The sequence below is a fragment of the Paroedura picta genome, chromosome 5, assembly GCF_049243985.1.
Source record: "Paroedura picta isolate Pp20150507F chromosome 5, Ppicta_v3.0, whole genome shotgun sequence".
Classification (NCBI taxonomy): Eukaryota; Metazoa; Chordata; class Lepidosauria; order Squamata; family Gekkonidae; genus Paroedura; species Paroedura picta.
This window is the reverse complement of record NC_135373.1, coordinates 24,662,298-24,806,476: the sequence shown is the minus strand read 5'-3', so window position 1 is coordinate 24,806,476 and position 144,179 is coordinate 24,662,298.

The window sequence follows — 144,179 nt, the reverse complement described above, 5'->3', positions numbered from 1 at the left end:
ATATATTGTTCCGGGTGGGAGTTGTATCTGTTTTTCTGTAGTGTTAGACCTGTAAGATAAAAATTTAAATGGTTGGGAAAGACCATGGGTTGTAGAAATATTTTTTTCACATTTTATTTCCTTGTAAAAACAGGAAAATCAATAGGTATTTTCGTACGGATAAGTGCCCAGGGAACGGTTGGTTTAGTTTTATATATTGTTCCGGGTGGGCGTTGTATTGGTTTTTCGGAAGTGTTAGACCTGTAAGAGAAAAATTTAAATGGTTGGGAAAGGCCATGGGATGTAGAAATATTTTTTTCACATTTTATTTCCTTGTAAAAATAGGTAAATCAATAGGGATTTTCGTACGGATAAGTACCCAGTGAACGGTTCGTTTAGCTTTATATATTGTTCCGGGTGGGCGTTGTATTGGTTTTTCGGAAGCGTTAGACCTGTAAGAGAAAAATTTAAATGGCTGGGAAAGGCCATGGGATGTAGAAATATTTTTTTCACATTTTACTTCCTTGTAAAAACAGGTAAATCAATAGGGCTTTTTGTACGGATAAGTGCCCAGTGAACGGTTCGTTTAGCTTTATATATTGTTCCGGGTGGCCGTTGTATTGGTTTTTCGGAAGTGTTAGACCTGTAAGAGAAAAATTTAAATGGTTGGGAAAGGCCATGGGATGTAGAAATATTTTTTTTCACATTTTATTTCGTTGTAAAAACAGGTAAATCAATAGGGATTTTCGTACGGATAAGTACCCAGTGAACGGTTCGTTCAGCTTTATATATTGTTCCGGGTGGGCGTTGTATTGGTTTTCGGAAGTGTTAGACATGTAAGGGAAAAATTTAAATGGTTGGGAAAGGCCATGGGATGTAGAAATATTTTTTTCACATTTTATTTCCTTGTAAAAACAGGTAAATCAATAGGGATTTTCGTACGGATAAGTACCCAGTGAACGGTTCGTTTAGCTTTATATATTGTTCCGGGTGGGCGTTGTATTGGTTTTTTGGAAGTGTTAGACCTGTAAGAGAAAAATTTAAATGGTTGGGAAAGGCCATGGGATGTAGAAATATTTTTTTCACATTGTATTTCCTTGTAAAAACAGGTAAATCAATAGGGATTTTTGTATGGATTACTACCCAGTGAACGGTTCGTTTAGCTTTATATATTGTTCCGGGTGGGCGTTGTATTGGTTTTTCGGAAGCGTTAGACCTGTAAGAGAAAAATTTAAATGGCTGGGAAAGGCCATGGGATGTAGAAATATTTTTTTCACATTTTACTTCCTTGTAAAAACAGGTAAATCAATAGGGCTTTTTGTACGGATAAGTGCCCAGTGAACGGTTCGTTTAGCTTTATATATTGTTCCGGGTGGCCGTTGTATTGGTTTTTCGGAAGTGTTAGACCTGTAAGAGAAAAATTTAAATGGTTGGGAAAGGCCATGGGATGTAGAAATATTTTTTTCACATTTTATTTCCTTGTAAAAACAGGTAAATCAATAGGGATTTTCATACGGATAAGTACCCAGTGAACGGTTCGTTTAGCTTTATATATTGTTCCGGGTGGGCGTTGTATTGGTTTTCGGAAGTGTTAGACATGTAAGAGAAAAATTTAAATGGTTGGGAAAGGCCATGGGATGTAGAAATATTTTTTTCACATTTTATTTCCTTGTAAAAACAGGTAAATCAATAGGGATTTTCGTACGGATAAGTACCCAGTGAACGGTTCGTTTAGCTTTATATATTGTTCCGGGTGGGCGTTGTATTGGTTTTTCGGAAGTGTTAGACCTGTAAGAGAAAAATTTAAATGGTTGGGAAAGGCCATGGGATGTAGAAATATTTTTTTCACATTTTACTTCCTTGTAAAAACAGGTAAATCAATAGGGATTTTCATACGTATAAGTACCCAGTGAACGGTTCATTTAGCTTTATATATTGATCCGGGTGGGAGTTGTATCTGTTTTTCTGTAGTGTTAGCCCTGTAAGATAAAAATTTAAATGGTTGGGAAAGGCCATGGGTTGTAGAAATATTTTTTTCACATTTTATTTCCTTGAAAAAACAGGTAAATCAATAGGGATTTTCGTACGGATAAGTACCCAGTGAACGGTACGTTTAGCTTTATATATTGTTCCGGGTGGGAGTTGTATTGGTTTTTCAGAAGTGTTAGACCTATAAGAGAAATGTTTAAATGGTTGGGAAAGGCCATGGGATGTAGAAATATTTTTTTCACATTTTACTTCCTTGTAAAAACAGGTAAATCAATAGGGATTTTCATACGTATAAGTACCCAGTGAACGGTTCATTTAGCTTTATATATTGTTCCGGGTGGGAGTTGTATCTGTTTTTCTGTAGTGTTAGACCTGTAAGATAAAAATTTAAATGGTTGGGAAAGACCATGGGTTGTAGAAATATTTTTTTCACATTTTATTTCCTTGTAAAAACAGGAAAATCAATAGGTATTTTCGTACGGATAAGTGCCCAGGGAACGGTTGGTTTAGTTTTATATATTGTTCCGGGTGGGCGTTGTATTGGTTTTTCGGAAGTGTTAGACCTGTAAGAGAAAAATTTAAATGGTTGGGAAAGGCCATGGGATGTAGAAATATTTTTTTCACATTTTATTTCCTTGTAAAAATAGGTAAATCAATAGGGATTTTCGTACGGATAAGTACCCAGTGAACGGTTCGTTTAGCTTTATATATTGTTCCGGGTGGGCGTTGTATTGGTTTTTCGGAAGCGTTAGACCTGTAAGAGAAAAATTTAAATGGCTGGGAAAGGCCATGGGATGTAGAAATATTTTTTTCACATTTTACTTCCTTGTAAAAACAGGTAAATCAATAGGGCTTTTTGTACGGATAAGTGCCCAGTGAACGGTTCGTTTAGCTTTATATATTGTTCCGGGTGGCCGTTGTATTGGTTTTTCGGAAGTGTTAGACCTGTAAGAGAAAAATTTAAATGGTTGGGAAAGGCCATGGGATGTAGAAATATTTTTTTTCACATTTTATTTCGTTGTAAAAACAGGTAAATCAATAGGGATTTTCGTACGGATAAGTACCCAGTGAACGGTTCGTTCAGCTTTATATATTGTTCCGGGTGGGCGTTGTATTGGTTTTCGGAAGTGTTAGACATGTAAGGGAAAAATTTAAATGGTTGGGAAAGGCCATGGGATGTAGAAATATTTTTTTCACATTTTATTTCCTTGTAAAAACAGGTAAATCAATAGGGATTTTCGTACGGATAAGTACCCAGTGAACGGTTCGTTTAGCTTTATATATTGTTCCGGGTGGGCGTTGTATTGGTTTTTTGGAAGTGTTAGACCTGTAAGAGAAAAATTTAAATGGTTGGGAAAGGCCATGGGATGTAGAAATATTTTTTTCACATTTTATTTCCTTGTAAAAACAGGTAAATCAATAGGGATTTTTGTATGGATTACTACCCAGTGAACGGTTCGTTTAGCTTTATATATTGTTCCGGGTGGGCGTTGTATTGGTTTTTCGGAAGCGTTAGACCTGTAAGAGAAAAATTTAAATGGCTGGGAAAGGCCATGGGATGTAGAAATATTTTTTTCACATTTTACTTCCTTGTAAAAACAGGTAAATCAATAGGGCTTTTTGTACGGATAAGTGCCCAGTGAACGGTTCGTTTAGCTTTATATATTGTTCCGGGTGGCCGTTGTATTGGTTTTTCGGAAGTGTTAGACCTGTAAGAGAAAAATTTAAATGGTTGGGAAAGGCCATGGGATGTAGAAATATTTTTTTCACATTTTATTTCCTTGTAAAAACAGGTAAATCAATAGGGATTTTCATACGGATAAGTACCCAGTGAACGGTTCGTTTAGCTTTATATATTGTTCCGGGTGGGCGTTGTATTGGTTTTCGGAAGTGTTAGACATGTAAGAGAAAAATTTAAATGGTTGGGAAAGGCCATGGGATGTAGAAATATTTTTTTCACATTTTATTTCCTTGTAAAAACAGGTAAATCAATAGGGATTTTCGTACGGATAAGTACCCAGTGAACGGTTCGTTTAGCTTTATATATTGTTCCGGGTGGGCGTTGTATTGGTTTTTCGGAAGTGTTAGACCTGTAAGAGAAAAATTTAAATGGTTGGGAAAGGCCATGGGATGTAGAAATATTTTTTTCACATTTTACTTCCTTGTAAAAACAGGTAAATCAATAGGGATTTTCATACGTATAAGTACCCAGTGAACGGTTCATTTAGCTTTATATATTGATCCGGGTGGGAGTTGTATCTGTTTTTCTGTAGTGTTAGCCCTGTAAGATAAAAATTTAAATGGTTGGGAAAGGCCATGGGTTGTAGAAATATTTTTTTCACATTTTATTTCCTTGTAAAAACAGGAAAATCAATAGGTATTTTCGTACGGATACGTGCCCAGTGAACGGTTGGTTTAGCTTTATATATTGTTCCGGGTGGCCGTTGTATTGGTTTTTCGGAAGTGTTAGACATGTAAGAGAAAAATTTAAATGGTTGGGAAAGGCAATGTTATGTAGAAATATTTTTTTCACATTTTACTTCCTTGTAAAAACAGGTAAATGAATAGGGCTTTTCGTTCGTATAAGTACCCAGTGAACGGTTCGTTTAGCTTTATATATTGTTCCGGGTGGGCGTTGTATTGGTTTTTCGGAAGTGTTAGACATGTAAGAGAAAAATTTAAATGGTTGGGAAAGGCCATGGGATGTAGAAATATTTTTTTCACATTTTATTTCCTTGTAAAAACAGGTAAATCAATAGGGATTTTCGTACGGATAAGTACCCAGTGAACGGTTCGTTTAGCTTTATATATTGTTCCGGGTGGGCGTTGTATTGGTTTTTCGGAAGCGTTAGACCTGTAAGAGAAATATTTAAATGGCTGGGAAAGGCCATGGGATGTAGAAATATTTTTTTCACATTTTACTTCCTTGTAAAAACAGGTAAATCAATAGGGCTTTTTGTACGGATAAGTACCCAGTGAACGGTTCGTTTAGCTTTATATATTGTTCCGGGTGGCCGTTGTATTGGTTTTTCGGAAGTGTTAGACCTGTAAGAGAAAAATTTAAATGGTTGGGAAAGGCCATGGGATGTAGAAATATTTTTTTCACATTTTACTTCCTTGTAAAAACAGGTAAATCAATAGGGATTTTCATACGTATAAGTACCCAGTGAACGGTTCATTTAGCTTTATATATTGTTCCGGGTGGGAGTTGTATTGGTTTTTCGGTAGTGTTAGACCTGTAAGATAAATATTTAAATGGTTGGGAAAGGCCATGGGATGTAGAAATATTTTTTTCACATTTTATTTCCTTGTAAATACAGGTAAATCAATAGGGATTTTTGTATGGATAAGTACCCAGTGAACGGTTCGTTTAGCTTTAAATATTGTTCCGCGTGTGTGTTGTTTTGGTTTTTCGGAAGTGTTAGACCTGTAAGAGAAATGTTTAAATGGTTGGGAAAGGCCATGGGATGTAGAAATATTTTTTTCACATTTTACTTCCTTGTAAAAACAGGTAAATCAATAGGGATTTTCGTACGTATAAGTACCCAGTGAACGGTTCATTTAGCTTTATATATTGTTCCCGGTGGGAGTTGTATCGGTTTTTCGGTAGTGTTAGACCTGTAAGATAAAAATTTAAATGGTTGGGAAAGGCCATGGGATGTAGAAATATTTTTTTCACATTTTATTTCCTTGTAAAAACAGGTAAATCAATAGGGATTTTCGTACGGATAAGTACCCAGTGAACGGTTCGTTTAGCTTTATATATTGTTCCGGGTGGGCGTTGTATTGGTTTTTCGGAAGCGTTAGACCTGTAAGAGAAAAATTTAAATGGCTGGGAAAGGCCATGGGATGTAGAAATATTTTTTCACATTTTACTTCCTTGTAAAAACAGGTAAATCAATAGGGCTTTTTGTACGGATAAGTGCCCAGTTAACGGTTCGTTTAGCTTTATATATTGTTCCGGGTGGCCGTTGTATTGGTTTTTCGGAAGTGTTAGACCTGTAAGAGAAAAGTTTAAATGGTTGGGAAAGGCCATGGGATGTAGAAATATTTTTTTCACATTTTATTTCCTTGTAAAAACAGGTCAATCAATAGGGATATTCGTACGGATAAGTACCCAGTGAACGGTTCGTTTAGCTTTATATATTGTTCCGGTTGGGCGTTGTATTGGTTTTTCGGAAGTGTTAGACCTGTAAGAGAAAAATTTAAATGGTTGGGAAAGGCCATGGGATGTAGAAATATTTTTTTCACATTTTATTTCCTTGTAAAAACAGGTAAATCAATAGGGCTTTTCGCACGGATAAGTACCCAGTGAACGGTTCGTTTAGCTTTATACATTGTTCTGGGTGGGCGTTGTATTGGTTTTTCGGAAGTGTTAGACCTGTAAGAGGAAAAATTTAAATGGTTGGGAAAGGCCATGGGATGTAGAAATATTTTTTTCACATTTTATTTCCTTGTAAAAACAGGTAAATCAATAGGGATTTTCGTACGGATAAGTGCCCAGTGAACGGTTCGTTTAGCTTTATATATTGTTCCGGGTGGCCGTTGTATTGGTTTTTCAGAAGTGTTAGACCTGTAAGAGAAAAGTTTAAATGGTTGGAAAGGCCATGGGATGTAGAAATATTTTTTTCACATTTTATTTCCTTGTAAATACAGGTAAATCAATAGGGATTTTCGTATGGATAAGTACCCAGTGAACGGTTCGTTTAGCTTTAAATATTGTTCCGCGTGTGTGTTGTTTTGGTTTTTCGGAAGTGTTAGACCTGTAAGAGAAATGTTTAAATGGTTGGGAAAGGCCATGGGATGTAGAAATATTTTTTTCACATTTTACTTCCTTGTAAAAACAGGTAAATCAATAGGGATTTTCGTACGGATAAGTACCCAGTGAACGGTTCGTTTAGCTTTATATATTGTTCCGGGTGGGCGTTGTATTGGTTTTTCGGAAGCGTTCGACCTGTAAGAGAAAAATTTAAATGGCTGGGAAAGGCCATGGGATGTAGAAATATTTTTTCACATTTTACTTCCTTGTAAAAACAGGTAAATCAATAGGGCTTTTTGTACGGATAAGTGCCCAGTTAACGGTTCGTTTAGCTTTATATATTGTTCCGGGTGGCCGTTGTATTGGTTTTTCGGAAGTGTTAGACCTGTAAGAGAAAAGTTTAAATGGTTGGGAAAGGCCATGGGATGTAGAAATATTTTTTTCACATTTTATTTCCTTGTAAAAACAGGTCAATCAATAGGGATATTCGTACGGATAAGTACCTAGTGAACGGTTCGTTTAGCTTTATATATTGTTCCGGGTGGGCGTTGTATTGGTTTTTCGGAAGTGTTAGACCTGTAAGAGAAAAATTTAAATGGTTGGGAAAGGCCATGGGATGTAGAAATATTTTTTTCACATTTTATTTCCTTGTAAAAACAGGTAAATCAATAGGGATTTTCGTATGGATTAGTACCCAGAAAACGGTTCGTTTAGCACTATATATTTTTCCGGGTGAGTGTTGTATTGGTTTTTCGCTACTGTTAGACCTGTAAGAGAAAAATTTAAATGGTTGGGAAAGGCCATGGGATGTAGAAATATTTTTTTCACATTTTACTTCCTTGTAAAAACAGGTAAATCAATAGGGCTTTTCGTACGGATAAGTACCCAGTGAACGGTTCGTTTAGCTTTATATATTGTTCAGGGTGGGCGTTGTATTGGTTTTTCGGAAGTGTTAGACCTGTAAGAGAAAAATTTAAATGGTTGGGAAAGGCCATGGGATGTAGAAGTATTTTTTTCACATTTTATTTCCTTGTAAAAACAGGTAAATCAATAGGGATTTTTGTATGGATTAGTACCCAGTGAACGGTTCGTTTAGCTTTATATATTGTTCCGCGTGGGCGTTGTATTGGTTTTTCAGAAGTGTTAGACCTGTAAGAGAAATGTTTAAATGGTTGGGAAAGGCCATGGGATGTAGAAATATTTTTTTCACATTTTCTTCCTTGTAAAAAAAGGTAAATCAATAGGGATTTTCATACGTATAAGTACCCAGTGAACGGTTCGTTTAGCTTTATATATTGTTCCGGGTGGGCGTTGTATTGGTTTTTCGGAAGTGTTAGACATGTAAGAGAAAAATTTAAATGGCTGGGAAAGGCCATGGAATGTAGAAATATTTTTTTCACATTTTATTTCCTTGTAAAAACAGGTAAATCAATAGGGATTTTCCTACGGATAAGTACCCAGTGAACGGTTCGTTTAGTTTATATATTGTTCCGGGTGGGCGTTGTATTGGTTTTTCGGAAGCGTTAGACCTGTAAGAGAAAAATTTAAATGGCTGGGAAAGGCCATGGGATGTAGAAATATTTTTTCACATTTTACTTCCTTGTAAAAACAGGTAAATCAATAGGGCTTTTTGTACGGATAAGTGCCCAGTTAACGGTTCGTTTAGCTTTATATATTGTTCCGGGTGGCCGTTGTATTGGTTTTTCGGAAGTGTTAGACCTGTAAGAGAAAAGTTTAAATGGTTGGGAAAGGCCATGGGATGTAGGAATATTTTTTTCACATTTTATTTCCTTGTAAAAACAGGTAAATCAATAGGGATTTTCGTACGGATAAGTACCCAGTGAACGGTTCGTTTAGCTTTATATATTGTTCCGGGTGGGCGTTGTATTGGTTTTTCGTAAGTGTTAGACCTGTAAGAGAAAAATTTAAATGGCTGGGAAAGGCCATGGGATGTAGAAATATTTTTTTCACATTTTACTTCCTTGTAAAAACAGGTAAATCAATAGGGCTTTTCGTACGGATAAGTACCCAGTGAACGGTTCGTTTAGCTTTATATATTGTTCCGCGTGGGCTTTGTATTGGTTTTTCGGAAGTGTTAGACATGTAAGAGAAAAATTTAAATGGCTGGGAAAGGCCATGGGATGTAGAAATATTTTTTTCACATTTTATTTCCTTGTAAAAACAGGTAAATCAATAGGGATTTTCGTACGGATAAGTACCCAGTGAACGTTTCGTTTAGCTTTATATATTGTTCCGGGTGGGCGTTGTATTGGTTTTTCGGAAGCGTTAGACCTGTAAGAGAAAAATTTAAATGGCTGGGAAAGGCCATGGGATGTAGAAATATTTTTTCACATTTTACTTCCTTGTAAAAACAGGTAAATCAATAGGGATTTTTGTACGGATAAGTGCCCAGTTAACGGTTCGTTTAGCTTTATATATTGTTCCGGGTGGCCGTTGTATTGGTTTTTAGGAAGTGTTAGACCTGTAAGAGAAAAGTTTAAATGGTTGGGAAAGGCCATGGGATGTAGAAATATTTTTTTCACATTTTATTTCCTTGTAAAAACAGGTAAATCAATAGGGATTTTCGTACGGATAAGTACCCAGTGAACGGTTCGTTTAGCTTTATATATTGTTCTGGGTGGGCGTTGTATTGGTTTTTCGTAAGTGTTAGACCTGTAAGAGAAAAATTTAAATGGCTGGGAAAGGCCATGGGATGTAGAAATATTTTTTTCACATTTTACTTCCTTGTAAAAACAGGTAAATCAATAGGGCTTTTCGTACGGATAAGTACCCAGTGAACGGTTCGTTTAGCTTTATATATTGTTCCGGGTGGGCGTTGTATTGGTTTTTCGGAAGTGTTAGACCTGTAAGAGAAAAATTTAAATGGTTGGGAAAGGCCATGGGATGTAGAAATATTTTTTTCACATTTTATTTCCTTGTAAAAACAGGTAAATCAATAGGGATTTTTGTATGGATTAGTACCCAGTGAACGGTTCGTTTAGCTTTATATATTGTTCCGCGTGGGCGTTGTATTGGTTTTTCAGAAGTGTTAGACCTGTAAGAGAAATGTTTAGATGGTTGGCAAAGGCCATGGGATGTAGAAATATTTTTTTCACATTTTACTTCCTTGTAAAAACAGGTAAATCAATAGGGATTTTCATACGTATAAGTACCCAGTGAACGCTTCATTTAGCTTTATATATTGTTCCGGGTGGGAGTTGTATCGGTTTTTCTGTAGTGTTAGACCTGTAAGATAAAAATTTAAACGGTTGGGAAAGGCCATGGGTTGTAGAAATATTTTTTTCACATTTTATTTCCTTGTAAAAACAGGAAAATCAATAGGTATTTTCGTACGGATAAGTGCCCAGTGAACGGTTCGTTTAGCTTTATATATTGTTCCGGGTGGCCGTTGTATTGATTTTTCGGAAGTGTTAGACATGTAAGAGAAAAATTTAAATGGTTGGGAAAGGCCATGGGATGTAGAAATATTTTTTTCACATTTTATTTCCTTGTAAAAACAGGTAAATCAATAGGGATTTTCGTACGGATAAGTACCCAGTGAACGGTTCGTTTAGCTTTATATATTGTTCTGGGTGGGCGTTGTATTGGTTTTTCGTAAGTGTTAGACCTGTAAGAGAAAAATTTAAATGGCTGGGAAAGGCCATGGGATGTAGAAATATTTTTTTCACATTTTACTTCCTTGTAAAAACAGGTAAATCAATAGGGCTTTTCGTACGGATAAGTACCCACTGAACGGTTTGTTTAGCTTTATATATTGTTTTGGGTGGGCGTTGTATTGGTTTTTCGGAAGTGTTAGACCTGTAAGAGAAAAATTTAAATGCTTGGGAAAGGCCATGGGATGTAGAAATATTTTTTTCACATTTTATTTCCTTGTAAAAACAGGTAAATCAATAGGGATTTTTGTATGGATTAGTACCCAGTGAACGGTTCGTTTAGCTTTATATATTGTTCCGCGTGGGCGTTGTATTGCTTTTTCAGAAGTGTTAGACCTGTAAGAGAAATGTTTAAATGGTTGGGAAAGGCCATGGGATGTAGAAATATTTTTTTCACATTTTACTTCCTTGTAAAAACAGGTAAATCAATAGGGATTTTCATACGTATAAGTACCCAGTGAACGCTTCATTTAGCTTTATATATTGTTCCGGGTGGGAGTTGTATCGGTTTTTCTGTAGTGTTAGACCTGTAAGATAAAAATTTAAACGGTTGGGAAAGGCCATGGGTTGTAGAAATACTTTTTTCACATTTTATTTCCTTGTAAAAACAGGAAAATCAATAGGTATTTTCGTACGGATAAGTGCCCAGTGAACGGTTCGTTTAGCTTTATATATTGTTCCGGGTGGCCGTTGTATTGATTTTTCGGAAGTGTTAGACATGTAAGAGAAAAATTTAAATGGTTGGGAAAGGCCATGGGATGTAGAAATATTTTTTTCACATTTTACTTCCTTGTAAAAACAGGTAAATCAATAGGGCTTTTCGTACGGATAAGTACCCAGTGAACGGTTCGTTTAGCTTTATATATTGTTCCGGGTGGGCGTTGTATTGGTTTTTCGGAAGTGTTAGACATGTAAGAGAAAAATTTAAATGGTTGGGAAAGGCCATGGGATGTAGAAATATTTTTTTCACATTTTACTTCCTTGTAAAAAAAGGTAAATCAATAGGGATTTTCGTACGGATAAGTACCCAGTGAACGGTTCGTTTAGCTGCATATATTTTTCCGGGTGGGTGTTGTATTGGTTTTTCGCAACTGTTAGACCTGTAAGAGAAAAATTTAAATGGTTGGGAAAGGCCATGGATTGTAGAAATATTTTTTTCACATTTTACTTCCTTGTAAAAAACAGGTAAATCAATAGGGATTTTCGTACGGATAAGTACCCAGTGAACGGTTCGTTTAGCTTTATACATTGTTCCGGGTGGCCGTTGTATTGGTTTTTCAGAAGTGTTAGACCTGTAAGAGAAAAATTTAAATGGTTGGGAATGGCCATGGGATGTAGAAATATTTTTTTCACATTTTATTTCCTTGTAAAAACAGGTAAATCAATAGGGATTTTCGTACGGATAAGTACCCAGTGAACGGTTCGTTTAGCTTTATATATTGTTCCGGGTGGGCGTTGTATTGGTTTTTCGGAAGCGTTAGACCTGTAAGAGAAAAATTTAAATGGCTGGGAAAGGCCATGGGATGTAGAAATATTTTTTCACATTTTACTTCCTTGTAAAAACAGGTAAATCAATAGGGCTTTTTGTACGGATAAGTGCCCAGTGAACGGTTCGTTGAGCTTTATATATTGTTCCGGGTGGCCGTTGTATTGGTTTTTCGGAAGTGTTAGACCTGTAAGAGAAAAGTTTAAATGGTTGGGAAAGGCCATGGGATGTAGAAATATTTTTTTCACATTTTATTTCCTTGTAAAAACAGGTCAATCAATAGGGATATTCGTACGGATAAGTACCCAGTGAACGGTTCGTTTAGCTTTATATATTGTTCCGGGTGGGCGTTGTATTGGTTTTTCGGAAGTGTTAGACCTGTAAGAGAAAAATTTAAATGGTTGGGAAAGGCCATGGGATGTAGAAATATTTTTTTCACATTTTATTTCCTTGTAAAAACAGGTAAATCAATAGGGATTTTCATACGTATAAGTACCCAGTGAACGCTTCATTTAGCTTTATATATTGTTCCGGGTGGGAGTTGTATCGGTTTTTCTGTAGTGTTAGACCTGTAAGATAAAAATTTAAACGGTTGGGAAAGGCCATGGGTTGTAGAAATATTTTTTTCACATTTTATTTCCTTGTAAAACAGGAAAATCAATAGGTATTTTCGTACGGATAAGTGCCCAGTGAACGGTTCGTTTAGCTTTATATATTGTTCCGGGTGGCCGTTGTATTGATTTTTCGGAAGTGTTAGACATGTAAGAGAAAAATTTAAATGGTTGGGAAAGGCCATGGGATGTAGAAATATTTTTTTCACATTTTACTTCCTTGTAAAAACAGGTAAATCAATAGGGCTTTTCGTACGGATAAGTACCCAGTGAACGGTTCGTTTAGCTTTATATATTGTTCCGGGTGGGCGTTGTATTGGTTTTTCGGAAGTGTTAGACATGTAAGAGAAAAATTTAAATGGTTGGGAAAGGCCATGGGATGTAGAAATATTTTTTTCACATTTTACTTCCTTGTAAAAAAAGGTAAATCAATAGGGATTTTCGTACGGATAAGTACCCAGTGAACGGTTCGTTTAGCTGCATATATTTTTCCGGGTGGGTGTTGTATTGGTTTTTCGCAACTGTTAGACCTGTAAGAGAAAAATTTAAATGGTTGGGAAAGGCCATGGATTGTAGAAATATTTTTTTCACATTTTACTTCCTTGTAAAAAACAGGTAAATCAATAGGGATTTTCGTACGGATAAGTACCCAGTGAACGGTTCGTTTAGCTTTATACATTGTTCCGGGTGGCCGTTGTATTGGTTTTTCAGAAGTGTTAGACCTGTAAGAGAAAAATTTAAATGGTTGGGAATGGCCATGGGATGTAGAAATATTTTTTTCACATTTTATTTCCTTGTAAAAACAGGTAAATCAATAGGGATTTTCGTACGGATAAGTACCCAGTGAACGGTTCGTTTAGCTTTATATATTGTTCCGGGTGGGCGTTGTATTGGTTTTTCGGAAGCGTTAGACCTGTAAGAGAAAAATTTAAATGGCTGGGAAAGGCCATGGGATGTAGAAATATTTTTTCACATTTTACTTCCTTGTAAAAACAGGTAAATCAATAGGGCTTTTTGTACGGATAAGTGCCCAGTGAACGGTTCGTTGAGCTTTATATATTGTTCCGGGTGGCCGTTGTATTGGTTTTTCGGAAGTGTTAGACCTGTAAGAGAAAAGTTTAAATGGTTGGGAAAGGCCATGGGATGTAGAAATATTTTTTTCACATTTTATTTCCTTGTAAAAACAGGTCAATCAATAGGGATATTCGTACGGATAAGTACCCAGTGAACGGTTCGTTTAGCTTTATATATTGTTCCGGGTGGGCGTTGTATTGGTTTTTCGGAAGTGTTAGACCTGTAAGAGAAAAATTTAAATGGTTGGGAAAGGCCATGGGATGTAGAAATATTTTTTTCACATTTTATTTCCTTGTAAAAACAGGTAAATCAATAGGGATTTTCGTATGGATTAGTACCCAGAAAACGGTTCGTTTAGCTCTATATATTTTTCCGGGTGGGTTTTGTATTGGTTTTTCGCAACTGTTAGACCTGTAAGAGAAAAATTTAAATGGTTGGGAAAGGCCATGGGATGTAGAAGTATTTTTTTCACATTTTACTTCCTTGTAAAAACAGGTAAATCAATAGGGCTTTTCGTACGGATAAGTACCCAGTGAACGGTTCGTTTAGCTTTATATATTGTTCCGGGTGGGCGTTGTAGTGGTTTTTCGGAAGTGTTAGACCTGTAAGAGATAAATTTAAATGGTTGGGAAAGGCCATGGGATGTAGAAATATTTTTTTCACATTTTATTTCCTTGTAAAAACAGGTAAACCAATAGGGATTTTTGTATGGATTAGTACCCAGTGAACGGTTCGTTTAGCTTTATATATTGTTCCGCGTGGGCGTTGTATTGGTTTTTCAGAAGTGTTAGACCTGTAAGAGAAATGTTTAAATGGTTGGGAAAGGCCATGGGATGTAGAAATATTTTTTTCACATTTTACTTCCTTGTAAAAAACAGGTAAATCAATAGGGATTTTCGTACGGATAAGTACCCAGTGAACGGTTCGTTTAGCTTTATACATTGTTCCGGGTGGCCGTTGTATTGGTTTTTCAGAAGTGTTAGACCTGTAAGAGAAAAATTTAAATGGTTGGGAATGGCCATGGGATGTAGAAATATTTTTTTCACATTTTATTTCCTTGTAAAAACAGGTAAATCAATAGGGATTTTCGTACGGATAAGTACCCAGTGAACGGTTCGTTTAGCTTTATATATTGTTCCGGGTGGGCGTTGTATTGGTTTTTCGGAAGCGTTAGACCTGTAAGAGAAAAATTTAAATGGCTGGGAAAGGCCATGGGATGTAGAAATATTTTTTCACATTTTACTTCCTTGTAAAAACAGGTAAATCAATAGGGCTTTTTGTACGGATAAGTGCCCAGTGAACGGTTCGTTGAGCTTTATATATTGTTCCGGGTGGCCGTTGTATTGGTTTTTCGGAAGTGTTAGACCTGTAAGAGAAAAGTTTAAATGGTTGGGAAAGGCCATGGGATGTAGAAATATTTTTTTCACATTTTATTTCCTTGTAAAAACAGGTCAATCAATAGGGATATTCGTACGGATAAGTACCCAGTGAACGGTTCGTTTAGCTTTATATATTGTTCCGGGTGGGCGTTGTATTGGTTTTTCGGAAGTGTTAGACCTGTAAGAGAAAAATTTAAATGGTTGGGAAAGGCCATGGGATGTAGAAATATTTTTTTCACATTTTATTTCCTTGTAAAAACAGGTAAATCAATAGGGATTTTCGTATGGATTAGTACCCAGAAAACGGTTCGTTTAGCTCTATATATTTTTCCGGGTGGGTTTTGTATTGGTTTTTCGCAACTGTTAGACCTGTAAGAGAAAAATTTAAATGGTTGGGAAAGGCCATGGGATGTAGAAGTATTTTTTCACATTTTATTTCCTTGTAAAAACAGGTAAATCAATAGGGCTTTTCGTACGGATAAGTACCCAGTGAACGGTTCGTTTAGCTTTATATATTGTTCCGGGTGGGCGTTGTATTGGTTTTTCGGAAGTGTTAGACCTGTAAGAGAAAAATTTAAATGGTTGGGAAAGGCCATGGGATGTAGAAATATTTTTTTCACATTTTATTTCCTTGTAAAAACAGGTAAATCAATAGGGATTTTTGTATGGATTAGTACCCAGTGAACGGTTCGTTTAGCTTTATATATTGTTCCGCGTGGGCGTTGTATTGGTTTTTCAGAAGTGTTAGACCTGTAAGAGAAATGTTTAAATGGTTGGGAAAGGCCATGGGATGTAGAAATATTTTTTTCACATTTTACTTCCTTGTAAAAAAAGGTAAATCAATAGGGATTTTCATACGTATAAGTACCCAGTGAACGGTTCATTTAGCTTTATATATTGTTCCGGGTGGGAGTTGTATCGGTTTTTCGGAAGTGTTAGACCTGTAAGATAAAAATTTAAATGGTTCGGAAAGGCCATGGGTTGTAGAAATATTTTTTTCAAATTTTATTTCCTTGTAAAAACAGGTAAATCAATAGGGATTTTCGTACGGATAAGTACCCAGTGAACGGTTCGTTTAGCTTTATATATTGTTCCGGGTGGGCGTTGTATTGGTTTTTCGGAAGCGTTAGACCTGTAAGAGAAAAATTTAAATGGCTGGGAAAGGCCATGGGATGTAGAAATATTTTTTTCACATTTTACTTCCTTGTAAAAACAGGTAAATCAATAGGGCTTTTTGTACGGATAAGTACCCAGTGAACGGTCTGTTTAGCTTTATATATTGTTCCGGGAGGGCGTTGTATTGGTTTTTCGGTAGTGTTAGACCTGTAAGATAAAAATTTAAATGGTTGGGAAAGGCCATGGGATGTAGAAATATTTTTTTCACATTTTATTTCCTTGTAAAAACAGGTAAATCAATAGGGATTTTCGTACGTATAAGTACCCAGTGAACGGTTCGTTTAGCTTTATATATTGTTCCGGGTGGGCGTTGTATTGGTTTTTCGGAAGCGTTAGACCTGTAAGAGAAAAATTTAAATGGCTGGGAAAGGCCATGGGATGTAGAAATATTTTTTTCACATTTTACTTCCTTGTAAAAACAGGTAAATCAATAGGGCTTTTTGTACGGATAAGTACCCAGTGAACGGTCCGTTTAGCTTTATATATTGTTCCGGGAGGGCGTTGTATTGGTTTTTCTGTAGTGTTAGAAATGTAAGATAAAAATTTAAATGGTTGGGAAAGGCCATGGGATGTAGAAATATTTTTTTCACATTTTATTTCCTTGTAAAAACAGGAAAATCAATAGGGATTTTCGTACGGATAAGTACCCAGTGAACGGTTCGTTTAGCTTTATATATTGTTCCGGTTGGGCGTTGTATTGGTTTTTCGGAAGCGTTAGACCTGTAAGAGAAAAATTTAAATGGCTGGGAAAGGCCATGGGATGTAGAAATATTTTTTCACATTTTACTTCCTTGTAAAAACAGGTAAATCAATAGGGCTTTTTGTACGGATAAGTGCCCAGTGAACGGTTCGTTGAGCTTTATATATTGTTCCGGGTGGCCGTTGTATTGGTTTTTCGGAAGTGTTAGACCTGTAAGAGAAAAGTTTAAATGGTTGGGAAAGGCCATGGGATGTAGAAATATTTTTTTCACATTTTATTTCCTTGTAAAAACAGGTCAATCAATAGGGATATTCGTACGGATAAGTACCCAGTGAACGGTTCATTTAGCTTTATATATTGTTCCGGGTGGGAGTTGTATCGGTTTTTCGGAAGTGTTAGACCTGTAAGATAAAAATTTAAATGGTTGGGAAAGGCCATGGGTTGTAGAAATATTTTTTTCACATTTTATTTCCTTGTAAAAACAGGTAAATCAATAGGGATTTTCGTACGGATAAGTACCCAGTGAACGGTTCGTTTAGCTTTATATATTGTTCCGGGTGGGCGTTGTATTGGTTTTTCGGAAGCGTTAGACCTGTAAGAGAAAAATTTAAATGGCTGGGAGAGGCCATGGGATGTAGAAATATTTTTTTCACATTTTACTTCCTTGTAATAACAGGTAAATCAATAGGGCTTTTTGTACGGATAAGTACCCAGTGAACGGTCTGTTTAGCTTTATATATTGTTCCGGGAGGGCGTTGTATTGGTTTTTCGGTAGTGTTAGACCTGTAAGATAAAAATTTAAATGGTTGGGAAAGGCCATGGGATGTAGAAATATTTTTTTCACATTTTATTTCCTTGTAAAAACAGGTAAATCAATAGGGATTTTCGTACGGATAAGTACCCAGTGAACGGTTCGTTTAGCTTTATATATTGTTCCGGGTGGGCGTTGTATTGGTTTTTCGGAAGCGTTAGACCTGTAAGAGAAAAATTTAAATGGCTGGGAAAGGCCATGGGATGTAGAAATTTTTTTTTTCACATTTTACTTCCTTGTAAAAACAGGTAAATCAATAGGGCTTTTCGTACGGATAAGTACTCAGTGAACGGTCCGTTTAGCTTTATATATTGTTCCGGGAGGGCGTTGTATTGGTTTTTCGGAAGTGTTAGACCTGTAAGAGAAAAGTTTAAATGGTTGGGAAAGGCCATGGGATGTAGAAATATTTTTTTCACATTTTATTTCCTTGTAAAAACAGGTAAATCAATAGGGATTTTCGTATGGATTAGTACCCAGAAAACGGTTCGTTTAGCTCTATATATTATCCGGGTGGGTTTTGTATTGGTTTTTCGCAACTGTTAGACCTGTAAGAGAAAAATTTAAATGGTTGGGAAAGGCCATGGGATGTAGAAGTATTTTTTCACATTTTACTTCCTTGTAAAAACAGGTAAATCAATAGGGCTTTTCGTACGGATAAGTACCCAGTGAACGGTTCGTTTAGCTTTATATATTTTTCCGGGTGGGCGTTGTATTGGTTTTTCGGAAGTGTTAGACCTGTAAGAGAAAAATTTAAATGGTTGGGAAAGGCCATGGGATGTAGAAATATTTTTTTCACATTTTATTTCCTTGTAAAAACAGGTAAATCAATAGGGATTTTCGTATGGATTAGTACCCAGTAAACGGTTCGTTTAGCTGTATATATTTTTCCGGGTGGGTGTTGTATTGGTTTTTCGGAAGTGTTAGACCTGTAAGAGAAAAATTTAAATGGCTGGGAAAGGCCATGGGATGTAGAAATATTTTTTCACATTTTACTTCCTTGTAAAAACAGGTAAATCAATAGGGCTTTTTGTACGGATAAGTGCCCAGTGAACGGTTCGTTGAGCTTTATATATTGTTCCGGGTGGCCGTTGTATTGGTTTTTCGGAAGTGTTAGACCTGTAAGAGAAAAGTTTAAATGGTTGGGAAAGGCCATGGGATGTAGAAATATTTTTTTCACATTTTATTTCCTTGTAAAAACAGGTCAATCAATAGGGATATTCGTACGGATAAGTACCCAGTGAACGGTTCGTTTAGCTTTATATATTGTTCCGGGTGGGCGTTGTATTGGTTTTTCGGAAGTGTTAGACCTGTAAGAGAAAAATTTAAATGGTTGGGAAAGGCCATGGGATGTAGAAATATTTTTTTCACATTTTATTTCCTTGTAAAAACAGGTAAATCAATAGGGATTTTCGTATGGATTAGTACCCAGAAAACGGTTCGTTTAGCTCTATATATTTTTCCGGGTGGGTTTTGTATTGGTTTTTCGCAACTGTTAGACCTGTAAGAGAAAAATTTAAATGGTTGGGAAAGGCCATGGGATGTAGAAGTATTTTTTCACATTTTATTTCCTTGTAAAAACAGGTAAATCAATAGGGCTTTTCGTACGGATAAGTACCCAGTGAACGGTTCGTTTAGCTTTATATATTGTTCCGGGTGGGCGTTGTATTGGTTTTTCGGAAGTGTTAGACCTGTAAGAGAAAAATTTAAATGGTTGGGAAAGGCCATGGGATGTAGAAATATTTTTTTCACATTTTATTTCCTTGTAAAAACAGGTAAATCAATAGGGATTTTTGTATGGATTAGTACCCAGTGAACGGTTCGTTTAGCTTTATATATTGTTCCGCGTGGGCGTTGTATTGGTTTTTCAGAAGTGTTAGACCTGTAAGAGAAATGTTTAAATGGTTGGGAAAGGCCATGGGATGTAGAAATATTTTTTTCACATTTTACTTCCTTGTAAAAAAAGGTAAATCAATAGGGATTTTCATACGTATAAGTACCCAGTGAACGGTTCATTTAGCTTTATATATTGTTCCGGGTGGGAGTTGTATCGGTTTTTCGGAAGTGTTAGACCTGTAAGATAAAAATTTAAATGGTTCGGAAAGGCCATGGGTTGTAGAAATATTTTTTTCAAATTTTATTTCCTTGTAAAAACAGGTAAATCAATAGGGATTTTCGTACGGATAAGTACCCAGTGAACGGTTCGTTTAGCTTTATATATTGTTCCGGGTGGGCGTTGTATTGGTTTTTCGGAAGCGTTAGACCTGTAAGAGAAAAATTTAAATGGCTGGGAAAGGCCATGGGATGTAGAAATATTTTTTTCACATTTTACTTCCTTGTAAAAACAGGTAAATCAATAGGGCTTTTTGTACGGATAAGTACCCAGTGAACGGTCTGTTTAGCTTTATATATTGTTCCGGGAGGGCGTTGTATTGGTTTTTCGGTAGTGTTAGACCTGTAAGATAAAAATTTAAATGGTTGGGAAAGGCCATGGGATGTAGAAATATTTTTTTCACATTTTATTTCCTTGTAAAAACAGGTAAATCAATAGGGATTTTCGTACGTATAAGTACCCAGTGAACGGTTCGTTTAGCTTTATATATTGTTCCGGGTGGGCGTTGTATTGGTTTTTCGGAAGCGTTAGACCTGTAAGAGAAAAATTTAAATGGCTGGGAAAGGCCATGGGATGTAGAAATATTTTTTTCACATTTTACTTCCTTGTAAAAACAGGTAAATCAATAGGGCTTTTTGTACGGATAAGTACCCAGTGAACGGTCCGTTTAGCTTTATATATTGTTCCGGGAGGGCGTTGTATTGGTTTTTCTGTAGTGTTAGAAATGTAAGATAAAAATTTAAATGGTTGGGAAAGGCCATGGGATGTAGAAATATTTTTTTCACATTTTATTTCCTTGTAAAAACAGGAAAATCAATAGGGATTTTCGTACGGATAAGTACCCAGTGAACGGTTCGTTTAGCTTTATATATTGTTCCGGTTGGGCGTTGTATTGGTTTTTCGGAAGCGTTAGACCTGTAAGAGAAAAATTTAAATGGCTGGGAAAGGCCATGGGATGTAGAAATATTTTTTCACATTTTACTTCCTTGTAAAAACAGGTAAATCAATAGGGCTTTTTGTACGGATAAGTGCCCAGTGAACGGTTCGTTGAGCTTTATATATTGTTCCGGGTGGCCGTTGTATTGGTTTTTCGGAAGTGTTAGACCTGTAAGAGAAAAGTTTAAATGGTTGGGAAAGGCCATGGGATGTAGAAATATTTTTTTCACATTTTATTTCCTTGTAAAAACAGGTCAATCAATAGGGATATTCGTACGGATAAGTACCCAGTGAACGGTTCATTTAGCTTTATATATTGTTCCGGGTGGGAGTTGTATCGGTTTTTCGGAAGTGTTAGACCTGTAAGATAAAAATTTAAATGGTTGGGAAAGGCCATGGGTTGTAGAAATATTTTTTTCACATTTTATTTCCTTGTAAAAACAGGTAAATCAATAGGGATTTTCGTACGGATAAGTACCCAGTGAACGGTTCGTTTAGCTTTATATATTGTTCCGGGTGGGCGTTGTATTGGTTTTTCGGAAGCGTTAGACCTGTAAGAGAAAAATTTAAATGGCTGGGAGAGGCCATGGGATGTAGAAATATTTTTTTCACATTTTACTTCCTTGTAATAACAGGTAAATCAATAGGGCTTTTTGTACGGATAAGTACCCAGTGAACGGTCTGTTTAGCTTTATATATTGTTCCGGGAGGGCGTTGTATTGGTTTTTCGGTAGTGTTAGACCTGTAAGATAAAAATTTAAATGGTTGGGAAAGGCCATGGGATGTAGAAATATTTTTTTCACATTTTATTTCCTTGTAAAAACAGGTAAATCAATAGGGATTTTCGTACGGATAAGTACCCAGTGAACGGTTCGTTTAGCTTTATATATTGTTCCGGGTGGGCGTTGTATTGGTTTTTCGGAAGCGTTAGACCTGTAAGAGAAAAATTTAAATGGCTGGGAAAGGCCATGGGATGTAGAAATTTTTTTTTTCACATTTTACTTCCTTGTAAAAACAGGTAAATCAATAGGGCTTTTCGTACGGATAAGTACTCAGTGAACGGTCCGTTTAGCTTTATATATTGTTCCGGGAGGGCGTTGTATTGGTTTTTCGGAAGTGTTAGACCTGTAAGAGAAAAGTTTAAATGGTTGGGAAAGGCCATGGGATGTAGAAATATTTTTTTCACATTTTATTTCCTTGTAAAAACAGGTAAATCAATAGGGATTTTCGTATGGATTAGTACCCAGAAAACGGTTCGTTTAGCTCTATATATTATCCGGGTGGGTTTTGTATTGGTTTTTCGCAACTGTTAGACCTGTAAGAGAAAAATTTAAATGGTTGGGAAAGGCCATGGGATGTAGAAGTATTTTTTCACATTTTACTTCCTTGTAAAAACAGGTAAATCAATAGGGCTTTTCGTACGGATAAGTACCCAGTGAACGGTTCGTTTAGCTTTATATATTGTTCCGGGTGGGCGTTGTATTGGTTTTTCGGAAGTGTTAGACCTGTAAGAGAAAAATTTAAATGGTTGGGAAAGGCCATGGGATGTAGAAATATTTTTTTCACATTTTATTTCCTTGTAAAAACAGGTAAATCAATAGGGATTTTTGTATGGATTAGTACCCAGTGAACGGTTCGTTTAGCTTTATATATTATTCCGCGTGGGCGTTGTATTGGTTTTTCAGAAGTGTTAGACCTGTAAGAGAAATGTTTAAATGGTTGGGAAAGGCCATGGGATGTAGAAATATTTTTTTCACATTTTACTTCCTTGTAAAAAAAGGTAAATCAATAGGGATTTTCATACGTATAAGTACCCAGTGAACGGTTCATTTAGCTTTATATATTGTTCCGGGTGGGAGTTGTATCGGTTTTTCGGAAGTGTTAGACCTGTAAGATAAAAATTTAAATGGTTGGGAAAGGCCATGGGTTGTAGAAATATTTTTTTCAAATTTTATTTCCTTGTAAAAACAGGTAAATCAATAGGGATTTTCGTACGGATAAGTACCCAGTTAACGGTTCGTTTAGCTTTATATATTGTTCCGGGTGGCCGTTGTATTGGTTTTTCGGAAGTGTTAGACCTGTAAGAGAAAAGTTTAAATGGTTGGGAAAGGCCATGGGATGTAGGAATATTTTTTTCACATTTTATTTCCTTGTAAAAACAGGTAAATCAATAGGGATTTTCGTACGGATAAGTACCCAGTGAACGGTTCGTTTAGCTTTATATATTGTTCTGGGTGGGCGTTGTATTGGTTTTTCGTAAGTGTTAGACCTGTAAGAGAAAAATTTAAATGGCTGGGAAAGGCCATGGGATGTAGAAATATTTTTTTCACATTTTACTTCCTTGTAAAAACAGGTAAATCAATAGGGATTTTCGTACGGATAAGTACCCAGTGAACGTTTCGTTTAGCTTTATATATTGTTCCGGGTGGGCGTTGTATTGGTTTTTCGGAAGCGTTAGACCTGTAAGAGAAAAATTTAAATGGCTGGGAAAGGCCATGGGATGTAGAAATATTTTTTCACATTTTACTTCCTTGTAAAAACAGGTAAATCAATAGGGATTTTTGTACGGATAAGTGCCCAGTTAACGGTTCGTTTAGCTTTATATATTGTTCCGGGTGGCCGTTGTATTGGTTTTTAGGAAGTGTTAGACCTGTAAGAGAAAAGTTTAAATGGTTGGGAAAGGCCATGGGATGTAGAAATATTTTTTTCACATTTTATTTCCTTGTAAAAACAGGTAAATCAATAGGGATTTTCGTACGGATAAGTACCCAGTGAACGGTTCGTTTAGCTTTATATATTGTTCTGGGTGGGCGTTGTATTGGTTTTTCGTAAGTGTTAGACCTGTAAGAGAAAAATTTAAATGGCTGGGAAAGGCCATGGGATGTAGAAATATTTTTTTCACATTTTACTTCCTTGTAAAAACAGGTAAATCAATAGGGCTTTTCGTACGGATAAGTACCCAGTGAACGGTTCGTTTAGCTTTATATATTGTTCCGGGTGGGCGTTGTATTGGTTTTTCGGAAGTGTTAGACCTGTAAGAGAAAAATTTAAATGGTTGGGAAAGGCCATGGGATGTAGAAATATTTTTTTCACATTTTATTTCCTTGTAAAAACAGGTAAATCAATAGGGATTTTTGTATGGATTAGTACCCAGTGAACGGTTCGTTTAGCTTTATATATTGTTCCGCGTGGGCGTTGTATTGGTTTTTCAGAAGTGTTAGACCTGTAAGAGAAATGTTTAGATGGTTGGCAAAGGCCATGGGATGTAGAAATATTTTTTTCACATTTTACTTCCTTGTAAAAACAGGTAAATCAATAGGGATTTTCATACGTATAAGTACCCAGTGAACGCTTCATTTAGCTTTATATATTGTTCCGGGTGGGAGTTGTATCGGTTTTTCTGTAGTGTTAGACCTGTAAGATAAAAATTTAAACGGTTGGGAAAGGCCATGGGTTGTAGAAATATTTTTTTCACATTTTATTTCCTTGTAAAAACAGGAAAATCAATAGGTATTTTCGTACGGATAAGTGCCCAGTGAACGGTTCGTTTAGCTTTATATATTGTTCCGGGTGGCCGTTGTATTGATTTTTCGGAAGTGTTAGACATGTAAGAGAAAAATTTAAATGGTTGGGAAAGGCCATGGGATGTAGAAATATTTTTTTCACATTTTATTTCCTTGTAAAAACAGGTAAATCAATAGGGATTTTCGTACGGATAAGTACCCAGTGAACGGTTCGTTTAGCTTTATATATTGTTCTGGGTGGGCGTTGTATTGGTTTTTCGTAAGTGTTAGACCTGTAAGAGAAAAATTTAAATGGCTGGGAAAGGCCATGGGATGTAGAAATATTTTTTTCACATTTTACTTCCTTGTAAAAACAGGTAAATCAATAGGGCTTTTCGTACGGATAAGTACCCACTGAACGGTTTGTATAGCTTTATATATTGTTTTGGGTGGGCGTTGTATTGGTTTTTCGGAAGTGTTAGACCTGTAAGAGAAAAATTTAAATGCTTGGGAAAGGCCATGGGATGTAGAAATATTTTTTTCACATTTTATTTCCTTGTAAAAACAGGTAAATCAATAGGGATTTTCGTACGGATAAGTACCCAGTGAACGGTTCGTTTAGCTTTATATATTGTTCTGGGTGGGCGTTGTATTGGTTTTTCGTAAGTGTTAGACCTGTAAGAGAAAAATTTAAATGGCTGGGAAAGGCCATGGGATGTAGAAATATTTTTTTCACATTTTACTTCCTTGTAAAAACAGGTAAATCAATAGGGATTTTCGTACGGATAAGTACCCAGTGAACGTTTCGTTTAGCTTTATATATTGTTCCGGGTGGGCGTTGTATTGGTTTTTCGGAAGCGTTAGACCTGTAAGAGAAAAATTTAAATGGCTGGGAAAGGCCATGGGATGTAGAAATATTTTTTCACATTTTACTTCCTTGTAAAAACAGGTAAATCAATAGGGATTTTTGTACGGATAAGTGCCCAGTTAACGGTTCGTTTAGCTTTATATATTGTTCCGGGTGGCCGTTGTATTGGTTTTTAGGAAGTGTTAGACCTGTAAGAGAAAAGTTTAAATGGTTGGGAAAGGCCATGGGATGTAGAAATATTTTTTTCACATTTTATTTCCTTGTAAAAACAGGTAAATCAATAGGGATTTTCGTACGGATAAGTACCCAGTGAACGGTTCGTTTAGCTTTATATATTGTTCTGGGTGGGCGTTGTATTGGTTTTTCGTAAGTGTTAGACCTGTAAGAGAAAAATTTAAATGGCTGGGAAAGGCCATGGGATGTAGAAATATTTTTTTCACATTTTACTTCCTTGTAAAAACAGGTAAATCAATAGGGCTTTTCGTACGGATAAGTACCCAGTGAACGGTTCGTTTAGCTTTATATATTGTTCCGGGTGGGCGTTGTATTGGTTTTTCGGAAGTGTTAGACCTGTAAGAGAAAAATTTAAATGGTTGGGAAAGGCCATGGGATGTAGAAATATTTTTTTCACATTTTATTTCCTTGTAAAAACAGGTAAATCAATAGGGATTTTTGTATGGATTAGTACCCAGTGAACGGTTCGTTTAGCTTTATATATTGTTCCGCGTGGGCGTTGTATTGGTTTTTCAGAAGTGTTAGACCTGTAAGAGAAATGTTTAGATGGTTGGCAAAGGCCATGGGATGTAGAAATATTTTTTTCACATTTTACTTCCTTGTAAAAACAGGTAAATCAATAGGGATTTTCATACGTATAAGTACCCAGTGAACGCTTCATTTAGCTTTATATATTGTTCCGGGTGGGAGTTGTATCGGTTTTTCTGTAGTGTTAGACCTGTAAGATAAAAATTTAAACGGTTGGGAAAGGCCATGGGTTGTAGAAATATTTTTTTCACATTTTATTTCCTTGTAAAAACAGGAAAATCAATAGGTATTTTCGTACGGATAAGTGCCCAGTGAACGGTTCGTTTAGCTTTATATATTGTTCCGGGTGGCCGTTGTATTGATTTTTCGGAAGTGTTAGACATGTAAGAGAAAAATTTAAATGGTTGGGAAAGGCCATGGGATGTAGAAATATTTTTTTCACATTTTATTTCCTTGTAAAAACAGGTAAATCAATAGGGATTTTCGTACGGATAAGTACCCAGTGAACGGTTCGTTTAGCTTTATATATTGTTCTGGGTGGGCGTTGTATTGGTTTTTCGTAAGTGTTAGACCTGTAAGAGAAAAATTTAAATGGCTGGGAAAGGCCATGGGATGTAGAAATATTTTTTTCACATTTTACTTCCTTGTAAAAACAGGTAAATCAATAGGGCTTTTCGTACGGATAAGTACCCACTGAACGGTTTGTATAGCTTTATATATTGTTTTGGGTGGGCGTTGTATTGGTTTTTCGGAAGTGTTAGACCTGTAAGAGAAAAATTTAAATGCTTGGGAAAGGCCATGGGATGTAGAAATATTTTTTTCACATTTTATTTCCTTGTAAAAACAGGTAAATCAATAGGGATTTTTGTATGGATTAGTACCCAGTGAACGGTTCGTTTAGCTTTATATATTGTTCCGCGTGGGCGTTGTATTGCTTTTTCAGAAGTGTTAGACCTGTAAGAGAAATGTTTAAATGGTTGGGAAAGGCCATGGGATGTAGAAATATTTTTTTCACATTTTACTTCCTTGTAAAAACAGGTAAATCAATAGGGATTTTCATACGTATAAGTACCCAGTGAACGCTTCATTTAGCTTTATATATTGTTCCGGGTGGGAGTTGTATCGGTTTTTCTGTAGTGTTAGACCTGTAAGATAAAAATTTAAACGGTTGGGAAAGGCCATGGGTTGTAGAAATACTTTTTTCACATTTTATTTCCTTGTAAAAACAGGAAAATCAATAGGTATTTTCGTACGGATAAGTGCCCAGTGAACGGTTCGTTTAGCTTTATATATTGTTCCGGGTGGCCGTTGTATTGATTTTTCGGAAGTGTTAGACATGTAAGAGAAAAATTTAAATGGTTGGGAAAGGCCATGGGATGTAGAAATATTTTTTTCACATTTTACTTCCTTGTAAAAACAGGTAAATCAATAGGGCTTTTCGTACGGATAAGTACCCAGTGAACGGTTCGTTTAGCTTTATATATTGTTCCGGGTGGGCGTTGTATTGGTTTTTCGGAAGTGTTAGACATGTAAGAGAAAAATTTAAATGGTTGGGAAAGGCCATGGGATGTAGAAATATTTTTTTCACATTTTACTTCCTTGTAAAAAAAGGTAAATCAATAGGGATTTTCGTACGGATAAGTACCCAGTGAACGGTTCGTTTAGCTGCATATATTTTTCCGGGTGGGTGTTGTATTGGTTTTTCGCAACTGTTAGACCTGTAAGAGAAAAATTTAAATGGTTGGGAAAGGCCATGGATTGTAGAAATATTTTTTTCACATTTTACTTCCTTGTAAAAAACAGGTAAATCAATAGGGATTTTCGTACGGATAAGTACCCAGTGAACGGTTCGTTTAGCTTTATACATTGTTCCGGGTGGCCGTTGTATGGTTTTTCAGAAGTGTTAGACCTGTAAGAGAAAAATTTAAATGGTTGGGAATGGCCATGGGATGTAGAAATATTTTTTTCACATTTTATTTCCTTGTAAAAACAGGTAAATCAATAGGGATTTTCGTACGGATAAGTACCCAGTGAACGGTTCGTTTAGCTTTATATATTGTTCCGGGTGGGCGTTGTATTGGTTTTTCGGAAGCGTTAGACCTGTAAGAGAAAAATTTAAATGGCTGGGAAAGGCCATGGGATGTAGAAATATTTTTTCACATTTTACTTCCTTGTAAAAACAGGTAAATCAATAGGGCTTTTTGTACGGATAAGTGCCCAGTGAACGGTTCGTTGAGCTTTATATATTGTTCCGGGTGGCCGTTGTATTGGTTTTTCGGAAGTGTTAGACCTGTAAGAGAAAAGTTTAAATGGTTGGGAAAGGCCATGGGATGTAGAAATATTTTTTTCACATTTTATTTCCTTGTAAAAACAGGTCAATCAATAGGGATATTCGTACGGATAAGTACCCAGTGAACGGTTCGTTTAGCTTTATATATTGTTCCGGGTGGGCGTTGTATTGGTTTTTCGGAAGTGTTAGACCTGTAAGAGAAAAATTTAAATGGTTGGGAAAGGCCATGGGATGTAGAAATATTTTTTTCACATTTTATTTCCTTGTAAAAACAGGTAAATCAATAGGGATTTTCATACGTATAAGTACCCAGTGAACGCTTCATTTAGCTTTATATATTGTTCCGGGTGGGAGTTGTATCGGTTTTTCTGTAGTGTTAGACCTGTAAGATAAAAATTTAAACGGTTGGGAAAGGCCATGGGTTGTAGAAATATTTTTTTCACATTTTATTTCCTTGTAAAAACAGGAAAATCAATAGGTATTTTCGTACGGATAAGTGCCCAGTGAACGGTTCGTTTAGCTTTATATATTGTTCCGGGTGGCCGTTGTATTGATTTTTCGGAAGTGTTAGACATGTAAGAGAAAAATTTAAATGGTTGGGAAAGGCCATGGGATGTAGAAATATTTTTTTCACATTTTACTTCCTTGTAAAAACAGGTAAATCAATAGGGCTTTTCGTACGGATAAGTACCCAGTGAACGGTTCGTTTAGCTTTATATATTGTTCCGGGTGGGCGTTGTATTGGTTTTTCGGAAGTGTTAGACATGTAAGAGAAAAATTTAAATGGTTGGGAAAGGCCATGGGATGTAGAAATATTTTTTTCACATTTTACTTCCTTGTAAAAAAAGGTAAATCAATAGGGATTTTCGTACGGATAAGTACCCAGTGAACGGTTCGTTTAGCTGCATATATTTTTCCGGGTGGGTGTTGTATTGGTTTTTCGCAACTGTTAGACCTGTAAGAGAAAAATTTAAATGGTTGGGAAAGGCCATGGATTGTAGAAATATTTTTTTCACATTTTACTTCCTTGTAAAAAACAGGTAAATCAATAGGGATTTTCGTACGGATAAGTACCCAGTGAACGGTTCGTTTAGCTTTATACATTGTTCCGGGTGGGCGTTGTATTGGTTTTTCAGAAGTGTTAGACCTGTAAGAGAAAAATTTAAATGGTTGGGAATGGCCATGGGATGTAGAAATATTTTTTTCACATTTTATTTCCTTGTAAAAACAGGTAAATCAATAGGGATTTTCGTACGGATAAGTACCCAGTGAACGGTTCGTTTAGCTTTATATATTGTTCCGGGTGGGCGTTGTATTGGTTTTTCGGAAGCGTTAGACCTGTAAGAGAAAAATTTAAATGGCTGGGAAAGGCCATGGGATGTAGAAATATTTTTTCACATTTTACTTCCTTGTAAAAACAGGTAAATCAATAGGGCTTTTTGTACGGATAAGTGCCCAGTGAACGGTTCGTTGAGCTTTATATATTGTTCCGGGTGGCCGTTGTATTGGTTTTTCGGAAGTGTTAGACCTGTAAGAGAAAAGTTTAAATGGTTGGGAAAGGCCATGGGATGTAGAAATATTTTTTTCACATTTTATTTCCTTGTAAAAACAGGTCAATCAATAGGGATATTCGTACGGATAAGTACCCAGTGAACGGTTCGTTTAGCTTTATATATTGTTCCGGGTGGGCGTTGTATTGGTTTTTCGGAAGTGTTAGACCTGTAAGAGAAAAATTTAAATGGTTGGGAAAGGCCATGGGATGTAGAAATATTTTTTTCACATTTTATTTCCTTGTAAAAACAGGTAAATCAATAGGGATTTTCGTATGGATTAGTACCCAGAAAACGGTTCGTTTAGCTCTATATATTTTTCCGGGTGGGTTTTGTATTGGTTTTTCGCAACTGTTAGACCTGTAAGAGAAAAATTTAAATGGTTGGGAAAGGCCATGGGATGTAGAAGTATTTTTTTCACATTTTACTTCCTTGTAAAAACAGGTAAATCAATAGGGCTTTTCGTACGGATAAGTACCCAGTGAACGGTTCGTTTAGCTTTATATATTGTTCCGGGTGGGCGTTGTAGTGGTTTTTCGGAAGTGTTAGACCTGTAAGAGATAAATTTAAATGGTTGGGAAAGGCCATGGGATGTAGAAATATTTTTTTCACATTTTATTTCCTTGTAAAAACAGGTAAACCAATAGGGATTTTTGTATGGATTAGTACCCAGTGAACGGTTCGTTTAGCTTTATATATTGTTCCGCGTGGGCGTTGTATTGGTTTTTCAGAAGTGTTAGACCTGTAAGAGAAATGTTTAAATGGTTGGGAAAGGCCATGGGATGTAGAAATATTTTTTTCACATTTTACTTCCTTGTAAAAAACAGGTAAATCAATAGGGATTTTCGTACGGATAAGTACCCAGTGAACGGTTCGTTTAGCTTTATACATTGTTCCGGGTGGCCGTTGTATTGGTTTTTCAGAAGTGTTAGACCTGTAAGAGAAAAATTTAAATGGTTGGGAATGGCCATGGGATGTAGAAATATTTTTTTCACATTTTATTTCCTTGTAAAAACAGGTAAATCAATAGGGATTTTCGTACGGATAAGTACCCAGTGAACGGTTCGTTTAGCTTTATATATTGTTCCGGGTGGGCGTTGTATTGGTTTTTCGGAAGCGTTAGACCTGTAAGAGAAAAATTTAAATGGCTGGGAAAGGCCATGGGATGTAGAAATATTTTTTCACATTTTACTTCCTTGTAAAAACAGGTAAATCAATAGGGCTTTTTGTACGGATAAGTGCCCAGTGAACGGTTCGTTGAGCTTTATATATTGTTCCGGGTGGCCGTTGTATTGGTTTTTCGGAAGTGTTAGACCTGTAAGAGAAAAGTTTAAATGGTTGGGAAAGGCCATGGGATGTAGAAATATTTTTTTCACATTTTATTTCCTTGTAAAAACAGGTCAATCAATAGGGATATTCGTACGGATAAGTACCCAGTGAACGGTTCGTTTAGCTTTATATATTGTTCCGGGTGGGCGTTGTATTGGTTTTTCGGAAGTGTTAGACCTGTAAGAGAAAAATTTAAATGGTTGGGAAAGGCCATGGGATGTAGAAATATTTTTTTCACATTTTATTTCCTTGTAAAAACAGGTAAATCAATAGGGATTTTCGTATGGATTAGTACCCAGAAAACGGTTCGTTTAGCTCTATATATTTTTCCGGGTGGGTTTTGTATTGGTTTTTCGCAACTGTTAGACCTGTAAGAGAAAAATTTAAATGGTTGGGAAAGGCCATGGGATGTAGAAGTATTTTTTCACATTTTATTTCCTTGTAAAAACAGGTAAATCAATAGGGCTTTTCGTACGGATAAGTACCCAGTGAACGGTTCGTTTAGCTTTATATATTGTTCCGGGTGGGCGTTGTATTGGTTTTTCGGAAGTGTTAGACCTGTAAGAGAAAAATTTAAATGGTTGGGAAAGGCCATGGGATGTAGAAATATTTTTTTCACATTTTATTTCCTTGTAAAAACAGGTAAATCAATAGGGATTTTTGTATGGATTAGTACCCAGTGAACGGTTCGTTTAGCTTTATATATTGTTCCGCGTGGGCGTTGTATTGGTTTTTCAGAAGTGTTAGACCTGTAAGAGAAATGTTTAAATGGTTGGGAAAGGCCATGGGATGTAGAAATATTTTTTTCACATTTTACTTCCTTGTAAAAAAAGGTAAATCAATAGGGATTTTCATACGTATAAGTACCCAGTGAACGGTTCATTTAGCTTTATATATTGTTCCGGGTGGGAGTTGTATCGGTTTTTCGGAAGTGTTAGACCTGTAAGATAAAAATTTAAATGGTTCGGAAAGGCCATGGGTTGTAGAAATATTTTTTTCAAATTTTATTTCCTTGTAAAAACAGGTAAATCAATAGGGATTTTCGTACGGATAAGTACCCAGTGAACGGTTCGTTTAGCTTTATATATTGTTCCGGGTGGGCGTTGTATTGGTTTTTCGGAAGCGTTAGACCTGTAAGAGAAAAATTTAAATGGCTGGGAAAGGCCATGGGATGTAGAAATATTTTTTTCACATTTTACTTCCTTGTAAAAACAGGTAAATCAATAGGGCTTTTTGTACGGATAAGTACCCAGTGAACGGTCTGTTTAGCTTTATATATTGTTCCGGGAGGGCGTTGTATTGGTTTTTCGGTAGTGTTAGACCTGTAAGATAAAAATTTAAATGGTTGGGAAAGGCCATGGGATGTAGAAATATTTTTTTCACATTTTATTTCCTTGTAAAAACAGGTAAATCAATAGGGATTTTCGTACGTATAAGTACCCAGTGAACGGTTCGTTTAGCTTTATATATTGTTCCGGGTGGGCGTTGTATTGGTTTTTCGGAAGCGTTAGACCTGTAAGAGAAAAATTTAAATGGCTGGGAAAGGCCATGGGATGTAGAAATATTTTTTTCACATTTTACTTCCTTGTAAAAACAGGTAAATCAATAGGGCTTTTTGTACGGATAAGTACCCAGTGAACGGTCCGTTTAGCTTTATATATTGTTCCGGGAGGGCGTTGTATTGGTTTTTCTGTAGTGTTAGAAATGTAAGATAAAAATTTAAATGGTTGGGAAAGGCCATGGGATGTAGAAATATTTTTTTCACATTTTATTTCCTTGTAAAAACAGGAAAATCAATAGGGATTTTCGTACGGATAAGTACCCAGTGAACGGTTCGTTTAGCTTTATATATTGTTCCGGTTGGGCGTTGTATTGGTTTTTCGGAAGCGTTAGACCTGTAAGAGAAAAATTTAAATGGCTGGGAAAGGCCATGGGATGTAGAAATATTTTTTCACATTTTACTTCCTTGTAAAAACAGGTAAATCAATAGGGCTTTTTGTACGGATAAGTGCCCAGTGAACGGTTCGTTGAGCTTTATATATTGTTCCGGGTGGCCGTTGTATTGGTTTTTCGGAAGTGTTAGACCTGTAAGAGAAAAGTTTAAATGGTTGGGAAAGGCCATGGGATGTAGAAATATTTTTTTCACATTTTATTTCCTTGTAAAAACAGGTCAATCAATAGGGATATTCGTACGGATAAGTACCCAGTGAACGGTTCATTTAGCTTTATATATTGTTCCGGGTGGGAGTTGTATCGGTTTTTCGGAAGTGTTAGACCTGTAAGATAAAAATTTAAATGGTTGGGAAAGGCCATGGGTTGTAGAAATATTTTTTTCACATTTTATTTCCTTGTAAAAACAGGTAAATCAATAGGGATTTTCGTACGGATAAGTACCCAGTGAACGGTTCGTTTAGCTTTATATATTGTTCCGGGTGGGCGTTGTATTGGTTTTTCGGAAGCGTTAGACCTGTAAGAGAAAAATTTAAATGGCTGGGAGAGGCCATGGGATGTAGAAATATTTTTTTCACATTTTACTTCCTTGTAAAAACAGGTAAATCAATAGGGCTTTTTGTACGGATAAGTACCCAGTGAACGGTCTGTTTAGCTTTATATATTGTTCCGGGAGGGCGTTGTATTGGTTTTTCGGTAGTGTTAGACCTGTAAGATAAAAATTTAAATGGTTGGGAAAGGCCATGGGATGTAGAAATATTTTTTTCACATTTTATTTCCTTGTAAAAACAGGTAAATCAATAGGGATTTTCGTACGGATAAGTACCCAGTGAACGGTTCGTTTAGCTTTATATATTGTTCCGGGTGGGCGTTGTATTGGTTTTTCGGAAGCGTTAGACCTGTAAGAGAAAAATTTAAATGGCTGGGAAAGGCCATGGGATGTAGAAATTTTTTTTTTCACATTTTACTTCCTTGTAAAAACAGGTAAATCAATAGGGCTTTTCGTACGGATAAGTACTCAGTGAACGGTCCGTTTAGCTTTATATATTGTTCCGGGAGGGCGTTGTATTGGTTTTTCGGAAGTGTTAGACCTGTAAGAGAAAAGTTTAAATGGTTGGGAAAGGCCATGGGATGTAGAAATATTTTTTTCACATTTTATTTCCTTGTAAAAACAGGTAAATCAATAGGGATTTTCGTATGGATTAGTACCCAGAAAACGGTTCGTTTAGCTCTATATATTATCCGGGTGGGTTTTGTATTGGTTTTTCGCAACTGTTAGACCTGTAAGAGAAAAATTTAAATGGTTGGGAAAGGCCATGGGATGTAGAAGTATTTTTTCACATTTTACTTCCTTGTAAAAACAGGTAAATCAATAGGGCTTTTCGTACGGATAAGTACCCAGTGAACGGTTCGTTTAGCTTTATATATTGTTCCGGGTGGGCGTTGTATTGGTTTTTCGGAAGTGTTAGACCTGTAAGAGAAAAATTTAAATGGTTGGGAAAGGCCATGGGATGTAGAAATATTTTTTTCACATTTTATTTCCTTGTAAAAACAGGTAAATCAATAGGGATTTTTGTATGGATTAGTACCCAGTGAACGGTTCGTTTAGCTTTATATATTATTCCGCGTGGGCGTTGTATTGGTTTTTCAGAAGTGTTAGACCTGTAAGAGAAATGTTTAAATGGTTGGGAAAGGCCATGGGATGTAGAAATATTTTTTTCACATTTTACTTCCTTGTAAAAAAAGGTAAATCAATAGGGATTTTCATACGTATAAGTACCCAGTGAACGGTTCATTTAGCTTTATATATTGTTCCGGGTGGGAGTTGTATCGGTTTTTCGGAAGTGTTAGACCTGTAAGATAAAAATTTAAATGGTTGGGAAAGGCCATGGGTTGTAGAAATATTTTTTTCAAATTTTATTTCCTTGTAAAAACAGGTAAATCAATAGGGATTTTCGTACGGATAAGTACCCAGTGAACGGTTCGTTTAGCTTTATATATTGTTCCGGGTGGGCGTTGTATTGGTTTTTCGGAAGCGTTAGACCTGTAAGAGAAAAATTTAAATGGCTGGGAAAGGCCATGGGATGTAGAAATATTTTTTTCACATTTTACTTCCTTGTAAAAACAGGTAAATCAATAGGGCTTTTTGTACGGATAAGTACCCAGTGAACGGTCTGTTTAGCTTTATATATTGTTCCGGGAGGGCGTTGTATTGGTTTTTCGGTAGTGTTAGACCTGTAAGATAAAAATTTAAATGGTTGGGAAAGGCCATGGGATGTAGAAATATTTTTTTCACATTTTATTTCCTTGTAAAAACAGGTAAATCAATAGGGATTTTCGTACGTATAAGTACCCAGTGAACGGTTCGTTTAGCTTTATATATTGTTCCGGGTGGGCGTTGTATTGGTTTTTCGGAAGCGTTAGACCTGTAAGAGAAAAATTTAAATGGCTGGGAAAGGCCATGGGATGTAGAAATATTTTTTTCACATTTTACTTCCTTGTAAAAACAGGTAAATCAATAGGGCTTTTTGTACGGATAAGTACCCAGTGAACGGTTCGTTTAGCTTTATATATTGTTCCGGGAGGGAGTTGTATTGGTTTTTCTGTAGTGTTAGACATGTAAGATAAAAATTTAAATGGTTGGGAAAGGCCATGGGATGTAGAAATATTTTTTTCACATTTTATTTCCTTGTAAAAACAGGAAAATCAATAGGGATTTTCGTACGGATAAGTACCCAATGAACGGTTCGTTTAGCTTTATATATTGTTCCGGGTGGGCGTTGTATTGGTTTTTCGGAAGCGTTAGACCTGTAAGAGAAAAATTTAAATGGCTGGGAAAGGCCATGGGATGTAGAAATTTTTTTTTTCACATTTTACTTCCTTGTAAAAACAGGTAAATCAATAGGGCTTTTCGTACGGATAAGTACTCAGTGAACGGTCCGTTTAGCTTTATATATTGTTCCGGGAGGGCGTTGTATTGGTTTTTCGGAAGTGTTAGACCTGTAAGAGAAAAGTTTAAATGGTTGGGAAAGGCCATGGGATGTAGAAATATTTTTTTCACATTTTATTTCCTTGTAAAAACAGGTAAATCAATAGGGATTTTCGTATGGATTAGTACCCAGAAAACGGTTCGTTTAGCTCTATATATTATCCGGGTGGGTTTTGTATTGGTTTTTCGCAACTGTTAGACCTGTAAGAGAAAAATTTAAATGGTTGGGAAAGGCCATGGGATGTAGAAGTATTTTTTCACATTTTACTTCCTTGTAAAAACAGGTAAATCAATAGGGCTTTTCGTACGGATAAGTACCCAGTGAACGGTTCGTTTAGCTTTATATATTGTTCCGGGTGGGCGTTGTATTGGTTTTTCGGAAGTGTTAGACCTGTAAGAGAAAAATTTAAATGGTTGGGAAAGGCCATGGGTTGTAGAAATATTTTTTTCAAATTTTATTTCCTTGTAAAAACAGGTAAATCAATAGGGATTTTCGTACGGATAAGTACCCAGTGAACGGTTCGTTTAGCTTTATATATTGTTCCGCGTGGGCGTTGTATTGGTTTTTCGGAAGCGTTAGACCTGTAAGAGAAAAATTTAAATGGCTGGGAAAGGCCATGGGATGTAGAAATATTTTTTTCACATTTTACTTCCTTGTAAAAACAGGTAAATCAATAGGGCTTTTTGTACGGATAAGTACCCAGTGAACGGTCTGTTTAGCTTTATATATTGTTCCGGGAGGGCGTTGTATCGGTTTTTCGGTAGTGTTAGACCTGTAAGATAAAAATTTAAATGGTTGGGAAAGGCCATGGGATGTAGAAATATTTTTTTCACATTTTATTTCCTTGTAAAAACAGGTAAATCAATAGGGATTTTCGTACGTATAAGTACCCAGTGAACGGTTCGTTTAGCTTTATATATTGTTCCGGGTGGGCGTTGTATTGGTTTTTCGGAAGCGTTAGACCTGTAAGAGAAAAATTTAAATGGCTGGGAAAGGCCATGGGATGTAGAAATATTTTTTTCACATTTTACTTCCTTGTAAAAACAGGTAAATCAATAGGGCTTTTTGTACGGATAAGTACCCAGTGAACGGTCCGTTTAGCTTTATATATTGTTCCGGGAGGGCGTTGTATTGGTTTTTCTGTAGTGTTAGACATGTAAGATAAAAATTTAAATGGTTGGGAAAGGCCATGGGATGTAGAAATATTTTTTTCACATTTTATTTCCTTGTAAAAACAGGAAAATCAATAGGGATTTTCGTACGGATAAGTACCCAGTGAACGGTTCGTTTAGCTTTATATATTGTTCCGGGTGGGCGTTGTATTGGTTTTTCGGAAGCGTTAGACCTGTAAGAGAAAAATTTAAATGGCTGGGAAAGGCCATGGGATGTAGAAATATTTTTTCACATTTTACTTCCTTGTAAAAACAGGTAAATCAATAGGGCTTTTTGTACGGATAAGTGCCCAGTGAACGGTTCGTTGAGCTTTATATATTGTTCCGGGTGGCCGTTGTATTGGTTTTTCGGAAGTGTTAGACCTGTAAGAGAAAAGTTTAAATGGTTGGGAAAGGCCATGGGATGTAGAAATATTTTTTTCACATTTTATTTCCTTGTAAAAACAGGTCAATCAATAGGGATATTCGTACGGATAAGTACCCAGTGAACGGTTCATTTAGCTTTATATATTGTTCCGGGTGGGAGTTGTATCGGTTTTTCGGAAGTGTTAGACCTGTAAGATAAAAATTTAAATGGTTGGGAAAGGCCATGGGTTGTAGAAATATTTTTTTCACATTTTATTTCCTTGTAAAAACAGGTAAATCAATAGGGATTTTCGTACGGATAAGTACCCAGTGAACGGTTCGTTTAGCTTTATATATTGTTCCGGGTGGGCGTTGTATTGGTTTTTCGGAAGCGTTAGACCTGTAAGAGAAAAATTTAAATGGCTGGGAGAGGCCATGGGATGTAGAAATATTTTTTTCACAGTTTACTTCCTTGTAAAAACAGGTAAATCAATAGGGCTTTTTGTACGGATAAGTACCCAGTGAACGGTCTGTTTAGCTTTATATATTGTTCCGGGAGGGCGTTGTATTGGTTTTTCGGTAGTGTTAGACCTGTAAGATAAAAATTTAAATGGTTGGGAAAGGCCATGGGATGTAGAAATATTTTTTTCACATTTTATTTCCTTGTAAAAACAGGTAAATCAATAGGGATTTTCGTACGGATAAGTACCCAGTGAACGGTTCGTTTAGCTTTATATATTGTTCCGGGTGGGCGTTGTATTGGTTTTTCGGAAGCGTTAGACCTGTAAGAGAAAAATTTAAATGGCTGGGAAAGGCCATGGGATGTAGAAATTTTTTTTTCACATTTTACTTCCTTGTAAAAACAGGTAAATCAATAGGGCTTTTCGTACGGATAAGTACTCAGTGAACGGTCCGTTTAGCTTTATATATTGTTCCGGGAGGGCGTTGTATTGGTTTTTCGGTAGTGTTAGACATGTAAGATAAAAATTTAAATGGTTGGGAAAGGCCATGGGATGTAGAAATATTTTTTTCACATATTACTTCCTTGTAAAAACAGGAAAATCATTAGGGATTTTTGTACGAATAAGTGCCCAGTGAACGGTCCGTTTAGCTTTATATATTGTTCCGGGAGGGCGTTGTATTGGTTTTTCGGTAGTGTTAGACATGTAAGATAAAAATTTAAATGGTTGGGAAAGGCCATGGGATGTAGAAATATTTTTTTCACATTTTATTTCCTTGTAAAAACAGGTAAATCAATAGGTATTTTCGTACGGATAAGTGCCCAGTGAACGGTTCGTTTAGCTTTATATATTGTTCCGGGTGGGCGTTGTATTGGTTTTTCGGAAGCGTTAGACCTGTAAGAGAAAAATTTAAATGGCTGGGAAAGGCCATGGGATGTAGAAATATATTTTTCACATTTTATTTCCTTGTAAAAACAGGTAAATCAATAGGGCTTTTTGTACGGATAAGTGCCCAGTGAACGGTTCGTTTAGCTTTATATATTGTTCCGGGTGGCCGTTGTATTGGTTTTTCGGAAGTGTTAGACCTGTAAGAGAAAAGTTTAAATGGTTGGGAAAGGCCATGGGATGTAGAAATATTTTTTTCACATTTTATTTCCTTGTAAAAACAGGAAAATCAATAGGTATTTTCATACGGATAAGTGCCCAGTGAACGGTTCGTTTAGCTTTATATATTGTTCCGGGTGGCCGTTGTATTGATTTTTCGGAAGTGTTAGACATGTAAGAGAAAAATTTAAATGGTTGGGAAAGGCCATGGGATGTAGTAATATTTTTTTCACATTTTATTTCCTTGTAAAAACAGGTAAATCAATAGGTATTTTCGTACGGATAAGTACCCAGTGAACGGTTCATTTAGCTTTATATATTGTTCCGGGTGGGAGTTGTATCGGTTTTTCGGTAGTGTTAGACCTGTAAGATAAAAATTTATATGGTTGGGAAAGGCCATGGGATGTAGAAATATTTTTTTCACATTTTATTTCCTTGTAAAAACAGGTAAATCAATAGGTATTTTCGTACGGATAAGTACCCAGTGAACGGTTCATTTAGCTTTATATATTGTTCCGGGTGGGAGTTGTATCGGTTTTTCGGTAGTGTTAGACCTGTAAGATAAAAATTTATATGGTTGGGAAAGGCCATGGGATGTAGAAATATTTTTTTCACATTTTATTTCCTTGTAAAAACAGGTAAATCAATAGGTATTTTCGTACGGATAAGTGCCCAGTGAACGGTTCGTTTAGCTTTATATATTGTTCCGGGTGGGCGTTGTATTGGTTTTTCGGAAGCGTTAGACCTGTAAGAGAAAAATTTAAATGGCTGGGAAAGGCCATGGGATGTAGAAATATATTTTTCACATTTTATTTCCTTGTAAAAACAGGTAAATCAATAGGGCTTTTTGTACGGATAAGTGCCCAGTGAACGGTTCGTTTAGCTTTACATATTGTTCCGGGTGGCCGTTGTATTGGTTTTTCGGAAGTGTTAGACCTGTAAGAGAAAAGTTTAAATGGTTGGGAAAGGCCATGGGATGTAGAAATATTTTTTTCACATTTTATTTCCTTGTAAAAACAGGTAAATCAATAGGTATTTTCGTACGGATAAGTACCCAGTGAACGGTTCATTTAGCTTTATATATTGTTCCGGGTGGGAGTTGTATCGGTTTTTCGGTAGTGTTAGACCTGTAAGATAAAAATTTAAAAGGTTGGGAAAGGCCATGGGATGTAGAAATATTTTTTTCACATTTTATTTCCTTGTAAAAACTGGAAAATCAATAGGGATTTTCGTACGGATAAGTGCCCAGTGAACGGTTCGTTTAGCTTTATATATTGTTCCGGGTGGCCGTTGTATTGGTTTTTCGGAAGTTTTAGACATGTAAGAGAAAAATTTAAATTGTTGGGAAAGGCCATGGGATGTAGAAATATTTTTTTCACATTTTATTTCCTTGTAAAAACAGGTAAATCAATAGGGATTTTCGTACGGATAAGTACCCAGTGAATGGTTCGTTTAGCTTTATATATTGTTCCGGGTGGGCGTTGTATTGGTTTTTCGGAAGTGTTAGACCTGTAAGAGAAAAATTTAAATGGCTGGGAAAGGCCATGGGATTTAGAAATATTTTTTCACATTTTACTTCCTTGTAAAAACAGGTAAATCAATAGGGCTTTTTGTACGGATAAGTGCCCAGTGAACGGTTCGTTTAGCTTTATATATTGTTCCGGGTGGCCGTTGTATTGGTTTTTCGGAAGTGTTAGACCTGTAAGAGAAAAGTTTAAATGGTTGGGAAAGGGCATGGGATGTAGAAATATTTTTTTCACATTTTATTTCCTTGTAAAAACAGGTAAATCAATAGGTATTTTCGTACGGATAAGTACCCAGTGAACGGTTCATTTAGCTTTATATATTGTTCCGGGTGGGAGTTGTATCGGTTTTTCGGTAGTGTTAGACCTGTAAGATAAAAATTTAAATGGTTGGGAAAGGCCATGGGATGTAGAAATATTTTTTTCACATTTTATTTCCTTGTAAAAACTGGAAAATCAATAGGGATTTTCGTACGGATAAGTGCCCAGTGAACGGTTCGTTTAGCTTTATATATTGTTCCTGGTGGCCGTTGTATCGGTTTTTCGGAAGTGTTAGACCTGTAAGAGAAATGTTTAAATGGTTGGAAAAGGCCATGGGATGTAGAAATATTTTTTTCACATTTTACTTCCTTGTAAAAACAGGTAAATCAATAGGGATTTTCATACGTATAAGTACCCAGTGAACGCTTCATTTAGCTTTATATATTGTTCCGGGTGGGAGTTGTATCGGTTTTTCTGTAGTGTTAGACCTGTAAGATAAAAATTTAAACGGATGGGAATGGCCATGGGTTGTAGAAATATTTTTTTCACATTTTATTTCCTTGTAAAAACAGGAAAATCAATAGGTATTTTCATACGGATAAGTGCCCAGTGAACGGTTCGTTTAGCTTTATATATTGTTCCGGGTGGCCGTTGTATTGATTTTTCGGAAGTGTTAGACATGTAAGAGAAAAATTTAAATGGTTGGGAAAGGCCATGGGATGTAGTAATATTTTTTTCACATTTTATTTCCTTGTAAAAACAGGTAAATCAATAGGGATTTTCGTACGGATAAGTACCCAGTGAACGGTTCGTTTAGCTTTATATATTGTTCCGGTTGGGCGTTGTATTGGTTTTTCAGAAGCGTTAGACCTGTAAGAGAAAAATTTAAATGGTTGGGAAAGGCCATGGGATGTAGTAATATTTTTTTCACATTTTATTTCCTTGTAAAAACAGGTAAATCAATAGGTATTTTCGTACGGATAAGTGCCCAGTGAACGGTTCGTTTAGCTTTATATATTGTTCCGGATGGCCGTTGTATTGGTTTTTCGGAAGTGTTAGACCTGTAAGAGAAAAGTTTAAATGGTTGGGAAAGGCCATGGGATGTAGAAATATTTTTTTCACATTTTATTTCCTTGTAAAAACAGGTAAATCAATAGGTATTTTCGTACGGATAAGTACCCAGTGAACGGTTCATTTAGCTTTATATATTGTTCCGGGTGGGAGTTGTATCGGTTTTTCGGTAGTGTTAGACCTGTAAGATAAAAATTTAAATGGTTGGGAAAGGCCATGGGATGTAGAAATATTTTTTTCACATTTTATTTCCTTGTATAAACTGGAAAATCAATAGGGATTTTCGTACGGATAAGTGCCCAGTGAACGGTTCGTTTAGCTTTATATATTGTTCCGGGTGGGCGTTGTATTGGTTTTTCGGAAGCGTTAGACATGTAAGAGAAAAATTTAAATGGTTGGGAAAGGCCATGGGATGTAGAAATATTTTTTTCACATTTTATTTCCTTGTAAAAACAGGTAAATCAATAGTTATTTTCGTACGGATAAGTACCCAGTGAACGGTTCATTTAGATTTATATATTGTTCCGGGTGGGAGTTGTATCGGTTTTTCGGTAGTGTTAGACCTTTAAGATAAAAATTTAAATGGTTGGGAAAGGCCATGGGATGTAGAAATATATTTTTCACATTTTATTTCCTTGTAAAAACTGGAAAATCAATAGGGATTTTCGTACGGATAAGTGCCCAGTGAACGGTTCGTTTAGCTTTATATATTGTTCCGGGTGGCCGTTGTATTGGTTTTTCGGAAGTGTTAGACATGTAAGAGAAAAATTTAAATTGTTGGGAAAGGCCATGGGATGTAGAAATATTTTTTTCACATTTTATTTCCTTGTAAAAACAGGTAAATCAATAGGGATTTTCGTACGGATAAGTACCCAGTGAATGGTTCGTTTAGCTTTATATATTGTTCCGGGTGGGCGTTGTATTGGTTTTTCGGAAGTGTTAGACCTGTAAGAGAAAAATTTAAATGGTTGGGAAAGGCCATGGGATGTAGAAATATTTTTTTCACATTTTATTTCCTTGTAAAAACAGGTAAATCAATAGGGATTTTTGTATGGATTAGTACCCAGTGAACGGTTCGTTTAGCTTTATATATTTTTCCGCGTGGGCGTTGTATTGGTTTTTCAGAAGTGTTAGACCTGTAAGAGAAATGTTTAAATGGTTGGAAAAGGCCATGGGATGTAGAAATATTTTTTTCACATTTTACTTCCTTGTAAAAACAGGTAAATCAATAGGGATTTTGATACGTATAAGTACCCAGTGAACGCTTCATTTAGCTTTATATATTGTTCCGGGTGGGAGTTGTATCGGTTTTTCTGTAGTGTTAGACCTGTAAGATAAAAATTTAAACGGATGGGAAAGGCCATGGGTTGTAGAAATATTTTTTTCACATTTTATTTCCTTGTAAAAACAGGAAAATCAATAGGTATTTTCATACGGATAAGTGCCCAGTGAACGGTTCGTTTAGCTTTATATATTGTTCCGGGTGGCCGTTGTATTGATTTTTCGGAAGCGTTAGACATGTAAGAGAAAAATTTAAATGGTTGGGAAAGGCCATGGGATGTAGTAATATTTTTTTCACATTCTATTTCCTTGTAAAAACAGGTAAATCAATAGGGATTTTCGTACGGATAAGTACCCAGTGAACGGTTCGTTTAGCTTTATATATTGTTCCGGGTGGGCGTTGTATTGGTTTTTCGGAAGCGTTAGACCTGTAAGAGAAAAATTTAAATGGCTGGGAAAGGCCATGGGATGTAGAAATATTTTTTCACATTTTACTTCCTTGTAAAAACAGGTAAATCAATAGGGCTTTTTGTACGGATAAGTGCCCAGTGAACGGTTCGTTTAGCTTTATATATTGTTCCGGGTGGCCGTTGTATTGGTTTTTCGGAAGTGTTAGACCTGTAAGAGAAAAGTTTAAATGGTTGGGAAAGGCCATGGGATGTAGAAATATTTTTTTCACATTTTATTTCCTTGTAAAAACAGGTAAATCAATAGGTATTTTCGTACGGATAAGTACCCAGTGAACGGTTCATTTAGCTTTATATATTGTTCCGGGTGGGAGTTGTATCGGTTTTTCGGTAGTGTTAGACCTGTAAGATAAAAATTTAAATGGTTGGGAAAGGCCATGGGATGTAGAAAATTTTTTTTCACATTTTATTTCCTTGTAAAAACAGGTAAATCAATAGGTATTTTCGTACGGATAAGTACCCAGTGAACGGTTCATTTAGCTTTATATATTGTTCCGGGTGGCCGATGTATCGGTTTTTCGGAAGTGTTAGACATGTAAGAGAAAAATTTAAATGGTTGGGAAAGGCCATGGGATGTAGTAATATTTTTTTCACATTTATTTCCTTGTTAAAACAGGTAAATCAATAGGGATTTTCGTACGGATAAGTACCCAGTGAACGGTTCGTTTAGCTTTATATATTGTTCCGGGTGGGCGTTGTATTGGTTTTTCGGAAGCGTTAGACCTGTAAGAGAAAAATTTAAATGGCTGGGAAAGGCCATGGGATGTAGAAATATTTTTTCACATTTTACTTCCTTGTAAAAACAGGTAAATCAATAGGGCTTTTTGTATGGATAAATGCCCAGTGAACGGTTCGTTTAGCTTTATATATTGTACCGGGTGGCCGTTGTATTGGTTTTTCGGAAGTGTTAGACCTGTAAGAGAAAAGTTTAAATGGTTGGGAAAGGCCATAGGATGTAGAAATATTTTTTTCACATTTTATTTCCTTGTAAAAACAGGTAAATCAATAGGTATTTTCGTACGGATAAGTACCCAGTGAACGGTTCATTTAGCTTTATATATTGTTCCGGGTGGTAGTTGTATCGGTTTTTCGGTAGTGTTAGACCTGTAAGATAAAAATTTAAATGGTTGGGAAAGGCCATGGGATGTAGAAATATTTTTTTCACATTTTATTTCCTTGTAAAAACAGGTAAATCAATAGGTATTTTCGTACGGATAAGTGCCCAGTGAACGGTTCGTTTAGCTTTATATATTGTTCCGGGTGGCCGTTGTATTGGTTTTTCGGAAGTGTTAGACCTGTAAGAGAAAAGTTTAAATGGTTGGGAAAGGCCATGGGATGTAGAAATATTTTTTTCACATTTTATTTCCTTGTAAAAACAGGTAAATCAATAGGTATTTTCGTACGGATAAGTACCCAGTGAACGGTTCATTTAGCTTTATATATTGTTCCGGGTGGGAGTTGTATCGGTTTTTCGGTAGTGTTAGACCTGTAAGATAAAAATTAAAATGGTTGGGAAAGGCCATGGGATGTAGAAATATTTTTTTCACATTTTATTTCCTTGTAAAAACTGGAAAATCAATAGGGATTTTCGTACGGATAAGTGCCCAGTGAACGGTTCGTTTAGATTTATATATTGTTCCGGGTGGCCGTTGTATTGGTTTTTCGGAAGTGTTAGACATGTAAGAGAAAAATTTAAATTGTTGGGAAAGGCCATGGGATGTAGAAATATTTTTTTCACATTTTATTTCCTTGTAAAAACAGGTAAATCAATAGGGATTTTCGTACGGATAAGTACCCAGTGAACGGTTCGTTTAGCTTTATATATTGTTCCGGGTGGGCGTTGTATTGGTTTTTCGGAAGCGTTAGACCTGTAAGAGAAAAATTTAAATGGCTGGGAAAGGCCATGGGATGTAGAAATATTTTTTCACATTTTACTTCCTTGTAAAAACAGGTAAATCAATAGGGCTTTTTGTACGGATAAGTGCCCAGTGAACGGTTCGTTTAGCTTTATATATTGTTCCGGGTGGCCGTTGTATTGGTTTTTCGGAAGTGTTAGACCTGTAAGAGAAAAGTTTAAATGGTTGGGAAAGGCCATGGGATGTAGAAATATTTTTTTCACATTTCATTTCCTTGTAAAAACAGGTAAATCAATAGGTATTTTCGTACGGATAAGTACCCAGTGAACGGTTCATTTAGCTTTATATATTGTTCCGGGTGGGAGTTGTATCGGTTTTTCGGTAGTGTTAGACCTGTAAGATAAAAATTTAAATGGTTGGGAAAGGCCATGGGATGTAGAAATATTTTTTTCACATTTTATTTCCTTGTAAAAACAGGTAAATCAATAGGTATTTTCGTACGGATAAGTGCCCAGTGAACGGTTCGTTTAGCTTTATATATTGTTCCGGGTGGCCGTAGTATTGGTTTTTTGGAAGTGTTAGACCTGTAAGAGAAAAGTTTAAATGGTTGGGAAAGGCCATGGGATGTAGAAATATTTTTTTCACATTTTATTTCCTTGTAAAAACAGGTAAATCAATAGGTATTTTCGTACGGATAAGTACCCAGTGAACGGTTCATTTAGCTTTATATATTGTTCCGGGTGGGAGTTGTATCGGTTTTTCGGTAGTGTTAGACCTGTAAGATAAAAATTTATATGGTTGGGAAAGGCCATGGGATGTAGAAATATTTTTTCACATTTTACTTCCTTGTAAAAACAGGTAAATCAATAGGGCTTTTTGTACGGATAAGTGCCCAGTGAACGGTTCGTTTAGCTTTATATATTGTTCCGGGTGGCCGTTGTATTGATTTTTCGGAAGTGTTAGACATGTAAGAGAAAAATTTAAATGGTTGGGAAAGGCCATGGGATGTAGTAATATTTTTTTCACATTTTATTTCCTTGTAAAAACAGGTAAATCAATAGGGATTTTCGTACGGATAAGTACCCAGTGAACGGTTCGTTTAGCTTTATATATTGTTCCGGGTGGGCGTTGTATTGGTTTTTCGGAAGCGTTAGACCTGTAAGAGAAAAATTTAAATGGCTGGGAAAGGCCATGGGATGTAGAAATATATTTTCACATTTTACTTCCTTGTAAAAACAGGTAAATCAATAGGGATTTTCGTACGGATAAGTACCCAGTGAACGGTTCATTTAGCTTTATATATTGTTCCGGGTGGGAGTTGTATCGGTTTTTCGGTAGTGTTAGACCTGTAAGATAAAAATTTAAATGGTTGGGAAAGGCCATGGGATGTAGAAATATTTTTTTCACATTTTATTTCCTTGTAAAAACTGGTAAATCAATAGGTATTTTCGTACGGATAAGTACCCAGTGAACGGTTCATTTAGCTTTATATATTGTTCCGGGTGGCCGTTGTATTGGTTTTTCGGAAGTGTTAGACCTGTAAGATAAAAATTTAAATGGTTGGGAAAGGCCATGGGATGTAGAAATATTTTTTTCACATTTTATTTCCTTGTAAAAACAGGTAAATCAATAGGTATTTTCGTACGGATAAGTACCCAGTGAACGGTTCATTTAGCTTTATATATTGTTCCGGGTGGCCGTTGTATCGGTTTTTCGGAAGTGTTAGACATGTAAGAGAAAAATTTAAATGGTTGGGAAAGGCCATGGGATGTAGAAATATTTTTTTCACATTTTACTTCCTTGTAAAAACAGGTAAATCAATAGGGATTTTCATACGTATAAGTACCCAGTGAACGCTTCATTTAGCTTTATATATTGTTCCGGGTGGGAGTTGTATCGGTTTTTCTGTAGTGTTAGACCTGTAAGATAAAAATTTAAACGGTTGGGAAAGGCCATGGGTTGTAGAAATATTTATTTCACATTTTATTTCCTTGTAAAAACAGGAAAATCAATAGGTATTTTCGTACGGATAAGTGCCCAGTGAACGGTTCGTTTAGCTTTATATATTTTTCCGGGTGGCCGTTGTATTGATTTTTCGGAAGTGTTAGACATGTAAGAGAAAAATTTATATGGTTGGGAAAGGCCATGGGATGTAGAAATATTTTTTTCACATTTTATTTCCTTGTAAAAACAGGTAAATCAATAGGGATTTTCGTACGGATAAGTACCCAGTGAACGGTTCGTTTAGCTTTATATATTGGTCCGGGTGGGCGTTGTTTTGGTTTTTCGGAAGCGTTAGACATGTAAGAGAAAAATTTAAATGGCTGGGAAAGGCCATGGGATGTAGAAATATTTTTTCACATTTTACTTCCTTGTAAAAACAGGTAAATCAATAGGGCTTTTTGTACGGATAAGTGCCCAGTGAACGGTTCGTTTAGCTTTATATATTGTTCCAGGTGGCCGTTGTATTGGTTTTTCGGAAGTGTTAGACCTGTAAGAGAAAGGTTTAAATGGTTGGGAAAGGCCATGGGATGTAGAAATATTTTTTTCACATTTTATTTCCTTGTAAAAACAGGTAAATCAATAGGGATTTTCGTACGGATAAGTACCCAGTGAACGGTTCGTTTAGCGTTATATATTGTTCCGGGTGGCCGTTGTATTGATTTTTCGGAAGTGTTAGACCTGTAAGAGAAAAATTTAAATGGCTGGGAAAGGCTATGGGATGTAGAAATATTTTTTTCACATTTTACTTCCTTGTAAAAACAGGTAAATGAATAGGGCTTTTCGTACGTATAAGTACCCAGTGAACGGTTCGTTTAGCTTTATATATTGTTCCGGGTGGGCGTTGTATTGGTTTTTCGGAAGTGTTAGACATGTAAGAGAAAAATTTAAATGGTTGGGAAAAGCCATGGGATGTAGAAATATTTTTTTCACATTTTACTTCCTTGTAAAAACAGGTAAATCAATAGGGCTTTTCGTACGGATAAGTACCCAGTGAATGGTTCGTTTAGCTTTATATATTGTTCCGGGTGGGCGTTGTATTGGTTTTTCGGAAGTGTTAGACCTGTAAGAGAAAAATTTAAATGGTTGGGAAAGGCCATGGGATGTAGAAATTTTTTTTTCACATTTTATTTCCTTGTAAAAACCGGTAAATCAATAGGGATTTTTGTACGGATTAGTACCCAGTGAACGGTTCGTTTAGCTTTATATATTGTTCCGCGTGGGCGTTGTATTGGTTTTTCAGAAGTGTTAGACCTGTAAGAGAAATGTTTAAATGGTTGGAAAAGGCCATGGGATGTAGAAATATTTTTTTCACATTTTACTTCCTTGTAAAAACAGGTAAATCAATAAGGATTTTCATACGTATAAGTACCCAGTGAACGCTTTATTTAGCTTTATATATTGTTCCGGGTGGGAGTTGTATCGGTTTTTCTGTAGTGTTAGACCTGTAAGATAAAAATTTAAACGGATGGGAAAGGCCATGGGTTGTAGTAATATTTTTTTCACATTTTATTTCCTTGTAAAAACAGGTAAATCAATAGGGATTTTCGTACGTATAAGTACCCAGTGAACGGTTCGTTTAGCTTTATATATTGTTCCGGGTGGGCGTTGTATTGGTTTTTCGGTAGTGTTAGACCTGTAAGAGAAAAATTTAAATGGTTGGGAAAGGCCATGGGATGTAGAAATATTTTTTTCACATTTTACTTCCTTGTAAAAACAGGTAAATCAATAGGGCTTTTCGCACGTATAAGTACCCAGTGAACGGTTCGTTTAGCTTTATACATTGTTCCGGGTGGGCGTTGTATTGGTTTTTCACAACTGTTAGACCTGTAAGAGAAAAATTTAAATGGTTGGGAAAGGCCATGGGATGTAGAAATATTTTTTTCACATTTTACTTCCTTGTAAAAAGAGGGAAATCAATAGGGCTTTTCGCACGGATAAGTACCCAGTGAACGGTTCGTTTAGCTTTATACATTGTTCCGGGTGGGCGTTGTATTGGTTTTTCGGAAGTGTTAGACCTGTAAGAGAAAAATTTAAATGGCTGGTAAAGGCCATGGGATGTAGAAATATTTTTTTTCACATTTTATTTCCTTGTAAAAACAGGTAAATCAATAGGGCTTTTCGCACGGATAAGTACCCAGTGAACGGTTCGTTTAGCTTTATACATTGTTCCGGGTGGGCGTTGTATTGGTTTTTCGGAAGTGTTAGACATGTAAGAGAAAAATTTAAATGGTTGGGAAAGGCCATGAGATGTAGAAATATTTTTTTCACATTTTACTTCCTTGTAAAAACAGGTAAATCAATAGGGCTTTTCGCACAGATAAGTACCCAGTGAACGGTTCGTTTAGCTTTATACATTGTTCCGGGTGAGTGTTGTATTGGTTTTTCGGAAGTGTTAGACCTGTAAGAGAAAAATTTAAATGGTTGGGAAAGGCCATGGGATGTAGAAATATTTTTTTCACATTTTATTTCCTTGTAAAAACAGGTAAATCAATAGGGATTTTCGTACGTATAAATACCCAGTGAACGGTTCGTTTAGCTTTATATATTGTTCCGGGTGGGAGTTGTATTGGTTTTTCGGTAGTGTTAGACCTGTAAGAGAAAAATTTAAATGGTTGGGAAAGGCCATGGGATGTAGAAATATTTTTTTCACATTTTACTTCCTTGTAAAAACAGGTAAATCAATAGGGCTTTTCGCACGTATAAGTACCCAGTGAACGGTTCGTTTAGCTTTATACATTGTTCCGGGTGGGCGTTGTATTGGTTTTTCGCAACTGTTAGACCTGTAAGAGAAAAATTTAAATGGTTGGGAAAGGCCATGGGATGTAGAAATATTTTTTTCACATTTTACTTCCTTGTAAAAAGAGGGAAATCAATAGGGCTTTTCGCACGGATAAGTACCCAGTGAACGGTTCGTTTAGCTTTATACATTGTTCCGGGTGGGCGTTGTATTGGTTTTTCGGAAGTGTTAGACCTGTAAGACCGTTTATGCACTGGAGGTTTCATGCCAGGCTGCAGGCTGGAGTTTTATTTGTGGCAGGTTTCTCCACCTCTTCCCGCACCCAAACCGGGGAGCATTTGGCCCAGTGCGCCTCATCTGCCCCTGATTTTCGCTCCTGCCCAGGATCTGGGGCAGTGAAGTTCCCAGTGCATAAACGGTCAAAGAGAAAAATTTAAATGGTTGGGAAAGGCCATGGGATGTAGAAATATTTTTTTCACATTTTATTTCCTTGTAAAAACAGGTAAATCAATAGGGATTTTCGTATGGATTAGTACCCAGTAAACGGTTCGTTTAGCTGTATATATTTTTCCGGGTGGGTGTTGTATTGGTTTTTCGCAACTGTTAGACCTGTAAGAGAAAAATTTAAATGGTTGGGAAAGGCCATGGGATGTAGAAATATTTTTTTCACATTTTACTTCCTTGTAAAAACAGGTAAATCAATAGGGCTTTTCGTACGGATAAGTACCCAGTGAACGGTTCGTTTAGCTTTATATATTGTTCCGGGTGGGCGTTGTATTGGTTTTTCGGAAGTGTTAGACCTGTAAGAGAAAAATTTAAATGGCTGGTAAAGGCCATGGGATGTAGAAATATTTTTTTTCACATTTTATTTCCTTGTAAAAACAGGTAAATCAATAGGGCTTTTCGCACGGATAAGTACCCAGTGAACGGTTCGTTTAGCTTTATACATTGTTCCGGGTGGGCGTTGTATTGGTTTTTCGGAAGTGTTAGACCTGTAAGAGAAAAATTTAAATGGTTGGGAAAGGCCATGGGATGTAGAAATATTTTTTTCACATTTTACTTCCTTGTAAAAACAGGTAAATCAATAGGGCTTTTCGCACGTATAAGTACCCAGTGAACGGTTCGTTTAGCTTTATACATTGTTCCGGGTGGGCGTTGTATTGGTTTTTCGCAACTGTTAGACCTGTAAGAGAAAAATTTAAATGGTTGGGAAAGGCCATGGGATGTAGAAATATTTTTTTCACATTTTACTTCCTTGTAAAAAGAGGGAAATCAATAGGGCTTTTCGCACGGATAAGTACCCAGTGAACGGTTCGTTTAGCTTTATACATTGTTCCGGGTGGGCGTTGTATTGGTTTTTCGGAAGTGTTAGACCTGTAAGACCGTTTATGCACTGGAGGTTTCATGCCAGGCTGCAGGCTGGAGTTTTATTTGTGGCAGGTTTCTCCACTTCTTCCCGCACCCAAACCGGGGAGCATTTGGCCCAGTGCGCCTCATCTGCCCCTGATTTTCGCTCCTGCCCAGGATCTGGGGCAGTGAAGTTCCCAGTGCATAAACGGTCAAAGAGAAAAATTTAAATGGTTGGGAAAGGCCATGGGATGTAGAAATATTTTTTTCACATTTTATTTCCTTGTAAAAACAGGTAAATCAATAGGGATTTTCGTATGGATTAGTACCCAGTAAACGGTTCGTTTAGCTGTATATATTTTTCCGGGTGGGTGTTGTATTGGTTTTTCGCAACTGTTAGACCTGTAAGAGAAAAATTTAAATGGTTGGGAAAGGCCATGGGATGTAGAAATATTTTTTTCACATTTTACTTCCTTGTAAAAACAGGTAAATCAATAGGGCTTTTCGTACGGATAAGTACCCAGTGAACGGTTCGTTTAGCTTTATACATTGTTCCGGGTGGGCGTAGTATTGGTTTTTCGGAAGTGTTAGACCTGTAAGAGAAAAATTTAAATGGCTGGTAAAGGCCATGGGATGTAGAAATATTTTTTTTCACATTTTATTTCCTTGTAAAAACAGGTAAATCAATAGGGCTTTTCGCACGGATTAGTACCCAGTAAACGGTTCGTTTAGCTGTATATATTTTTCCGGGTGGGTGTTGTATTGGTTTTTCGCAACTGTTAGACCTGTAAGAGAAAAATTTAAATGGTTGGGAAAGGCCATGGGATGTAGAAATATTTTTTTCACATTTTACTTCCTTGTAAAAACAGGTAAATCAATAGGGCTTTTCGTACGGATAAGTACCCAGTGAACGGTTCGTTTAGCTTTATATATTGTTCCGGGTGGGCGTTGTATTGGTTTTTCGGAAGTGTTAGACCTGTAAGAGAAAAATTTAAATGGCTGGTAAAGGCCATGGGATGTAGAAATATTTTTTTTCACATTTTATTTCCTTGTAAAAACAGGTAAATCAATAGGGCTTTTCGCACGGATAAGTACCCAGTGAACGGTTCGTTTAGCTTTATACATTGTTCCGGGTGGGCGTTGTATTGGTTTTTCGGAAGTGTTAGACCTGTAAGAGAAAAATTTAAATGGTTGGGAAAGGCCATGGGATGTAGAAATATTTTTTTCACATTTTACTTCCTTGTAAAAACAGGTAAATCAATAGGGCTTTTCGCACGTATAAGTACCCAGTGAACGGTTCGTTTAGCTTTATACATTGTTCCGGGTGGGCGTTGTATTGGTTTTTCGCAACTGTTAGACCTGTAAGAGAAAAATTTAAATGGTTGGGAAAGGCCATGGGATGTAGAAATATTTTTTTCACATTTTACTTCCTTGTAAAAAGAGGGAAATCAATAGGGCTTTTCGCACGGATAAGTACCCAGTGAACGGTTCGTTTAGCTTTATACATTGTTCCGGGTGGGCGTTGTATTGGTTTTTCGGAAGTGTTAGACCTGTAAGACCGTTTATGCACTGGAGGTTTCATGCCAGGCTGCAGGCTGGAGTTTTATTTGTGGCAGGTTTCTCCACCTCTTCCCGCACCCAAACCGGGGAGCATTTGGCCCAGTGCGCCTCATCTGCCCCTGATTTTCGCTCCTGCCCAGGATCTGGGGCAGTGAAGTTCCCAGTGCATAAACGGTCAAAGAGAAAAATTTAAATGGTTGGGAAAGGCCATGGGATGTAGAAATATTTTTTTCACATTTTATTTCCTTGTAAAAACAGGTAAATCAATAGGGATTTTCGTATGGATTAGTACCCAGTAAACGGTTCGTTTAGCTGTATATATTTTTCCGGGTGGGTGTTGTATTGGTTTTTCGCAACTGTTAGACCTGTAAGAGAAAAATTTAAATGGTTGGGAAAGGCCATGGGATGTAGAAATATTTTTTTCACATTTTACTTCCTTGTAAAAACAGGTAAATCAATAGGGCTTTTCGTACGGATAAGTACCCAGTGAACGGTTCGTTTAGCTTTATACATTGTTCCGGGTGGGCGTAGTATTGGTTTTTCGGAAGTGTTAGACCTGTAAGAGAAAAATTTAAATGGCTGGTAAAGGCCATGGGATGTAGAAATATTTTTTTTCACATTTTATTTCCTTGTAAAAACAGGTAAATCAATAGGGCTTTTCGCACGGATAAGTACCCAGTGAACGGTTCGTTTAGCATTATACATTGTTCCGGGTGGGCGTTGTATTGGTTTTTCGGAAGTGTTAGACATGTAAGAGAAAAATTTAAATGGTTGGGAAAGGCCATGGGATGTAGAAATATTTTTTTCACATTTTACTTCCTTGTAAAAACAGGTAAATCAATAGGGCTTTTCGCACAGATAAGTACCCAGTGAACGGTTCGTTTAGCTTTATACATTGTTCCGGGTGAGTGTTGTATTGGTTTTTCGGAAGTGTTAGACCTGTAAGAGAAAAATTTAAATGGTTGGGAAAGGCCATGGGATGTAGAAATATTTTTTTCACATTTTATTTCCTTGTAAAAACAGGTAAATCAATAGGGATTTTCGTACGTATAAGTACCCAGTGAACGGTTCGTTTAGCTTTATATATTGTTCCGGGTGGGAGTTGTATTGGTTTTTCGGTAGTGTTAGACCTGTAAGAGAAAAATTTAAATGGTTGGGAAAGGCCATGGGATGTAGAAATATTTTTTTCACATTTTACTTCCTTGTAAAAACAGGTAAATCAATAGGGCTTTTCGCACGTATAAGTACCCAGTGAACGGTTCGTTTAGCTTTATACATTGTTCCGGGTGGGCGTTGTATTGGTTTTTCGCAACTGTTAGACCTGTAAGAGAAAAATTTAAATGGTTGGGAAAGGCCATGGGATGTAGAAATATTTTTTTCACATTTTACTTCCTTGTAAAAAGAGGGAAATCAATAGGGCTTTTCCCACGGATAAGTACCCAGTGAACGGTTCGTTTAGCTTTATACATTGTTCCGGGTGGGCGTTGTATTGGTTTTTCGGAAGTGTTAGACCTGTAAGACCGTTTATGCACTGGAGGTTTCATGCCAGGCTGCAGGCTGGTGTTTTATTTGTGGCAGGTTTCTCCACCTCTTCCCGCACCCAAACCGGGGAGCATTTGGCCCAGTGCGCCTCATCTGCCCCTGATTTTCGCTCCTGCCCAGGATCTGGGGCAGTGAAGTTCCCAGTGCATAAACGGTCAAAGAGAAAAATTTAAATGGTTGGGAAAGGCCATGGGATGTAGAAATATTTTTTTCACATTTTATTTCCTTGTAAAAACAGGTAAATCAATAGGGATTTTCGTATGGATTAGTACCCAGTAAACGGTTCGTTTAGCTGTATATATTTTTCCGGGTGGGTGTTGTATTGGTTTTTCGCAACTGTTAGACCTGTAAGAGAAAAATTTAAATGGTTGGGAAAGGCCATGGGATGTAGAAATATTTTTTTCACATTTTACTTCCTTGTAAAAACAGGTAAATCAATAGGGCTTTTCGTACGGATAAGTACCCAGTGAACGGTTTGTTTAGCTTTATACATTGTTCCGGGTGGGCGTTGTATTGGTTTTTCGGAAGTGTTAGACCTGTAAGAGAAAAATTTAAATGGTTGGGAAAGGCCATGGGATGTAGAAATATTTTTTTCACATTTTACTTCCTTGTAAAAACAGGTAAATCAATAGGGCTTTTCGCACGTATAAGTACCCAGTGAACGGTTCGTTTAGCTTTATACATTGTTCCGGGTGGGCGTTGTATTGGTTTTTCGCAACTGTTAGACCTGTAAGAGAAAAATTTAAATGGTTGGGAAAGGCCATGGGATGTAGAAATATTTTTTTCACATTTTACTTCCTTGTAAAAAGAGGGAAATCAATAGGGCTTTTCGCACGGATAAGTACCCAGTGAACGGTTCGTTTAGCTTTATACATTGTTCCGGGTGGGCGTTGTATTGGTTTTTCGGAAGTGTTAGACCTGTAAGACCGTTTATGCACTGGAGGTTTCATGCCAGGCTGCAGGCTGGAGTTTTATTTGTGGCAGGTTTCTCCACCTCTTCCCGCACCCAAACCGGGGAGCATTTGGCCCAGTGCGCCTCATCTGCCCCTGATTTTCGCTCCTGCCCAGGATCTGGGGCAGTGAAGTTCCCAGTGCATAAACGGTCAAAGAGAAAAATTTAAATGGTTGGGAAAGGCCATGGGATGTAGAAATATTTTTTTCACATTTTATTTCCTTGTAAAAACAGGTAAATCAATAGGGATTTTCGTATGGATTAGTACCCAGTAAACGGTTCGTTTAGCTGTATATATTTTTCCGGGTGGGTGTTGTATTGGTTTTTCGCAACTGTTAGACCTGTAAGAGAAAAATTTAAATGGTTGGGAAAGGCCATGGGATGTAGAAATATTTTTTTCACATTTTACTTCCTTGTAAAAACAGGTAAATCAATAGGGCTTTTCGTACGGATAAGTACCCAGTGAACGGTTCGTTTAGCTTTATACATTGTTCCGGGTGGGCGTAGTATTGGTTTTTCGGAAGTGTTAGACCGGTAAGAGAAAAATTTAAATGGCTGGTAAAGGCCATGGGATGTAGAAATATTTTTTTTCACATTTTATTTCCTTGTAAAAACAGGTAAATCAATAGGGCTTTTCGCACGGATAAGTACCCAGTGAACGGTTCGTTTAGCATTATACATTGTTCCGGGTGGGCGTTGTATTGGTTTTTCGGAAGTGTTAGACATGTAAGAGAAAAATTTAAATGGTTGGGAAAGGCCATGGGATGTAGAAATATTTTTTTCACATTTTACTTCCTTGTAAAAACAGGTAAATCAATAGGGCTTTTCGCACAGATAAGTACCCAGTGAACGGTTCGTTTAGCTTTATACATTGTTCCGGGTGAGTGTTGTATTGGTTTTTCGGAAGTGTTAGACCTGTAAGAGAAAAATTTAAATGGTTGGGAAAGGCCATGGGATGTAGAAATATTTTTTTCACATTTTATTTCCTTGTAAAAACAGGTAAATCAATAGGGATTTTCGTACGTATAAGTACCCAGTGAACGGTTCGTTTAGCTTTATATATTGTTCCGGGTGGGAGTTGTATTGGTTTTTCGGTAGTGTTAGACCTGTAAGAGAAAAATTTAAATGGTTGGGAAAGGCCATGGGATGTAGAAATATTTTTTTCACATTTTACTTCCTTGTAAAAACAGGTAAATCAATAGGGCTTTTCGCACGTATAAGTACCCAGTGAACGGTTCGTTTAGCTTTATACATTGTTCCGGGTGGGCGTTGTATTGGTTTTTCGCAACTGTTAGACCTGTAAGAGAAAAATTTAAATGGTTGGGAAAGGCCATGGGATGTAGAAATATTTTTTTCACATTTTACTTCCTTGTAAAAAGAGGGAAATCAATAGGGCTTTTCCCACGGATAAGTACCCAGTGAACGGTTCGTTTAGCTTTATACATTGTTCCGGGTGGGCGTTGTATTGGTTTTTCGGAAGTGTTAGACCTGTAAGACCGTTTATGCACTGGAGGTTTCATGCCAGGCTGCAGGCTGGTGTTTTATTTGTGGCAGGTTTCTCCACCTCTTCCCGCACCCAAACCGGGGAGCGTTTGGCCCAGTGCGCCTCATCTGCCCCTGATTTTCGCTCCTGCCCAGGATCTGGGGCAGTGAAGTTCCCAGTGCATAAACGGTCAAAGAGAAAAATTTAAATGGTTGGGAAAGGCCATGGGATGTAGAAATATTTTTTTCACATTTTATTTCCTTGTAAAAACAGGTAAATCAATAGGGATTTTCGTATGGATTAGTATTATTATTATTATTATTATTATTATTTCGATTTATTTCCCGCCACTCCCAAATGGCTCGCGGCGGGTTACAATGTACCCAGTAAACGGTTCGTTTAGCTGTATATATTTTTCCGGGTGGGTGTTGTATTGGTTTTTCGCAACTGTTAGACCTGTAAGAGAAAAATTTAAATGGTTGGGAAAGGCCATGGGATGTAGAAATATTTTTTTCACATTTTACTTCCTTGTAAAAACAGGTAAATCAATAGGGCTTTTCGTACGGATAAGTACCCAGTGAACGGTTCGTTTAGCTTTATATATTGTTCCGGGTGGGCGTTGTATTGGTTTTTCGGAAGTGTTAGACCTGTAAGAGAAAAATTTAAATGGCTGGTAAAGGCCATGGGATGTAGAAATATTTTTTTTCACATTTTATTTCCTTGTAAAAACAGGTAAATCAATAGGGCTTTTCGCACGGATAAGTACCCAGTGAACGGTTCGTTTAGCTTTATACATTGTTCCGGGTGGGCGTTGTATTGGTTTTTCGGAAGTGATAGACATGTAAGAGAAAAATTTAAATGGTTGGGAAAGGCCATGGGATGTAGAAATATTTTTTTCACATTTTACTTCCTTGTAAAAACAGGTAAATCAATAGGGCTTTTCGCACAGATAGGTACCCAGTGAACGGTTCGTTTAGCTTTATACATTGTTCCGGGTGAGTGTTGTATTGGTTTTTCGGAAGTGTTAGACCTGTAAGAGAAAAATTTAAATGGTTGGGAAAGGCCATGGGATGTAGAAATATTTTTTTCACATTTTATTTCCTTGTAAAAACAGGTAAATCAATAGGGATTTTCGTACGTATAAGTACCCAGTGAACGGTTCGTTTAGCTTTATATATTGTTCCGGGTGGGAGTTGTATTGGTTTTTCGGTAGTGTTAGACCTGTAAGAGAAAAATTTAAATGGTTGGGAAAGGCCATGGGATGTAGAAATATTTTTTTCACATTTTACTTCCTTGTAAAAACAGGTAAATCAATAGGGCTTTTCGCACGTATAAGTACCCAGTGAACGGTTCGTTTAGCTTTATACATTGTTCCGGGTAGGCGTTGTATTGGTTTTTCGCAACTGTTAGACCTGTAAGAGAAAAATTTAAATGGTTGGGAAAGGCCATGGGATGTAGAAATATTTTTTTCACAATTTACTTCCTTGTAAAAGGAGGGAAATCAATAGGGCTTTTCGCACGGATAAGTACCCAGTGAACGGTTCGTTTAGCTTTATACATTGTTCCGGGTGGGCGTTGTATTGGTTTTTCGGAAGTGTTAGACCTGTAAGACCGTTTATGCACTGGAGGTTTCATGCCAGGCTGCAGGCTGGAGTTTTATTTGTGGCAGGTTTCTCCACCTCTTCCCGCACCCAAACCGGGGAGCATTTGGCCCAGTGCGCCTCATCTGCCCCTGATTTTCGCTCCTGCCCAGGATCTGGGGCAGTGAAGTTCCCAGTGCATAAACGGTCAAAGAGAAAAATTTAAATGGTTGGGAAAGGCCATGGGATGTAGAAATATTTTTTTCACATTTTATTTCCTTGTAAAAACAGGTAAATCAATAGGGATTTTCGTATGGATTAGTACCCAGTAAACGGTTCGTTTAGCTTTATACATTGTTCCGGGTGGGTGTTGTATTGGTTTTTCGCAACTGTTAGACCTGTAAGAGAAAAATTTAAATGGTTGGGAAAGGCCATGGGATGTAGAAATATTTTTTTCACATTTTACTTCCTTGTAAAAACAGGTAAATCAATAGGGCTTTTCGTACGGATAAGTACCCAGTGAACGGTTCGTTTAGCTTTATATATTGTTCCGGGTGGGCGTTGTATTGGTTTTTCGGAAGTGTTAGACCTGAAAGAGAAAAATTTAAATGGCTGGTAAAGGCCATGGGATGTAGAAATATTTTTTTTCACATTTTATTTCCTTGTAAAAACAGGTAAATCAATAGGGCTTTTCGCACGGATAAGTACCCAGTGAACGGTTCGTTTAGCTTTATACATTGTTCCGGGTGGGCGTTGTATTGGTTTTTCGGAAGTGTTAGACATGTAAGAGAAAAATTTAAATGGTTGGGAAAGGCCATGGGATGTAGAAATATTTTTTTCACATTTTACTTCCTTGTAAAAACAGGTAAATCAATAGGGCTTTTCGCACAGATAAGTACCCAGTGAACGGTTCGTTTAGCTTTATACATTGTTCCGGGTGAGTGTTGTATTGGTTTTTCGGAAGTGTTAGACCTGTAAGAGAAAAATTTAAACGGTTGGGAAAGGCCATGGGATGTAGAAATATTTTTTTCACATTTTATTTCCTTGTAAAAACAGGTAAATCAATAGGGATTTTCGTACGTATAAGTACCCAGTGAACGGTTCGTTTAGCTTTATATATTGTTCCGGGTGGGAGTTGTATTGGTTTTTCGGTAGTGTTAGACATGTAAGAGAAAAATTTAAATGGTTGGGAAAGGCCATGGGATGTAGAAATATTTTTTTCACATTTTACTTCCTTGTAAAAACAGGTAAATCAATAGGGCTTTTCGCACGTATAAGTACCCAGTGAACGGTTCGTTTAGCTTTATACATTGTTCCGGGTGGGCGTTGTATTGGTTTTTCGCAACTGTTAGACCTGTAAGAGAAAAATTTAAATGGTTGGGAAAGGCCATGGGATGTAGAAATATTTTTTTCACATTTTACTTCCTTGTAAAAAGAGGGAAATCAATAGGGCTTTTCGCACGGATAAGTACCCAGTGAACGGTTCGTTTAGCTTTATACATTGTTCCGGGTGGGCGTTGTATTGGTTTTTCGGAAGTGTTAGAACTGTAAGAGAAAAATTTAAATGGCTGGTAAAGGCCATGGGATGTAGAAATATTTTTTTTCACATTTTATTTCCTTGTAAAAACACGTAAATCAATAGGGCTTTTCGCACGGATAAGTACCCAGTGAACGGTTCGTTTAGCTTTATACATTGTTCCGGGTGGGCGTTGTATTGGTTTTTCGGAAGTGTTAGACATGTAAGAGAAAAATTTAAATGGTTGGGAAAGGCCATGGGATGTAGAAATATTTTTTTCACATTTTACTTCCTTGTAAAAACAGGTAAATCAATAGGGCTTTTCGCACGTATAAGTACCCAGTGAACGGTTCGTTTAGCTTTATACATTGTTCCGGGTGGGCGTTGTATTGGTTTTTCGCAACTGTTAGACCTGTAAGAGAAAAATTTAAATGGTTGGGAAAGGCCATGGGATGTAGAAATATTTTTTTCACATTTTACTTCCTTGTAAAAAGAGGGAAATCAATAGGGCTTTTCGCACGGATAAGTACCCAGTGAACGGTTCGTTTAGCTTTATACATTGTTCCGGGTGGGCGTTGTATTGTTTTTTCGGAAGTGTTAGACCTGTAAGACCGTTTATGCACTGGAGGTTTCATGCCAGGCTGCAGGCTGGTGTTTTATTTGTGGCAGGTTTCTCCACCTCTTCCCGCACCCAAACCGGGGAGCATTTGGCCCAGTGCGCCTCATCTGCCCCTGATTTTCGCTCCTGCCCAGGATCTGGGGCAGTGAAGTTCCCAGTGCATAAACGGTCAAAGAGAAAAATTTAAATGGTTGGGAAAGGCCATGGGATGTAGAAATATTTTTTTCACATTTTATTTCCTTGTAAAAACAGGTAAATCAATAGGGATTTTCGTATGGATTAGTACCCAGTAAACGGTTCGTTTAGCTGTATATATTTTTCCGGGTGGGTGTTGTATTGGATTTTCGCAACTGTTAGACCTGTAAGAGAAAAATTTAAATGGTTGGGAAAGGCCATGGGATGTAGAAATATTTTTTTCACATTTTACTTCCTTGTAAAAACAGGTAAATCAATAGGGCTTTTCGTACGGATAAGTACCCAGTGAACGGTTCGTTTAGCTTTATATATTGTTCCGGGTGGGCGTTGTATTGGTTTTTCGGAAGTGTTAGACCTGTAAGAGAAAAATTTAAATGGCTGGTAAAGGCCATGGGATGTAGAAATATTTTTTTCACATTTTATTTCCTTGTAAAAACAGGTAAATCTATAGGGATTTTCGTACGGATAAGTACCCAGTGAACGGTTCGTTTAGCTTTATACATTGTTCCGGGTGGGCGTTGTATTGGTTTTTCGGAAGTGTTAGACATGTAAGAGAAAAATTTAAATGGTTGGGAAAGGCCATGGGATGTAGAAATATTTTTTTCACATTTTACTTCCTTGTAAAAAGAGGGAAATCAGTAGGGCTTTTCACACGGATAAGTACCCAGTGAACGGTTCGTTTAGCTTTATACATTGTTCCGGGTGGGCGTTGTATTGGTTTTTCGGAAGTGTTAGACCTGTAAGAGAAAAATTTAAATGGTTGGGAAAGGCCATGGGATGTAGAAATATTTTTTTCACATTTTATTTCCTTGTAAAAACAGGTAAATCAATAGGGATTTTCGTACGGATAAGTACCCAGTGAACTGTTCGTTTAGCTTTATATATTTTTCCGGGTGGGCGTTGTATTGGTTTTTCGGAAGTGTTAGACCTGTAAGAGAAAAATTTAAATGGTTGGGAAAGGCCATGGGATGTAGAAATATTTTTTTCACATTTTACTTCCTTGTAAAAACAGGTAAATCAATAGGGCTTTTCGCACGTATAAGTATCCAGTGAACGGTTCGTTTAGCTTTATACATTGTTCCGGGTGGGTGTTGTATTGGTTTTTCGCAACTGTTAGACCTGTAAGAGAAAAATTTAAATGGTTGGGAAAGGCCATGGGATGTAGAAATATTTTTTTCACATTTTACTTCCTTGTAAAAACAGGTAAATCAATAGGGCTTTTTGCACGTATAAGTACCCAGTGAACGGTTCGTTTAGCTTTATACAGTGTTCCGGGTGGGCGTTGTATTGGTTTTTCGCAACTGTTAGACCTGTAAGAGAAAAATTTAAATGGTTGGGAAAGGCCATGGGAAGTAGAAATATTTTTTTCACATTTTATTTCCTTGTAAAAACAGGTAAATCAATAGGGATTTTCGTACGGATAAGTACACAGTGAACGGTTCGTTTAGCTTTATATATTTTTCCGGGTGGGCGTTGTATTGGTTTTTCGGAAGTGTTAGACCTGTAAGAGAAAAATTTAAATGGTTGGGAAAGGCCATGGGATGTAGAAATATTTTTTTCACATTTTAATTCCTTGTAAAAACAGGTAAATCAATAGGGCTTTTCGCACGTATTAGTACCCAGTGAACTGTTCGTTTAGCTTTATACATTGTTCCGGGTGGGCGTTGTATTGGTTTTTCGCAACTGTTAGACCTGTAAGAGAAAAATTTAAATGGTTGGGAAAGGCCATGGGATGTAGAAATATTTTTTTCACATTTTACTTCCTTGTAAAAACAGGTAAATCAATAGGGCTTTTCGCACGGTTAAGTACCCAGTGAACGGTTCGTTTAGCTTTATATATTTTTCCGGGTGGGCGTTGTATTGGTTTTTCGGAAGTGTTAGACCTGTAAGAGAAAAATTTAAATGGTTGGGAAAGGCCATGGGATGTAGAAATATTTTTTTCACATTTTATTTCCTTGTAAAAACAGGTAAATCAATAGGGATTTTCGTATGGATTAGTACCGAGTAAACGGTTCATTTAGCTGTATATATTTTTCCGGGTGGGTGTTGTATTGGTTTTTCGGAAGTGTTAGACCTGTAAGAGAAAAATTTAAATGGTTGGGAAAGGCCCTGGGATGTAGAAATATTTTTTTCACATTTTACTTCCTTGTAAAAACAGGTAAATGAATAGGGATTTTCGTACGGATAAGTACCCAGTGAACGGTTCGTTTAGCTTTATATATTTTTCCGGGTGGGCGTTGTATTGGTTTTTCGGAAGTGTTAGACCTGTAAGAGAAAAATTTAAATGGTTGGGAAAGGCCATGGGATGTAGAAATATTTTTTTCACATTTTACTTCCTTGTAAAAAGAGGGAAATCAGTAGGGCTTTTCACACGGATAAGTACCCAGTGAACGGTTCGTTTAGCTTTATACATTGTTCCGGGTGGGCGTTGTATTGGTTTTTCGGAAGTGTTAGACCTGTAAGAGAAAAATTTAAATGGTTGGGAAAGGCCATGGGATGTAGAAATATTTTTTTCACATTTTAATTCCTTGTAAAAACAGGTAAATCAATAGGGCTTTTCGCACGTATTAGTACCCAGTGAACTGTTCGTTTAGCTTTATACATTGTTCCGGGTGGGCGTTGTATTGGTTTTTCGCAACTGTTAGACCTGTAAGAGAAAAATTTAAATGGTTGGGAAAGGCCATGGGATGTAGAAATATTTTTTTCACATTTTACTTCCTTGTAAAAACAGGTAAATCAATAGGGCTTTTCGCACGGTTAAGTACCCAGTGAACGGTTCGTTTAGCTTTATATATTTTTCCGGGTGGGCGTTGTATTGGTTTTTCGGAAGTGTTAGACCTGTAAGAGAAAAATTTAAATGGTTGGGAAAGGCCATGGGATGTAGAAATATTTTTTTCACATTTTATTTCCTTGTAAAAACAGGTAAATCAATAGGGATTTTCGTATGGATTAGTACCCAGTAAACGGTTCGTTTAGCTGTATATATTTTTCCGGGTGGGTGTTGTATTGGTTTTTCGGAAGTGTTAGACCTGTAAGAGAAAAATTTAAATGGTTGGGAAAGGCCCTGGGATGTAGAAATATTTTTTTCACATTTTACTTCCTTGTAAAAACAGGTAAATGAATAGGGATTTTCGTACGGATAAGTACCCAGTGAACGGTTCGTTTAGCTTTATATATTTTTCCGGGTGGGCGTTGTATTGGTTTTTCGGAAGTGTTAGACCTGTAAGAGAAAAATTTAAATGGTTGGGAAAGGCCATGGGATGTAGAAATATTTTTTTCACATTTTACTTCCTTGTAAAAAGAGGGAAATCAGTAGGGCTTTTCACACGGATAAGTACCCAGTGAACGGTTCGTTTAGCTTTATACATTGTTCCGGGTGGGCGTTGTATTGGTTTTTCGGAAGTGTTAGACCTGTAAGAGAAAAATTTAAATGGTTGGGAAAGGCCATGGGATGTAGAAATATTTTTTTCACATTTTATTTCCTTGTAAAAACAGGTAAATCAATAGGGATTTTCGTACGGATAAGTACCCAGTGAACGGTTCGTTTAGCTTTATATATTTTTCCGGGTGGGCGTTGTATTGGTTTTTCGGAAGTGTTAGACCTGTAAGAGAAAAATTTAAATGGTTGGGAAAGGCCATGGGATGTAGAAATATTTTTTTCACATTTTACTTCCTTGTAAAAACAGGTAAATCAATAGGGCTTTTCGCACGTATAAGTATCCAGTGAACGGTTCGTTTAGCTTTATACATTGTTCCGGGTGGGCGTTGTATTGGTTTTTCGCAACTGTTAGACCTGTAAGAGAAAAATTTAAATGGTTGGGAAAGGCCATGGGATGTAGAAATATTTTTTTCACATTTTACTTCCTTGTAAAAACAGGTAAATCAATAGGGCTTTTCGCACGGTTAAGTACCCAGTGAACGGTTCGTTTAGCTTTATATATTTTTCCGGGTGGGCGTTGTATTGGTTTTTCGGAAGTGTTAGACCTGTAAGAGAAAAATTTAAATGGTTGGGAAAGGCCATGGGATGTAGAAATATTTTTTTCACATTTTATTTCCTTGTAAAAACAGGTAAATCAATAGGGATTTTCGTATGGATTAGTACCCAGTAAACGGTTCGTTTAGCTGTATATATTTTTCCGGGTGGGTGTTGTATTGGTTTTTCGGAAGTGTTAGACCTGTAAGAGAAAAATTTAAATGGTTGGGAAAGGCCCTGGGATGTAGAAATATTTTTTTCACATTTTACTTCCTTGTAAAAACAGGTAAATGAATAGGGATTTTCGTACGGATAAGTACCCAGTGAACGGTTCGTTTAGCTTTATATATTTTTCCGGGTGGGCGTTGTATTGGTTTTTCGGAAGTGTTAGACCTGTAAGAGAAAAATTTAAATGGTTGGGAAAGGCCATGGGATGTAGAAATATTTTTTTCACATTTTACTTCCTTGTAAAAAGAGGGAAATCAATAGGGCTTTTCGCACGGATAAGTACCCAGTGAACGGTTCGTTTAGCTTTATACATTGTTCCGGGTGGGCGTTGTATTGGTTTTTCGGAAGTGTTAGACCTGTAAGACCGTTTATGCACTGGAGCTTTCATGCCAGGCTGCAGGCTGGTGTTTTATTTGTGGCAGGTTTCTCCACCTCTTCCCGCACCCAAACCGGGGAGCATTTGGCCCAGTGCGCCTCATCTGCCCCTGATTTTCGCTCCTGCCCAGGATCTGGGGCAGTGAAGTTCCCAGTGCATAAACGGTCAAAGAGAAAAATTTAAATGGTTGGGAAAGGCCATGGGATGTAGAAATATTTTTTTCACATTTTATTTCCTTGTAAAAACAGGTAAATCAATAGGGATTTTCGTATGGATTAGTACCCAGTAAACGGTTCGTTTAGCTGTATATATTTTTCCGGGTGGGTGTTGTATTGGTTTTTCGCAACTGTTAGACCTGTAAGAGAAAAATTTAAATGGTTGGGAAAGGCCATGGGATGTAGAAATATTTTTTTCACATTTTACTTCCTTGTAAAAACAGGTAAATCAATAGGGCTTTTCGTACGGATAAGTACCCAGTGAACGGTTCGTTTAGCTTTATATATTGTTCCGGGTGGGCGTTGTATTGGTTTTTCGGAAGTGTTAGACCTGTAAGAGAAAAATTTAAATGGCTGGTAAAGGCCATGGGATGTAGAAATATTTTTTTTCACATTTTATTTCCTTGTAAAAACAGGTAAATCAATAGGGCTTTTCGCACGGATAAGTACCCAGTGAACGGTTCGTTTAGCTTTATACATTGTTCCGGGTGGGCGTTGTATTGGTTTTTCGGAAGTGTTAGACATGTAAGAGAAAAATTTAAATGGTTGGGAAAGGCCATGGGATGTAGAAATATTTTTTTCACATTTTACTTCCTTGTAAAAACAGGTAAATCAATAGGGCTTTTCGCACAGATAGGTACCCAGTGAACGGTTCGTTTAGCTTTATACATTGTTCCGGGTGAGTGTTGTATTGGTTTTTCGGAAGTGTTAGACCTGTAAGAGAAAAATTTAAATGGTTGGGAAAGGCCATGGGATGTAGAAATATTTTTTTCACATTTTATTTCCTTGTAAAAACAGGTAAATCAATAGGGATTTTCGTACGTATAAGTACCCAGTGAACGGTTCGTTTAGCTTTATATATTGTTCCGGGTGGGAGTTGTATTGGTTTTTCGGTAGTGTTAGACCTGTAAGAGAAAAATTTAAATGGTTGGGAAAGGCCATGGGATGTAGAAATATTTTTTTCACATTTTACTTCCTTGTAAAAACAGGTAAATCAATAGGGCTTTTCGCACGTATAAGTACCCAGTGAACGGTTCGTTTAGCTTTATACATTGTTCCGGGTGGGCGTTGTATTGGTTTTTCGCAACTGTTAGACCTGTAAGAGAAAAATTTAAATGGTTGGGAAAGGCCATGGGATGTAGAAATATTTTTTTCACAATTTACTTCCTTGTAAAAGGAGGGAAATCAATAGGGCTTTTCGCACGGATAAGTACCCAGTGAACGGTTCGTTTAGCTTTATACATTGTTCCGGGTGGGCGTTGTATTGGTTTTTCGGAAGTGTTAGACCTGTAAGACCGTTTATGAACTGGAGGTTTCATGCCAGGCTGCAGGCTGGAGTTTTATTTGTGGCAGGTTTCTCCACCTCTTCCCGCACCCAAACCGGGGAGCATTTGGCCCAGTGCGCCTCATCTGCCCCTGATTTTCGCTCCTGCCCAGGATCTGGGGCAGTGAAGTTCCCAGTGCATAAACGGTCAAAGAGAAAAATTTAAATGGTTGGGAAAGGCCATGGGATGTAGAAATATTTTTTTCACATTTTATTTCCTTGTAAAAACAGGTAAATCAATAGGGATTTTCGTATGGATTAGTACCCAGTAAACGGTTCGTTTAGCTGTATATATTTTTCCGGGTGGGTGTTGTATTGGTTTTTCGCAACTGTTAGACCTGTAAGAGAAAAATTTAAATGGTTGGGAAAGGCCATGGGATGTAGAAATATTTTTTTCACATTTTACTTCCTTGTAAAAACAGGTAAATCAATAGGGCTTTTCGTACAGATAAGTACCCAGTGAACGGTTCGTTTAGCTTTATATATTGTTCCGGGTGGGCGTTGTATTGGTTTTTCGGAAGTGTTAGACCTGTAAGAGAAAAATTTAAATGGCTGGTAAAGGCCATGGGATGTAGAAATATTTTTTTTCACATTTTATTTCCTTGTAAAAACAGGTAAATCAATAGGGCTTTTCGCACGGACAAGTACCCAGTGAACGGTTCGTTTAGCTTTATACATTGTTCCGGGTGGGCGTTGTATTGGTTTTTCGGAAGTGTTAGACCTATAAGAGAAAAATTTAAATGGTTGGGAAAGGCCATGGGATGTAGAAATATTTTTTTCACATTTTATTTCCTTGTAAAAACAGGTAAATCAATAGGGATTTTCGTACGTATAAGTACCCAGTGAACGGTTCGTTTAGCTTTATATATTGTTCCGGGTGGGAGTTGTATTGGTTTTTCGGTAGTGTTAGACCTGTAAGAGAAAAATTTAAATGGTTGGGAAAGGCCATGGGATGTAGAAATATTTTTTTCACATTTTACTTCCTTGTAAAAACAGGTAAATCAATAGGGCTTTTCGCACGTATAAGTACCTAGTGAACGGTTCGTTTAGCTTTATACATTGTTCCGGGTGGGCGTTGTATTGGTTTTTCGCAACTGTTAGACCTGTAAGAGAAAAACTTAAATTGTTGGGAAAGGCCATGGGATGTAGAAATATTTTTTTCACATTTTACTTCCTTGTAAAAAGAAGGAAATCAATAGGGCTTTTCGCACGGATAAGTACCCAGTGAACGGTTTGTTTAGCTTTATACATTGTTCCGGGTGGGCGTTGTATTGGTTTTTCGGAAGTGTTAGACCTGTAAGAGAAAAATTTAAATGGTTGGGAAAGGCCATGGGATGTAGAAATATTTTTTTCACATTTTATTTCCTTGTAAAAACAGGTAAATCAATAGGGATTTTCGTACGGATAAGTACCCAGTGAACGGTTCGTTCAGCTTTATATATTTTTCCGGGTAGGCGTTGTATTGGTTTTTCGCAACTGTTAGACCTGTAAGAGAAAAATTTAAATGGTTGGGAAAGGCCATGGGATGTAGAAATATTTTTTTCACATTTTACTTCCTTGTAAAAAGAGGGAAATCAGTAGGGCTTTTCGCACGGATAAGTACCCAGTGAACGGTTCGTTTAGCTTTATACATTGTTCCGGGTGGGCGTTGTATTGGTTTTTCGGAAGTGTTAGACCTGTAAGAGAAAAATTTAAATGGTTGGGAAAGGCCATGGGATGTAGAAATATTTTTTTCACATTTTATTTCCTTGTAAAAACAGGTAAATCAATAGGGATTTTCGTACGGATAAGTACCCAGTGAACGGTTCGTTTAGCTTTATATATTTTTCCGGTTTGGCGTTGTATTGGTTTTTCGGAAGTGTTAGACCTGTAAGAGAAAAATTTAAATGGTTGGGAAAGGCCATGGGATGTAGAAATATTTTTTTCACATTTTATTTCCTTGTAAAAACAGGTAAATCAATAGGGATTTTCGTACGTATAAGTACCCAGTGAACGGTTCGTTTAGCTTTATATATTGTTCCGGGTGGGAGTTGTATTGGTTTTTCGGTAGTGTTAGACCTGTAAGAGAAAAATTTAAATGGTTGGGAAAGGCCATGGGATGTAGAAATATTTTTTTCACATTTTACTTCCTTGTAAAAACAGGTAAATCAATAGGGCTTTTCGCACGTATAAGTACCCAGTGAACGGTTCGTTTAGCTTTATACATTGTTCCGGGTGGGTGTTGTATTGGTTTTTCGCAACTGTTAGACCTGTAAGAGAAAAATTTAAATGGTTGGGAAAGGCCATGGGATGTAGAAATATTTTTTTCACATTTTACTTCCTTGTAAAAACAGGTAAATCAATAGGGCTTTTCGCACGTATAAGTACCCAGTGAACGGTTCGTTTAGCTTTATACATTGTTCCGGGTGGGCGTTGTATTGGTTTTTCGCAACTGTTAGACCTGTAAGAGAAAAATTTAAATGGTTGGGAAAGGCCATGGGAAGTAGAAATATTTTTTTCACATTTTATTTCCTTGTAAAAACAGGTAAATCAATAGGGATTTTCGTACGGATAAGTACACAGTGAACGGTTCGTTTAGCTTTATATATTTTTCCGGGTGGGCGTTGTATTGGTTTTTCGGAAGTGTTAGACCTGTAAGAGAAAAATTTAAATGGTTGGGAAAGGCCATGGGATGTAGAAATATTTTTTTCACATTTTAATTCCTTGTAAAAACAGGTAAATCAATAGGGATTTTCGTACGTATAAGTACCCAGTGAACTGTTCGTTTAGCTTTATACATTGTTCCGGGTGGGCGTTGTATTGGTTTTTCGCAACTGTTAGACCTGTAAGAGAAAAATTTAAATGGTTGGGAAAGGCCATGGGATGTAGAAATATTTTTTTCACATTTTACTTCCTTGTAAAAACAGGTAAATCAATAGGGCTTTTCGCACGGTTAAGTACCCAGTGAACGGTTCGTTTAGCTTTATATATTTTTCCGGGTGGGCGTTGTATTGGTTTTTCGGAAGTGGTAGACCTGTAAGAGAAAAATTTAAATGGTTGGGAAAGGCCATGGGATGTAGAAATATTTTTTTCACATTTTATTTCCTTGTAAAAACAGGTAAATCAATAGGGATTTTCGTATGGATTAGTACCCAGTAAACGGTTCGTTTAGCTGTATATATTTTTCCGGGTGGGTGTTGTATTGGTTTTTCGGAAGTGTTAGACCTGTAAGAGAAAAATTTAAATGGTTGGGAAAGGCCCTGGGATGTAGAAATATTTTTTTCACATTTTACTTCCTTGTAAAAACAGGTAAATGAATAGGGATTTTCGTACGGATAAGTACCCAGTGAACGGTTCGTTTAGCTTTATATATTTTTCCGGGTGGGCGTTGTATTGGTTTTTCGGAAGTGTTAGACCTGTAAGAGAAAAATTTAAATGGTTGGGAAAGGCCATGGGATGTAGAAATATTTTTTTCACATTTTATTTCCTTGTAAAAACAGGTAAATCAATAGGGATTTTCGTATGGATTAGTACCCAGTAAACGGTTCGTTTAGCTGTATATATTTTTCCGGGTGGGTGTTGTATTGGTTTTTCAGAAGTGTTAGACCTGTAAGAGAAAAATTTAAATGGTTGGGAAAGGCCATGGGATGTAGAAATATTTTTTTCACATTTTATTTCCTTGTAAAAACAGGTAAATCAATAGGGATTTTCGTATGGATTAGTACCCAGTAAACGGTTCGTTTAGCTGTATATATTTTTCCGGGTGGGTGTTGTATTGGTTTTTCGGAAGTGTTAGACCTGTAAGAGAAAAATTTAAATGGTTGGGAAAGGCCATGGGATGTAGAAATATTTTTTTCACATTTTACTTCCTTGTAAAAACAGGGAAATCAATAGGGCTTTTCGTACGGATAAGTACCCAGTGAACTGTTCGTTTAGCTTTATATATTGTTCCGGGTGGGCGTTGTATTGGTTTTTCGGAAGTGTTAGACCTGTAAGAGAAAAATTTAAATGGTTGGGAAAGGCCATGGGATGTAGAAATATTTTTTTCACATTTTACTTCCTTGTAAAAAGAGGGAAATCAATAGGGCTTTTCGCACGGATAAGTACCCAGTGAACGGTTCGTTTAGCTTTATACATTGTTCCGGGTGGGCGTTGTATTGGTTTTTCGGAAGTGTTAGACCTGTAAGAGAAAAATTTAAATGGTTGGGAAAGGCCCTGGGATGTAGAAATATTTTTTTCACATTTTACTTCCTTGTAAAAACAGGTAAATCAATAGGGATTTTCGTACGGATAAGTACCCAGTGAACGGTTCGTTTAGCTTTATATATTTTTCCGGGTGGGCGTTGTATTGGTTTTTCGGAAGTGTTAGACCTGTAAGAGAAAAATTTAAATGGTTGGGAAAGGACATGGGATGTAGAAATATTTTTTTCACATTTTATTTCCTTGTAAAAACAGGTAAATCAATAGGGCTTTTCGCACGGATAAGTACCCAGTGAACGGTTCGTTTAGCTTTATACATTGTTCCGGGTGGGCGTTGTATTGGTTTTTCTGAAGTGTTAGACCTGTAAGAGAAAAATTTAAATTGTTGGGAAAGGCCATGGGATGTAGAAATATTTTTTTCACATTTTATTTCCTTGTAAAAACAGGTAAATCTATAGGGATTTTCGTACGGATAAGTACCCAGTGAACGGTTCGTTTAGCTTTATGTATTGTTCCGGGTGGGCGTTGTATTGGTTTTTCGGAAGTGTTAGACCTGTAAGAGAAAAATTTAAATGGTTGGGAAAGGCCATGGGATGTCGAAATATTTTTTTCACATTTTATTTCCTTGTAAAAACAGGTAAATCAATAGGGATTTTCGTATGGATTAGTACCCAGTAAACGGTTCGTTTAGCTGTATATATTTTTCCGGGTGGGTGTTGTATTGGTTTTTCGGAAGTGTTAGATCTGTAAGAGAAAAATTTAAATGGTTGGGAAAGGCCATGGGATGTAGAAATATTTTTTTTCACATTTTACTTCCTTGTAAAAACAGGGAAATCAATAGGGCTTTTCGTACGGATAAGTACCCAGTGAACTGTTCGTTTAGCTTTATATATTGTTCCGGGTGGGCGTTGTATTGGTTTTTCGGAAGTGTTAGACCTGTAAGAGAAAAATTTAAATGGTTGGGAAAGGCCATGGGATGTAGAAATATTTTTTTCACATTTTACTTCCTTGTAAAAAGAGGGAAATCAATAGGGCTTTTCGCACGGATAAGTACCCAGTGAACGGTTCGTTTAGCTTTATACATTGTTCCGGGTGGGCGTTGTATTGGTTTTTCGGAACTGTTAGACCTGTAAGAGAAAAATTTAAATGGTTGGGAAAGGCCCTGGGATGTAGAAATATTTTTTTCACATTTTACTTCCTTGTAAAAACAGGTAAATCAATAGGGATTTTCGTACGGATAAGTACCCAGTGAACGGTTCGTTTAGCTTTATATATTTTTCCGGGTGGGCGTTGTATTGGTTTTTCGGAAGTGTTAGACCTGTAAGAGAAAAATTTAAATGGTTGGGAAAGGCCATGGGATGTAGAAATATTTTTTTCACATTTTATTTCCTTGTAAAAACAGGTAAATCAATAGGGATTTTCGTATGGATTAGTACCCAGTAAACGGTTCGTTTAGCTGTATATATTTTTCCGGGTGGGTGTTGTATTGGTTTTTCGGAAGTGTTAGACCTGTAAGAGAAAAATTTAAATGGTTGGGAAAGGCCATGGGATGTAGAAATATTTTTTTCACATTTTACTTCCTTGTAAAAACAGGGAAATCAATAGGGCTTTTCGTACGGATAAGTACCCAGTGAACTGTTCGTTTAGCTTTATATATTGTTCCGGGTGGGCGTTGTATTGGTTTTTCGGAAGTGTTAGACCTGTAAGAGAAAAATTTAAATGGTTGGGAAAGGCCATGGGATGTAGAAATATTTTTTTCACATTTTACTTCCTTGTAAAAAGAGGGAAATCAATAGGGCTTTTCGCACGGATAAGTACCCAGTGAACGGTTCGTTTAGCTTTATACATTGTTCCGGGTGGGCGTTGTATTGGTTTTTCGGAACTGTTAGACCTGTAAGAGAAAAATTTAAATGGTTGGGAAAGGCCCTGGGATGTAGAAATATTTTTTTCACATTTTACTTCCTTGTAAAAACAGGTAAATGAATAGGGATTTTCGTACGGATAAGTACCCAGTGAACGGTTCGTTTAGCTTTATATATTTTTCCGGGTGGGCGTTGTATTGGTTTTTCGGAAGTGTTAGACCTGTAAGAGAAAAATTTAAATGGTTGGGAAAGGCCATGGGATGTAGAAATATTTTTTTCACATTTTATTTCCTTGTAAAAACAGGTAAATCAATAGGGATTTTCGTATGGATTAGTACCCAGTAAACGGTTCGTTTAGCTGTATATATTTTTCCGGGTGGGTGTTGTATTGGTTTTTCGGAAGTGTTAGACCTGTAAGAGAAAAATTTAAATGGTTGGGAAAGGCCATGGGATGTAGAAATATTTTTTTCACATTTTACTTCCTTGTAAAAACAGGGAAATCAGTAGGGCTTTTCGTACGGATACGTACCCAGTGAACTGTTCGTTTAGCTTTATATATTGTTCCGGGTGGGCGTTGTATTGGTTTTTCGGAAGTGTTAGACCTGTAAGAGAAAAATTTAAATGGTTGGGAAAGGCCATGGGATGTAGAAATATTTTTTGCACATTTTACTTCCTTGTAAAAAGAGGGAAATCAATAGGGCTTTTCGCACGGATAAGTACCCAGTGAACGGTTCGTTTAGCTTTATACATTGTTCCGGGTGGGCGTTGTATTGGTTTTTCGGAAGTGTTAGACCTGTAAGAGAAAAATTTAAATGGTTGGGAAAGGCCCTGGGATGTAGAAATATTTTTTTCACATTTTACTTCCTTGTAAAAACAGGTAAATGAATAGGGATTTTCGTACGGATAAGTACCCAGTGAACGGTTCGTTTAGCTTTATATATTGTTCCGGGTGGGAGTTGTATTGGTTTTTCGGTAGTGTTAGACATGTAAGAGAAAAATTTAAATGGTTGGGAAAGGCCATGGGATGTAGAAATATTTTTTTCACATTTTACTTCCTTGTAAAAACAGGTAAATCAATAGGGCTTTTCGCACGGATAAGTACCCAGTGAATGGTTCGTTTAGCTTTATACATTGTTCCGGGTGGGCGTTGTATTGGTTTTTCGGAAGTGTTAGACCTGTAAGAGAAAAATTTAAATGGCTGGGAAAGGCCATGGGATGTAGAAATATTTTTTTTTACATTTTATTTCCTTGTAAAAACAGGTAAATCAATAGGGATTTTCGTACGTATAAGTACCCAGTGAACGGTTCGTTTAGCTTTATATATTGTTCCGGGTGGCCATTGTATCGGTTTTTCGGTAGTGTTAGACCTGTAAGATAAAAATTTAAATGGTTGGGAAAGGCCATGGGATGTAGAAATATTTTTTTCACATTTTATTTCCTTGTAAAAACAGGTAAATCAATAGGGATTTTCGTACGTATAAGTACCCAGTGAACGGTTCGTTTAGCTTTATATATTGTTCCGGGTGGGAGTTGTATTGGTTTTTCGGTAGTGTTAGACCTGTAAGAGAAAAATTTAAATGGTTGGGAAATGCCATGGGATGTAGAAATATTTTTTTCACATTTTATTCCTTGTAAAAACAGGTAAATCAATAGGGCTTTTCGCACGGATAAGTACCCAGTGAACGGTTCGTTTAGCTTTATACATTGTTCCGGGTGGGCGTTGTATTGGTTTTTCGGAAGTGTTAGACCTGTAAGAGAAAAATTTAAATGGCTGGGAAAGGCCATGGGATGTAGAAATATTTTTTTCACATTTTACTTCCTTGTAAAAACAGGTAAATGAATAGGGATTTTCGTACGGATAAGTACCCAGTGAACGGTTCGTTTAGCTTTATATATTTTTCCGGGTGGGCGTTGTATTGGTTTTTCGGAAGTGTTAGACCTGTAAGAGAAAAATTTAAATGGTTGGGAAAGGCCATGGGATGTAGAAATATTTTTTTCACATTTTATTTCCTTGTAAAAACAGGTAAATCAATAGGGATTTTCGTATGGATTAGTACCCAGTAAACGGTTCGTTTAGCTGTATATATTTTTCCGGGTGGGTGTTGTATTGGTTTTTCGGAAGTGTTAGACCTGTAAGAGAAAAATTTAAATGGTTGGGAAAGGCCATGGGATGTAGAAATATTTTTTTCACATTTTACTTCCTTGTAAAAACAGGGAAATCAATAGGGCTTTTCGTACGGATAAGTACCCAGTGAACTGTTCGTTTAGCTTTATATATTGTTCCGGGTGGGCGTTGTATTGGTTTTTCGGAAGTGTTAGACCTGTAAGAGAAAAATTTAAATGGTTGGGAAAGGCCATGGGATGTAGAAATATTTTTTTCACATTTTACTTCCTTGTAAAAAGAGGGAAATCAATAGGGCTTTTCGCACGGATAAGTACCCAGTGAACGGTTCGTTTAGCTTTATACATTGTTCCGGGTGGGCGTTGTATTGGTTTTTCGGAAGTGTTAGACCTGTAAGATAAAAATTTAAATGGTTGGGAAAGGCCCTGGGATGTAGAAATATTTTTTTCACATTTTACTTCCTTGTAAAAACAGGTAAATGAATAGGGATTTTCGTACGGATAAGTACCCAGTGAACGGTTCGTTTAGCTTTATATATTGTTCCGGGTGGGAGTTGTATTGGTTTTTCGGTAGTGTTAGACATGTAAGAGAAAAATTTAAATGGTTGGGAAAGGCCATGGGATGTAGAAATATTTTTTTCACATTTTACTTCCTTGTAAAAACAGGTAAATCAATAGGGCTTTTCGCACGGATAAGTACCCAGTGAACGGTTCGTTTAGCTTTATACATAGTTCCGGGTGGGCGTTGTATTGGTTTTTCGGAAGTGTTAGACCTGTAAGAGAAAAATTTAAATGGCTGGGAAAGGCCATGGGATGTAGAAATATTTTTTTTACATTTTATTTCCTTGTAAAAACAGGTAAATCAATAGGGATTTTCGTACGTATAAGTACCCAGTGAACGGTTCGTTTAGCTTTATATATTGTTCCGGGTGGCCATTGTATCGGTTTTTCGGTAGTGTTAGACCTGTAAGATAAAAATTTAAATGGTTGGGAAAGGCCATGGGATGTAGAAATATTTTTTTCACATTTTATTTCCTTGTAAAAACAGGTAAATCAATAGGGCTTTTCGCACGGATAAGTACCCAGTGAACGGTTCGTTTAGCTTTATACATTGTTCCGGGTGGGCGTTGTATTCGTTTTTCGGAAGTGTTAGACCTGTAAGAGAAAAATTTAAATTGTTGGGAAAGGCCATGGGATGTAGAAATATTTTTTTCACATTTTATTTCCTTGTAAAAACAGGTAAATCAATAGGGATTTTCGTACGTATAAGTACCCAGTGAACGGTTCGTTTAGCTTTATATATTGTTCCGGGTGGGAGTTGTATTGGTTTTTCGGTAGTGTTAGACCTGTAAGAGAAAAATTTAAATGGTTGGGAAAGGCCATGGGATGTAGAAATATTTTTTTCACATTTTATTCCTTGTAAAAACAGGTAAATCAATAGGGCTTTTCGCACGGATAAGTACCCAGTGAACGGTTCGTTTAGCTTTATACATTGTTCCGGGTGGGCGTTGTATTGGTTTTTCGGAAGTGTTAGACCTGTAAGAGAAAAATTTAAATGGCTGGGAAAGGCCATGGGATGTAGAAATATTTTTTTTACATTTTATTTCCTTGTAAAAACAGGTAAATCAATAGGGATTTTCGTACATATAAGTACCCAGTGAACGGTTCGTTTAGCTTTATATATTGTTCCGGGTGGCCATTGTATCGGTTTTTCGGTAGTGTTAGACCTGTAAGATAAAAATTTAAATGGTTGGGAAAGGCCATGGGATGTAGAAATATTTTTTTCACATTTTATTTCCTTGTAAAAAGAGGGAAATCAATAGGGCTTTTCGCACGGATAAGTACCCAGTGAACGGTTCGTTTAGCTTTATACATTGTTCCGGGTGGGCGTTGTATTGGTTTTTCGGAAGTGTTAGAACTGTAAGAGAAAAATTTAAATGGTTGGGAAAGGCCATGGGATGTAGAAATATTTTTTTCACATTTTACTTCCTTGTAAAAACAGGTAAATCAATAGGGATTTTCGTACGGATAAGTACCCAGTGAACGGTTCGTTTAGCTTTATACATTGTTCCGGGTGGGCGTTGTATTGGTTTTTCGGAAGTGTTAGACCTGTAAGAGAAATATTTAAATGGTTGGGAAAGGCCATGGGATGTAGAAATATTTTTTTCACATTTTACTTCCTTGTAAAAAGAGGGAAATCAATAGGGCTTTTCGCACGGATAAGTACCCAGTGAACGGTTCGTTTAGCTTTATACATTGTTCCGGGTGGGCGTTGTATTGGTTTTTCTGAAGTGTTAGACCTGTAAGAGAAAAATTTAAATGGTTGGGAAAGGCCATGGGATGTAGAAATATTTTTTTCACATTTTACTTCCTTGTAAAAACAGGTAAATCAATAGGGATTTTCGTACGGATAAGTACCCAGTGAACGGTTCGTTTAGCTTTATATATTGTTCCGGGTGGGCGTTGTATTGGTTTTTCGCAACTGTTAGACCTGTAAGAGAAAAATTGAAATGGTTGGGAAAGGCCATGGGATGTAGAAATATTTTTTTCACATTTTATTTCCTTGTAAAAACAGGTAAATCAATAGGGCTTTTCGCACGGATAAGTACCCAGTGAACGGTTCGTTTAGCTTTATACATTGTTCCGGGTGGGCGTTGTATTGGTTTTTCGGAAGTGTTAGACCTGTAAGAGAAAAATTTAAACGGCTGGGAAAGGCCATGGGATGTAGAAATATTTTTTTCACATTTTACTTCCTTGTAAAAACAGGTAAATCAAAAGTGATTTTCGTACGTATAAGTACCCAGTGAACGGTTCGTTTAGCTTTATATATTGTTCCGGGTGGCCGTTGTATCGGTTTTTCGGTAGTGTTAGACCTGTAAGATAAAAATTTAAATGGTTGGGAAAGGCCATGGGATGTAGAAATATTTTTTTCACATTTTATTTCCTTGTAAAAACAGGAAAATCAATAGGGATTTTTGTACGGATAAGTGCCCAGTGAACGGTTCGTTTACCTTTATATATTGTTCCGGGTGGGCGTTGTATTGGTTTTTCGGAAGTGTTAGACCTGTAAGAGAAAAGTTTAAATGGTTGGGAAAGGCCATGGGATGTAGAAATATTTTTTTTCACATTTTATTTCCTTGTAAAAACAGGTAAATCTATAGGGATTTTCGTACGGATAAGTACCCAGTGAACGGTTCGTTTAGCTTTATGTATTGTTCCGGGTGGGCGTTGTATTGGTTTTTCGGAAGTGTTAGACCTGTAAGAGAAAAATTTAAATGGTTGGGAAAGGCCATGGGATGTAGAAATATTTTTTTCACATTTTACTTCCTTGTAAAAACAGGTAAATCAATAGGGCTTTTCGCACGTATAAGTACCCAGTGAATGGTTCGTTTAGCTTTATACATTGTTCCGGGTGGGCGTTGTATTGGTTTTTCGCAACTGTTAGACCTGTAAGAGAAAAATTTAAATGGTTGGGAAAGGCCATGGGATGTAGAAATATTTTTTTCACATTTTATTTCCTTGTAAAAACAGGTAAATCAATAGGGATTTTCGTACGTATAAGTACCCAGTGAACGGTTCGTTTAGCTTTATATATTGTTCCGGGTGGGAGTTGTATTGTTTTTTTGGAAGTGTTAGACCTGTAAGAGAAAAATTTAAATGGTTGGGAAAGGCCATGGGATGTAGAAATATTTTTTTCACATTTTATTTCCTTGTAAAAACAGGTAAATCAATAGGGATTTTCGTACGGATAAGTACCCAGTGAACGGTTCGTTTAGCTTTATATATTGTTCCGGGTGGGAGTTGTATTGGTTTTTCGGTAGTGTTAGACCTGTAAGAGAAAAATTTAAATGGTTGGGAAAGGCCATGTGATGTAGAAATATTTTTTTCACATTTTACTTCCTTGTAAAAACAGGTAAATCAATTGGGATTTTCGTATGGATTAGTACCCAGTGAACGGTTCGTTTAGCTTTATACATTGTTCCGGGTGGGCGTTGTATTGGTTTTTCGCAACTGTTAGACCTGTAAGAGAAAAATTTAAATGGTTGGGAAAGGCCATGGGATGTAGAAATATTTTTTTCACATTTTATTTCCTTGTAAAAACAGGTAAATCAATAGGGATTTTCGTACGTATAAGTACCCAGTGAACGGTTCGTTTAGCTTTATATATTGTTCCGGGTGGGAGTTGTATTGGTTTTTTGGAAGTGTTAGACCTGTAAGAGAAAAATTTAAATGGTTGGGAAAGGCCATGGGATGTAGAAATATTTTTTTCACATTTTACTTCCTTGTAAAAACAGGTAAATCAATAGGGATTTTCGTACGTATAAGTACCCAGTGAACGGTTCGTTTAGCTTTATATATTGTTCCGGGTGGCCGTTGTATCGGTTTTTCGGTAGTGTTAGACCTGTAAGATAAAAATTTAAATGGTTGGGAAAGGCCATGGGATGTAGAAATATTTTTTTCACATTTTATTTCCTTGTAAAAACAGGAAAATCAATAGGGATTTTTGTACGGATAAGTGCCCAGTGAACGGTTCGTTTAGCTTTATATATTGTTCCGGGTGGGCGTTGTATTGGTTTTTCGGAAGTGTTAGACCTGTAAGAGAAATGTTTAAATGGTTGGGAAAGGCCATGGGATGTAGAAATATTTTTTTTCACATTTTATTTCCTTGTAAAAACAGGTAAATCTATAGGGATTTTCGTACGGATAAGTACCCAGTGAACGGTTCGTTTAGCTTTATACATTGTTCCGGGTGGGCGTTGTATTGGTTTTTCGGAAGTGTTAGACCTGTAAGAGAAAAATTTAAATGGCTGGGAAAGGCCATGGGATGTCGAAATATTTTTTTCACATTTTACTTCCTTGTAAAAACAGGTAAATCAATAGGGATTTTCGTACGTATAAGTACCCAGTGAACGGTTCGTTTAGCTTTATATATTGTTCCGGGTGGCCGTTGTATCGGTTTTTCGGTAGTGTTAGACCTGTAAGATAAAAATTTAAATGGTTGGGAAAGGCCATGGGATGTAGAAATATTTTTTTCACATTTTATTTCCTTGTAAAAACAGGAAAATCAATAGGGATTTTTGTACGGATAAGTGCCCAGTGAACGGTTCGTTTAGCTTTATATATTGTTCCGGGTGGGCGTTATATTGGTTTTTCGGAAGTGTTAGACCTGTAAGAGAAAAGTTTAAATGGTTGGGAAAGGCCATGGGATGTAGAAATATTTTTTTTCACATTTTATTTCCTTGTAAAAACAGGTAAATCTATAGGGATTTTCGTACGGATAAGTACCCAGTGAACGGTTCGTTTAGCTTTATGTATTGTTCCGGGTGGGCGTTGTATTGGTTTTTCGGAAGTGTTAGACCTGTAAGAGAAAAATTTAAATGGTTGGGAAAGGCCATGGGATGTAGAAATATTTTTTTCACATTTTATTTCCTTGTAAAAACAGGTAAATCAATAGGGATTTTCGTATGGATTAGTACCCAGTAAACGGTTCGTTTAGCTGTATATATTTTTCCGGGTGGGTGTTGTATTGGTTTTTCGGAAGTGTTAGACCTGTAAGAGAAAAATTTAAATGGTTGGGAAAGGCCATGGGATGTCGAAATATTTTTTTCACATTTTACTTCCTTGTAAAAACAGGGAAATCAATAGGGCTTTTCGTACGGATAAGTACCCAGTGAACTGTTCGTTTAGCTTTATATATTGTTCCGGGTGGGCGTTGTATTGGTTTTTCGGAAGTGTTAGACCTGTAAGAGAAAAATTTAAATGGTTGGGAAAGGCCATGGGATGTATAAATATTTTTTTCACATTTTACTTCCTTGTAAAAAGAGGGAAATCAATAGGGCTTTTCGCACGGATAAGTACCCAGTGAACGGTTCGTTTAGCTTTATACATTGTTCCGGGTGGGCGTTGTATTGGTTTTTCGGAAGTGTTAGACCTGTAAGAGAAAAATTTAAATGGTTGGGAAAGGCCATGGGATGTAGAAATATTTTTTTCACATTTTACTTCCTTGTAAAAACAGGTAAATGAATAGGGATTTTCGTACGGATAAGTACCCAGTGAACGGTTCGTTTAGCTTTATATATTTTTCCGGGTGGGCGTTGTATTGGTTTTTCGGAAGTGTTAGACCTGTAAGAGAAAAATTTAAATGGTTGGGAAAGGCCATGGGATGTCGAAATATTTTTTTCACATTTTACTTCCTTGTAAAAACAGGGAAATCAATAGGGCTTTTCGTACGGATAAGTACCCAGTGAACTGTTCGTTTAGCTTTATATATTGTTCCGGGTGGGCGTTGTATTGGTTTTTCGGAAGTGTTAGACCTGTAAGAGAAAAATTTAAATGGTTGGGAAAGGCCATGGGATGTATAAATATTTTTTTCACATTTTACTTCCTTGTAAAAAGAGGGAAATCAATAGGGCTTTTCGCACGGATAAGTACCCAGTGAACGGTTCGTTTAGCTTTATACATTGTTCCGGGTGGGCGTTGTATTGGTTTTTCGGAAGTGTTAGACCTGTAAGAGAAAAATTTAAATGGTTGGGAAAGGCCATGGGATGTAGAAATATTTTTTTCACATTTTACTTCCTTGTAAAAACAGGTAAATGAATAGGGATTTTCGTACGGATAAGTACCCAGTGAACGGTTCGTTTAGCTTTATATATTTTTCCGGGTGGGCGTTGTATTGGTTTTTCGGAAGTGTTAGACCTGTAAGAGAAAAATTTAAATGGTTGGGAAAGGCCATGGGATGTAGAAATATTTTTTTCACATTTTATTTCCTTGTAAAAACAGGTAAATCAATAGGGCTTTTCGCACGGATAAGTACCCAGTGAACGGTTCGTTTAGCTTTATACATTGTTCTGGGTGGGCGTTGTATTGGTTTTTCGGAAGTGTTAGACCTGTAAGAGAAAAATATAAATGGTTGGGAAAGGCCATGGGATGTAGAAATATTTTTTTCACATTTTATTTCCTTGTAAAAACAGGTAAATCAATAGGGATTTTCGTACGTATAAGTACCCAGTGAACGGTTCGTTTAGCTTTATATATTGTTCCGGGTGGGAGTTGTATTGGTTTTTCGGTAGTGTTAGACCTGTAAGAGAAAAATTTAAATGGTTGGGAAAGGCCATGGGATGTAGAAATATTTTTTTCACATTTTACTTCCTTGTAAAAAGAGGGAAATCAATAGGGCTTTTCGCACGGATAAGTACCCAGTGAACGGTTCGTTTACCTTTATACATTGTTCCGGGTGGGCGTTGTATTGGTTTTTCGGTAGTGTTAGACCTGTAAGAGAAAAATTTAAATGGTTGGGAAAGGCCATGGGATGTAGAAATATTTTTTTCACATTTTACTTCCTTGTAAAAACAGGTAAATCAATAGGGCTTTTCGCACGTATAAGTACCCAGTGAACGGTTCGTTTAGCTTTATACATTGTTCCGGGTGCGCGTTGTATTGGTTTTTCGCAACTGTTAGACCTGTAAGAGAAAAATTTAAATGGTTGGGAAAGGCCATGGGATGTAGAAATATTTTTTTCACATTTTACTTCCTTGTAAAAACAGGTAAATCAATAGGGCTTTTCGCACGTATAAGTACCCAGTGAACGGTTCGTTTAGCTTTATACATTGTTCCGGGTGGGCGTTGTATTGGTTTTTCGCAACTGTTTGACCTGTAAGAGAAAAATTTAAATGGTTGGGAAAGGCCATGGGATGTAGAAATATTTTTTTCACATTTTATTTCCTTGTAAAAACAGGTAAATCAATAGGGATTTTCGTACGGATAAGTACCCAGTGAACGGTTCGTTTAGCTTTATATATTTTTCCGGGTGGGCGTTGTATTGGTTTTTTGGAAGTGTTAGACCTGTAAGAGAAAAATTTAAATGGTTGGGAAAGGCCATGAGATGTAGAAATATTTTTTTCACATTTTATTTCCTTGTAAAAACAGGTAAATCAATAGGGATTTTCGTACGTATAAGTACCCAGTGAACGGTTCGTTTAGCTTAATATATTGTTCCGGGTGGGAGTTGTATTGGTTTTTCGGTAGTGTTAGACCTGTAAGAGAAATATTTAAATGGTTGGGAAAGGCCATGGGATGTAGAAATATTTTTTTCACATTTTACTTCCTTGTAAAAACAGGTAAATCAATAGGGCTTTTCGCACGTATAAGTACCTAGTGAACGGTTCGTTTAGCTTTATACATTGTTCCGGGTGGGCGTTGTATTGGTTTTTCGCAACTGTTAGACCTGTAAGAGAAAAATTTAAATGGTTGGGAAAGGCCATGGGATGTAGAAATATTTTTTTCACATTTTACTTCCTTGTAAAAACAGGTAAATCAATAGGGCTTTTCGCACGTATAAGTACCCAGTGAACGGTTCGTTTAGCTTTATACATTGTTCCGGGTGGGCGTTGTATTGGTTTTTCGCAACTGTTAGACCTGTAAGAGAAAAATGTAAATGGTTGGGAAAGGCCATGGGATGTAGAAATATTTTTTTCACATTTTATTTCCTTGTAAAAACAGATAAATCAATAGGGATTTTCGTACGTATAAGTACCCAGTGAACGGTTCGTTTAGCTTTATATATTGTTCCGGGTGGGAGTTGTATTGTTTTTTTGGAAGTGTTAGACCTGTAAGAGAAAAATTTAAATGGTTGGGAAAGGCCATGGGATGTAGAAATATTTTTTTCACATTTTATTTCCTTGTAAAAACAGGTAAATCAATAGGGATTTTCGTACGTATAAGTACCCAGTGAACGGTTCGTTTAGCTTTATATATTGTTCCGGGTGGGAGTTGTATTGGTTTTTCGGTAGTGTTAGACCTGTAAGAGAAAAATTTAAATGGTTGGGAAAGGCCATGGGATGTAGAAATATTTTTTTCACATTTTACTTCCTTGTAAAAACAGGTAAATCAATAGGGCTTTTCGTACGTATAAGTACCCAGTGAACGGTTCGTTTAGCTTTATATATTGTTCCGGGTGGGAGTTGTATTGGTTTTTCGCAACTGTTAGACCTGTAAGAGAAAAATTTAAATGGTTGGGAAAGGCCATGGGATGTAGAAATATTTTTTTCACATTTTACTTCCTTGTAAAAACAGGTAAATCAATAGGGCTTTTCGCACGTATAAGTACCCAGTGAACGGTTCGTTTAGCTTTATACATTGTTCCGGGTGGGCCTTGTATTGGTTTTTCGCAACTGTTAGACCTGTAAGAGAAAAATTTAAATGGTTGGGAAAGGCCATGGGATGTAGAAATATTTTTTTCACATTTTACTTCCTTGTAAAAACAGGTAAATCAATAGGGCTTTTCGCACGTATAAGTACCCAGTGAACGGTTCGTTTAGCTTTATACATTGTACCGGGTGGGCGTTGTATTGGTTTTTCGCAACTGTTAGACCTGTAAGAGAAAAATTTAAATGGTTGGGAAAGGCCATGGGATGTAGAAATATTTTTTTCACATTTTATTTCCTTGTAAAAACAGGTAAATCAATAGGGATTTTCGTACGTATAAGTACCCAGTGAACGGTTCGTTTAGCTTTATATATTGTTCCGGGTGGGAGTTGTATTGGTTTTTTGGAAGTGTTAGACCTGTAAGAGAAAAATTTAAATGGTTGGGAAAGGCCATGGGATGTAGAAATATTTTTTTCACATTTTACTTCCTTGTAAAAACAGGTAAATCAATAGGGATTTTCGTACGGATAAGTACCCAGTGAACGGTTCGTTTAGCTTTATATATTGTTCCGGGTGGGCGTTGTATTGGTTTTTCGCAACTGTTAGACCTGTAAGAGAAAAATTTAAATGGTTGGGAAAGGCCATGGGATGTAGAAATATTTTTTTCACATTTTATTTCCTTGTAAAAACAGGTAAATCAATAGGGCTTTTCGCACGGATAAGTGCCCAGTGAACGGTTCGTTTAGCTTTATACATTGTTCCGGGTGGGCGTTGTATTGGTTTTTCGGAAGTGTTAGACCTGTAAGAGAAAAATTTAAATGGCTGGGAAAGGCCATGGGATGTAGAAATATTTTTTTCACATTTTACTTCCTTGTAAAAACAGGTAAATCAATAGGGATTTTCGCACAGATAAGTACCCAGTGAACGGTTCGTTTAGCTTTATATATTGTTCCGGGTGGCCGTTGTATCGGTTTTTCGGTAGTGTTAGACCTGTAAGATAAAAATTTAAATGGTTGGGAAAGGCCATGGGATGTAGAAATATTTTTTTCACATTTTATTTCCTTGTAAAAACAGGAAAATCAATAGGGATTTTTGTACGGAGAAGTGCCCAGTGAACGGTTCGTTTAGCTTTATATATTGTTCCGGGTGGGCGTTGTATTGGTTTTTCGGAAGTGTTAGACCTGTAAGAGAAAAGTTTAAATGGTTGTGAAAGGCCATGGGATGTAGAAATATATTTTTTCACATTTTATTTCCTTGTAAAAACAGGTAAATCTATAGGGATTTTCGTACGGATAAGTACCCAGTGAACGGTTCGTTTAGCTTTATACATTGTTCCGGGTGGGCGTTGTATTGGTTTTTCGGAAGTGTTAGACCTGTAAGAGAAAAATTTAAATGGCTGGGAAAGGCCATGGGATGTAGAAATATTTTTTTCACATTTTACTTCCTTGTAAAAACAGGTAAATCAATAGGGATTTTCGTACGTATTAGTATCCAGTGAACGGTTCGTTTAGCTTTATATATTGTTCCGGGTGGCCGTTGTATCGGTTTTTCGGTAGTGTTAGACCTGTAAGATAAAAATTTAAATGGTTGGGAAAGGCCATGGGATGTAGAAATATTTTTTTCACATTTTATTTCCTTGTAAAAACAGGAAAATCAATAGGGATTTTTGTACGGATAAGTGCCCAGTGAACGGTTCGTTTAGCTTTATATATTGTTCCGGGTGGGCGTTGTATTGTTTTTTCGGAAGTGTTAGACCTGTAAGAGAAAAGTTTAAATGGTTGGGAAAGGCCATGGGATGTAGAAATATTTTTTTTCACATTTTATTTCCTTGTAAAAACAGGTAAATCTATAGGGATTTTCGTACGGATAAGTACCCAGTGAACGGTTCGTTTAGCTTTATGTATTGTTCCGGGTGGGCGTTGTATTGGTTTTTCGGAAGTGTTAGACCTGTAAGAGAAAAATTTAAATGGTTGGGAAAGGCCATGGGATGTAGAAATATTTTTTTCACATTTTATTTCCTTGTAAAAACAGGTAAATCAATAGGGATTTTCGTATGGATTAGTACCCAGTAAACGGTTCGTTTAGCTGTATATATTTTTCCGGGTGGGTGTTGTATTGGTTTTTCGGAAGTGTTAGACCTGTAAGAGAAAAATTTAAATGGTTGGGAAAGGCCATGGGATGTCGAAATATTTTTTTCACATTTTACTTCCTTGTAAAAACAGGGAAATCAATAGGGCTTTTCGTACGGATAAGTACCCAGTGAACTGTTCGTTTAGCTTTATATATTGTTCCGGGTGGGCGTTGTATTGGTTTTTCGGAAGTGTTAGACCTGTAAGAGAAAAATTTAAATGGTTGGGAAAGGCCATGGGATGTATAAATATTTTTTTCACATTTTACTTCCTTGTAAAAAGAGGGAAATCAATAGGGCTTTTCGCACGGATAAGTATCCAGTGAACGGTTCGTTTAGCTTTATACATTGTTCCGGGTGGGCGTTGTATTGGTTTTTCGGAAGTGTTAGACCTGTAAGAGAAAAATTTAAATGGTTGGGAAAGGCCATGGGATGTAGAAATATTTTTTTCACATTTTACTTCCTTGTAAAAACAGGTAAATGAATAGGGATTTTCGTACGGATAAGTACCCAGTGAACGGTTCGTTTAGCTTTATATATTTTTCCGGGTGGGCGTTGTATTGGTTTTTCGGAAGTGTTAGACCTGTAAGAGAAAAATTTAAATGGTTGGGAAAGGCCATGGGATGTAGAAATATTTTTTTCACATTTTATTTCCTTGTAAAAACAGGTAAATCAATAGGGCTTTTCGCACGGATAAGTACCCAGTGAACGGTTCGTTTAGCTTTATACATTGTTCCGGGTGGGCGTTGTATTGGTTTTTCGGAAGTGTTAGACCTGTAAGAGAAAAATTTAAATGGTTGGGAAAGGCCATGGGATGTAGAAATATTTTTTTCACATTTTATTTCCTTGTAAAAACAGGTAAATCAATAGGGATTTTCATACGTATAAGTACCCAGTGAACGGTTCGTTTAGCTTTATATATTGTTCCGGGTGGGAGTTGTATTGGTTTTTCGGTAGTGTTAGACCTGTAAGAGAAAAATTTAAATGGTTGGGAAAGGCCATGGGATGTAGAAATATTTTTTTCACATTTTACTTCCTTGTAAAAAGAGGGAAATCAATAGTGCTTTTCGCACGGATAAGTACCCAGTGAACGGTTCGTTTAGCTTTATACATTGTTCCGGGTGGGCGTTGTATTGGTTTTTCGGTAGTGTTAGACCTGTAAGAGAAAAATTTAAATGGTTGGGAAAGGCCATGGGATGTAGAAATATTTTTTTCACATTTTACTTCCTTGTAAAAACAGGTAAATCAATAGGGCTTTTCGCACGTATAAGTACCCAGTGAACGGTTCGTTTAGCTTTATACATTGTTCCGGGTGGGCGTTGTATTGGTTTTTCGCAACTGTTTGACCTGTAAGAGAAAAATTTAAATGGTTGGGAAAGGCCATGGGATGTAGAAATATTTTTTTCACATTTTATTTCCTTGTAAAAACAGGTAAATCAATAGGGATTTTCGTACGGATAAGTACCCAGTGAACGGTTCGTTTAGCTTTATATATTTTTCCGGGTGGGCGTTGTATTGGTTTTTTGGAAGTGTTAGACCTGTAAGAGAAAAATTTAAATGGTTGGGAAAGGCCATGGGATGTAGAAATATTTTTTTTACATTTTATTTCCTTGTAAAAACAGGTAAATCAATAGGGATTTTCGTACGTATAAGTACCCAGTGAACGGTTCGTTTAGCTTAATATATTGTTCCGGGTGGGCGTTGTATTGGTTTTTTGGAAGTGTTAGACCTGTAAGAGAAAAATTTAAATGGTTGGGAAAGGCCATGGGATGTAGAAATATTTTTTTTACATTTTATTTCCTTGTAAAAACAGGTAAATCAATAGGGATTTTCGTACGTATAAGTACCCAGTGAACGGTTCGTTTAGCTTTATATATTGTTCCGGGTGGGCGTTGTATTGGTTTTTCGGAAGTGTTAGACCTGTAAGAGAAAAATTTAAATGGTTGGGAAAGGCCATGGGATGTAGAAATATTTTTTTCACATTTTATTTCCTTGTAAAAACAGGTAAATCAATAGGGCTTTTCGCACGGATAAGTACACAGTGAACGGTTCGTTTAGCTTTATACATTGTTCCGGGTGGGCGTTGTATTGGTTTTTCGGTAGTGTTAGACCTGTAAGAGAAAAATTTAAATGGTTGGGAAAGGCCATGGGATGTAGAAATATTTTTTTCACATTTTACTTCCTTGTAAAAACAGGTAAATCAATAGGGCTTTTCGCACGTATAAGTACCCAGTGAACGGTTCGTTTAGCTTTATACATTGTTCCGGGTGGGCGTTGTATTGGTTTTTCGCAACTGTTAGACCTGTAAGAGAAAAATTTAAATGGTTGGGAAAGGCCATGGGATGTAGAAATATTTTTTTCACATTTTACTTCCTTGTAAAAACAGGTAAATCAATAGGGCTTTTCGCACGTATAAGTACCCAGTGAACGGTTCGTTTAGCTTTATACATTGTTCCGGGTGGGCGTTGTATTGGTTTTTCGCAACTGTTTGACCTGTAAGAGAAAAATTTAAATGGTTGGGAAAGGCCATGGGATGTAGAAATATTTTTTTCACATTTTATTTCCTTGTAAAAACAGGTAAATCAATAGGGATTTTCGTACGGATAAGTACCCAGTGAACGGTTCGTTTAGCTTTATATATTTTTCCGGGTGGGCGTTGTATTGGTTTTTTGGAAGTGTTAGACCTGTAAGAGAAAAATTTAAATGGTTGGGAAAGGCCATGGGATGTAGAAATATTTTTTTTACATTTTATTTCCTTGTAAAAACAGGTAAATCAATAGGGATTTTCGTACGTATAAGTACCCAGTGAACGGTTCGTTTAGCTTAATATATTGTTCCGGGTGGGAGTTGTATTGGTTTTTCGGTAGTGTTAGACCTGTAAGAGAAATATTTAAATGGTTGGGAAAGGCCATGGGATGTAGAAATATTTTTTTCACATTTTACTTCCTTGTAAAAACAGGTAAATCAATAGGGCTTTTCGCACGTATAAGGACCCAGTGAACGGTTCGTTTAACTTTATACATTGTTCCGGGTGGGCGTTGTATTGGTTTTTCGCAACTGTTAGACCTGTAAGAGAAAAATTTAAATGGTTGGGAAAGGCCATGGGATGTAGAAATATTTTTTTCACATTTTACTTCCTTGTAAAAACAGGTAAATCAATAGGGCTTTTCGCACGTATAAGTACCCAGTGAACGGTTCGTTTAGCTTTATACATTGTGCCGGGTGGGCGTTGTATTGGTTTTTCGCAACTGTTAGACCTGTAAGAGAAAAATTTAAATGGTTGGGAAAGGCCATGGGATGTAGAAATATTTTTTTCACATTTTATTTCCTTGTAAAAACAGATAAATCAATAGGGATTTTCGTACGTATAAGTACCCAGTGAACGGTTCGTTTAGCTTTATATATTGTTCCGGGTGGGAATTGTATTGTTTTTTTGGAAGTGTTAGACCTGTAAGAGAAAAATTTAAATGGTTGGGAAAGGCCATGGGATGTAGAAATATTTTTTTCACATTTTATTTCCTTGTAAAAACAGGTAAATCAATAGGGATTTTCGTACGTATAAGTACCCAGTGAACGGTTCGTTTAGCTTTATATATTGTTCCGGGTGGGAGTTGTATTGGTTTTTCGGTAGTGTTAGACCTGTAAGAGAAAAATTTAAATGGTTGGGAAAGGCCATGTGATGTAGAAATATTTTTTTCACATTTTACTTTCTTGTAAAAACAGGTAAATCAATTGGGATTTTCGTATGGATTAGTACCCAGTGAACGGTTCGTTTAGCTTTATACATTGTTCCGGGTGGGCGTTGTATTGGTTTTTCGCAACTGTTAGACCTGTAAGAGAAAAATTTAAATGGTTGGGAAAGGCCATGGGATGTAGAAATATTTTTTTCACATTTTACTTCCTTGTAAAAACAGGTAAATCAATAGGGCTTTTAGCACGTATAAGTACCCAGTGAACGGTTCGTTTAGCTTTATACATTGTTCCGGGTGGGCGTTGTATTGGTTTTTCACAACTGTTAGACCTGTAAGAGAAAAATTTAAATGGTTGGGAAAGGCCATGGGATGTAGAAATATTTTTTTCACATTTTATTTCCTTGTAAAAACAGGTAAATCAATAGGGATTTTCGTACGTATAAGTACCCAGTGAACGGTTCGTTTAGCTTTATATATTGTTCCGGGTGGGAGTTGTATTGGTTTTTTGGAAGTGTTAGACCTGTAAGAGAAAAATTTAAATGGTTGGGAAAGGCCATGAGATGTAGAAATATTTTTTTCACATTTTATTTCCTTGTAAAAACAGGTAAATCAATAGGGATTTTCGTACGTATAAGTACCCAGTGAACGGTTCGTTTAGCTTTATATATTGTTCCGGGTGGGAGTTGTATTGGTTTTTCGCAACTGTTAGACCTGTAAGAGAAAAATTTAAATGGTTGGGAAAGGCCATGGGATGTAGAAATATTTTTTTCACATTTTACTTCCTTGTAAAAACAGGTAAATCAATAGGGCTTTTCGCACGTATAAGTACCCAGTGAACGGTTCGTTTAGCTTTATACATTGTTCCGGGTGGGCGTTGTATTGGTTTTTCGCAACTGTTAGACCTGTAAGAGAAAAATTTAAATGGTTGGGAAAGGCCATGGGATGTAGAAATATTTTTTTCACATTTTACTTCCTTGTAAAAACAGGTAAATCAATAGGGCTTTTCGCACGGATAAGTACCCAGTGAACGGTTCGTTTAGCTTTATACATTGTTCCGGGTGGGCGTTGTATTGGTTTTTCGGAAGTGTTAGACCTGTAAGAGAAAAATTTAAATGGTTGGGAAAGGCCATGTGATGTAGAAATATTTTTTTCACATTTTACTTCCTTGTAAAAACAGGTAAATCAATTGGGATTTTCGTATGGATTAGTACCCAGTGAACGGTTCGTTTAGCTTTATACATTGTTCCGGGTGGGCGTTGTATTGGTTTTTCGCAACTGTTAGACCTGTAAGAGAAAAATTTAAATGGTTGGGAAAGGCCATGGGATGTAGAAATATTTTTTTCACATTTTACTTCCTTGTAAAAACAGGTAAATCAATAGGGCTTTTCGCACGTATAAGTACCCAGTGAACGGTTCGTTTAGCTTTATACATTGTTCCGGGTGGGCGTTGTATTGGTTTTTCACAACTGTTAGACCTGTAAGAGAAAAATTTAAATGGTTGGGAAAGGCCATGGGATGTAGAAATATTTTTTTCACATTTTATTTCCTTGTAAAAACAGGTAAATCAATAGGGATTTTCGTACGTATAAGTACCCAGTGAACGGTTCGTTTAGCTTTATATATTGTTCCGGGTGGGAGTTGTATTGGTTTTTTGGAAGTGTTAGACCTGTAAGAGAAAAATTTAAATGGTTGGGAAAGGCCATGGGATGTAGAAATATTTTTTTCACATTTTATTTCCTTGTAAAAACAGGTAAATCAATAGGGATTTTCGTACGTATAAGTACCCAGTGAACGGTTCGTTTAGCTTTATATATTGTTCCGGGTGGGAGTTGTATTGGTTTTTCGCAACTGTTAGACCTGTAAGAGAAAAATTTAAATGGTTGGGAAAGGCCATGGGATGTAGAAATATTTTTTTCACATTTTATTTCCTTGTAAAAACAGGTAAATCAATAGGGATTTTCGTACGTATAAGTACCCAGTGAACGGTTCGTTTAGCTTTATATATTGTTCCGGGTGGGAGTTGTATTGGTTTTTCGCAACTGTTAGACCTGTAAGAGAAAAATTTAAATGGTTGGGAAAGGCCATGGGATGTAGAAATATTTTTTTCACATTTTACTTCCTTGTAAAAACAGGTAAATCAATAGGGCTTTTCGCACGTATAAGTACCCAGTGAACGGTTCGTTTAGCTTTATACATTGTTCCGGGTGGGCGTTGTATTGGTTTTTCGCAACTGTTAGACCTGTAAGAGAAAAATTTAAATGGTTGGGAAAGGCCATGGGATGTAGAAATATTTTTTTCACATTTTACTTCCTTGTAAAAACAGGTAAATCAATAGGGCTTTTCGCACGGATAAGTACCCAGTGAACGGTTCGTTTAGCTTTATACATTGTTCCGGGTGGGCGTTGTATTGGTTTTTCGGAAGTGTTAGACCTGTAAGAGAAAAATTTAAATGGTTGGGAAAGGCCATGGGATGTAGAAATATTTTTTTCACATTTTATTTCCTTGTAAAAACAGGTAAATCAATAGGGATTTTCGTACGTATAAGTACCCAGTGAACGGTTCGTTTTGCTTTATATATTGTTCCGGGTGGGAGTTGTATTGGTTTTTTGGAAGTGTTAGACCTGTAAGATAAAAATTTAAATGGTTGGGAAAGGCCATGGGATGTAGAAATATTTTTTTCACATTTTACTTCCTTGTAAAAACAGGTAAATCAATAGGGCTTTTCGCACGGATAAGTACCCAGTGAACGGTTCGTTTAGCTTTATACATTGTTCCGGGTGGGCGTTGTATTGGTTTTTCGGAAGTGTTAGACCTGTAAGAGAAAAATTTAAATGGCTGGGAAAGGCCATGGGATGTAGAAATATTTTTTTCACATTTTATTTCCTTGTAAAAACAGGTAAATCAATTGGGATTTTCGTATGGATTAGTACCCAGTGAACGGTTCGTTTAGCTTTATACATTGTTCCGGGTGGGCGTTGTATTGGTTTTTCGCAACTGTTAGACCTGTAAGAGAAAAATTTAAATGGTTGTGAAAGGCCATGGGATGTAGAAATATTTTTTTCACATTTTATTTCCTTGTAAAAACAGGTAAATCAATAGGGATTTTCGTACGGATAAGTACCCAGTGAACGGTTCGTTTAGCTTTATATATTTTTCCGGGTGGGCGTTGTATAGGTTTTTTGGAAGTGTTAGACCTGTAAGAGAAAAATTTAAATGGTTGGGAAAGGCCATGGGATGTAGAAATATTTTTTTCACATTTTATTTCCTTGTAAAAACAGGTAAATCAATAGGGATTTTCGTACGGATAAGTACCCAGTGAACGGTTCGTTTAGCTTTATATATTTTTCCGGGTGGGCGTTGTATTGGTTTTTTGGAAGTGTTAGACCTGTAAGAGAAAAATTTAAATGGTTGGGAAAGGCCATGGGATGTAGAAATATTTTTTTCACATTTTATTTCCTTGTAAAAACAGGTAAATCAATAGGGATTTTCGTACGTATAAGTACCCAGTGAACGGTTCGTTGAGCTTAATATATTGTTCCGGGTGGGAGTTGTATTGGTTTTTCGGTAGTGTTAGACCTGTAAGAGAAATATTTAAATGGTTGGGAAAGGCCATGGGATGTAGAAATATTTTTTTCACATTTTACTTCCTTGTAAAAACAGGTAAATCAATAGGGCTTTTCGCACGTATAAGTACCCAGTGAACGGTTCGTTTAGCTTTATACATTGTTCCGGGTGGGCGTTGTATTGGTTTTTCGCAACTGTTAGACCTGTAAGAGAAAAATTTAAATGGTTGGGAAAGGCCATGGGATGTAGAAATATTTTTTTCACATTTTACTTCCTTGTAAAAACAGGTAAATCAATAGGGCTTTTCGCACGTATAAGTACCCAGTGAACGGTTCGTTTAGCTTTATACATTGTTCCGGGTGGGCGTTGTATTGGTTTTTCGCAACTGTTAGACCTGTAAGAGAAAAATTTAAATGGTTGGGAAAGGCCATGGGATGTAGAAATATTTTTTTCACATTTTATTTCCTTGTAAAAACAGATAAATCAATAGGGATTTTCGTACGTATAAGTACCCAGTGAACGGTTCGTTTAGCTTTATATATTGTTCCGGGTGGGAGTTGTATTGTTTTTTTGGAAGTGTTAGACCTGTAAGAGAAAAATTTAAATGGTTGGGAAAGGCCATGGGATGTAGAAATATTTTTTTCACATTTTATTTCCTTGTAAAAACAGGTAAATCAATAGGGATTTTCGTACGTATAAGTACCCAGTGAACGGTTCGTTTAGCTTTATATATTGTTCCGGGTGGGAGTTGTATTGGTTTTTCGGTAGTGTTAGACCTGTAAGAGAAAAATGTAAATGGTTGGGAAAGGCCATGTGATGTAGAAATATTTTTTTCACATTTTACTTCCTTGTAAAAACAGGTAAATCAATTGGGATTTTCGTATGGATTAGTACCCAGTGAACGGTTCGTTTAGCTTTATACATTGTTCCGGGTGGGCGTTGTATTGGTTTTTCGCAACTGTTAGACCTGTAAGAGAAAAATTTAAATGGTTGGGAAAGGCCATGGGATGTAGAAATATTTTTTTCACATTTTACTTCCTTGTAAAAACAGGTAAATCAATAGGGCTTTTCGCACGTATAAGTACCCAGTGAACGGTTCGTTTAGCTTTATACATTGTTCCGGGTGGGCGTTGTATTGGTTTTTCGCAACTGTTAGACCTGTAAGAGAAAAATTTAAATGGTTGGGAAAGGCCATGGGATGTAGAAATATTTTTTTCACATTTTATTTCCTTGTAAAAACAGGTAAATCAATAGGGATTTTCGTACGTATAAGTACCCAGTGAACGGTTCGTTTAGCTTTATATATTGTTCCGGGTGGGAGTTGTATTGGTTTTTTGGAAGTGTTAGACCTGTAAGAGAAAAATTTAAATGGTTGGGAAAGGCCATGGGATGTAGAAATATTTTTTTCACATTTTATTTCCTTGTAAAAACAGGTAAATCAATAGGGATTTTCGTACGTATAAGTACCCAGTGAACGGTTCGTTTAGCTTTATATATTGTTCCGGGTGGGAGTTGTATTGGTTTTTCGCAACTGTTAGACCTGTAAGAGAAAAATTTAAATGGTTGGGAAAGGCCATGGGATGTAGAAATATTTTTTTCACATTTTACTTCCTTGTAAAAACAGGTAAATCAATAGGGCTTTTCGCACGTATAAGTACCCAGTGAACGGTTCGTTTAGCTTAATATATTGTTCCGGGTGGAAGTTGTATTGGTTTTTCGGTAGTGTTAGACCTGTAAGAGAAATATTTAAATGGTTGGGAAAGGCCATGGGATGTAGAAATATTTTTTTCACATTTTACTTCCTTGTAAAAACAGGTAAATCAATAGGGCTTTTCGCACGTATAAGTACCCAGTGAACGGTTCGTTTAGCTTTATACATTGTTCCGGGTGGGCGTTGTATTGGTTTTTCGCAACTGTTAGACCTGTAAGAGAAAAATTTAAATGGTTGGGAAAGGCCATGGGATGTAGAAATATTTTTTTCACATTTTACTTCCTTGTAAAAACAGGTAAATCAATAGGGCTTTTCGCACGTATAAGTACCCAGTGAACGGTTCGTTTAGCTTTATACATTGTTCCGGGTGGGCGTTGTATTGGTTTTTCGCAACTGTTAGACCTGTAAGAGAAAAATTTAAATGGTTGGGAAAGGCCATGGGATGTAGAAATATTTTTTTCACATTTTATTTCCTTGTAAAAACAGGTAAATCAATAGGGATTTTCGTACGTATAAGTACCCAGTGAACGGTTCGTTTAGCTTTATATATTGTTCCGGGTGGGAGTTGTATTGGTTTTTCGGTAGTGTTAGACCTGTAAGAGAAAAATTTAAATGGTTGGGAAAGGCCATGTGATGTAGAAATATTTTTTTCACATTTTACTTCCTTGTAAAAATAGGTAAATCAATTGGGATTTTCGTATGGATTAGTACCCAGTGAACGGTTCGTTTAGCTTTATACATTGTTCCGGGTGGGCGTTGTATTGGTTTTTCGCAACTGTTAGACCTGTAAGAGAAAAATTTAAATGGTTGGGAAAGGCCATGGGATGTAGAAATATTTTTTTCACATTTTACTTCCTTGTAAAAACAGGTAAATCAATAGGGCTTTTCGCACGTATAAGTACCCAGTGAACGGTTCGTTTAGCTTTATACATTGTTCCGGGTGGGCGTTGTATTGGTTTTTCGCAAGTGTTAGACCTGTAAGAGAAAAATTTAAATGGTTGGGAAAGGCCATGGGATGTAGAAATATTTTTTTCACATTTTATTTCCTTGTAAAAACAGGTAAATCAATAGGGATTTTCGTACGTATAAGTACCCAGTGAACGGTTCGTTTAGCTTTATATATTGTTCCGGGTGGGAGTTGTATTGGTTTTTTGGAAGTGTTAGACCTGTAAGAGAAAAATTTAAATGGTTGGGAAAGGCCATGGGATGTAGAAATATTTTTTTCACATTTTATTTCCTTGTAAAAACAGGTAAATCAATAGGGATTTTCGTACGTATAAGTACACAGTGAACGGTTCGTTTAGCTTTATATATTGTTCCGGGTGGGAGTTGTATTGGTTTTTCGCAACTGTTAGACCTGTAAGAGAAAAATTTAAATGGTTGGGAAAGGCCATGGGATGTAGAAATATTTTTTTCACATTTTACTTCCTTGTAAAAACAGGTAAATCAATAGGGCTTTTCGCACGTATAAGTACCCAGTGAACGGTTCGTTTAGCTTCATACATTGTTCCGGGTGGGCGTTGTATTGGTTTTTCGCAACTGTTAGACCTGTAAGAGAAAAATTTAAATGGTTGGGAAAGGCCATGGGATGTAGAAATATTTTTTTCACATTTTACTTCCTTGTAAAAACAGGTAAATCAATAGGGCTTTTCGCACGGATAAGTACCCAGTGAACGGTTCGTTTAGCTTTATACATTGTCCGGGTGGGCGTTGTATTGGTTTTTCGGAAGTGTTAGACCTGTAAGAGAAAAATTTAAATGGTTGGGAAAGGCCATGGGATGTAGAAATATTTTTTTCACATTATATTTCCTTGTAAAAACAGGTAAATCAATAGGGATTTTCGTACGTATAAGTACCCAGTGAACGGTTCGTTTTGCTTTATATATTGTTCCGGGTGGGAGTTGTATTGGTTTTTTGGAAGTGTTAGACCTGTAAGATTAAAATTTAAATGGTTGGGAAAGGCCATGGGATGTAGAAATATTTTTTTCACATTTTACTTCCTTGTAAAAACAGGTAAATCAATAGGGCTTTTCGCACGGATAAGTACCCAGTGAACGGTTCGTTTAGCTTTATACATTGTTCCGGGTGGGCGTTGTATTGGTTTTTCGGAAGTGTTAGACCTGTAAGAGAAAAATTTAAATGGCTGGGAAAGGCCATGGGATGTAGAAATATTTTTTTCACATTTTATTTCCTTGTAAAAACAGGTAAATCAATTGGGATTTTCGTATGGATTAGTACCCAGTGAACGGTTCGTTTAGCTTTATACATTGTTCTGGGTGGGCGTTGTATTGGTTTTTCGCAACTGTTAGACCTGTAAGAGAAAAATTTAAATGGTTGGGAAAGGCCATGGGATGTAGAAATATTTTTTTCACATTTTATTTCCTTGTAAAAACAGGTAAATCAATAGGGATTTTCGTACGGATAAGTACCCAGTGAACGGTTCGTTTAGCTTTATATATTTTTCCGGGTGGGCGTTGTATAGGTTTTTTGGAAGTGTTAGACCTGTAAGAGAAAAATTTAAATGGTTGGGAAAGGCCATGGGATGTAGAAATATTTTTTTCACATTTTATTTCCTTGTAAAAACAGGTAAATCAATAGGGATTTTCGTACGTATAAGTACCCAGTGAACGGTTCGTTTAGCTTTATATATTGTTCCGGGTGGGAGTTGTATTGGTTTTTCAGTAGTGTTAGACCTGTAAGAGAAAAATTTAAATGGTTGGGAAAGGACATGGGATGTAGAAATATTTTTTTCACATTTTACTTCCTTGTAAAAACAGGTAAATCAATAGGCCTTTTCGCACGTATAAGTACCCAGTGAACGGTTCGTTTAGCTTTATACATTGTTCCGGGTGGGCGTTGTATTGGTTTTTCGCAACTGTTAGACCTGTAAGAGAAAAATTTTAATGGTTGGGAAAGGCCATGGGATGTAGAAATATTTTTTTCACATTTTATTTCCTTGTAAAAACAGGTAAATCAATAGGGATTTTCGTACGTATAAGTACCCAGTGAACGGTTCGTTTAGCTTTATATATTGTTCCGGGGGGGAGTTGTATTGGTTTTTTGGAAGCGTTAGACCTGTAAGAGAAAAAATTAAATGGTTGGGAAAGGCCATGGGATGTAGAAATATTTTTTTCACATTTTAGTTCCTTGTAAAAACAGGTAAATCAATAGGGATTTTCGTACGTATAAGTACCCAGTGAACGGTTCGTTTAGCTTTATATATTGTTCCGGGTGGGAGTTGTATTGGTTTTTCAGAAGTGTTAGACCTGTAAGATAAATGTTTAAATGGTTGCGAAAGGCCATGGGATGTAGAAATATTTTTTTCACATTTTACTTCCTTGTAAAAACAGGTAAATCAATAGGGATTTTCATACGTATAAGTATCCAGTGAACGGTTCATTTAGCTTTATATATTGTTCCGGGTTGGAGTTGTATCGGATTTTCTGTAGTGTTAGACCTGTAAGATAAAAATTTAAATGGTTGGGAAAGGCCATGGGTTGTAGAAATATTTTTTTCACATTTTATTTCCTTGTGAAAACAGGAAAATCAATAGGTATTTTCGTACGGATAAGTGCCCAGTGAACGGTTGGTTTAGCTTTATATATTGTTCCGGGTGGGCGTTGTATTGGTTTTTCGGAAGTGTTAGACCTGTAAGAGAAAAATTTAAATGGCTGGGAAAGGCCATGGGATGTAGAAATATTTTTTTCACATTTTACTTCCTTGTAAAAACAGGTAAATCAATAGGGATTTTCGTACGTATAAGTACCCAGTGAACGGTTCGTTTAGCTTTTTATATTGTTCCGGGTGGGAGTTGTATTGGTTTTTCGGTAGTGTTAGACCTGTAAGATAAAAATTTAAATGGTTGGGAAAGGCCATGGGATGTAGAAATATTTTTTTCACATTTTACTTCCTTGTAAAAACAGGTAAATCAATAGGGCTTTTCGCACGGATAAGTACCCAGTGAACGGTTCGTTTAGCTTTATACATTGTTCCGGGTGGGCGTTGTATTGGTTTTTCGGAAGTGTTAGACCTGTAAGAGAAAAATTTAAATGGCTGGCAAAGGCCATGGGATGTAGAAATATTTTTTTTACATTTTATTTCCTTGTAAAAACAGGTAAATCAATAGGGATTTTCGTACGGATAAGTACCCAGTGAACGGTACGTTTAGCTTTATATATTGTTCCGGGTGGCCGTTGTATCGGTTTTTCGGTAGTGTTAGACCTGTAAGAGAAAAATTTAAATGGTTGGGAAAGGCCATGGGATGTAGAAATATTTTTTTCACATTTTACTTCCTTGTAAAAACAGGTAAATCAATAGGGCTTTTCGCACGTATAAGTACCCAGTGAACGGTTCGTTTAGCTTTATACATTGTTCCGGGGGGGAGTTGTATTAGTTTTTTGGAAGCGTTAGACCTGTAAGAGAAAAATTTAAATTGTTGGGAAAGGCCATGGGATGTAGAAATATTTTTTTCACATTTTAGTTCCTTGTAAAAACAGGTAAATCAATAGGGATTTTCGTACGTATAAGTACCCAGTGAACGGTTTGTTTAGCTTTATATATTGTTCCGGGTGGGAGTTGTATTGGTTTTTCAGAAGTGTTAGACCTGTAAGATAAATGTTTAAATGGTTGCGAAAGGCCATGGGATGTAGAAATATTTTTTTCACATTTTACTTCCTTGTAAAAACAGGTAAATCAATAGGGATTTTCATACGTATAAGTATCCAGTGAACGGTTCATTTAGCTTTATATATTGTTCCGGGTTGGAGTTGTATCGGTTTTTCTGTAGTGTTAGACCTGTAAGATAAAAATTTAAATGGTTGGGAAAGGCCATGGGTTGTAGAAATATTTTTTTCACATTTTATTTCCTTGTAAAAACAGGAAAATCAATAGGTATTTTCGTACGGATAAGTGTCCAGTGAACGGTTGGTTTAGCTTTATATATTGTTCCGGGTGGGCGTTGTATTGGTTTTTCGCAACTGTTAGACCTGTAAGAGAAAAATTTAAATGGCTGGGAAAGGCCATGGGATGTAGAAATATTTTTTTCACATTTTACTTCCTTGTAAAAACAGGTAAATCAATAGGGATTTTCGTACGTATAAGTACCCAGTGAACGGTTCGTTTAGCTTTTTATATTGTTCCGGGTGGGAGTTGTATTGCTTTTTCGGTAGTGTTAGACCTGTAAGATAAAAATTTAAATGGTTGGGAAAGGCCATGGGATGTAGAAATATTTTTTTCACATTTTACTTCCTTGTAAAAACAGGTAAATCAATAGGGCTTTTCGCACGGATAAGTACCCAGTGAACGGTTCGTTTAGCTTTATACATTGTTCCGGGTGGGCGTTGTATTGGTTTTTCAGAAGCGTTAGACCTGTAAGAGAAAAATTTAAATGGCTGGCAAAGGCCATGGGATGTAGAAATATTTTTTTCACATTTTATTTCCTTGTAAAAACAGGTAAATCAATAGGGATTTTCGTATGGATTAGTACCCAGTGAACGGTTCGTTTAGCTTTATACATTGTTCTGGGTGGGCGTTGTATTGGTTTTTCGCAACTGTTAGACCTGTAAGAGAAAAATTTAAATGGTTGGGAAAGGCCATGGGATGTAGAAATATTTTTTTCACATTTTATTTCCTTGTAAAAACAGGTAAATCAATAGGTATTTTCGTACGGATAAGTGTCCAGTGAACGGTTGGTTTAGCTTTATATATTGTTCCGGGTGGGCGTTGTATTGGTTTTTCGCAACTGTTAGACCTGTAAGAGAAAAATTTAAATGGCTGGGAAAGGCCATGGGATGTAGAAATATTTTTTTCACATTTTACTTCCTTGTAAAAACAGGTAAATCAATAGGGATTTTCGTACGTATAAGTACCCAGTGAACGGTTCGTTTAGCTTTTTATATTGTTCCGGGTGGGAGTTGTATTGCTTTTTCGGTAGTGTTAGACCTGTAAGATAAAAATTTAAATGGTTGGGAAAGGCCATGGGATGTAGAAATATTTTTTTCACATTTTACTTCCTTGTAAAAACAGGTAAATCAATAGGGCTTTTCGCACGGATAAGTACCCAGTGAACGGTTCGTTTAGCTTTATACATTGTTCCGGGTGGGCGTTGTATTGGTTTTTCGGAAGCGTTAGACCTGTAAGAGAAAAATTTAAATGGCTGGCAAAGGCCATGGGATGTAGAAATATTTTTTTCACATTTTATTTCCTTGTAAAAACAGGTAAATCAATAGGGATTTTCGTATGGATTAGTACCCAGTGAACGGTTCGTTTAGCTTTATACATTGTTCTGGGTGGGCGTTGTATTGGTTTTTCGCAACTGTTAGACCTGTAAGAGAAAAATTTAAATGGTTGGGAAAGGCCATGGGATGTAGAAATATTTTTTTCACATTTTATTTCCTTGTAAAAACAGGTAAATCAATAGGGATTTTCGTACGGATAAGTACCCAGTGAACGGTTCGTTTAGCTTTATATATTGTTCCGGGTGGGCGTTGTATTGGTTTTTCGCAACTGTTAGACCTGTAAGAGAAAAATTTAAAGGGCTGGGAAAGGCCATGGGATGTAGAAATATTTTTTTCACATTTTACTTCCTTGTAAAAACAGGTAAATCAATAGGGATTTTCGTACGTATAAGTACCCAGTGAACGGTTCGTTTAGCTTTTTATATTGTTCCGGGTGGGAGTTGTATTGCTTTTTCGGAAGTGTTAGACCTGTAAGAGAAAAATTTAAATGGCTGGCAAAGGCCATGGGATGTAGAAATATTTTTTTTACATTTTATTTCCTTGTAAAAACAGGTAAATCAATAGGGATTTTCGTACGGATAAGTACCCAGTGAACGGTACGTTTAGCTTTATATATTGTTCCGGGTGGCCGTTGTATCGGTTTTTCGGTAGTGTTAGACCTGTAAGAGAAAAATTTAAATGGTTGGGAAAGGCCATGGGATGTAGAAATATTTTTTTCACATTTTACTTCCTTGTAAAAAGAGGGAAATCAATAGGGATTTTCGTACGGATAAGTACCCAGTGAACGGTTCGTTTAGCTTTATACATTGTTCCGGGTGGGCGTTGTATTTGTTTTTCGGAAGTGTTACACCTGTAAGAGAAAAATTTAAATGGTTGGGAAAGGCCATGGGATGTAGAAATATTTTTTTCACATTTTACTTCCTTGTAAAAACAGGTAAATCAATAGGGCTTTTCGCACGTATAAGTACCCAGTGAACGGTTCGTTTAGCTTTATACATTGTTCCGGGTGGGCGTTGTATTGGTTTTTCGCAACTGTTAGACCTGTAAGAGAAAAATTTAAATGGTTGGGAAAGGCCATGGGATGTAGAAATATTTTTTTCACATTTTATTTCCTTGTAAAAACAGGTAAATCAATAGGGATTTTCGTACGGATAAGTACCCAGTGAACGGTTCGTTTAGCTTTATATATTTTTCCGGGTGGGCGTTGTATAGGTTTTTTGGAAGTGTTAGACCTGTAAGATAAAAATTTAAACGGTTGGGAAAGGCCATGGGATGTAGAAATATTTTTTTCACATTTTATTTCCTTGTAAAAACAGGTAAATCAATAGGGATTTTCGTACGTATAAGTACCCAGTGAACGGTTCGTTTAGCTTAATATATTGTTCCGGGGGGGAGTTGTATTAGTTTTTTGGAAGCGTTAGACCTGTAAGAGAAAAATTTAAATTGTTGGGAAAGGCCATGGGATGTAGAAATATTTTTTTCACATTTTAGTTCCTTGTAAAAACAGGTAAATCAATAGGGATTTTCGTACGTATAAGTACCCAGTGAACGGTTCGTTTAGCTTTATATATTGTTCCGGGTGGGAGTTGTATTGGTTTTTCAGAAGTGTTAGACCTGTAAGATAAATGTTTAAATGGTTGCGAAAGGCCATGGGATGTAGAAATATTTTTTTCACATTTTACTTCCTTGTAAAAACAGGTAAATCAATAGGGATTTTCATACGTATAAGTATCCAGTGAACGGTTCATTTAGCTTTATATATTGTTCCGGGTTGGAGTTGTATCGGTTTTTCTGTAGTGTTAGACCTGTAAGATAAAAATTTAAATGGTTGGGAAAGGCCATGGGTTGTAGAAATATTTTTTTCACATTTTATTTCCTTGTAAAAACAGGAAAATCAATAGGTATTTTCGTACGGATAAGTGTCCAGTGAACGGTTGGTTTAGCTTTATATATTGTTCCGGGTGGGCGTTGTATTGGTTTTTCGCAACTGTTAGACCTGTAAGAGAAAAATTTAAATGGCTGGGAAAGGCCATGGGATGTAGAAATATTTTTTTCACATTTTACTTCCTTGTAAAAACAGGTAAATCAATAGGGATTTTCGTACGTATAAGTACCCAGTGAACGGTTCGTTTAGCTTTTTATATTGTTCCGGGTGGGAGTTGTATTGCTTTTTCGGTAGTGTTAGACCTGTAAGATAAAAATTTAAATGGTTGGGAAAGGCCATGGGATGTAGAAATATTTTTTTCACATTTTACTTCCTTGTAAAAACAGGTAAATCAATAGGGCTTTTCGCACGGATAAGTACCCAGTGAACGGTTCGTTTAGCTTTATACATTGTTCCGGGTGGGCGTTGTATTGGTTTTTCGGAAGTGTTAGACCTGTAAGAGAAAAATTTAAATGGCTGGCAAAGGCCATGGGATGTAGAAATATTTTTTTCACATTTTATTTCCTTGTAAAAACAGGTAAATCAATAGGGATTTTCGTATGGATTAGTACCCAGTGAACGGTTCGTTTAGCTTTATACATTGTTCTGGGTGGGCGTTGTATTGGTTTTTCGCAACTGTTAGACCTGTAAGAGAAAAATTTAAATGGTTGGGAAAGGCCATGGGATGTAGAAATATTTTTTTCACATTTTATTTCCTTGTAAAAACAGGTAAATCAATAGGGATTTTCGTACGGATAAGTACCCAGTGAACGGTTCGTTTAGCTTTATATATTGTTCCGGGTGGGCGTTGTATTGGTTTTTCGCAACTGTTAGACCTGTAAGAGAAAAATTTAAATGGCTGGGAAAGGCCATGGGATGTAGAAATATTTTTTTCACATTTTACTTCCTTGTAAAAACAGGTAAATCAATAGGGATTTTCGTACGTATAAGTACCCAGTGAACGGTTCGTTTAGCTTTTTATATTGTTCCGGGTGGGAGTTGTATTGCTTTTTCGGTAGTGTTAGACCTGTAAGAGAAAAATTTAAATGGTTGGGAAAGGCCATGGGATGTAGAAATATTTTTTTCACATTTTACTTCCTTGTAAAAACAGGTAAATCAATAGGGCTTTTCGCACGGATAAGTACCCAGTGAACGGTTCGTTTAGCTTTATACATTGTTCCGGGTGGGCGTTGTATTGGTTTTTCGGAAGTGTTAGACCTGTAAGAGAAAAATTTAAATGGCTGGGAAAGGCCATGGGATGTAGAAATATTTTTTTCACATTTTATTTCCTTGTAAAAACAGGTAAATCAATTGGGATTTTCGTATGGATTAGTACCCAGTGAACGGTTCGTTTAGCTTTATACATTGTTCTGGGTGGGCGTTGTATTGGTTTTTCGCAACTGTTAGACCTGTAAGAGAAAAATTTAAATGGTTGGGAAAGGCCATGGGATGTAGAAATATTTTTTTCACATTTTATTTCCTTGTAAAAACAGGTAAATCAATAGGGATTTTCGTACGGATAAGTACCCAGTGAACGGTTCGTTTAGCTTTATATATTTTTCCGGGTGGGCGTTGTATAGGTTTTTTGGAAGTGTTAGACCTGTAAGAGAAAAATTTAAATGGTTGGGAAAAGCCATGGGATGTAGAAATATTTTTTTCACATTTTATTTCCTTGTAAAAACAGGTAAATCAATAGGGATTTTCGTACGTATAAGTACCCAGTGAACGGTTCGTTTAGCTTTATATATTGTTCCGGGTGGGAGTTGTATTGGTTTTTCAGTAGTGTTAGACCTGTAAGAGAAAAATTTAAATGGTTGGGAAAGGACATGGGATGTAGAAATATTTTTTTCACATTTTACTTCCTTGTAAAAACAGGTAAATCAATAGGGCTTTTCGCACGTATAAGTACCCAGTGAACGGTTCGTTTAGCTTTATACATTGTTCCGGGTGGGCGTTGTATTGGTTTTTCGCAACTGTTAGACCTGTAAGAGAAAAATTTAAATGGTTGGGAAAGGCCATGGGATGTAGAAATATTTTTTTCACATTTTACTTCCTTGTAAAAACAGGTAAATCAATAGGCCTTTTCGCATGTATAAGTACCCAGTGAACGGTTCGTTTAGCTTTATACATTGTTCCGGGTGGGCGTTGTATTGGTTTTTCGCAACTGTTAGACCTGTAAGAGAAAAATTTTAATGGTTGGGAAAGGCCATGGGATGTAGAAATATTTTTTTCACATTTTATTTCCTTGTAAAAACAGGTAAATCAATAAGGATTTTCGTACGTATAAGTACCCAGTGAACGGTTCGTTTAGCTTTATATATTGTTCCGGGGGGGAGTTGTATTGGTTTTTTGGAAGCGTTAGACCTGTAAGAGAAAAATTTAAATGGTTGGGAAAGGCCATGGGATGTAGAAATATTTTTTTCACATTTTAGTTCCTTGTAAAAACAGGTAAATCAATAGGGATTTTCGTACGTATAAGTACCCAGTGAACGGTTCGTTTAGCTTTATATATTGTTCCGGGTGGGAGTTGTATTGGTTTTTCAGAAGTGTTAGACCTGTAAGATAAATGTTTAAATGGTTGCGAAAGGCCATGGGATGTAGAAATATTTTTTTCACATTTTACTTCCTTGTAAAAACAGGTAAATCAATAGGGATTTTCATACGTATAAGTATCCAGTGAACGGTTCATTTAGCTTTATATATTGTTCCGGGTTGGAGTTGTATCGGATTTTCTGTAGTGTTAGACCTGTAAGATAAAAATTTAAATGGTTGGGAAAGGCCATGGGTTGTAGAAATATTTTTTTCACATTTTATTTCCTTGTGAAAACAGGAAAATCAATAGGTATTTTCGTACGGATAAGTGCCCAGTGAACGGTTGGTTTAGCTTTATATATTGTTCCGGGTGGGCGTTGTATTGGTTTTTCGGAAGCGTTAGACCTGTAAGAGAAAAATTTAAATGGCTGGGAAAGGCCATGGGATGTAGAAATATTTTTTTCACATTTTACTTCCTTGTAAAAACAGGTAAATCAATAGGGATTTTCGTACGTATAAGTACCCAGTGAACGGTTCGTTTAGCTTTTTATATTGTTCCGGGTGGGAGTTGTATTGGTTTTTCGGTAGTGTTAGACCTGTAAGATAAAAATTTAAATGGTTGGGAAAGGCCATGGGATGTAGAAATATTTTTTTCACATTTTACTTCCTTGTAAAAACAGGTAAATCAATAGGGCTTTTCGCACGGATAAGTACCCAGTGAACGGTTCGTTTAGCTTTATACATTGTTCCGGGTGGGCGTTGTATTGGTTTTTCGGAAGTGTTAGACCTGTAAGAGAAAAATTTAAATGGCTGGCAAAGGCCATGGGATGTAGAAATATTTTTTTTACATTTTATTTCCTTGTAAAAACAGGTAAATCAATAGGGATTTTCGTACGGATAAGTACCCAGTGAACGGTACGTTTAGCTTTATATATTGTTCCGGGTGGCCGTTGTATCGGTTTTTCGGTAGTGTTAGACCTGTAAGAGAAAAATTTAAATGGTTGGGAAAGGCCATGGGATGTAGAAATATTTTTTTCACATTTTACTTCCTTGTAAAAAGAGGGAAATCAATAGGGATTTTCGTACGGATAAGTACCCAGTGAACGGTTCGTTTAGCTTTATACATTGTTCCGGGTGGGCGTTGTATTTGTTTTTCGGAAGTGTTACACCTGTAAGAGAAAAATTTAAATGGTTGGGAAAGGCCATGGGATGTAGAAATATTTTTTTCACATTTTACTTCCTTGTAAAAACAGGTAAATCAATAGGGCTTTTCGCACGTATAAGTACCCAGTGAACGGTTCGTTTAGCTTTATACATTGTTCCGGGTGGGCGTTGTATTGGTTTTTCGCAACTGTTAGACCTGTAAGAGAAAAATTTAAATGGTTGGGAAAGGCCATGGTATGTAGAAATATTTTTTTCACATTTTACTTCCTTGTAAAAACAGGTAAATCAATAGGGCTTTTCGCACGGATAAGTACCCAGTGAACGGTTCGTTTAGCTTTATACATTGTTCCGGGTGGGCGTTGTATTGGTTTTTCGGAAGTGTTAGACCTGTAAGAGAAAAATTTAAATGGCTGGGAAAGGCCATGGGATGTAGAAATATTTTTTTCACATTTTATTTCCTTGTAAAAACAGGTAAATCAATTGGGATTTTCGTATGGATTAGTACCCAGTGAACGGTTCGTTTAGCTTTATACATTGTTCCGGGTGGGCGTTGTATTGGTTTTTCGCAACTGTTAGACCTGTAAGAGAAAAATTTAAATGGTTGGGAAAGGCCATGGGATGTAGAAATATTTTTTTCACATTTTATTTCCTTGTAAAAACAGGTAAATCAATAGGGATTTTCGTACGGATAAGTACCCAGTGAACGGTTCGTTTAGCTTTATATATTTTTCCGGGTGGGCGTTGTATAGGTTTTTTGGAAGTGTTAGACCTGTAAGATAAAAATTTAAATGGTTGGGAAAGGCCATGGGATGTAGAAATATTTTTTTCACATTTTATTTCCTTGTAAAAACAGGTAAATCAATAGGGATTTTCGTACGTATAAGTACCCAGTGAACGGTTCGTTTAGCTTAATATATTGTTCCGGGGGGGAGTTGTATTAGTTTTTTGGAAGCGTTAGACCTGTAAGAGAAAAATTTAAATTGTTGGGAAAGGCCATGGGATGTAGAAATATTTTTTTCACATTTTAGTTCCTTGTAAAAACAGGTAAATCAATAGGGATTTTCGTACGTATAAGTACCCAGTGAACGGTTCGTTTAGCTTTATATATTGTTCCGGGTGGGAGTTGTATTGGTTTTTCAGAAGTGTTAGACCTGTAAGATAAATGTTTAAATGGTTGCGAAAGGCCATGGGATGTAGAAATATTTTTTTCACATTTTACTTCCTTGTAAAAACAGGTAAATCAATAGGGATTTTCATACGTATAAGTATCCAGTGAACGGTTCATTTAGCTTTATATATTGTTCCGGGTTGGAGTTGTATCGGTTTTTCTGTAGTGTTAGACCTGTAAGATAAAAATTTAAATGGTTGGGAAAGGCCATGGGTTGTAGAAATATTTTTTTCACATTTTATTTCCTTGTAAAAACAGGAAAATCAATAGGTATTTTCGTACGGATAAGTGTCCAGTGAACGGTTGGTTTAGCTTTATATATTGTTCCGGGTGGGCGTTGTATTGGTTTTTCGCAACTGTTAGACCTGTAAGAGAAAAATTTAAATGGCTGGGAAAGGCCATGGGATGTAGAAATATTTTTTTCACATTTTACTTCCTTGTAAAAACAGGTAAATCAATAGGGATTTTCGTACGTATAAGTACCCAGTGAACGGTTCGTTTAGCTTTTTATATTGTTCCGGGTGGGAGTTGTATTGCTTTTTCGGTAGTGTTAGACCTGTAAGATAAAAATTTAAATGGTTGGGAAAGGCCATGGGATGTAGAAATATTTTTTTCACATTTTACTTCCTTGTAAAAACAGGTAAATCAATAGGGCTTTTCGCACGGATAAGTACCCAGTGAACGGTTCGTTTAGCTTTATACATTGTTCCGGGTGGGCGTTGTATTGGTTTTTCGGAAGTGTTAGACCTGTAAGAGAAAAATTTAAATGGCTGGCAAAGGCCATGGGATGTAGAAATATTTTTTTTACATTTTATTTCCTTGTAAAAACAGGTAAATCAATAGGGATTTTCGTACGGATAAGTACCCAGTGAACGGTACGTTTAGCTTTATATATTGTTCCGGGTGGCCGTTGTATCGGTTTTTCGGTAGTGTTAGACCTGTAAGAGAAAAATTTAAATGGTTGGGAAAGGCCATGGGATGTAGAAATATTTTTTTCACATTTTACTTCCTTGTAAAAAGAGGGAAATCAATAGGGATTTTCGTACGGATAAGTACCCAGTGAACGGTTCGTTTAGCTTTATACATTGTTCCGGGTGGGCGTTGTATTTGTTTTTCGGAAGTGTTACACCTGTAAGAGAAAAATTTAAATGGCTGGGAAAGGCCATGGGATGTAGAAATATTTTTTTCACATTTTATTTCCATGTAAAAACAGGTAAATCAATAGGGATTTTCGTACGGATACGTACCCAGTGAACGGTTCGTTTAGCTTTATATATTGTTCCGGGTGGCCGTTGTATCGGTTTTTCGGTAGTGTTAGACCTGTAAGATAAAAATTTAAATGGTTGGGAAAGGCCATGGGATGTAGAAATATTTTTTTCACATTTTATTTCCTTGTAAAAACAGGAAAATCAATAGGGATTTTTTTACGGATAAGTGCCCAGTGAACGGTTCGTTTAGCTTTATATATTGTTCCGGGTGGGCGTTGTATTGGTTTATCGGAAGTGTTAGACCTGTAAGAGAAAAGTTTAAATGGTTGGGAAAGGCCATGGGATGTAGAAATATTTTTTTCACATTTTATTTCCTTGTAAAAACAGGTAAATCAATAGGGATTTTCGTACGGATAAGTACCCAGTGAACGGTTCGTTTAGCTTTATATATTGTTCCGGGTGGGCGTTGTATTGGTTTTTCGGAAGTGTTAGACCTGTAAGAGAAAAATTTAAATGGTTGGGAAAGGCCATGGAATGTAGAAATATTTTTTTCACATTTTATTTCCTTGTAAAAACAGGTAAATCAATAGGGATTTTCGTACGTATAAGTACCCAGTGAACGGTTCGTTTAGCTTTATATATTGTTCCGGGTGGGAGTTGTATTGGTTTTTCGGTAGTGTTAGACCTGTAAGATAAAAATTTAAATGGTTGGGAAAGGCCATGGGATGTAGAAATATTTTTTTCACATTTTACTTCCTTGTAAAAACAGGTAAATCAATAGGGCTTTTCGCACGGATAAGTACCCAGTGAACGGTTTGTTTAGCTTTATACATTGTTCCGGGTGGGCGTTGTATTGGTTTTTCGGAAGTGTTAGACCTGTAAGAGAAAAATTTAAATGGCTGGGAAAGGCCATGGGATGTAGAAATATTTTTTTTACATTTTATTTCCTTGTAAAAACAGGTAAATCAATAGGGATTTTCGTACGTATAAGTACCCAGTGAACGGTTCGTTTAGCTTTATATATTGTTCCGGGTGGCCGTTGTATCGGTTTTTCGGTAGTGTTAGACCTGTAAGATAAAAATTTAAATGGTTGGGAAAGGCCATGGGATGTAGAAATATTTTTTTCACATTTTACGGATAAGTGCCCAGTGAACGGTTCGTTTAGCTTTATATATTGTTCCGGGTGGGCGTTGTATTGGTTTTTCAGAAGTGTTAGACCTGTAAGAGAAAAGTTTAAATGGTTGTGAAAGGCCATGGGATGTAGAAATATTTTTTTCACATTTTATTTCCTTGTAAAAACAGGTAAATCAATAGGGATTTTCGTACGGATAAGTACCCAGTGAACGGTTCGTTTAACTTTATATATTTTTCCGGGTGGGCGTTGTATTGGTTTTTCGGAAGTGTTAGACCTGTAAGAGAAAAATTTAAATGGTTGGGAAAGGCCATGGGATGTAGAAATATTTTTTTCACATTTTCTTTCCTTGTAAAAACAGGTAAATCAATAGGGCTTTTCGCACGGTTAAGTACCCAGTGAACGGTTCGTTTAGCTTTATACATTGTTCCGGGTGGGCGTTGTATTGGTTTTTCGGAAGTGTTAGACCTGTAAGAGAAAAGTTTAAATGGTTGGGAAAGGCCATGGGATGTAGAAATATTTTTTTCACATTTTATTTCCTTGTAAATACAGGTAAATCAATAGGGATTTTCGTACGGATAAGTACCCAGTGAACGGTTCGTTTAGGTTTATATATTGTTCCGGGTGGGAGTTGTATTGGTTTTTCGGTAGTGTTAGACCTGTAAGAGAAAAATTTAAATGGTTGGGATAGGCCATGGGATGTAGAAATATTTTTTTCACATTTTCTTTCCTTGTAAAAAGAGGGAAATCAATAGGGCTTTTCGCACGGATAAGTACCCAGTGAACGGTTCGTTTAGCTTTATACATTGTTCCGGGTGGGCGTTGTATTGGTTTTTCAGAAGTGTTAGACCTGTAAGAGAAAAATTTAAATGGTTGGGAAAGGCCATGGGATGTAGAAATATTTTTTTCACATTTTATTTCCTTGTAAAAACAGGTAAATCAATAGGGATTTTCGTACGGATAAGTACCCAGTGAATGGTTCGTTTAGCTTTATATATTGTTCCGGGTGGGAGTTGTATTGGTTTTTCGGTAGTGTTAGACCTGTAAGATAAAAATTTAAATGGTTGGGAAAGGCCATGGGATGTAGAAATATTTTTTTCACATTTTACTTCCTTGTAAAAACAGGTAAATCAATAGGGCTTTTCGCACGGATAAGTACCCAGTGAACGGTTCGTTTAGCTTTATACATTGTTCCGGGTGGGCGTTGTATTGGTTTTTCGGAAGTGTTAGACCTGTAAGAGAAAAATTTAAATGGCTGGGAAAGGCCATGGGATGTAGAAATATTTTTTTTACATTTTATTTCCTTGTAAAAACAGGTAAATCAATAGGGATTTTCGTATGTATAAGTACCCAGTGAACGGTTCGTTTAGCTTTATATATTGTTCCGGGTGGCCATTGTATCGGTTTTTCGGTAGTGTTAGACCTGTAAGATAAAAATTTAAATGGTTGGGAAAGGCCATGGGATGTAGAAATATTTTTTTCACATTTTATTTCCTTGTAAAAACAGGAAAATCAATAGGGATTTTTGTACGGATAAGTACCCAGTGAACGGTTCGTTTAGCTTTATATATTGTTCCGGGTGGGCGTTGTATTGGTTTTTCTGAAGTGTTAGACCTGTAAGAGAAAAATTTAAATGGTTGGGAAAGGCCATGGGATGTAGAAATATTTTTTTCACATTTTACTTCCTTGTAAAAAGAGGTAAATCAATAGGGATTTTCGTACGGATAAGTACCCAGTGAACGGTTCGTTTAGCTTTATATATTGTTCCGGGTGGGCGTTGTATTGGTTTTTCGCAACTTTTAGACCTGTAAGATAAAAATTTAAATGGTTGGGAAAGGCCATGGGATGTAGAAATATTTTTTTCACATTTTATTTCCTTGTAAAAACAGGTAAATCAATAGGGCTTTTCGCACGGATAAGTACCCAGTGAACGGTTCGTTTAGCTTTATACATTGTTCCGGGTGGGCGTTTTATTGGTTTTTCGGAAGTGTTAGACCTGTAAGAGAAAAATTTAAATGGTTGGGAAAGGCCATGGGATGTAGAAATATTTTTTTCACATTTTCTTTCCTTGTAAAAACAGGTAAATCAATAGGGCTTTTCGCACGGTTAAGTACCCAGTGAACGGTTCGTTTAGCTTTATACATTGTTCCGGGTGGGCGTTGTATTGGTTTTTCGGAAGTGTTAGACCTGTAAGAGAAAAGTTTAAATGGTTGGGAAAGGCCATGGGATGTAGAAATATTTTTTTCACATTTTATTTCCTTGTAAATACAGGTAAATCAATAGGGATTTTCGTACGGATAAGTACCCAGTGAACGGTTCGTTTAGGTTTATATATTGTTCCGGGTGGGAGTTGTATTGGTTTTTCGGTAGTGTTAGACCTGTAAGAGAAAAATTTAAATGGTTGGGATAGGCCATGGGATGTAGAAATATTTTTTTCACATTTTACTTCCTTGTAAAAAGAGGGAAATCAATAGGGCTTTTCGCACGGATAAGTACCCAGTGAACGGTTCGTTTAGCTTTATACATTGTTCCGGGTGGGCGTTGTATTGGTTTTTCGGAAGTGTTAGACCTGTAAGAGAAAAATTTAAATGGTTGGGAAAGGCCATGGGATGTAGAAATATTTTTTTCACATTTTACTTCCTTGTAAAAACAGGTAAATCAATAGGGATTTTCGTACGGATAAGTACCCAGTGAACGGTTCGTTTAGCTTTAAATATTTTTCCGGGTGGGCGTTGTATTGTTTTTTCGGAAGTGTTAGACCTGTAAGAGAAAAATTTAAATGGTTGGGAAAGGCCATGGGATGTAGAAATATTTTTTTCACATTTTCTTTCCTTGTAAAAACAGGTAAATCAATAGGGCTTTTCGCACGGTTAAGTACCCAGTGAACGGTTCGTTTAGCTTTATATATTGTTCCGGGTGGCCATTGTATCGGTTTTTCGGTAGTGTTAGACCTGTAAGATAAAAATTTAAATGGTTGGGAAAGGCCATGGGATGTAGAAATATTTTTTTCACATTTTATTTCCTTGTAAAAACAGGAAAATCAATAGGGATTTTTGTACGGATAAGTACCCAGTGAACGGTTCGTTTAGCTTTATACATTGTTCCGGGTGGGCGTTGTATTGGTTTTTCTGAAGTGTTAGACCTGTAAGAGAAAAATTTAAATGGTTGGGAAAGGCCATGGGATGTAGAAATATTTTTTTCACATTTTACTTCCTTGTAAAAAGAGGTAAATCAATAGGGATTTTCGTACGGATAAGTACCCAGTGAACGGTTCGTTTAGCTTTATATATTGTTCCGGGTGGGCGTTGTATTGGTTTTTCGCAACTGTTAGACCTGTAAGAGAAAAATTTAAATGGTTGGGAAACGCCATGGGATGTAGAAATATTTTTTTCACATTTTATTTCCTTGTAAAAACAGGTAAATCAATAGGGCTTTTCGCACGGATAAGTACCCAGTGAACGGTTCGTTTAGCTTTATACATTGTTCCGGGTGGGCGTTTTATTGGATTTTCGGAAGTGTTAGACCTGTAAGAGAAAAATTTAAATGGTTGGGAAAGGCCATGGGATGTAGAAATATTTTTTTCACATTTTCTTTCCTTGTAAAAACAGGTAAATCAATAGGGCTTTTCGCACGGTTAAGTACCCAGTGAACGGTTCGTTTAGCTTTATACATTGTTCCGGGTGGGCGTTGTATTGGTTTTTCGGAAGTGTTAGACCTGTAAGAGAAAAGTTTAAATGGTTGGGAAAGGCCATGGGATGTAGAAATATTTTTTTCACATTTTATTTCCTTGTAAATACAGGTAAATCAATAGGGATTTTCGTACGGATAAGTACCCAGTGAACGGTTCGTTTAGGTTTATATATTGTTCCGGGTGGGAGTTGTATTGGTTTTTCGGTAGTGTTAGACCTGTAAGAGAAAAATTTAAATGGTTGGGATAGGCCATGGGATGTAGAAATATTTTTTTCACATTTTACTTCCTTGTAAAAAGAGGGAAATCAATAGGGCTTTTCGCACGGATAAGTACCCAGTGAACGGTTCGTTTAGCTTTATACATTGTTCCGGGTGGGCGTTGTATTGGTTTTTCGGAAGTGTTAGACCTGTAAGAGAAAAATTTAAATGGTTGGGAAAGGCCATGGGATGTAGAAATATTTTTTTCACATTTTACTTCCTTGTAAAAACAGGAAAATCAATAGGGCTTTTCGCACGTATAAGTACCCAGTGAACGGTTCGTTTAGCTTTATACATTGTTCCGGGTGGGCGTTTTATTGGTTTTTCGGAAGTGTTAGACCTGTAAGAGAAAAATTTAAATGGTTGGGAAAGGCCATGGGATGTAGAAATATTTTTTTCACATTTTCTTTCCTTGTAAAAACAGGTAAATCAATAGGGCTTTTCGCACGGTTAAGTACCCAGTGAACGGTTCGTTTAGCTTTATACATTGTTCCGGGTGGGCGTTGTATTGGTTTTTCGGAAGTGTTAGACCTGTAAGAGAAAAGTTTAAATGGTTGGGAAAGGCCATGGGATGTAGAAATATTTTTTTCACATTTTATTTCCTTGTAAATACAGGTAAATCAATAGGGATTTTCGTACGGATAAGTACCCAGTGAACGGTTCGTTTAGGTTTATATATTGTTCCGGGTGGGAGTTGTATTGGTTTTTCGGTAGTGTTAGACCTGTAAGAGAAAAATTTAAATGGTTGGGATAGGCCATGGGATGTAGAAATATTTTTTTCACATTTTACTTCCTTGTAAAAACAGGTAAATCAATAGGGCTTTTCGCACGTATAAGTACCCAGTGAACGGTTCGTTTAGCTTTATACATTGTTCCGGGTGGGCGTTGTATTGGTTTTTCGCAACTGTTAGACCTGTAAGAGAAAAATTTAAATGGCTGGGAAAGGCCATGGGATGTAGAAATATTTTTTTTACATTTTATTTCCTTGTAAAAACAGGTAAATCAATAGGGATTTTCGTACGGATAAGTACCCAGTGAACGGTTCGTTTAGCTTTATATATTGTTCCGGGTGGGCGTTGTATTGGTTTTTCGCAACTGTTAGACCTGTAAGAGAAAAATTTAAATGGTTGGGAAAGGCCATGGGATGTAGAAATATTTTTTTCACATTTTATTTCCTTGTAAAAACAGGAAAATCAATAGGGCTTTTCGCACGGATAAGTACCCAGTGAACGGTTCGTTTAGCTTTATACATTGTTCCGGGTGGGCGTTTTATTGGTTTTTCGGAAGTGTTAGACCTGTAAGAGAAAAATTTAAATGGTTGGGAAAGGCCATGGGATGTAGAAATATTTTTTTCACATTTTCTTTCCTTGTAAAAACAGGTAAATCAATAGGGCTTTTCGCACGGTTAAGTACCCAGTGAACGGTTCGTTTAGCTTTATACATTGTTCCGGGTGGGCGTTGTATTGGTTTTTCGGAAGTGTTAGACCTGTAAGAGAAAAGTTTAAATGGTTGGGAAAGGCCATGGGATGTAGAAATATTTTTTTCACATTTTATTTCCTTGTAAATACAGGTAAATCAATAGGGATTTTCGTACGGATAAGTACCCAGTGAACGGTTCGTTTAGGTTTATATATTGTTCCGGGTGGGAGTTGTATTGGTTTTTCGGTAGTGTTAGACCTGTAAGAGAAAAATTTAAATGGTTGGGATAGGCCATGGGATGTAGAAATATTTTTTTCACATTTTAATTCCTTGTAAAAAGAGGGAAATCAATAGGGCTTTTCGCACGGATAAGTACCCAGTGAACGGTTCGTTTAGCTTTATACATTGTTCCGGGTGGGCGTTGTATTGGTTTTTCGGAAGTGTTAGACCTGTAAGAGAAAAATTTAAATGGTTGGGAAAGGCCATGGGATGTAGAAATATTTTTTTCACATTTTACTTCCTTGTAAAAACAGGTAAATCAATAGGGATTTTCGTACGGATAAGTACCCAGTGAACGGTTCGTTTAGCTTTAAATATTTTTCCGGGTGGGCGTTGTATTGTTTTTTCGGAAGTGTTAGACCTGTAAGAGAAAAATTTAAAAGGTTGGGAAAGGCCATGGGATGTAGAAATATTTTTTTCACATTTTCTTTCCTTGTAAAAACAGGTAAATCAATAGGGCTTTTCGCACGGTTAAGTACCCAGTGAACGGTTCGTTTAGCTTTATACATTGTTCCGGGTGGGCGTTGTATTGGTTTTTCGGAAGTGTTAGACCTGTAAGAGAAAAATTTAAATGGTTGGGAAAGTCCATGGGATGTAGAAATATTTTTTTCACATTTTATTTCCTTGTAAAAACAGGTAAATCAATAGGGATTTTCGTACGGATAAGTACCCAGTGAATGGTTCGTTTAGCTTTATATATTGTTCCGGGTGGGAGTTGTATTGGTTTTTCGGTAGTGTTAGACCTGTAAGATAAAAATTTAAATGGTTGGGAAAGGCCATGGGATGTAGAAATATTTTTTTCACATTTTACTTCCTTGTAAAAACAGGTAAATCAATAGGGCTTTTCGCACGGATAAGTACCCAGTGAACGGTTCGTTTAGCTTTATACATTGTTCCGGGTGGGCGTTGTATTGGTTTTTCGGAAGTGTTAGACCTGTAAGAGAAAAATTTAAATGGCTGGGAAAGGCCATGGGATGTAGAAATATTTTTTTTACATTTTATTTCCTTGTAAAAACAGGTAAATCAATAGGGATTTTCGTATGTATAAGTACCCAGTGAACGGTTCGTTTAGCTTTATATATTGTTCCGGGTGGCCATTGTATCGGTTTTTCGGTAGTGTTAGACCTGTAAGATAAAAATTTAAATGGTTGGGAAAGGCCATGGGATGTAGAAATATTTTTTTCACATTTTATTTCCTTGTAAAAACAGGAAAATCAATAGGGATTTTTGTACGGATAAGTACCCAGTGAACGGTTCGTTTAGCTTTATATATTGTTCCGGGTGGGCGTTCTATTGGTTTTTCGGAAGTGTTAGACCTGTAAGAGAAAAGTTTAAATGGTTGGGAAAGGCCATGGGATGTAGAAATATTTTTTTCACATTTTATTTCCTTGTAAAAACAGGTAAATCAATAGGGATTTTCGTACGGATAAGTACCCAGTGAACGGTTCGTTTAGCTTTATATATTGTTCCGGGTGGGAGTTGTATTGGTTTTTCGGTAGTGTTAGACCTGTAAGAGAAAAATTTAAATGTTTGGGAAAGGCCATGGGATGTAGAAATATTTTTTTCACATTTTACTTCCTTGTAAAAAGAGGGAAATCAATAGGGCTTTCCGCACGGATAAGTACCCAGTGAACGGTTCGTTTAGCTTTATACATTGTTCCGGGTGGGCGTTGTATTGGTTTTTCTGAAGTGTTAGACCTGTAAGAGAAAAATTTAAATGGTTGGGAAAGGCCATGGGATGTAGAAATATTTTTTTCACATTTTACTTCCTTGTAAAAAGAGGTAAATCAATAGGGATTTTCGTACGGATAAGTACCCAGTGAACGGTTCGTTTAGCTTTATATATTGTTCCGGGTGGCCGTTGTATCGGTTTTTCGCAACTGTTAGACCTGTAAGAGAAAAATTTAAATGGTTGGGAAAGGCCATGGGATGTAGAAATATTTTTTTCACATTTTATTTCCTTGTAAAAACAGGAAAATCAATAGGGATTTTTGTACGGATAAGTGCCCAGTGAACGGTTCGTTTAGCTTTATATATTGTTCCGGGTGGGAGTTGTATTGGTTTTACGGAAGCGTTAGATCTGTAAGAGAAAAATTTAAATGGTTGGGAAAGGCCATGGGATGTAGAAATATTTTTTTCACATTTTACTTCCTTGTAAAAACAGGTAAATCAATAGGGATTTTCGTACGGATAAGTACCCAGTGAACGGTACGTTTAGCTTTATGTATTGTTCCGGGTGGGCGTTGTATTGGTTTTTCGGAAGTGTTAGACCTGTAAGAGAAAAATTTAAATGGTTGGGAAAGGCCATGGGATGTAGAAATATTTTTTTCACATTTTATTTCCTTGTAAAAACAGGTAAATCAATAGGGATTTTCGTATGGATTAGTACCCAGTAAACGGTTCGTTTAGCTGTATATATTTTTCCGGGTGGGTGTTGTATTGGTTTTCGGAAGTGTTAGACCTGTAAGAGAAAAATTTAAATGGTTGGGAAAGGCCATGGGATGTAGAAATATTTTTTTCACATTTTACTTCCTTGTAAAAACAGGGAAATCAATAGGGCTTTTCGTACGGATAAGAACCCAGTGAACTGTTCGTTTAGCTTTATATATTGTTCCGGGTGGGCGTTGTATTTGTTTTTCGGAAGTGTTAGACCTGTAAGAGAAAAATTTAAATGGTTGGGAAAGGCCATGGGATGTAGAAATATTTTTTTCACATTTTACTTCCTTGTAAAAAGAGGGAAATCAATAGGGCTTTTCGCACGTATAAGTACCCAGTGAACGGTTCGTTTAGCTTTATATATTGTTCCGGGTGGGAGTTGTATTGGTTTTTCGGTAGTGTTAGACCTGTAAGAGAAAAATTTAAATGGTTGGGAAAGGCCATGGGATGTAGAAATATTTTTTTCACATTTTACTTCCTTGTAAAAACAGGTAAATGAATAGGGATTTTCGTACGGATAAGTACCCAGTGAACGGTTCGTTTAGCTTTATATATTTTTCCGGATGGGCGTTGTATTGGTTTTTCGGAAGTGTTAGACCTGTAAGAGAAAAATTTAAATGGTTGGGAAAGGCCATGGGATGTAGAAATATTTTTTTCACATTTTATTTCCTTGTAAAAACCGGTAAATCAATAGGGCTTTTCGCACGGAAAAGTACCCAGTGAACGGTTCGTTTAGCTTTATACATTGTTCCGGGTGGTCGTTGTATTGGTTTTTCGGAAGTGTTAGACCTGTAAGAGAAAAATTTAAATGGTTGGGAAAGGCCATGGGATGTAGAAATATTTTTTTCACATTTTATTTCCTTGTAAAAACAGGTAAATCAATAGGGATTTTCGTACGTATAAGTACCCAGTGAACGGTTCGTTTAGCTTTATATATTGTTCTGGGTGGGAGTTGTATTGGTTTTTCGGTAGTGTTAGACCTGTAAGAGAAAAATTTAAATGGTTGGGAAAGGCCATGGGATGTAGAAATATTTTTTTCACATTTTACTTCCTTGTAAAAACAGGTAAATCAATAGGGCTTTTCGCACGTATAAGTACCCAGTGAACGGTTCGTTTAGCTTTATACATTGTTCCGGGTGGGCGTTGTATTGGTTTTTCGCAACTGTTAGACCTGTAAGAGAAAAATTTAAATGGTTGGGAAAGGCCATGGGATGTAGAAATATTTTTTTCACATTTTACTTCCTTGTAAAAACAGGTAAATCAATAGGGCTTTTCGCACGTATAAGTACCCAGTGAACGGTTCGTTTAGCTTTATACATTGTTCCGGGTGGGCGTTGTATTGGTTTTTCGCAACTGTTAGACCTGTAAGAGAAAAATTTAAATGGTTGGGAAAGGCCATGGGATGTAGAAATATTTTTTTCACATTTTATTTCCTTGTAAAAACAGGTAAATCAATAGGGATTTTCGTACGTATAAGTACCCAGTGAACGGTTCGTTTAGCTTTATACATTGTTCCGGGTGGGCGTTGTATTGGTTTTTCGCAACTGTTAGACCTGTAAGAGAAAAATTTAAATGGTTGGGAAAGGCCATGGGATGTAGAAATATTTTTTTCACATTTTACTTCCTTGTAAAAACAGGTAAATCAATAGGGATTTTCGTACGGATAAGTACCCAGTGAACGGTTCGTTTAGCTTTATGTATTGTTCCGGGTGGGCGTTGTATTGGTTTTTCGGAAGTGTTAGACCTGTAAGAGAAAAATTTAAATGGTTGGGAAAGCCATGGGATGTAGAAATATTGTTTTCACATTTTATTTCCTTGTAAAAACAGGTAAATCAATAGGGCTTTTCGTACGGATAAGTACCCAGTGAACGGTTCGTTTAGCTTTATATATTTTTCCGGGTGGGCGTTGTATTGGTTTTTTGGAAGTGTTAGACCTGTAAGAGAAAAATTTAAATGGTTGGGAAAGGCCATGGGATGTAGAAATATTTTTTTCACATTTTACTTCCTTGTAAAGACAGGTAAATCAATAGGGCTTTTCGCACGTATAAGTACCCAGTGAACGGTTCGTTTAGCTTTATACATTGTTCCGGGTGGGCGTTGTATTGGTTTTTCGGAAGCGTTAGACCTGTAAGAGAAAAATTTAAATGGTTGGGAAAGGCCACGGGATGTAGAAATATTTTTTTCACATTTTACTTCCTTGTAAAAACAGGTAAATCAATAGGGATTTTCGTACGGATAAGTACCCAGTGAACGGTTTGTTTAGCTTTATGTATTGTTCCGGGTGGGCGTTGTATTGGTTTTTCGGAAGTGTTAGACCTGTAAGAGAAAAATTTAAATGGTTGGGAAAGCCATGGGATGTAGAAATATTGTTTTCACATTTTATTTCCTTGTAAAAACAGGTAAATCAATAGGGATTTTCGTACGGATAAGTACCCAGTGAACGGTTCGTTTACCTTTATATATTTTTCCGGGTGGGCGTTGTATTGGTTTTTTGGAAGTGTTAGACCTGTAAGAGAAAAATTTAAATGGTTGGGAAAGGCCATGGGATGTAGAAATATTTTTTTCACATTTTATTTCCTTGTAAAAACAGGTAAATCAATAGGGATTTTGGTTCGTATAAGTACCCAGTGAACGGTTCGTTTAGCTTTATATATTGTTCCGGGTGGGAGTTGTATTGGTTTTTCGGTAGTGTTAGACCTGTAAGAGAAAAATTTAAATGGTTGGGAAAGGCCAGGGGATGTAGAAATATTTTTTTCACATTTTACTTCCTTGTAAAAACAGGTAAATCTATAGGGCTTTTTGCACGTATAAGTACCCAGTGAACGGTTCGTTTAGCTTTATACATTGTTCCGGGTGGGCGTTGTATTGGTTTTTCGGAAGCGTTAGACCTGTAAGAGAAAAATTTAAATGGTTGGGAAAGGCCATGGGATGTAGAAATATTTTTTTCACATTTTACTTCCTTTTAAAAACAGGTAAATGAATAGGGATTTTCGTACGGATAAGGACCCAATGAACGGTTCGTTTAGCTTTATATATTTTTCCGGGTGGGCGTTGTATTGGTTTTTCGGAAGTGTTAGAACTGTAAGAGAAAAATTTAAATGGTTGGGAAAGGCCATGGGATGTAGAAATATTTTTTTCACATTTTATTTCCTTGTAAAAACAGGTAAATCAATAGGGCTTTTCGCACGGATAAGTACCCAGTGAACGGTTCGTTTAGCTTTATACATTGTTCCGGGTGGGCGTTGTATTGGTTTTTCGGAAGTGTTAGACCTGTAAGAGAAAAATTTAAATGGTTGGGAAAGGCCATGGGATGTAGAAATATTTTTTTCACATTTTATTTCCTTGTAAAAACAGGTAAATCAATAGGGATTTTCGAACGTATAAGTACCCAGTGAACGGTTCGTTTAGCTTTATATATTGTTCCGGGTGGGAGTTGTATTGGTTTTTCGGTAGTGTTAGACCTGTAAGAGAAAAATTTAAATGGTTGGGAAAGGCCATGGGATGTAGAAATATTTTTTTCACATTTTACTTCCTTGTAAAAAGAGGGAAATCAATAGGGCTTTTCGCACGTATAAGTACCCAGTGAACGGTTCGTTTAGCTTTATACATTGTTCCGGGTAGGCGTTGTATTGGTTTTTCGGTAGTGTTAGACCTGTAAGAGAAAAATTTAAATGGTTGGGAAAGGCCATGGGATGTAGAAATATTTTTTTCACATTTTACTTCCTTGTAAAAACAGGTAAATCAATAGGGCTTTTCGCACGTATAAGTACCCAGTGAACGGTTCGTTTAGCTTTATACATTGTTCCGGGTGGGCGTTGTATTGGTTTTTCGCAACTGTTAGACCTGTAAGAGAAAAATTTAAATGGTTGGGAAAGGCCATGGGATGTAGAAATATTTTTTTCACATTTTACTTCCTTGTAAAAACAGGTAAATCAATAGGGCTTTTCGCACGTATAAGTACCCAGTGAACGGTTCGTTTAGCTTTATACATTGTTCCGGGTGGGCGTTGTATTGGTTTTTCGCAACTGTTAGACCTGTAAGAGAAAAATTTAAATGGTTGGGAAAGGCCATGGGATGTAGAAATATTTTTTTCACATTTTATTTCCTTGTAAAAACAGGTAAATCAATAGGGATTTTCGTACGTATAAGTACCCAGTGAACGGTTCGTTTAGCTTTATACATTGTTCCGGGTGGGCGTTGTATTGGTTTTTCGCAACTGTTAGACCTGTAAGAGAAAAATTTAAATGGTTGGGAAAGGCCATGGGATGTAGAAATATTTTTTTCACATTTTACTTCCTTGTAAAAACAGGTAAATCAATAGGGATTTTCGTACGGATAAGTACCCAGTGAACGGTTCGTTTAGCTTTATGTATTGTTCCGGGTGGGCGTTGTATTGGTTTTTCGGAAGTGTTAGACCTGTAAGAGAAAAATTTAAATGGTTGGGAAAGCCATGGGATGTAGAAATATTGTTTTCACATTTTATTTCCTTGTAAAAACAGGTAAATCAATAGGGCTTTTCGTACGGATAAGTACCCAGTGAACGGTTCGTTTAGCTTTATATATTTTTCCGGGTGGGCGTTGTATTGGTTTTTTGGAAGTGTTAGACCTGTAAGAGAAAAATTTAAATGGTTGGGAAAGGCCATGGGATGTAGAAATATTTTTTTCACATTTTACTTCCTTATAAAAACAGGTAAATCAATAGGGCTTTTCGCACGTATAAGTACCCAGTGAACGGTTCGTTTAGCTTTATACATTGTTCCGGGTGGGCGTTGTATTGGTTTTTCGGAAGCGTTAGACCTGTAAGAGAAAAATTTAAATGGTTGGGAAAGGCCACGGGATGTAGAAATATTTTTTTCACATTTTACTTCCTTGTAAAAACAGGTAAATCAATAGGGATTTTCGTACGGATAAGTACCCAGTGAACGGTTCGTTTAGCTTTATGTATTGTTCCGGGTGGGCGTTGTATTGGTTTTTCGGAAGTGTTAGACCTGTAAGAGAAAAATTTAAATGGTTGGGAAAGCCATGGGATGTAGAAATATTGTTTTCACATTTTATTTCCTTGTAAAAACAGGTAAATCAATAGGGATTTTCGTACGGATAAGTACCCAGTGAACGGTTCGTTTACCTTTATATATTTTTCCGGGTGGGCGTTGTATTGGTTTTTTGGAAGTGTTAGACCTGTAAGAGAAAAATTTAAATGGTTGGGAAAGGCCATGGGATGTAGAAATATTTTTTTCACATTTTATTTCCTTGTAAAAACAGGTAAATCAATAGGGATTTTGGTTCGTATAAGTACCCAGTGAACGGTTCGTTTAGCTTTATATATTGTTCCGGGTGGGAGTTGTATTGGTTTTTCGGTAGTGTTAGACCTGTAAGAGAAAAATTTAAATGGTTGGGAAAGGCCAGGGGATGTAGAAATATTTTTTTCACATTTTACTTCCTTGTAAAAACAGGTAAATCTATAGGGCTTTTTGCACGTATAAGTACCCAGTGAACGGTTCGTTTAGCTTTATACATTGTTCCGGGTGGGCGTTGTATTGGTTTTTCGGAAGCGTTAGACCTGTAAGAGAAAAATTTAAATGGTTGGGAAAGGCCATGGGATGTAGAAATATTTTTTTCACATTTTACTTCCTTGTAAAAACAGGTAAATGAATAGGGATTTTCGTACGGATAAGGACCCAATGAACGGTTCGTTTAGCTTTATATATTTTTCCGGGTGGGCGTTGTATTGGTTTTTCGGAAGTGTTAGAACTGTAAGAGAAAAATTTAAATGGTTGGGAAAGGCCATGGGATGTAGAAATATTTTTTTCACATTTTATTTCCTTGTAAAAACAGGTAAATCAATAGGGCTTTTCGCACGGATAAGTACCCAGTGAACGGTTCGTTTAGCTTTATACATTGTTCCGGGTGGGCGTTGTATTGGTTTTTCAGAAGTGTTAGACCTGTAAGAGAAAAATTTAAATGGTTGGGAAAGGCCATGGGATGTAGAAATATTTTTTTCACATTTTATTTCCTTGTAAAAACAGGTAAATCAATAGGGATTTTCGAACGTATAAGTACCCAGTGAACGGTTCGTTTAGCTTTATATATTGTTCCGGGTGGGAGTTGTATTGGTTTTTCGGTAGTGTTAGACCTGTAAGAGAAAAATTTAAATGGTTGGGAAAGGCCATGGGATGTAGAAATATTTTTTTCACATTTTACTTCCTTGTAAAAAGAGGGAAATCAATAGGGCTTTTCGCACGTATAAGTACCCAGTGAACGGTTCGTTTAGCTTTATACATTGTTCCGGGTGGGCGTTGTATTGGTTTTTCGGTAGTGTTAGACCTGTAAGAGAAAAATTTAAATGGTTGGGAAAGGCCATGGGATGTAGAAATATTTTTTTCACATTTTACTTCCTTGTAAAAACAGGTAAATCAATAGGGCTTTTCGCACGTATAAGTACCCAGTGAACGGTTCGTTTAGCTTTATACATTGTTCCGGGTGGGCGTTGTATTGGTTTTTCGCAACTGTTAGACCTGTAAGAGAAAAATTTAAATGGTTGGGAAAGGCCATGGGATGTAGAAATATTTTTTTCACATTTTACTTCCTTGTAAAAACAGGTAAATCAATAGGGCTTTTCGCACGTATAAGTACCCAGTGAACGGTTCGTTTAGCTTTATACATTGTTCCGGGTGGGCGTTGTATTGGTTTTTCGCAACTGTTAGACCTGTAAGAGAAAAATTTAAATGGTTGGGAAAGGCCATGGGATGTAGAAATATTTTTTTCACATTTTATTTCCTTGTAAAAACAGGTAAATCAATAGGGATTTTCGTACGTATAAGTACCCAGTGAACGGTTCGTTTAGCTTTATATATTGTTCCGGGTGGGAGTTGTATTGGTTTTTCGGTAGTGTTAGACCTGTAAGAGAAAAATTTAAATGGTTGGGAAAGGCCATGGGATGTAGAAATATTTTTTTCACATTTTACTTCCTTGTAGAAACAGGTAAATCAATAGGGCTTTTCGCACGTATAAGTACCCAGTGAACGGTTCGTTTAGCTTTATACATTGTTCCGGGTGGGCGTTGTACTGGTTTTTCGCAACTGTTAGACCTGTAAGAGAAAAATTTAAATGGTTGGGAAAGGCCATGGGATGTAGAAATATTTTTTTCACATTTTACTTCCTTGTAAAAACAGGTAAATCAATAGGGCTTTTCGCACGTATAAGTACCCAGTGAACGGTTCGTTTAGCTTTATACATTGTTCCGGGTGGGCGTTGTATTGGTTTTTCGCAACTGTTAGACCTGTAAGAGAAAAATTTAAATGGTTGGGAAAGGCCATGGGATGTAGAAATATTTTTTTCACATTTTACTTCCTTGTAAAAACAGGTAAATCAATAGGGCTTTTCGCACGTATAAGTACCCAGTGAACGGTCCGTTTAGCTTTATACATTGTTCCGAGTGGGCGTTGTATTGGTTTTTCGCAACTGTTAGACCTGTAAGAGAAAAATTTAAATGGTTGGGAAAGGCCATGGGATGTAGAACTATTTTTTTCACATTTTACTTCCTTGTAAAAACAGGTAAATCAATAGGGCTTTTCGCACGTATAAGTACCCAGTGAACGGTTCGTTTAGCTTTATACATTGTTCCGGGTGGGCGTTGTATTGGTTTTTCGCAACTGTTAGACCTGTAAGAGAAAAATTTAAATGGTTGGGAAAGGCCATGGGATGTAGAAATATTTTTTTCACATTTTACTTCCTTGTAAAAACAGGTAAATCAATAGGGCTTTTCGCACGTATAAGTACCCAGTGAACGGTTCGTTTAGCTTTATACATTGTTCCGGGTGGGCATTGTATTGGTTTTTCGCAACTGTTAGACCTGTAAGAGAAAAATTTAAATGGTTGGGAAAGGCCATGGGATGTAGAAATATTTTTTTCACATTTTATTTCCTTGTAAAAACAGGTAAATCAATAGGGATTTTCGTACGTATAAGTACCCAGTGAACGGTTCGTTTAGCTTTATATATTGTTCCGGGTGGGAGTTGTATTGGTTTTTTGGAAGTGTTAGACCTGTAAGAGAAAAATTTATATGGTTGGGAAAGGCCATGGGATGTAGAAATATTTTTTTCACATTTTATTTCCTTGTAAAAACAGGTAAATCAATAGGGATTTTCGTACGTATAAGTACCCAGTGAACGGTTCGTTTAGCTTTATATATTGTTCCGGGTGGGAGTTGTATTGGTTTTTCGCAACTGTTAGACCTGTAAGAGAAAAATTTAAATGGTTGGGAAAGGCCATGGGATGTAGAAATATTTTTTTCACATTTTACTTCCTTGTAAAAACAGGTAAATCAATAGGGCTTTTCGCACGTATAAGTACCCAGTGAACGGTTCGTTTAGCTTTATACATTGTTCCGGGTGGGCGTTGTATTGGTTTTTCGCAACGGTTAGACCTGTAAGAGAAATATTTAAATGGTTGGGAAAGGCCATGGGATGTAGAAATATTTTTTTCACATTTTCTTTCCTTGTAAAAACAGGTAAATCAATAGGGATTTTCGTACGTATAAGTACCCAGTGAACGGTTCGTTTAGCTTTATATATTGTTCCGGGTGGGAGTTGTATTGGTTTTTTGGAAGTGTTAGACCTGTAAGAGAAAAATGTAAATGGTTGGGAAAGGCCATGGGATGTAGAAATATTTTTTTCACATTTTATTTCCTTGTAAAAACAGGTAAATCAATAGGGATTTTCGTACGTATAAGTACCCAGTGAACGGTTCGTTTAGCTTTATATATTGTTCCGGGTGGGAGTTGTATTGGTTTTTCGGTAGTGTTAGACCTGTAAGAGAAAAATTTAAATGGTTGGGAAAGGCCATGGGATGTAGAAATATTTTTTTCACATTTTACTTCCTTGTAGAAACAGGTAAATCAATAGGGCTTTTCGCACGTATAAGTACCCAGTGAACGGTCCGTTTAGCTTTATACATTGTTCCGGGTGGGCGTTGTATTGGTTTTTCGCAACTGTTAGAACTGTAAGAGAAAAATTTAAATGGTTGGGAAAGGCCATGGGATGTAGAAATATTTTTTTCACATTTTATTTCCTTGTAAAAACAGGTAAATCAATAGGGCTTTTCGTACGTATAAGTACCCAGTGAACGGTTCGTTTAGCTTTATATATTGTTCCGGGTGGGAGTTGTATTGGTTTTTTGGAAGTGTTAGACCTGTAAGAGAAAAATGTAAATGGTTGGGAAAGGCCATGGGATGTAGAAATATTTTTTTCACATTTTATTTCCTTGTAAAAACAGGTAAATCAATAGGGATTTTCGTACGTATAAGTACCCAGTGAACGGTTCGTTTAGCTTTATATATTGTTCCGGGTGGGAGTTGTATTGGTTTTTCGGTAGTGTTAGACCTGTAAGAGAAAAATTTAAATGGTTGGGAAAGGCCATGGGATGTAGAAATATTTTTTTCACATTTTACTTCCTTGTAGAAACAGGTAAATCAATAGGGCTTTTCGCACGTATAAGTACCCAGTGAACGGTCCGTTTAGCTTTATACATTGTTCCGGGTGGGCGTTGTATTGGTTTTTCGCAACTGTTAGAACTGTAAGAGAAAAATTTAAATGGTTGGGAAAGGCCATGGGATGTAGAAATATTTTTTTCACATTTTATTTCCTTGTAAAAACAGGTAAATCAATAGGGCTTTTCGCACGGATAAGTACCCAGTGAACGGTTCGTTTAGCTTTATACATTGTTCCGGGTGGGCGTTGTATTGGTTTTTCGGAAGTGTTAGACCTGTAAGAGAAAAATTTAAATGGTTGGGAAAGGCCATGGGATGTAGAAATATTTTTTTCACATTTTATTTCCTTGTAAAAACAGGTAAATCAATAGGGATTTTCGAACGTATATGTACCCAGTGAACGGTTCGTTTAGCTTTATATATTGTTCCGGGTGGGAGTTGTATTGGTTTTTCGGTAGTGTTAGACCTGTAAGAGAAAAATTTAAATGGTTGGGAAAGGCCATGGGATGTAGAAATATTTTTTTCACATTTTACTTCCTTGTAAAAAGAGGGAAATCAATAGGGCTTTTCGCACGTATAAGTACCCAGTGAACGGTTCGTTTAGCTTTATACATTGTTCCGGGTGGGCGTTGTATTGGTTTTTCGGTAGTGTTAGACCTGTAAGAGAAATATTTAAATGGTTGGGAAAGGCCATGGGATGTAGAAATATTTTTTTCACATTTTACTTCCTTGTAAAAACAGGTAAATCAATAGGGCTTTTCGCACGTATAAGTACCCAGTGAACGGTTCGTTTAGCTTTATACATTGTTCCGGGTGGGCGTTGTATTGGTTTTTCGCAACTGTTAGACCTGTAAGAGAAAAATTTAAATGGTTGGGAAAGGCCATGGGATGTAGAAATATTTTTTTCACATTTTACTTCCTTGTAAAAACAGGTAAATCAATAGGGCTTTTCGCACGTATAAGTACCCAGTGAACGGTTCGTTTAGCTTTATACATTGTTCAGGGTGGGCGTTGTATTGGTTTTTCGCAACTGTTAGACCTGTAAGAGAAAAATTTAAATGGTTGGGAAAGGCCATGGGATGTAGAAATATTTTTTTCACATTTTATTTCCTTGTAAAAACAGGTAAATCAATAGGGATTTTCGTACGTATAAGTACCCAGTGAACGGTTCGTTTAGCTTTATATATTGTTCCGGGTGGGAGTTGTATTGGTTTTTCGGTAGTGTTAGACCTGTAAGAGAAAAATTTAAATGGTTGGGAAAGGCCATGGGATGTAGAAATATTTTTTTCACATTTTACTTCCTTGTAGAAACAGGTAAATCAATAGGGCTTTTCGCACGTATAAGTACCCAGTGAACGGTTCGTTTAGCTTTATACATTGTTCCGGGTGGGCGTTGTACTGGTTTTTCGCAACTGTTAGACCTGTAAGAGAAAAATTTAAATGGTTGGGAAAGGCCATGGGATGTAGAAATATTTTTTTCACATTTTACTTCCTTGTAAAAACAGGTAAATCAATAGGGCTTTTCGCACGTATAAGTACCCAGTGAACGGTTCGTTTAGCTTTATACATTGTTCCGGGTGGGCGTTGTATTGGTTTTTCGCAACTGTTAGACCTGTAAGAGAAAAATTTAAATGGTTGGGAAAGGCCATGGGATGTAGAAATATTTTTTTCACATTTTACTTCCTTGTAAAAACAGGTAAATCAATAGGGCTTTTCGCACGTATAAGTACCCAGTGAACGGTCCGTTTAGCTTTATACATTGTTCCGAGTGGGCGTTGTATTGGTTTTTCGCAACTGTTAGACCTGTAAGAGAAAAATTTAAATGGTTGGGAAAGGCCATGGGATGTAGAACTATTTTTTTCACATTTTACTTCCTTGTAAAAACAGGTAAATCAATAGGGCTTTTCGCACGTATAAGTACCCAGTGAACGGTTCGTTTAGCTTTATACATTGTTCCGGGTGGGCGTTGTATTGGTTTTTCGCAACTGTTAGACCTGTAAGAGAAAAATTTAAATGGTTGGGAAAGGCCATGGGATGTAGAAATATTTTTTTCACATTTTACTTCCTTGTAAAAACAGGTAAATCAATAGGGCTTTTCGCACGTATAAGTACCCAGTGAACGGTTCGTTTAGCTTTATACATTGTTCCGGGTGGGCATTGTATTGGTTTTTCGCAACTGTTAGACCTGTAAGAGAAAAATTTAAATGGTTGGGAAAGGCCATGGGATGTAGAAATATTTTTTTCACATTTTATTTCCTTGTAAAAACAGGTAAATCAATAGGGATTTTCGTACGTATAAGTACCCAGTGAACGGTTCGTTTAGCTTTATATATTGTTCCGGGTGGGAGTTGTATTGGTTTTTTGGAAGTGTTAGACCTGTAAGAGAAAAATTTATATGGTTGGGAAAGGCCATGGGATGTAGAAATATTTTTTTCACATTTTATTTCCTTGTAAAAACAGGTAAATCAATAGGGATTTTCGTACGTATAAGTACCCAGTGAACGGTTCGTTTAGCTTTATATATTGTTCCGGGTGGGAGTTGTATTGGTTTTTCGCAACTGTTAGACCTGTAAGAGAAAAATTTAAATGGTTGGGAAAGGCCATGGGATGTAGAAATATTTTTTTCACATTTTACTTCCTTGTAAAAACAGGTAAATCAATAGGGCTTTTCGCACGTATAAGTACCCAGTGAACGGTTCGTTTAGCTTTATACATTGTTCCGGGTGGGCGTTGTATTGGTTTTTCGCAACGGTTAGACCTGTAAGAGAAATATTTAAATGGTTGGGAAAGGCCATGGGATGTAGAAATATTTTTTTCACATTTTCTTTCCTTGTAAAAACAGGTAAATCAATAGGGATTTTCGTACGTATAAGTACCCAGTGAACGGTTCGTTTAGCTTTATATATTGTTCCGGGTGGGAGTTGTATTGGTTTTTTGGAAGTGTTAGACCTGTAAGAGAAAAATGTAAATGGTTGGGAAAGGCCATGGGATGTAGAAATATTTTTTTCACATTTTATTTCCTTGTAAAAACAGGTAAATCAATAGGGATTTTCGTACGTATAAGTACCCAGTGAACGGTTCGTTTAGCTTTATATATTGTTCCGGGTGGGAGTTGTATTGGTTTTTCGGTAGTGTTAGACCTGTAAGAGAAAAATTTAAATGGTTGGGAAAGGCCATGGGATGTAGAAATATTTTTTTCACATTTTACTTCCTTGTAGAAACAGGTAAATCAATAGGGCTTTTCGCACGTATAAGTACCTAGTGAACGGTCCGTTTAGCTTTATACTTTGTTCCGGGTGGGCGTTGTATTGGTTTTTCGCAACTGTTAGACCTGTAAGAGAAAAATTTAAATGGTTGGGAAAGGCCATGGGATGTAGAAATATTTTTTTCACATTTTATTTCCTTGTAAAAACAGGTAAATCAATAGGGATTTTCGTACGTATAAGTACCCAGTGAACGGTTCGTTTAGCTTTATATATTGTTCGGGGTGGGAGTTGTATTGGTTTTTCGGTAGTGTTAGACCTGTAAGAGAAAAATTTAAATGGTTGGGAAAGGCCATGGGATGTAGAAATATTTTTTTCACATTTTACTTCCTTGTAAAAACAGGTAAATCAATAGGGCATTCCGCACGTATAACTACCCAGTGAACGGTTCGTTTAGCTTTATACATTGTTCCGGGTGGGCATTGTATTGGTTTTTCGGAAGTGTTAGACCTGTAAGAGAAAAATTTAAATGGCTGGGAAAGGCCATGGGATGTAGAAATATTTTTTTCACATTTTATTTCCTTGTAAAAACAGGTAAATCAATTGGGATTTTCATATGGATTAGTACCCAGTGAACAGTTCGTTTAGATTTATACATTGTTCCGGGTGGGCGTTGTATTGGTTTTTCGCAACTGTTAGACCTGTAAGAGAAAAATTTAAATGGCTGGGAAAGGCCATGGGATGTAGAAATATTTTTTTCACATTTTATTTCCTTGTAAAAACAGGTAAATCAATAGGGATTTTCGTACGGATAAGTACCCAGTGAACGGTTCGTTTAGCTTTATATATTGTTCCGGGTGGGCGTTGTATTGGTTTTTCAGAAGTGTTAGACCTGTAAGAGAAAAATTTAAATGGTTGGGAAAGGCCATGGGATGTAGAAATATTTTTTTCACATTTTACTTCCTTGTAAAAACAGGTAAATCAATAGGGCTTTTCGCACGTATAAGTACCCAGTGAACGGTTCGTTTAGCTTTATACATTGTTCCGGGTGGGCGTTGTATTGGTTTTTCGCAACTGTTAGACATGTAAGAGAAAAATTTAAATGTTTGGGAAAGGCCATGGGATGTAGAAATATTTTTTTCACATTTTATTTCCTTGTAAAAACAGGTAAATCAATAGGGATTTTCGCACGTATAAGTACCAAGTGAACGGTTCGTTTAGCTTTATACATTGTTCTGGGTGGGCGTTGTATTGGTTTTTCGCAACTGTTAGACCTGTAAGAGAAAAATTAAATTGGTTGGGAAAGGCCATGGGATGTAGAAATATTTTTTTCACATTTTATTTCCTTGTAAAAACAGGTAAATCAATAGGGATTTTCGTACGTATAAGTACCCAGTGAACTGTTCGTTTAGCTTTATATATTGTTCCGGGTGGGAGTTGTATTGGTTTTTTGGAAGTGTTAGACCTGTAAGAGAAAAATTTAAATGGTTGGTAAAGGCCATGGGATGTAGAAATATTTTTTTCACATTTTATTTCCTTGTAAAAACAGGTAAATCAATAGGGCTTTTCGCACGTATAAGTACCCAGTGAACGGTTCGTTTAGCTTTATATATTGTTCCGGGTGGGAGTTGTATTGGTTTTTCGGTAGTGTTAGACCTGTAAGAGAAAAATTTAAATGGTTGGGAAAGGCCATGGGATGTAGAAATATTTTTTTCACATTTTACTTCCTTGTAAAAACAGGTAAATCAATAGGGCTTTTCGCACGTATAAGTACCCAGTGAACGGTTCGTTTAGCTTTATACATTGTTCCGGGTGGGCGTTGTATTGGTTTTTCGCAACTGTTAGACCTGTAAGAGAAAAATTTAAATGGTTGGGAAAGGCCATGGGATGTAGAAATATTTTTTTTACATTTTCCTTCCTTGTAAAAACAGGTAAATCAATAGGGCTTTTCGCACGGATAAGTACCCAGTGAACGGTTCGTTTAGCTTTATACATTGTTCCGGGTGGGCGTTGTATTGGTTTTTCGGAAGTGTTAAACCTGTAAGAGAAAAATTTAAATGGTTGGGAAAGGCCATGGGATGTAGAAATATTTTTTTCACATTTTACTTCCTTGTAAAAACAGGTAAATCAATAGGGCTTTTCGTACGGATAAGTACCCAGTGAACTGTTCGTTTAACTTTATATATTGTTCCGGGTGGGCGTTGTATTGGTTTTTCGCAACTGTTAGACCTGTAAGAGAAAAATTTAAATGGTTGGGAAAGGCCATGGGATGTAGTAATATTTTTTTCACATTTTATTTCCTTGTAAAAACAGGTAAATCAATAGGGATTTTCGTACGTATAAGTACCCAGTGAACGGTTCGTTTAGCTTTATATATTGTTCCGGGTGGGAGTTGTATTGGTTTTTCGGTAGTGTTAGACCTGTAAGATAAAAATTTAAATGGTTGGGAAAGGCCATGGGATGTAGAAATATTTTTTTCACATTTTACTTCCTTGTAAAAACAGGTAAATCAATAGGGCTTTTCGCACGGATAAGTACCCAGTGAACGGTTTGTTTAGCTTAATACATTGTTCCGGGTGACCGTTGTATTGGCTTTTCGGAAGTGTTAGACCTGTAAGAGAAAAATTTAAATGGCTGGGAAAGGCCATGGGATGTAGAAATATTTTTTTTACATTTTAATTCCTTGTAAAAACAGGTAAATCAATAGGGATTTTCGTACGTATAAGTACCCAGTGAACGGTTCGTTTAGCTTTATATATTGTTCCGGGTGGCCGTTGTATCGGTTTTTCGGTAGTGTTAGACCTGTAAGATAAAAATTTAAATGGTTGGGAAAGGCCATGGGATGTAGAAATATTTTTTTCACATTTTATTTCCTTGTAAAAACAGGTAAATCAATAGGGATTTTTGTACGGATAAGTGCCCAGTGAACGGTTCGTTTAGCTTTATATATTGTTCCGGGTGGGCGTTGTATTGGTTTTTCGCAACTGTTAGACCTGTAAGAGAAAAATTTAAATGGTTGGGAAAGGCCATGGGATGTAGAAATATTTTTTTCACATTTTATTTCCTTGTAAAAACAGGTAAATCAATAGGGATTTTCGTACGTATAAGTACCCAGTGAACGGTTCGTTTAGCTTTATATATTGTTCCGGGTGGGAGTTGTATTGGTTTTTTGGAAGTGTTAGACCTGTAAGAGAAAAATTTATATGGTTGGGAAAGGCCATGGGATGTAGAAATATATTTTTCACATTTTATTTCCTTGTAAAAACAGGTAAATCAATAGGGATTTTCGTACGTATAAGTACCCAGTGAACGGTTCGTTTAGCTTTATATATTGTTCCGGGTGGGAGTTGTATTGGTTTTTCGCAACTGTTAGACCTGTAAGAGAAAAATTTAAATGGTTGGGAAAGGCCATGGGATGTAGAAATATTTTTTTCACATTTTACTTCCTTGTAAAAACAGGTAAATCAATAGGGCTTTTCGCACGTATAAGTACCCAGTGAACGGTTCGTTTAGCTTTATACATTGTTCCGGGTGGGCGTTGTATTGGTTTTTCGCAACTGTTAGACCTGTAAGAGAAATATTTAAATGGTTGGGAAAGGCCATGGGATGTAGAAATATTTTTTTCACATTTTCTTTCCTTGTAAAAACAGGTAAATCAATAGGGATTTTCGTACGTATAAGTACCCAGTGAACGGTTCGTTTAGCTTTATATATTGTTCCGGGTGGGAGTTGTATTGGTTTTTTGGAAGTGTTAGACCTGTAAGAGAAAAATGTAAATGGTTGGGAAAGGCCATGGGATGTAGAAATATTTTTTTCACATTTTATTTCCTTGTAAAAACAGGTAAATCAATAGGGATCTTCGTACGTATAAGTACCCAGTGAACGGTTCGTTTAGCTTTATATATTGTTCCGGGTGGGAGTTGTATTGGTTTTTCGGAAGTGTTAGACCTGTAAGAGAAAAATTTAAATGGTTGGGAAAGGCCATGGGATGTAGAAATATTTTTTTCACATTTTACTTCCTTGTAAAAACAGGTAAATCAATAGGGCTTTTCGCACGTATAAGTACCCAGTGAACGGTTCGTTTAGCTTTATACATTGTTCCGGGTGGGCGTTGTATTGGTTTTTCGCAACTGTTAGACATGTAAGAGAAAAATTTAAATGTTTGGGAAAGGCCATGGGATGTAGAAATATTCTTTTCACATTTTATTTCCTTGTAAAAACAGGTAAATCAATAGGGATTTTCGCACGTATAAGTACCAAGTGAACGGTTCGTTTAGCTTTATACATTGTTCTGGGTGGGCGTTGTATTGGTTTTTCGCAACTGTTAGACCTGTAAGAGAAAAATTTAAATGGTTGGGAAAGGCCATGGGATGTAGAAATATTTTTTTCACATTTTATTTCCTTGTAAAAACAGGTAAATCAATAGGGATTTTCGTACGTATAAGTACCCAGTGAACGGTTCGTTTAGCTTTATATATTGTTCCGGGTGGGCGTTGTATTGGTTTTTCGCAACTGTTAGACCTGTAAGAGAAAAATTTAAATGGTTGGGAAAGGCCATGGGATGTAGAAATATTTTTTTCACATTTTATTTCCTTGTAAAAACAGGTAAATCAATAGGGCTTTTCGCACGTATAAGTACCCAGTGAACGGTTCGTTTAGCTTTATATATTGTTCCGGGTGGGAGTTGTATTGGTTTTTCGGTAGTGTTAGACCTGTAAGAGAAAAATTTAAATGGTTGGGAAAGGCCATGGGATGTAGAAACATTTTTTTCACATTTTACTTCCTTGTAAAAACAGGTAAATCAATAGGGCTTTTCGCACGTATATGTACCCAGTGAACGGTTCGTTTAGCTTTATACATTGTTCCGGGTGGGCGTTGTATTGGTTTTTCGCAACTGTTAGACCTGTAAGAGAAAAATTTAAATGGTTGGGAAAGGCCATGGGATGTAGAAATATTTTTTTTACATTTTCCTTCCTTGTAAAAACAGGCAAATCAATAGGGCTTTTCGCACGGATAAGTACCCAGTGAACGGTTCGTTTAGCTTTATACATTGTTCCGGGTGGGCGTTGTATTGGTTTTTCGGAAGTGTTAGACCTGTAAGAGAAAAATTTAAATGGTTGGGAAAGGCCATGGGATGTAGAAATATTTTTTTCACATTTTACTTCCTTGTAAAAACAGGTAAATCAATAGGGCTTTTCGTACGGATAAGTACCCAGTGAACTGTTCGTTTAGCTTTATATATTGTTCCGGGTGGGCGTTGTATTGGTTTTTCGCAACTGTTAGACCTGTAAGAGAAAAATTTAAATGGTTGGGAAAGGCCATGGGATGTAGTAATATTTTTTTCACATTTTATTTCCTTGTAAAAACAGGTAAATCAATAGGGATTTTCGTACGTATAAGTACCCAGTGAACGGTTCGTTTAGCTTTATATATTGTTCCGGGTGGGAGTTGTATTGGTTTTTCGGTAGTGTTAGACCTGTAAGATAAAAATTTAAATGGTTGGGAAAGGCCATGGGATGTAGAAATATTTTTTTCACATTTTACTTCCTTGTAAAAACAGGTAAATCAATAGGGCTTTTCGCACGGATAAGTACCCAGTGAACGGTTTGTTTAGCTTAATACATTGTTCCGGGTGACCGTTGTATTGGTTTTTCGGAAGTGTTAGACCTGTAAGAGAAAAATTTAAATGGCTGGGAAAGGCCATGGGATGTAGAACTATTTTTTTTACATTTTAATTCCTTGTAAAAACAGGTAAATCAATAGGGATTTTCGTACGTATAAGTACCCAGTGAATGGTTCGTTTAGCTTTATATATTGTTCCGGGTGGCCGTTGTATCGGTTTTTCGGTAGTGTTAGACCTGTAAGATAAAAATTTAAATGGTTGGGAAAGGCCATGGGATGTAGAAATATTTTTTTCACATTTTATTTCCTTGTAAAAACAGGTAAATCAATAGGGATTTTTGTACGGATAAGTGCCCAGTGAACGGTTCGTTTAGCTTTATATATTGTTCCGGGTGGGCGTTGTATTGGTTTTTCGCAACTGTTAGACCTGTAAGAGAAAAATTTAAATGGTTGGGAAAGGCCATGGGATGTAGAAATATTTTTTTCACATTTTATTTCCTTGTAAAAACAGGTAAATCAATAGGGATTTTCGTACGTATAAGTACCCAGTGAACGGTTCGTTTAGCTTTATATATTGTTCCGGGTGGGAGTTGTATTGGTTTTTTGGAAGTGTTAGACCTGTAAGAGAAAAATTTATATGGTTGGGAAAGGCCATGGGATGTAGAAATATTTTTTTCACATTTTATTTCCTTGTAAAAACAGGTAAATCAATAGGGATTTTCGTACGTATAAGTACCCAGTGAACGGTTCGTTTAGCTTTATATATTGTTCCGGGTGGGAGTTGTATTGGTTTTTCGCAACTGTTAGACCTGTAAGAGAAAAATTTAAATGGTTGGGAAAGGCCATGGGATGTAGAAATATTTTTTTCACATTTTACTTCCTTGTAAAAACAGGTAAATCAATAGGGCTTTTCGCACGTATAAGTACCCAGTGAACGGTTCGTTTAGCTTTATACATTGTTCCGGGTGGGCGTTGTATTGGTTTTTCGCAACTGTTAGACCTGTAAGAGAAATATTTAAATGGTTGGGAAAGGCCATGGGATGTAGAAATATTTTTTTCACATTTTCTTTCCTTGTAAAAACAGGTAAATCAATAGGGATTTTCGTACGTATAAGTACCCAGTGAACGGTTCGTTTAGCTTTATATATTGTTCCGGGTGGGAGTTGTATTGGTTTTTTGGAAGTGTTAGACCTGTAAGAGAAAAATGTAAATGGTTGGGAAAGGCCATGGGATGTAGAAATATTTTTTTCACATTTTATTTCCTTGTAAAAACAGGTAAATCAATAGGGATCTTCGTACGTATAAGTACCCAGTGAACGGTTCGTTTAGCTTTATATATTGTTCCGGGTGGGAGTTGTATTGGTTTTTCGGAAGTGTTAGACCTGTAAGAGAAAAATTTAAATGGTTGGGAAAGGCCATGGGATGTAGAAATATTTTTTTCACATTTTACTTCCTTGTAGAAACAGGTAAATCAATAGGGCTTTTCACACGTATATGTACCCAGTGAACGGTCCGTTTAGCTTTATACATTGTTCCGGGTGGGCGTTGTATTGGTTTTTCGCAACTGTTAGACCTGTAAGAGAAAAATTTAAATGGTTGGGAAAGGCCATGGGATGTAGAAATATTTTTTTCACATTTTATTTCCTTGTAAAAACAGGTAAATCAATAGGGATTTTCGTACGTATAAGTACCCAGTGAACGGTTCGTTTAGCTTTATATATTGTTCCGGGTGGGAGTTGTATTGGTTTTTCGGTAGTGTTAGACCTGTAAGAGAAAAATTTAAATGGTTGGGAAAGGCCATGGGATGTAGAAATATTTTTTTCACATTTTACTTCCTTGTAAAAACAGGTAAATCAATAGGGCATTCCGCACGTATAACTACCCAGTGAACGGTTCGTTTAGCTTTATACATTGTTCCGGGTGGGCGTTGTATTGGTTTTTCGCAACTGTTAGACCTGTAAGAGAAAAATTTAAATGGTTGGGAAAGGCCATGGGATGTAGAAATATTTTTTTCACATTTTACTTCCTTGTAAAAACAGGTAAATCAATAGGGCTTTTCGCACGGATAAGTACCCAGTGAACGGTTCGTTTAGCTTTATACATTGTTCCGGGTGGGCATTGTATTGGTTTTTCGGAAGTGTTAGACCTGTAAGAGAAAAATTTAAATGGTTGGGAAAGGCCATGGGATGTAGAAATATTTTTTTCACATTTTATTTCCTTGTAAAAACAGGTAAATCAATAGGGATTTTCGTACGTATAAGTACCCAGTGAATGGTTCGTTTAGCTTTATATATTGTTCCGGGTGGGAGTTGTATTGGTTTTTCGGTAGTGTTAGACCTGTAAGATAAAAATTTAAATGGTTGGGAAAGGCCATGGGATGTAGAAATATTTTTTTCACATTTTACTTCCTTGTAAAAACAGGTAAATCAATAGGGCTTTTCGCACGGATAAGTACCCAGTGAACGGTTCGTTTAGCTTTATACATTGTTCTGGGTGGGCATTGTATTGGTTTTTCGGAAGTGTTAGACCTGTAAGAGAAAAATTTAAATGGCTGGGAAAGGCCATGGGATGTAGAAATATTTTTTTCACATTTTATTTCCTTGTAAAAACAGGTAAATCAATTGGGATTTTCATATGGATTAGTACCCAGTGAACAGTTCGTTTAGATTTATACATTGTTCCGGGTGGGCGTTGTATTGGTTTTTCGCAACTGTTAGACCTGTAAGAGAAAAATTTAAATGGCTGGGAAAGGCCATGGGATGTAGAAATATTTTTTTCACATTTTATTTCCTTGTAAAAATAGGTAAATAAATAGGGATTTTCGTACGGATAAGTACCCAGTGAACGGTTCGTTTAGCTTTATATATTGTTCCGGGTGGGCGTTGTATTGGTTTTTCAGAAGTGTTAGACCTGTAAGAGAAAAATTTAAATGGTTGGGAAAGGCCATGGGATGTAGAAATATTTTTTTCACATTTTACTTCCTTGTAAAAACAGGTAAATCAATAGGGCTTTTCGCACGTATAAGTACCCAGTGAACGGTTCGTTTAGCTTTATACATTGTTCCGGGTGGGCGTTGTATTGGTTTTTCGCAACTGTTAGACATGTAAGAGAAAAATTTAAATGTTTGGGAAAGGCCATGGGATGTAGAAATATTCTTTTCACATTTTATTTCCTTGTAAAAACAGGTAAATCAATAGGGATTTTCGCACGTATAAGTACCAAGTGAACGGTTCGTTTAGCTTTATACATTGTTCTGGGTGGGCGTTGTATTGGTTTTTCGCAACTGTTAGACCTGTAAGAGAAAAATTTTAATGGTTGGGAAAGGCCATGGGATGTAGAAATATTTTTTTCACATTTTATTTCCTTGTAAAAACAGGTAAATCAATAGGGATTTTCGTACGTATAAGTACCCAGTGAACGGTTCGTTTAGCTTTATATATTGTTCCGGGTGGGCGTTGTATTGGTTTTTCGCAACTGTTAGACCTGTAAGAGAAAAATTTAAATGGTTGGGAAAGGCCATGGGATGTAGAAATATTTTTTTCACATTTTATTTCCTTGTAAAAACAGGTAAATCAATAGGGCTTTTCGCACGTATAAGTACCCAGTGAACGGTTCGTTTAGCTTTATATATTGTTCCGGGTGGGAGTTGTATTGGTTTTTCGGTAGTGTTAGACCTGTAAGAGAAAAATTTAAATGGTTGGGAAAGGCCATGGGATGTAGAAACATTTTTTTCACATTTTACTTCCTTGTAAAAACAGGTAAATCAATAGGGCTTTTCGCACGTATATGTACCCAGTGAACGGTTCGTTTAGCTTTATACATTGTTCCGGGTGGGCGTTGTATTGGTTTTTCGCAACTGTTAGACCTGTAAGAGAAAAATTTAAATGGTTGGGAAAGGCCATGGGATGTAGAAATATTTTTTTTACATTTTCCTTCCTTGTAAAAACAGGCAAATCAATAGGGCTTTTCGCACGGATAAGTACCCAGTGAACGGTTCGTTTAGCTTTATACATTGTTCCGGGTGGGCGTTGTATTGGTTTTTCGGAAGTGTTAGACCTGTAAGAGAAAAATTTAAATGGTTGGGAAAGGCCATGGGATGTAGAAATATTTTTTTCACATTTTACTTCCTTGTAAAAACAGGTAAATCAATAGGGCTTTTCGTACGGATAAGTACCCAGTGAACTGTTCGTTTAGCTTTATATATTGTTCCGGGTGGGCGTTGTATTGGTTTTTCGCAACTGTTAGACCTGTAAGAGAAAAATTTAAATGGTTGGGAAAGGCCATGGGATGTAGTAATATTTTTTTCACATTTTATTTCCTTGTAAAAACAGGTAAATCAATAGGGATTTTCGTACGTATAAGTACCCAGTGAACGGTTCGTTTAGCTTTATATATTGTTCCGGGTGGGAGTTGTATTGGTTTTTCGGTAGTGTTAGACCTGTAAGATAAAAATTTAAATGGTTGGGAAAGGCCATGGGATGTAGAAATATTTTTTTCACATTTTACTTCCTTGTAAAAACAGGTAAATCAATAGGGCTTTTCGCACGGATAAGTACCCAGTGAACGGTTCGTTTAGCTTAATACATTGTTCCGGGTGACCGTTGTATTGGTTTTTCGGAAGTGTTAGACCTGTAAGAGAAAAATTTAAATGGCTGGGAAAGGCCATGGGATGTAGAAATATTTTTTTTACATTTTATTTCCTTGTAAAAACAGGTAAATCAATAGGGATTTTCGTACGTATAAGTACCCAGTGAACGGTTCGTTTAGCTTTATATATTGTTCCGGGTGGCCGTTGTATCGGTTTTTCGGTAGTGTTAGACCTGTAAGATAAAAATTTAAATGGTTGGGAAAGGCCATGGGATGTAGAAATATTTTTTTCACATTTTATTTCCTTGTAAAAACAGGTAAATCAATAGGGATTTTTGTACGGATAAGTGCCCAGTGAACGGTTCGTTTAGCTTTATATATTGTTCCGGGTGGTCGTTGTATTGGTTTTTCGCAAGTGTTAGACCTGTAAGAGAAAAGTTTAAATGGTTGGGAAAGGCCATGGGATGTAGAAATATTTTTTTCACATTTTATTTCCTTGTAAAAACAGGTAAATCAATAGGGATTTTCGTACGGATAAGTACCCAGTGAACGGTTCGTTTAGCTTTATATATTGTTCCGGGTGGGAGTTGTATTGGTTTTTCGGTAGTGTTAGACCTGTAAGAGAAAAATTTAAATGGTTGGGAAAGGCCATGGGATGTAGAAATATTTTTTTCACATTTTATTTCCTTGTAAAAACAGGTAAATCAATTGGGATTTTCATATGGATTAGTACCCAGTGAACAGTTCGTTTAGATTTATACATTGTTCCGGGTGGGCGTTGTATTGGTTTTTCGCAACTGTTAGACCTGTAAGAGAAAAATTTAAATGGCTGGGAAAGGCCATGGGATGTAGAAATATTTTTTTCACATTTTATTTCCTTGTAAAAACAGGTAAATCAATAGGGATTTTCGTACGGATAAGTACCCAGTGAACGGTTCGTTTAGCTTTATATATTGTTCCGGGTGGGCGTTGTATTGGTTTTTCAGAAGTGTTAGACCTGTAAGAGAAAAATTTAAATGGTTGGGAAAGGCCATGGGATGTAGAAATATTTTTTTCACATTTTACTTCCTTGTAAAAACAGGTAAATCAATAGGGCTTTTCGCACGTATAAGTACCCAGTGAACGGTTCGTTTAGCTTTATACATTGTTCCGGGTGGGCGTTGTATTGGTTTTTCGCAACTGTTAGACATGTAAGAGAAAAATTTAAATGGCTGGGAAAGGCCATGGGATGTAGAAATATTTTTTTTACATTTTATTTCCTTGTAAAAACAGGTAAATCAATAGGGATTTTCGTACGTATAAGTACCCAGTGAACGGTTCGTTTAGCTTTATATATTGTTCCGGGTGGCCGTTGTATCGGTTTTTCGGTAGTGTTAGACCTGTAAGATAAAAATTTAAATGGTTGGGAAAGGCCATGGGATGTAGAAATATTTTTTTCACATTTTATTTCCTTGTAAAAACAGGTAAATCAATAGGGATTTTTGTACGGATAAGTGCCCAGTGAACGGTTCGTTTAGCTTTATATATTGTTCCGGGTGGTCGTTGTATTGGTTTTTCGCAAGTGTTAGACCTGTAAGAGAAAAGTTTAAATGGTTGGGAAAGGCCATGGGATGTAGAAATATTTTTTTCACATTTTATTTCCTTGTAAAAACAGGTAAATCAATAGGGATTTTCGTACGGATAAGTACCCAGTGAACGGTTCGTTTAGCTTTATATATTGTTCCGGGTGGGAGTTGTATTGGTTTTTCGGTAGTGTTAGACCTGTAAGAGAAAAATTTAAATGGTTGGGAAAGGCCATGGGATGTAGAAATATTTTTTTCACATTTTATTTCCTTGTAAAAACAGGTAAATCAATAGGGCTTTTCGCACGTATAAGTACCCAGTGAACGGTTCGTTTAGCTTTATATATTGTTCCGGGTGGGAGTTGTATTGGTTTTTCGGTAGTGTTAGACCTGTAAGAGAAAAATTTAAATGGTTGGGAAAGGCCATGGGATGTAGAAACATTTTTTTCACATTTTACTTCCTTGTAAAAACAGGTAAATCAATAGGGCTTTTCGCACGTATATGTACCCAGTGAACGGTTCGTTTAGCTTTATACATTGTTCCGGGTGGGCGTTGTATTGGTTTTTCGCAACTGTTAGACCTGTAAGAGAAAAATTTAAATGGTTGGGAAAGGCCATGGGATGTAGAAATATTTTTTTTACATTTTCCTTCCTTGTAAAAACAGGCAAATCAATAGGGCTTTTCGCACGGATAAGTACCCAGTGAACGGTTCGTTTAGCTTTATACATTGTTCCGGGTGGGCGTTGTATTGG